The sequence below is a fragment of the Prosopis cineraria genome, unplaced genomic scaffold, assembly GCF_029017545.1.
Source record: "Prosopis cineraria cultivar Desert tree isolate PC_DT_omini unplaced genomic scaffold, ASM2901754v1 PC6, whole genome shotgun sequence".
Lineage (NCBI taxonomy): Eukaryota > Viridiplantae > Streptophyta > Magnoliopsida > Fabales > Fabaceae > Prosopis > Prosopis cineraria.
In genome coordinates this window covers 29272838-29417016 of record NW_026555337.1, presented here as the reverse complement: position 1 = coordinate 29417016, position 144179 = coordinate 29272838, and the positions used below count along the sequence as shown (strand labels likewise).

General features: G+C 32.0%; 4 protein-coding genes and 1 long non-coding RNA gene across 12 annotated transcripts; 3 read left to right on the top strand and 2 right to left on the bottom strand.

The window, feature by feature from the left end:
* Positions 1–20551: 20551 nt before the first annotated feature.
* On the top strand, positions 20552–25364 carry LOC129312845 (uncharacterized). The gene is made up of 2 exons (XR_008593742.1): positions 20552–20988; positions 25016–25364. It is a non-coding gene; the product is annotated as an uncharacterized LOC129312845 (long non-coding RNA).
* An 18534-nt stretch (positions 25365–43898) lies between these two features.
* Positions 43899–67567, bottom strand: LOC129314047 (DNA-directed RNA polymerase III subunit 2). The gene is given in 43 exon segments (XM_054957426.1): positions 43899–44426; positions 45180–45308; positions 45980–46083; positions 46629–46713; positions 46936–47006; positions 47434–47489; positions 47565–47690; positions 49771–49901; positions 49988–50123; positions 50230–50357; positions 52240–52269; positions 52272–52332; positions 52495–52634; positions 52700–52739; positions 52741–52775; positions 54090–54134; positions 54241–54344; positions 54347–54371; positions 54462–54542; positions 54614–54717; positions 55968–56043; positions 56253–56329; positions 56494–56563; positions 57940–58056; positions 58164–58274; positions 58458–58559; positions 59030–59119; positions 59210–59269; positions 60242–60340; positions 60431–60481; positions 61833–61871; positions 63746–63802; positions 64004–64120; positions 64219–64324; positions 65525–65589; positions 65976–66028; positions 66139–66230; positions 66304–66375; positions 66628–66720; positions 66844–66965; positions 67043–67124; positions 67217–67294; positions 67410–67567. Coding segments are annotated over 42 exon segments (3480 nt in total). The 5' UTR covers positions 67264–67294; positions 67410–67567; the 3' UTR covers positions 43899–44375.
* A 14643-nt stretch (positions 67568–82210) lies between these two features.
* LOC129314416 (protein MAINTENANCE OF PSII UNDER HIGH LIGHT 1) lies at positions 82211–86020 on the bottom strand. Its single transcript, XM_054957860.1, has 3 exons — positions 85652–86020; positions 83815–83949; positions 82211–83094 (listed from the first exon to the last, which is right to left on the bottom strand). Exons 1-3 carry the CDS (start codon positions 85820–85822, stop codon positions 82717–82719), a joined length of 684 nt encoding a protein of 227 aa, XP_054813835.1. The 5' UTR covers positions 85823–86020; the 3' UTR covers positions 82211–82716.
* Positions 86021–95781: 9761 nt separating this feature from the next.
* On the top strand, positions 95782–104492 carry LOC129312925 (probable choline kinase 2). Of its 7 annotated transcripts, none has more exons than XM_054955719.1 (9): positions 95782–96144; positions 98414–98844; positions 99136–99257; positions 99374–99569; positions 100448–100565; positions 100645–100695; positions 100868–100968; positions 101033–101088; positions 101530–101661. In XM_054955719.1, exons 2-8 carry the CDS (start codon positions 98491–98493, stop codon positions 101072–101074), a joined length of 984 nt encoding a protein of 327 aa, XP_054811694.1. In that variant the 5' UTR covers positions 95782–96144; positions 98414–98490; the 3' UTR covers positions 101075–101088; positions 101530–101661. The 7 variants fall into 7 exon arrangements, with proteins under 7 accessions (XP_054811694.1, XP_054811688.1, XP_054811693.1 ...); XM_054955713.1 differs by lacking the exon at positions 101033–101088 and adding an exon at positions 104275–104492 and having other exon boundaries at positions 95785–96144; positions 101530–101659; XM_054955717.1 differs by lacking the exon at positions 101033–101088 and adding an exon at positions 104275–104485 and having other exon boundaries at positions 95788–96144; positions 100648–100695; positions 101530–101659.
* Positions 104493–109171: 4679 nt separating this feature from the next.
* LOC129314222 (uncharacterized) lies at positions 109172–111646 on the top strand. 2 transcript variants are annotated; one of them, XM_054957583.1, is made up of 4 exons: positions 109172–109400; positions 109573–109753; positions 110278–110453; positions 110965–111646. In XM_054957583.1, the coding sequence occupies exons 3-4, from the start codon at positions 110343–110345 to the stop codon at positions 111415–111417; spliced, it is 564 nt and encodes a 187-aa protein (XP_054813558.1). In that variant the 5' UTR covers positions 109172–109400; positions 109573–109753; positions 110278–110342; the 3' UTR covers positions 111418–111646. The 2 variants fall into 2 exon arrangements, with proteins under 2 accessions (XP_054813558.1, XP_054813557.1); XM_054957582.1 differs by lacking the exon at positions 109573–109753.
* The last annotated feature ends 32533 nt before the right edge of the window (positions 111647–144179 follow it).

The window sequence follows — 144179 nt, the reverse complement described above, 5'->3', positions numbered from 1 at the left end:
GATCTCACATGCCATGGCCTCACGCCAATGTGCATGGCGGACTGCTTCTGTAAAATGCTTGGGCTCATCTTGCTTATCAATTGCTGCCAAGAATGCTTTGTGCGAGGAAGAGAAACGCACGTTAGAAACAAAATTAGTAAGAGGGTGTGCAGTGGAGTTACCTGATGCAGATATCGAGATCCCTGAAGAGGGTAGAGTAGGATGAGACGGATGGGCTAAAGAAGTTGGAAGGTCGAGATCATAATCTCCTAAATGGCTTGGTGCTCGCCTGGTTCGTTGACTACGACGAACTGCGTCAATCTGTTCAACTTCTACAGTAGGAAGACAGTCAACCGATTGCTCAGTACTTGATGCAGCACCAGTCTCAACAAGAGAAGAATGACTAGTAAGTGGTGCCTCTGATGCATGTGCTACCTCTTCATCATCAATAATGGCACCATGGGTAGGTGGCTTACTAACCGAAGCTGTAGTCTCGGTTTGTAGGTTCTGGAAGGGAAACTGAGTTTCCAAGAAAACCACATGGCGTGATACATAGACTTCTCCACTACGGATATCGTACAAGCGATATCCCTTCTGGCCTGTGGGGTATCCGATGAAGACACACGCTCTCCCACGTTCATCAAACTTATCTACAATTCTTGAGTTGTGTGCATATGCCAAACACCCAAAACTGCGTAAGTGTTCATATGTCGGTGTCTTACCGAGTAGCACCTCATATGGTGTTTTATGACGCAACACCCTCGACGGGAGGCGATTGATAAGGTGCACAGCTGTCAACACACACTCCCCCCAAAACGACGTTGGCAAGCCCGCTTGAAAACGTAATGCTCGAGCCACCTCCAATATATATCGATGTTTGCGCTCCACGACCCCATTTTGCTGTGGGGTATATGGGCACGTGGTTTGTAGTGTAATGCCCTTCTCAACATACAATGCAAGCATGAAGCTGGACTGGAATTCTAAGCCATTATCTGTGCGAATTGTTTTTACTCGTGCCCCATACTGTGTTTCTATCATGGTCAAGAACATTGGTAAATATATTTTCACATCTGACTTATGCTTCATGAGATAGACCCAAACAGTTCGACTAAAGTCATCTACAATGGTGAGGAAGTAATGTGCACCTGACAAAGATGGTACTTTATATCCACCCCATATATCGCAATGGATCATGTCAAAACAAGAAGAGGTTTTTATTGTACTAGAAGGAAATACAAGATGGGTCTGTTTTGCTCTTAAACAAGAATCACAGTGTGCCAAGAGCTCATTATTGAAAGCATTTGAGAGTAGACTCATTTTCTTCACTTTGTCTTCAGGAGGGTGCCCGAGTCGATGATGCCAAACCTGCAGATCCACTGTGTTTCGCACATTCATCACACTTCGCACATGCGTGGCTGCCTTTTGTGACATTTTCGACTCAAACATATATAGCCCATCCCGTTCTCTAGCCACTCCAATCAGGGTCCTCGATCTGTAGTCCTGGATAAGACAAATATTACGCACAAGAATCACCATATAATCATATTGTTTTAGCAGCTTCATTATAGACAACAAATTGCATTTAAAATCTGGGATATATAAAACTTTGTCTAGCTGTAGATGATCATTTATTGTAGCCTGCCCAATGCCTGCCACTTGCACACTATCTCCATTAGGAATTTGCACTGGAGGCTGATTTAAAGCCTTTGAAATGTTATGCAACAACGTTGGGTTGCAAACTATGTGGTCGGTTGCCCCTGTGTCAATCACCCAGCTATTATTAGAATTCACCATACCTGCCATGTTGGCTCGCGGTCCACTTTCAACCTTATTGACATCTATTTCTTGGTTGATGCATTGTAGAAGGCGTTCATATTGATCAGTTGTCAATCCTGGAATAGGACTCTCAGTCATGCTCACCTGTGCAGCACGTGGCATACCCTTTTTCTCACCCCAGTTCGTCCGTCTTTCTCGTTTGTCACGACTCCCTTTCTTCCAATCCTCAGGGAACCCAATCAACTCGTAACATCGATCTTCTGTATGTCCTAACTTTTGGCAATGATTGCATTTAGGCTTTTCCCTTTTTCCATCTCTGGGTACTTTATCAGTACGCACTTGAAACGCCGCACTTTCGATCACAGGCCTCTGCATAGCTGAAACTTGCCTTTGTTGTTCATCCTCTGCAACCAGGTGGTATGCTTGTCCCAGCCTTGGTGTGGGTTTCATACTAAGAATCTGAGTTTTAATGGTGTTGGATGCCTCATCTAGTCCCATGAGAAACTCGTACAAGCGATCTCGTTCCTTCATTTCAACAAGCTGCTTTTCAATATCACACGTGCATTTACCACACTCGCACTTAGGCATCGGCATGATCGTCTCTATTTCATCCCACAAGCTTTTCAGCTTGGTGTAGTAAGTGGGTGCTGAAGATCGATCCTGCCGCATCATTGCTACCTGCCTTCGGAGTTCATATACGCGAGGCGCATTACCTTTTCCGAATCGCTCCTCGAGATCTGTCCATATCTCACGAGCACTCTTAGCGTAACGTACGCTAATGCGAACATCCTTGTCCATCGAACTCTTCAACCATCCCTTCACCATTGCGTTGCAACGCATCCACGCACTGAGTTCCGACGAGTCGACAGACGGCATTGACAGTGTGCCATCAACAAATCCTATTTTGTTCTTAGCGAAGAGAGCGTTCGCCATGTCGTTCACCCACTCCGCATAGTTGCCTTCATTAAGCAGTTCACTGACATAAACTTGCCCTGGGTTATCAGATGGGTGTAAGTAATAAGGAGACGATGTGTCGCTACTGTTCTTCCCATCGGCACCACTCTTGGCTTCATCAGTTTCAATCATGGTTGAACACAAACAAGGTATTCAGGACCTCAGCTCTGATACCATGAAGATTTTGTTAATGGAGGAATGTTTTATTCAAAGCATAAGCTGCACACGGCAAGCATATATACAGTGAGACGCGATCGTAATCCTCGCGTATGTTCTGCCTAAGATATCTCCTGTGATCGCACGATATTTACAATTAAAATAATAATATCTAAATCCCTACAGTCACGTGCTTTAGTTATGCCGCATATCACGCATGAGCCCACGTGAATAGTTATTACGCACGAGAGTACCATGCATGCACGCTTTCAGTTTCTGCTTCTTAAAACCACGAAAGTAAATAAAGAGCATTAATCTTAAATTTTGAAGTTTAATCTTTTGATAACTAGATGTAGTTAGGAAGAAGTTTAGACTAATCATAATTTTAGACTAGTAAATTTTATTGATAGAAGTGATTTATGGTCAAAACATGCAATCAATGATGAAATATTAAATGCCTTCTAAGAATATAGCGTATTTTTATTGACTTTTGGACTTTTCAAGATGGTTCAATTTAGTCCTTAAGTTGTTGCTGCTTGCAAATTTGATGATGATATTCATATTCATTTTTTTGATCTTCTACTTTTCCACCTTCCAATTTGTTTGTCTAAAAAAAACGTAATCGAGATTCCTCATATCAAAGTTATAGACTTGCATTTTGGCGCGTGTTTCTTTGATTGACATCTTTGATCGTTAGGGATGATTTCTCCCCTCCTTTTCCTCGTAATCCCAGACTTTGAATGTAGCATATCGTAGGTATTTGTGCAAATTATTATTATTCTACCGCTCTTTGTTTTTCCTTGTATTAAGCTTTTGATGTTTTAACTTCCTTTGTATTTTAGCAATCTTCATGGTCCAGTTACTTGTAGTGGTGAAGATGATGATGATGTGGAATGTTTTGAGATGCGAGAGGGATCTTCAAACCGAATTGATTCTACTAGGCTATGTAGTTATGTTGCCTAGGTAGCAGATTCTCTTTTTTGTTGTTGCACATACAATTTTTAAGGAAGGATGAGTGTTTCAAGGATATAATAATATTCTTTATTTTATAATTTCAAATGTGCTCTTGAAAAATGTTCTTTTTTGTTCTTGAAAAATGCTTTATTTTATAAGTCAAATATAATGTTTGTGTTGATGATGTTCAAGTATCCTTTTCCACCATAGTTCAATAATTCACAGGCTTCCTCATTTAGGTGGTTGCATTGATCAACATGATTCTAGTAAGTTTTCTATAACTCTCATTTCTTTGTTTACTTTGACATCCCCATATATTTAATTTCAAATTGCTTTTTGCGATCTCATCTTTGAAGATGTTCCTAAAGAAAGTAATCCAAATGGTGGAAACATGATATGTGATGCCAACATAATGTCATCAGATCCACTTGAAAATAGCAATGATCTGATGATGAAAACTTTGGCCTTGAAGTTTTGAATGGAAATATAATATCAGAATCTTTAATAACTTTTCAAGAAGTCACAAGTATTGAGAATTTTAGCATTGTGGTTAATGGCTTGGCACTTGACTTAGAACTACCTGATCACCTCAAGGCCAAGTACTATTAACTTTGTTGCAATCAATGAACGTGTTATTATGAGAATCCTATTGAATGTTAGGACTGTTAACTAGTTGCAGGAATCATTTGGGAGACCAATAATATTGCTAATGCCATTAAAAGCCTACAAGATAACCTCTTGAAAAAAATTTGGCGTTTGGCATAAAAGTTTGAAAGGTCTTGAATGGATTGGCATTAATGTTCATTTATTGTATGATAGCTTTGAATGGCTTATGGATCTTGAACGAGGCTGGGAAAGGCTGGTCTCATTCAATACTTGCCTTTGTAAGCCTCATTAATAAACCAAGGGCTGTTCTAACCTGTTAAGCAAGATACGAACATTCATGCCAAGCCATACAAGGCTTTTCAAATTTTTAATCTAGACACCAAAATTACTAAAGGGGTTGTAATCTTAAAGGATTTAATGGCATCAGCAATATTAAAGGTCTCACAAATGATTCTTACAAACTGTTGATGATTTGATGTTCAATAAGATTCTCATGAGGAAACATTCTCTCACTACAACAAAGTTCATATTACTTGGCCTTGAGGTAATCATGTAGTTCTGAGTCAAGTACTAAGCCATTAACTACAATGCTAAAATTCTCAATAGTTGTGACTTCTTGAAAAGTGATCAAAGATTTTGATGATATATTGTCATTCAAAACTTCAAGGCCAAAGTTTCCATCATCTAGATCATTGTTTTTTTAGGTGGACCTCATAATAGTATGCTAGCATTGCATATCATTTTTCCACCATTTGGATCTCTTGCTTGTGGAACATGTTCTAAGATAAGGATGCAAAAAGCAATTAGAAATTAAATATATGGGAATTTCAAAATAAACAAAGAAATGAGAATCACATGAAACTTACTAGAATTTTTTGATTCATGCAACCATATAAATGTAGAAGTCTGAGAATTGATAAATTTTCATGGGATAGCAAACTCCAACCTCATCAGCACAAACATGATATTTGACTTATTAAGAACACTTTTTCTTTAGCACATTTGACAATATAAAATAAATCATATTATTGTATCCTTGGAACATTCATCTTTTCCTAAACTTGTAAGGGCAACAATAAAAGAGAGAAACTACTTTCTAGTCAACATCACCCGTTGGTCCAGTGGCATCAATTCCACTAGTTGAAGATCTATCTCGCATATCAAAACATTTCGCAAACTAAATCTCGCTTGAACTCAAAGTTGTCATACCAAATCATCTCCCAGCCGTCGTCGTACACATCTGTTCAACTTCTATTTGAGATCAGCATCCTCACACAAAGATGACCTTCTCCTCCTTCAGAATCAATTCTTTATTCATGTATAGGAGTCTCATCAATCATCTGAGTCCTAGCTTTGCCATGGCTTGCAAGTTCTTTTAGGATATCAAAAAAGGTACCCTTTACATATATGAAAGTTCTTTCGCCTTAGAGACTTTGAATTGAATCATTCGCATCATTTTTTCTTTTTGATTATATGAGTATAACTTAGCAGATTTTACACCAAAAAAAAGATTCCTAGCACAAATTTTCAATCATTTTATTCTTGGAATTAGACTCTTTGATTTATTTGTCTTCCCACATAGGATTTCAACTTTTCAATTAAATGAATTCCAAAAAAACATAACTTAAATTAGAACTAGTTTCTTTGCTTAAAAACTCTAGATGAAATCAATTGTATCCTAATACTTTAGTGCTTTTCTAGAAGCGGAAATGGTGTATTAGATGAAATGCACCATTTCATATTATTGTTGTTCTTTTTCTTTATGACTTCAACAGTTTGGTATAAAGGATTTCAACTACAGATGTTAATATCTGAATGAAATACTAAGGAAAGATTATCGGTGCTTCTGGAAACAAGTCCGTTATTGCATTGATAAGAATGGTATGCAAGCTACACTATCTTTGAATTTTTTGATTCTTGATTCAATCAAATCTTTCTCATATCAACTCAATTAAATCTTTTTTTTTAACGTATATGTTCAAATTTTCTTTCCTTTTTTCACCTATGCTCCAGGTTGGTAATTTCTTTTCATTTTTTCCTTCGAAAGTTTGCTTGAAATATTTTATTATTGAAAAACTATAATCATTACCTATATTAATTTCTAATAAAGAAATAATTAAATAAATTAATCAAGCATGGCATGGATGAAATTTTAGTTCATAAGGAAAATTTTAATGTATAGCTCATCACATATCATGCGAATGTTGCTCTTAAATTCAATGTATTGTTATTATAATCCATATTCAGGTTTTTAGATGAGCAAGATCATTTGTAGGCAGTGACGAACCCAGAAAAATTAATTAGTGGGAGAAATTTTTTTACTTAAAGTAAAGTTTAATATTTTTTTAAATATAATTTTTAATATTTTAAAATTATATTAAAAATAAAATTTATTAACATTTCATAAAACTTAAAATTGCAAAAATATAAAAATAATAATTTCTTTATATAATAAATTTTTTAATATATATTAGAAAATAACACTATCTTGATCTTTATTATTTGTTAAATAAAATATACCTACTTTATTTTATAGATGATAGAAATTTTTTTATTTTTACAATTAGAAAAAGTTATTTTTTAAATTATTGTTCCCTCAATACTAAAACTATTTTTATTTAAAGTCATTATATATAGATATGTATCCAAGTAAAATGCATTTTAGGGAATGAAAGTTTTAAGGAGGAAAATGTTTTTTTTTTTGGTAAATTGAAATTAAATTTTTAGAGTGGGCTAATTTAAAATTTTTAGGACGTATACTTTATAATTTTTTCTTATAGTTTATACTTCATGTGAGCAGGTCCGTTCGTCTTTGCAAGTAAATTGAAGTTTCAAAATTTGTGGCACAGTACATGAGTGGAGGAATTTTTGACATATCTATTTGGAGAAGTCACAAGCATAACCCATCCTCTTGGATAAGGCTGACATCCAAAAAGAGGATAAATTGGGTGTTTATGATTTTTTTTTTTTTTGGACTTTTCAGCTCAAGTGATTGCACATATGAAAGTAAGATGAAATCTTGAAATTCTATGAGATTTGAGAAGAAAAACTTTGGCACAATTGATTTATCCTGGTTCAGTCTAGCCATTTGGCCTACATTTTGTCCTCAAAATCATCCTTGAGATTTTTAATTATAATCACAATCACAAATTTAAATGGGTGCATAGCACAATACAATTTTCAAGACTTTACTAGTCCTCATTCAACAACAATACTTGCTACAATAGCAAGATATTATAACTCACTTAGAAAATTTCTTTCTAAAATTTCAATCCAAATATAATGAAAATCTCTCAAAGAAAAAGTCTCTATTAAAAGTAAATTAAATACAATGAAAGCTTATGAATTAATGAGAGTTTTTTCACAAATTTATCAAAGAGTTGATTCAAGAATAAATTGAGACACTGTGATGCACATAAATATGTTTTAATCTCCTCTATCTCCCAAATCTCAACGACGTTGTTGGCTTCTCCAAGGTTCTTTCAGCATTTTCTCCTCCATTCTCATTTTGTGATGAGGGAGGAGGGAGGAGGGGCACTTGCTGCATCTTCAACAAGGAGGAAGAAAGGAGGAGGGAGGCTTGCATCCATGTGTGTCTATGTGTGTCAATCTCTGAGGAAGAAAAGTGATATCTTCTATGCAAAAATGAAAATGTGAGGAGCATTTTTTTTTTTTATATTTCATGCAGTTTTTTCATTGTTGTTGCTAGACTAACTCAACTAACACAGAACTCAATGAAATATGATCTAGTCTTATTCGATCTGAGTTGATTTTGGGTCAGACCATGTCAGAGATTATTTTTTCCTCTAATCTCATTTCAGCATCTCTCCTCTAATCTTCTCTCCTCTCATTTTGGCCATTGATCTCTTCCAAGCTCTCTCTTGCTCTCCCACTCCTCTTTTCTCTTGCTTTGCCATCGAAGACTCATCTCCCACAACTGTTGTCTCTCCCCACGCCCCCCCCCATTCTATAAGTGCTTGTATTTTCTCTTCTCATTTCTTCTAAATCTCTTGCTCTCTGAAGCAATTTAACTTAATTTTTGTATTTAATTGTTATATGGATTACTGATTCTTGATTAGGCTTTTGGTTTGTTAAATTAGATTATATTGATTTTGAATATTATTGGTGTCGCACGCAAGCTATTTGGTGAATGCTTCATAGAAAAAAATAACCTTTGGCAAGAACTCACATAAAGTTTAAGTTATGGATCACTTGAAAATGCATGTTAGACTAATAATACATAATTAGAAGAGAATTATATTTAGTTTTTATTTTTGTCCAAATTTATTGTCTTTTTTATGTATTTTTTGTCTGAACAATATTTAACTAGTTTGAGTGAAAATTGTTTATCGGTTAATTCTTTGATTAATAATTGAGTAGTATATAAAGTTTCATGGTGATTGAAATTGCATGTGAGTATTTTAGCTTATTCGAAATTATTACTTATGTGTAATTTATAGTTTAAAATAACATGTGATATTATTGTTTTTGATGATGATGATAATGTGATTGGAATGGGGGATAAAATACTTAGAAAAATTTTATTTTTATGTCGTTCTGCTATCAAATTTTTGTTTGAAATTAATAGTTTGACATTTTAAGAGCCCTTTTGTTTAATTTTTTTAATTAAAAGGCAATTTTTTTATACAAGAAATTTTTTTTTATTTGTTTTGAATAGGGGTAGAAAATTTTAATGAAATCAATTTTTATAAATTAATGATATATAATTTTTATAATAGTTGAGCCTATTTATTAATGTTAATATTGAAATATATATATATATATATATTACTTATTATTATAAGTAAAAAATGATTTTTTATGATAGTAACCAACATAAAATAATTTCTAACTTTTAAAAAAATTTACAAAATAAATCACTTTTTATAAAATAAATCACTTTTCTAATTTCTAATTTTTTAAATGTTAAACACATGGGTCCTAATGTTGTTCGGATTATATATATAATCAAATATAATGCCTAAAGAAATTATAAAAATTAATGTTATAAATTATTTTTAATTTATAAATAAAAGAATCTACTTGTTGGAAATTTTTCACATAAGGTAAAATACTTACAATTAATTTAATATAATTGTAAGTATTATCTTAAATTTAATTATCTTAGAGAGGGATGATATATATGTGTGTGTGAAAGCATGTGGCTTATGACTGATTGAGTTAGTAATTAATATATTCATTAAACTAACTCTTCCAATATGATTGAGTCACTAATATCATTACTCTCAACAATTCTTGTTAGATTGAGAGAGATTATGAACAAGAAATGGATATCTGCAAATAGAGTCATAAAAGAATATGTCGATGGGGTGAAGGAGTTTATTAGATTCATACTAGAGCATGAGGCAGATCATAATAGCATTATGTGCCCTTATATAAAATGTGGCTTCTTGAAGTAGGTTAGAGCGAGCGAGTTGGAATATTATTTAGTGTGCTTTAAAATTGATCATACTTATACATGTTGGCATAAGCATAGTGAGTCGAGGGATACAACCGATAGAAGCCGTGGGTATAGCAATACGTAAATGTCACATGATTTCAAAACAAATATAGACAAGGATGATCTTGTTGAAGAAAGGACTAATGTTGTTAAAGAGGAACTCCAGGATTGTCCAAAATTACTTGAAAGGTTGAGAAATGATGCAAGGACACCTTTATATACCAATTGCATAGAATTCTTAAAATTGACTGCTATGCTGAGATTGTTCAACTTAAAAGCAAGAGGCGGGTTAACTAATATGATCTTTACAGAATTTCTTTCACTTATTCATGAAATGCTACTGAAGGGTAACAAGCTTCCAACCTGAACATACAATGCAAATAAGTGTTGCAATATGTGGGCATGAGTTATAAGAAGATACATGCTTGCCCTAATGATTGCTCTTTGTTTCAAAATGAATATGCATTATTAACTGAGTGTCCTAAATGTAATGCATCATGCTATAAGAATAATGAAAAGAGTCTAGAGAAGGTGGTATGGTACTTTCCTATTGTGCCTAGGTTTAAATGCTTGCATAACAGTGTAGTAGATTCAAAAAATTTGACATGGCATGTAAATGAGAGAATTAGAGATGGTGTGTTAAGGCATCCTGTTGACTCTGTGCAATAGGAAAAGGTTGATCGAGAGTGCCCAGACTTTGCAAAAGATTCTAGAAACCTATGCCTCACACTAGCTACCGATGGAATGAATCCACATAGCATGCAAAGCAATACCTATAGTACATAGGCAGTGATGTTAATCATTTATAATCTACCTCCGTGGCTATGTATAAAGGGCAAGTATTTGATAATGTCCATTTTAATTTTTGGGTCAAAACAACTAAGAACTGATATAGACATATACTTGGCTCCTTTAATTGAAGATTTGAAGCTATTGTGGGAGACAGGGGTCGAAGTGCATGATGCATACAGGAAGGAAATATTTAATTTGAAAGCTATGTTGTTTGGCAAAATTAATGACTTTTCGGCATACAATAATTTGTTTGGGTATAGTATCAAAGGGAAACTTGGATGTCCTATTTGTGAAGACAACACACAATCGGTGAGATTAGAACATGGTATGAAAAATATCTACGTGGGACTTCATAGATGGTTGCCTCAATAGAATTATTATCAAAGATTAAGAAAATCTTTTGATGGTAATCCAAAAAAAGGTGGGCCACCTCCATTTTTATCTAGTGATCATCTGTTTGAAAAGGTTAAGGATTTGGATATTGAATTTGGAAAACCTTTTGCGAGGCACATTAGTACAAGTAGGTGGAAGAAAATAACTATTTTCTTTGATTTGATGTATTGGATGACTTTGGATATGCGGCATTTTCTTAATATAATGCACATTAAAAAATTGCGTGTGAAAGTATTATTAGTACGTTACTATAAATTCTAGGAAAGAGCAAAGATGGCATAAAAGCAAGGATAGACATGGTTTCTATGGGTGTAAGGGAAGACTTTGGCACTAGAGGAGAATGGAAGTTATATGTTTCTTCATCTAGCAGCTCGCACATTATCCAAAAAGAAAAAATGTCATTATGTGAGTTTCTTGGTGTAATTAAAGTTTTAAAGGGTTACTCTTCTAATGTAAAGAATCTTGTGTCAATAAAAGACTTGAAGTTGAAAAGTTTGAAATCTCATGACTGCCATGTCTTGATGAAAAATTTTCTTCCAGTAGCCATACATTCTATTTTATCCAATAGGATGCGTAATGTGATAATGAAACTGTGTTTCTTTTTCAAGTCTATGTGGGTAAACATGTTCAAGAACTTGTTGAAAAAGTTATTAGTACTTTCATTCTCAACTTTGCATAACATGTTGATATTGCTATTTTAATAACTTATGTTTTTCAAATTATGATGAATAAAGTGTCATCTCAGAAGAAGTTTCTAAAGGCGAGCTTCCTTAGGATGAAGATGTCTTAGAAAAGGTATTGAGAAATCGTGATCACTTAGGTCATGTTAGGGGTGATGGTATGGGGGTCTTATGGAAACAAATGGTGGGAAAAAAAAAGACTCCAAAAGATGTACCTTCTTCAGTTGAGTTTAATGCTCTAAAAAATAAGTAGAAGTGTAATAAAAAATGATTAAGGCACTGCTTAAGGTTAACGATTTTGGGAAGTCATCCTTTGAGCGCATATATCCCAACAAGATAGATAGTTGCACTGTGGCCCAGCCATCTGGTCAAATTTATAAGGTATATATTATTTTTATTCCTTAATTTTGGTTCACTATTATTTTATTAACTTATACTTATTTTATTTAGGGCTAACATGATTGATTTTTTATGGAAAATAGCCCTAGTAGACATGAAGTGGCAAGAGGTTGTGTGTTTAATATCCTTGGGGAAAATACCATAGACAATGTGGTAATGCCTGCAGACTATTTGCAAGGGTTGATTCTTGAACCCATTGATGCCAACTACCTATTGCCTATTCCCACCTTAGATGCATTTATTATTGGAGAAGCAAGTGGCAACTTTATTACATGGCTCAAGGTTTGCTTCTATGTAGAAGATGAAGCACAAAATTAATAGGTATGCTGGTTACCTTTTTATGTATATGTTACATAATTGGTCTCTAACTATATAATTGGAGTGCAGTCTAAGGGGAAGGATATCACTAGACAATTAGGCCAATTATCCAAGATTGAGACAATCGTGCCAAACCAATTGCCAAAGACCTACCAAAGCATACTTCAGGCATATGCAAAGTTGTTTGCTGATTCTATAGTGCTTATCAGCTTTGACTAGAGCATGTACAGCAAAGAACAACACGATGTGATTAGGGTTGAAATGGTCAACGAAGTCCTCAAGTGCATTTTGATCAACCAAAACATGGTTTATTTTTATATGAGGTACATATTGTTTATATGACTTTTTATTATATTTTAAATTTAATATAATATAATAATTTGTTTATTTTTTCATTTAGATACCTATATCAATATTTTATCGTCCCTGGTAATCTTGCATCAAAATTTATCTTTGTTTACCCTCATGATGTCTCTGCTCATCGCAACATCCCTACCGACAAAGCCAAGCTCAAACATTAGCAAAGTACTTCGAGGCAAAAAACCTACTGCAGGAACATTATTTCTAGTACCTTATGTACAAGGGTGAGTTCAATAGTATCCTAATTTATTTAATTTATCTTGCCATTTTTAATTTCATGACGTGTGTTTTCAAATTGTTTTAGGAGCCACGGGATGTTGATCAGCATTATACTTACTGCTATTAAAATTGCAAAATTTTACTATTTGAATTCTGCTAGTGGGCAACCAGATAACAAACTAGAAAATATAGAATTATTTAATTTGTAAGTTTATATTTTGATTAATATTTTTATATTTTTTATTTTAAATTTCTAATTTTAACTTATTTTCTTTCTTATCAGGGTTATGGTGCTTTATTGCACCGAAAAGAACTTGCCTGTACCATTAAGGTACAAATCATATGATCTAGCTTACTCTAATTAGAAGATAATAAAGGTACTTCTCACTACTAATTTTAACAATCAATTTTAGTTTTCTAATTAATTCAATAATATGTTTATTGGTTTTTCTATACAATGCCCACAACAAATAGCATATAAAGAGGATTGTGGATATTGTGTCATAAGATTTCTTAAAGACATCATCACTCATAGGATGACTCTAATCCCGTATGTATGTTATTTACATTAAATTATATGTGATTATTGAATTTTAATTTGTTGAAATAATTAACTTTATTGTCATATTACATTATTACAGTATTATCCCGATCCATATTGTTAAGAATTTAAGGATCGTCACATCAATGAAATTATTGACGAATGGTGTGAATATATTTTCCAGCTATGGGCCAAAAATAAGTAAATTACACTTTTTTATTTTAATTTTTATAATTTAAAATAATTTTGGTTTAATATAGCAAACAACTTTGTTTGACTTATTACTATGTTGAGCAATTGTATAGGTAAGAATTGTTTTATTTTAATAAAATTTTTAGTTTACTATAATTCAATTTAGTGTAATATAATTATAGATTGTATTGGATTGAATTAGATTAGATTGGACTAATTTGTATTTGTATTATATTGTTTCAAGGGCTATAAGAAATGCAACTAGCATATTTTAAAAAAAAAGTTACAATGTATTGGACGATTATATATTATTATATTGGATAGTTATGACCAGAACTATCCAATATGTCCATATATTGGATGATTTTTAAAAATAACCATCCAATATATTCTCTACTTGTACCACCAATTCTAATACTATATTGAATGGGCCTTTGAATCGCTCAATATTATAATATTGATGGTTCTAATAATCATTTAATATTTATTTTATCAATATATGACAATGTCTAACCATCCAATATAGTAAAAAATAACCGTCTAATATTTTGTTTCTTTTTTTTTTGTAGCAGTGTGTGTTTTTGCTTTTAGAGTAATATTAATTAATATTGAAAGAATGTTGTGGGCTTCAAGCCCAATCTTCTTTTTTTTTTTCGTTAAATATATAGTATACTTATATTATAAACACACACAAACACACTATATTTTATATTACAAAATAAATATATTTATACATACCAATTTTCAGTTCATCATCCTCTCTTACATATTAATTTATTTATTATTATCATTATTCTACATTTTAAATTAAATCCTAATTTATCTAATTTTGGGTAAATTTTCATTCTTAAATTATTTTACTTAGTTTCTAAATCAATAAATACTTTAATTTTCTATGCCTCAAGATTCCTTTTGGAAAATTTCTATATTTAATTTATTTCCTAGTGACGGAAACCTAAGACTAGGTTACAAATAACATATTGTTGTTTGCTGTAGAATATGAAGAACCAGTGGTGAAGACATATGATAATGAGGAAAACTTTTCGGTCATAATTAGAGGACTCCTTGAGCCATTGGTTACAATAAATGGTTGGGGATTAAACTTCAGGGCATGCAGAGATATGTTAATTTTCCTTGGTGATTTGCATGGAAGGATGATTGAGTTATATTCTTGCATACCAGCTGCAACATTCCACATTTTATTTAAATGAGTTATGGCTAAAGATTACTATTAGACACCCAATTTATGGAATTTTTGGTTAGTAAGAATATAATTTGAGTTTTTACAAAAATTAATTCGTGGAAGGTGGAGGTCAAAAATTTTTGCCCAAGGGTCCCGCACATTATACTCTTAAAGGCAACCAGTCCCTCTGTGCATTTCTTTAAAAAGAAGACCATAAATCACTTTGTGCACTGTATTTTCTCGAACTTCAGCTGCTCTTCTCGTTGGGTTTGGCTGCAACCTGAAGATAAAGGTGTCCAAGAAGGTCTAAGACTCATTACAAGGGACTTGAGCAAGTTTCATCAACATATATGCCTTTCTCAAGCTTTCTCTACTTTTTTCTTCAAGATCTATGGTGTGTATTGTGATCCACTACTACAAAATAAACTTTTCACGTGGCATTTTAGGTCTTTTCATGTCACAACTGTAAGGGACATCATACTGGGCGACTTAAAATAATGGCTCATCCATGTCACAAATAATGGAGACGTGGAAAAGAATAAACCATGTCCCTTTTAATATTAAAAGAGAGATCGTTTCTACATAATTCACGTCCCCATTTTACTAGAAAGGGACGTGATTTCCATATAAACCACGTCCCTCCAAATAAGAGGGACGTGGCTACTCATGTTGTCAGAGAAACCACATCCCCCCCCCAAGTAAGAGGGACATGGTTTATAGTAGAAACCACGTCCCTCGTTCATGAGGGGGAAGTGGTTTCTTTGAGAAACCATGTCCCCCTCTATAATAGCGGACGTGATTTGTTCTGAGCACACATCTTGCTACGTCCCTCCTTTTAATAATGTGACGTGGTTTTTGTAATTTTTTTTTATATACAATTTGTATTTGCTTGACAACCAAAATAGAATCTGTGAAAGTATGCCACAGAAATAGCCAAATTCATACAACAAAAGTTCAGTAAATAGCAACTCATTTACAACCATTCATAAACTATCACAACAAAATATACCAAGTACATTGGAACGACAAAATTATTGTCACCCATTCAAGTGTCAATATTTACAGCCAAATTCCAACAAACTACTTGAACACATTAAGGTTTATATCCTTCTATCTAACTATATGGATAAACTATAAAATCGCACTATGTAAATAGCTCTTGAAGAAGATAACCTACTAAATTGTTTCAAATGTTAGTTATATCTTCACTGGTATAGGGGTACCCACTGTTAAAAAGCTGTAAATTTTTATCGAATGTTCATTAGATATCTAAATTCTAAAGCCTTGCAAAACTAATATTATTAAAATAAATAATAATGTAACTTACCATGTGTAAATTTTCGTTAGTTTCGGATTTAATAATCTCATACATATAATGAATAATATAATATCCACACTCTGTACTCCCTATCTGGCGATAGCACTGAAAGTTAAGAATCAAATAATAAGTATAAACAAAAATATATAAAAAAAGTTGTGAATAAAAAGTATTGAATTAAAATTACTTACGTTTGGAAAAATACAAGTCAGTGAGGGATTTTTTTGAGATGTATTTTTTGCTGGACGTCGCTTTTCCCCGGTCATATAATATATCTTCAATGCTCTATCATGATATTTAAATAAAGTATAAAGTATTAAAACAAAATAAATATCTAACATTTATAAAAATAATCTTAACTTACGTGTTGAATATATTTTTAGTTTCAGCACTCGGTTGCTTGCCCATGGAACAAAACCAATAGATCTCATGCAAATACAAGCATATAACACAAAGGGACCAATGGTAACTACAAAGATACAAAAGAAATCAATACATGAAAGCATAAAAAAGATTATCAAAATAAATATATATATATATATATATAAATGAATATAGAAGAACTTACCCCTCAAGAATTGGAGCCAGATAACAGGGCAATTTTGTTTCTGAAATAGTATTGCCCACGTATCTCATCCTATCACTGATATCATTATGGGCTGATGTCAAAGAAGCTAGACAAAAAAATCCAAATTGATCTTTCCGTGGTCCAGTACAAAGACTACTAAGAAACTTATTAATAGAATGACACAAAAATTATTGCATATAAATTAAAATAAATATAAATGAGATAGAATAGAGGTAATAAAGTTACAAGATAGATAGCATGGCCCATGAAATATCCAACTCCCTCAGCAACAAGAATTCCAAGATGTCTTTCTTGTCTATTGCAAAAGGATATGACTTGTCTATACCCACAATCCCTTTAGGCATTGTCAAATTGATAGGCTTTGTCATTGCCTTAAAAAATTCATGTAATTGTAATAGAGCAAAACAATCCTCACCCTCATCAAAATCCTAATAAAATATGAAATGAATAAAAGTTATATAAGTAAAATTAAAAGAGAGAATCAAAGAATAATGAAGAGTTTTTCTACCACTGGAATTGTCATCTCTATGTCAACAAGTCTTTTATGCCATAAAATGAATTATCTCAATGCTTCACCTAATTTTTCAACCTCATTAGTAGGGAATGACACATTCACATTTGGCTCAAGAACAACCTCAACCGTCACCTTCACTTGATCATCCAAAATACTCATGTTATGGATTATTTCTTTAAGCATATATAGCCGTGCTGATAAACCCCAACAACGGAGGGAGACCATTTTCTAGCTTATGGTAGAAAATGAAACCAAAATACACACACACACACACATGAATGCAGGCATAAAGATGTCCAAGTTAAGCTTGAATAATAATATCTGTATAGGGATGAAATTCTATTGATACTCACGATTTAAAAGCAAACAAAGGAAATCTGAAAAATCTGATTGTCCTACAAACAACCAAAATTTTGGTGAGAAATGAGAAGCACCGAGAAGCAAAGCAACTATTCCTGCTGGTCGAGAAGCTGAGAAGCACCGAGAGGCAATCAGTAAGATGAGACCGAGAGCAAATGAGAAGCTGAGAGAGACGATCACAGAGCCGGCAGAAAAATGAGACCGAGAAGCTTGGCTGAGCAGTAGAAAGACCAGATGAAGAAGCTTGGTTGAGACTTAGAAGCAGAAAGATGATACTCTGATTGGAGATGAAGGCAAGCACAGCAGACTTTGAGTGTTCTTTTGAAAAAATTGACTAGTGCAAGGCTTAAAAATTGAGTGGGAAGGAGAATACACGTCCCCCAAAGAGGAGAGGGACGTGGATTTGAGAATCTATATCCCTCTCCTCTCTGGGGGATGTGGCTTCTACATAAAGCTACGTCCCCCTTGAAGAGGGGGACATGGCTTCTGTAGAAACCACTTCCCCTGGAGAAGGGGAGGTGGCTTCTGCAGAAGCCAGCTGGCACTGTTAGAATCCACGTCCCCCTCTTCAAGGGGGACATGGCTTCTTCACAAGCCACGTCCCCTTGGAGAAGGGGACATGGCTTCTGCAGTAGCCAGCTGGCTCTGTTAGAAGCCACATCTCCCTCTTTAAGGGGGACATGGCTTCTTCACAAGCCACGTCTCTATCCTAAAGGAGGGACGTGGATTATGAAGTACTCTTATAAAACCACGTCCCCTTAAGAATTAAGGAGACGTGGCTTATTAAAATTGTTTTGTTAAAATAAATTTTTTTTAATCTACGTCCTCTTTTTACTTGGGTGATGTGAATTGTGTTCTTTCTAAGTCTAACTTTTAAAATAGGACGTAAATTAAGGTAGTAGAAATGCTTGTTTGTAGTAGTGTGAGTTAGATGAAGGGCTAGTTTGAATCTGATTTATTTGAATTATACGATGTTTGAATGGTATTTAGGAAGTAGAATAGAGGTTGTTTATGATGTTTAGAAAGATTTAATTATTAGGATTATTGGAAATTCAAAATTTAGCTTTAAACCTAATGAAAATGTTGAAATATGACTTCTAAAGGCTGATTCTACATTGGGAACTTCATGTTATTGCTATAGATAACCCTAAATACCTCTTGGAACAAGAATATGCGATTGGATTGGGAGCTTTGGTTATTTTTGAATTATGGACGAATTTTGAGCAAATTTTATGTGTGTTTTTGGTTTGAGCAACACTGACCTTGTTTGCTTGGATTTTTTTTTATCACTTGCCTCTTTGGTTGATAGTTGAGTAGTGTATGAATTTTCATAACGATTGAAATTGTTTATGAATACTATAAATTTACTCAAAATTATTGCTTTGCTGAGACTTGTCTTGGGTTTTTTAGAGATCTGTGACATATATTAACTGTTCTTGGACACCTTGAATAATAATTGAGCCTCATTACTTTGTTTATTTATTGAATTAGATTGTGGATCCAAACTCATTTATGGTATTGGGCTTGGCTTGTTTGGCTAGAAGTTGAGGTCACTAGGGGGATTTCATTCACATGCATGTTTTGAATTGCTCTAAATTGGAGAAGAAATGGGGTTTTGTTATTTATGCAATGTGATGAGAATGTATATACACAAACAAACAAACAAACACACACACACACACACACACACACACACACACACACACACATTAATCATATAGCGTGGGATGACTGGCAAGAAATGGCACTATCCGTACATTAATGCATGTTAAATGTAATGGGAGAGTAAGCATATCCTTTTATATATCACATGATATGTAATGTACTTCACCCACCTACACTTGGCCAAGTGTAGCGGTATTGCAACATTTGTCCTCTAATCACCAATTAAGGTTGTGACCATGTCTTAATGATTTATTAGCTTGATCATGCATGATGGGTTGTGAACGCACCACTTGAAGATAGTAGCCATGATCGTACTGTGAATGGTGGTTATGGGTTGTGATCATGCTGAGTGTCAATATTACATAAGGGAATCCATAATTGTGTTAACCTAAGGGTGATTCCTTTATGCATGCTTACTTAAATTTGTTCATATTGTGACATAGTATTATTAGAAAGACTAATGATAAAAGGTTGAATATATTATGAAAGCCTTTGTAACTGAGATTATTATTATCTCACCCCCTTATTTTAACAAGTTCAGGTGAAGAAGTGGGTTCAAGTAGGGGAAAGGAGTTGGAGAAGTATATCTCCATTTTCGATATTGTCAATTTAAAACCTAACTCTATTTTAAGCCGTTTGACATTGCTGAATCATGCCAAGTGTATAACTTGATGACTTTGTCGTTTGGTAATGCTTGTTTTATGAATGTTTCTATGGATTGTTGGGCTATAAAACTCGAACTAGTGGTTCTTTGTTTTATGTTTGGATATAAACATTTGCTATTTAATCCAATTTTCCCTTAAGTAGATTGGGACGGCTTTAAAGTTTTTGTGAGATTTGATTTTGATATTTGAATTGATTATGTGGCTGACCTAGTTGTTTGGTAGCTATAATATGATTTTTTACAAGATTAATTATTTAAGCGTATGTCAAGTTTTGGATAAACTCTGCCCTCTTTTTTAAAAAATTAAGGGATATTTTGTCAGAAATTTATTATTATTGTAATGACATAAAATTTTATGTAAAATAATAATAATAATAATAATAATAATAATAATAAATAGCTAAATTAATAAAATTAAATTTAAATTTATATGAGGCATCTACATATATTTTTATTAATTTTGAGAAAGATATGACAAAAAGCATGAAGTGGCTTTGTGGAACTTTGCTTGGGGTTCAACTTTTTGGTTTCGGGAGGTAGAGATATTTGTTCCAGAAGCTTCAATCCCTCTGGCCGGCAATCTCAATCCTCCGCTTCATCTAGTTGCTGCCGTGGGTTCCGCCGTTCAAGCTCCCCCCTTCTCTGATTGTAAGCGCCGGCATCGACTGTGGTCCTTCAGTCCGTGTGCTCTGTGTGTGTTCAGATCTTTTTCTCCATTCATCTGCGTCCTCGTCCGTCGCTGTGGTGTCCGTGTTGCGTGGGTGTATCAGAATTTCCTTCCCCTCTGTTCCAGGTGTGCGTCGCCGATGGGTGTAGGGGGTGGTTCGCTGCTGTTGGTGGTTTGAGTGAAGAGCTTATCCCCTGTTCCGTCTGTTCCGATGGCTCCTTTCTTTTCTCTCTTGTTGCTGAATTAAGGTGAGAAACATTGAACTCTTCTTATAGCTTCTGTACATGTGGGTGTATGATCTAATAACTGAAGATGAAAAATTTTACCCCCGCTGTGCTGCTGTACGTGTTTGATTGGGAAGGGGAAATTGAAATTTAAACAAGCTTAAATTAATATTAACAAGCATGCTTTTGATAAGTATTTTGTGGATTAGTTGCTATTAGAGGAAGTTAATTGTAAGCTCTTCCTCCTCTCCCTTAGCTTTATGCTGTCAAACGTGCATCTTCTTCTCTGTTTTGCGTTGATACTGTTATGAGCGTGGGGTTTAACCATTCTCCTTGGTGATATCTAGGCTCATCCTCTCTCCTTTACGTATGCTGTGTGATTTTTGTTGTTTGAATAACTGCTTGGCTGTATCTGTGATTGTTTGAGTGAGAAGAGAGGGGAGATTTGAGTTAAGTTGAAATTTTAGTCTAAGAGCAAGATGAAGATGATGGATTTTGATCTTAGGATTGATTGTGTTTAGGGCTGTGAAAAAATTTTTCAGTTCTGGTTCAGTCTAACTCGAGATAGTCTCAGTCTTGTTCAATTTATATAGACGCTAGTCCTTCAATTAAAATGATCAGACTATTTCTTTGAATTAGACTGGATAAGAGATTAAACATTCAGACCACTTGGTCCAATCCAGTCCTATTAATTTTTTTATTTATAATTATAATTATAATTAATTTATTTTTGATAAATGTTTGAAGTGTAATTGATGCTAAAGAGATGATTGTATGGAGATTTATTGAGTTTATTTCTAAATTGTTGTTATAAAGTAGTGTTGTTGAATTTTATTATGTGCTGTTTTTATTAAAATTATAAATTTAAATTATTCGAATTGTAACAGAAATATATTTTTTCTTATTTTTGGAAATTATTATGGATTTAGTATTATTATAAGTGTTTTTATTATCTTAGTTGATTTTATTATATTGAAATGGATTATTGCCTCTCATAGAATAAAAAAAAAAAAAAAGCTAAGTGAGTACTGGATTGACAGGACCAGTCTCTTAGTCTTATAGACCAAGTCCGATCTTGTTAATTTTCAGATTATCATTGGACAAGACTAAACTATGAGTTGCCTAACCCAATTCTTTTAATGAAAGAGACCAGACTTTGGGTTAGGATGAAGTCCAGTGCCGTCCTAGCTTTTGTGCAGCCCTAATTGTGTTGGTGTCGAAAATTTATCTTTAGTGCTGTCTTGAATGTAATATATATATATATATATATGTTCCAAGTCTGCTGTTCAGTTGAATTCACCATGTCGTATTGTGATTTTTGTGCAAATTAAAGATGATACTTATTGTCCTCTAGTTCTTCCGACGTAAGCTTGCCTTTTGATTAAGCTTTGAACCAAATGCTGAGCAAATAATTGTTGCCTTACAGTTTTATATATATATATATATATATAATCTAATTTTTCTGGTTCTAGTTGACTTTGTGCTTTGCAACATGAGTGATTGTTGATAACTGTTGATATTGTTTTGAGGATAGAGTCTCTTTTACTTTCTTTTTCTAAAGTCTTTTTTTGGGATCAACATAATGATGCTTACCATACTCTACTTCAATCCGTAACTCCGTAACGGGTCATTGGTGATGAGAGGGAGTATTATGTTAAGATCATTGGCGTACATCAAGCATTGCTAAATAATAAATAATTAAAAAAAAAAAAAGAAGACGACAATGGCTTAATTCACTAGTTGGTATGCATGTATTATATAAACTTCAATCTTGTGTTAAGGTTTATCTTCCAAAATAAAAAAATCCCTCCGAGTTCCAGCAAAAACCTAGTTAGCTTTGGCTAAGATATTATGAAGAAACTTTATGTATGATATAAATGATGATTAAGGGAAACTTTTGAATTATTTAGCTTCATTACGGTTGTGTTAAGATTGAAAGGGGGTTTATTCAACTAGTAGAAAATTTATTAAAAATCCTCCTATATTTTATAGGATGTTTGGGAGAAGAGAGACTAGATATGAGTCCAATGGAATAAATCTTTGAGACTTGGTAACTTGACAGGCAAATGAATAGTGTCTCAATGGTTTATTATCAAACTTATTTTGTTGAAAATATTGCTTGAGCATGTTTATTTGCTACATCCTCTATTTATATAAACCTTTTGATTCCTTAAAAATAAATGATAATTTTTTTCAATTTAATCTTACTTAATTGTTTATGTTTTTATTTTATTATTGAAAAATGAATTTGGAAATGTTTTTTACATAAATGAATTTTATAGTAATATCTAAATTTATTTTCTTCAAATGAATATCTGAAGGCAATTGCTATGTTGATCTATATGTAAGAGAAATCATGTTGATTTTATAAACTTGTACATGTTTTATTTTAATTATGAGATTGAATCAGAACGCTGGTTGCTAACTACAATTCCGTTGAACCTTCGCGCGTTATGATACACCTAGCTAGCAGAGTGCTTAGGAGGTGCTAGCCTCGTGCAATGACCAACACATATGAAATGAAAGGATGATTATTCATGAGTATTGTACTCACGCTTGCTTTTGTGGGCTTTATGGCTGTGCTTGATTTCATGGGCTTTGTGCTCACGCTTGTTTTCATGGTTTCAAGCCGTGCTTATCAGTTACTTATCCTTGTAGATTATGTGTGTATGCTCGTTAATTATTTATTCTCTTAGACTTTGTGTCCATATTTGCTAATCGTTCTAATAAAGTCCTACAAATGAATGAGTTTTGAAATTTATTGTTCTTATAATTTTATTTTTTTTATAAAGTAAACAGTCCTTTCTACTTTATATAGATTTTTATAATTAGCTCCATAATTTTCCAGCATTTAAAGCATATGTTTAATTTTAAAAGTGGAATTTGAATTTCTAATCATTTTTTTAATTTATAAATTCATGATTTATATATTTACATGACCATTGATCTATGAAATATGTATTATATTATTTCAATTGATTATTCTATTTAGTTTATAATTGTGCATTAAAGCTCTTTCCATTAAGTTCTACGTCTATAAATTGGAACGTTATTCACTAAAAAGTTGTTGTTGGTCTTAGATCTATTAATTGACATTGTACCTCCTGTTAACCTCTAAGGGTCCTATGGTTGTGCTGGATGGAGATTCCTTTGGAAACTATTATCTCCTTTGTATGTAATTATAAAGTTTATGTATTTCATTTTAAAAATATAACTAGGTGCTCCGCATAGACTATAGTTAGAATCCTTATTTTGATTAACTATTATTTGTTTGTTGACTGATAATAGTACAGCTCCTTGTGGTTGTTGTGTTGAATTCTATTGAAAAGTTGTAGGAGGTCTTATTTACTAAAGAAATTCTGTCAAAATTTCTATAAAAGTTTTAAAACATTCATTTGATTTTTATATATATATATATATATATATTAGTAAGATCTAATCTTATATCAAATACATTAATGGTTTAAATTTACAAATTTCTTAAATTAAGGGTTAAGGCAAACAAGTTTCTATGAGCATCCCCTATTGACCATATTTAATTTTGGGCCGTGACAATTATCATAACTGATGCATAATTATTGTATTAAAGGTGTGCTTAGTAAAGTAGGGTGTTATGCTAGTTGGGGAAGGTATACTATTGTAGAACCTACTTACCAGCAAACAATCAAGGAAGTTTGTGTATATAATTGCATTGTGATGGGATGTTAAACTTTTTTTTTTTTCTTGGGTCTTGAGTATGTATAGTGATTTTCAATGGTATATTAATTGTCTTTTCATTTCAAGTAGATAAAAATTCATTAATTTGTAATATCTTCCTTTCTTTTGGTTTGATTGAAACAATTTTAGAATTTTGAAATTTGTCGTGTTGATTTTTTTCTAATCTTTTTAGATATTTAACTTTTTAGATGCATTTTTTGTCTGATATTGCCTAGTCTAGTTTCTTTCATAATAAACAAAATGAATCTTAGTGATAGATTTAGTTAAAAATACAAAAAAAAGTTATTGTAATTTTGGATGGTGATTTTGTCTAATATTGTTGAGTCTATTTTAGTGAACACTCAACACTTAAACAAATGCCTTTAAACAAGTCAAAGAAGAAGAGAACTCATGCAAATCTGAGCTTTGGAGGAGCATTACAACAACTCTAACAATGTTTAAGCTCGAAAGGAGTAGATCTAAGCAAGCATAAAGAGACTTTGGAGGAGAATATCAGAACAAGCACAAGGAAGCTTTAGAGAAGCATATTTGAGCAGGGATCACGGAGGAGTAGATTTGAGCAAACAAGAAAAGAGAACTTTAGGGCAAAAAATTCCACCACATTTATTTTTTAAATGTAATATGGAATATGCTTGAGATCCATACTTTATTAAACTTTAAATGAAAAATTCTATTTAAATTCACTTAAATGTGTAACAGTTTTGTGTACACACTGCAACAAAAGTCAAGTATAATTTTTTGAAAGTATATAGACTTTGTTTTCTTTTATGTTAGTTTTTTCTTTCTTTTTTTTTTTTTTTTGCAAAATATGACTAGATAGGGAAAAATCATTTTTAACCATACACTTCAATGACATCGAAGAATAAGTGATATTCATGTCCAAGTACAAGTAAATTCACGTATCAAGACCTTCCAAAAGAAGGAAAAGGTTACAACTAATTGATTTTTATTTACATCAAACGAAAAGATGGTTACTAATCTTATAAATCACTGAAAACTGCATAGTTGTTTTTATCGCAATCATCATATGTAATGCGAAGCATACAAATTATATACAATAGCAACTAAAGAGGTGACTCCGATGTAGGGGAGGTTTATTCCATTTAAAACTACATCAATTTCTCCCTAGGTAAAATATTGGATATTACATTCCATGTTCTAGTAATCAAGTTGAGCTACTCTTCACATATTTGCCTCCTATTGTCTTCATTAAACTCACCAATAATGTAAAACTAGTTCACCATATGTTAGCACATATGTCTGTATAGTGCAAGCATGTGGGAGAGTATTCATTGACATGCCTAAGGATCAAGCGTTTGTTAAAATACTATATCACTATTAGTAGAAAGGTGACCCTATTACATCCCTTCAAAATACAAGAAGCTTTATAGTAAACTGAATACTCAACATTACTTGCCTTCCACTTTAGATGATATAGTTGTCGACACTTAATAAGAGATCGAAAACTTCGATTCAATGAGGCAATTGTTGCATTATCATATCTCATACTTGGAATAAGACAACTAATTGGTAAGTTCATAGCAAGTTGGTGGAAAAGCAAACTTGAATTAGCTGCTTCTTTATGATAAAGAGAATCTAATGATCATACGAATTCACTTCCATGTTCACTTCATTAGAATGTTTGGTTGACTTTTTCAACAAAACTTCTCCTTCTTCCCTTTTGGGCTTGTTTCCCAAGGCCTCCATTAGAGGTTGAATATTATAATCGCACTCTCTCTCTTATTCAAATGAGTTTGATAATTCTTCTAAAACACCATTGGGAAGACCCTCAAACATGTTCCTATTGTTAATGTAGCCTTGAAAAAGAAACCTTAATTATATTAAATATAAATAATCATTAGAATAATAATTTTATAAAACACCTAAGTCACACATACATACACAACATTGTCTTGATTCAAAGATAAATTATGATGTAAATTCATCAATAGCTGATCGTGCAAATTTTATATCATGTAAAATTCTAAACAGTGTATTAATTAAAAATTTTAAATTCAAGGTTGAACAAAAGGTATGCATGAAAAATGCAAAAAAAAAAGATGTTACACACTTGGTTTTTTTTTTCATTTAGCCACAATGTCACGCACTCCATGTGACAACCTTTAAAAAATAAGTGTGTGCATTTAATGACTCAAAGCAGAGTTGAGTTAATTGAAATATGGAGGTCGCATCACAAAAAAAATAGAAGTGAGTGAGTAAAAGAAATGAGAGGAATTAAAACATACAATCCCCAAAATTAGTTTGAAGTTGGTCACAGAAACAAATTGAAAAATAAAAGGAGATTTAAACATTAATTTCATAAAAAATATCAGTCAAGTGATAAAATTAATTTCAAGACTACGGTTGTTCTTACCTATTAATTTATGGTGTACATAGAACCGTTGTAGACCAATGATATATGTTGAACAACAACTACTCAGCAATAGTTGTGGCGAATGATAGGAGTAAACAAAAAAGTTTGGATAAAGCTAGATCTAATTAGGAGGAGTAATAGGTATGAATCCTAGAGACCACTCTCATGGGCTGGTGAAGTCAAGTCCTAATTTGCAGGAGAAAAACTGATTATTTTTAGTGGTACTTTGAGGAGACTCTACACAAACCTCCTATCCATAGATCTCATGAGGGAGGGCTCTTAACAATTAAATTAATTTGGTATTATGATATTTATCAATTTATCAATATTCCAACATAAATGTATGTACATTGTTTTAAATGATTGTACATTGTGAGTCAAACCTCTATGTACACGCCTTCAATCATCAATGACTAAAATAAGGGATACAATGTATCTGTATTAAAGAATGAATATACATTTCAAAAATTCATGTATCTTGGATGAAAGTTATTCTTGACGTAGGACTTCAATTTTTGGATTCATGAATGTAAGGCGAAATTAAAGTCAACGGCCAACTCATTTCAATGTGTAGATTTAGAAAGTCACGATTAGTGTCTTTAATTCAAATAGTTGGGAGGTTATGCATATGCATGAAAACATAGATTTAGATTTAATAAGTGGCATAAATCCTCTCATTCAATGAGTAACAAAATCTCGTACAATCAGAACACTCCTCAAATATATTATCCCTCCAAAAATTTATGATTTAGTGTTTTTTTAATGTCATATAACAAAATCAGTTTCAATCGTTCTATAAAATCAAATAGTTGCTTTCATGCCACATGAGACACTTATTGAGTATGTGAATTTGTACCACTCACTAAATCTAAATTTAAAAATATATAATAATATTTATAATATTTTTTTTGGATGTGTTTGACTGAATAATGTTCATCGTTAAAACTTTACTGAAAAAAGGTATTGAAAGAAAAACCTAGGTGGAAGGAAATAGTATGTACTCGTTATGGTAAAAAAATATATGGCATTTTAAACAAATTACGCTCCAAATAAATTAGTTAATTAGCTTTAAATTAATATTATATTTTCATATCTGCCCTTACTTAATTAGGCATCTTACTTAAAGGTGAAGGTTGAAGGGTTTATTCATTAAAGATATCTTTGAAAGAAAAATTAATTATACATTGAGAAACTAAAAATTAATGCCTTTTATTTTTTTATCATTCAACCTTAGAAAAAATGCTTGAAATTTTTTAATAGAAGAAGTAATATTTTAATATTAGTAACAACTTAATTGTTAAATCTGTATGATTTAAACCGCATTAGAAAAATTCAATGGACAAAATCACAATTAAAGAGGAAAAAAAGTATAGCATGACGTGCACTCCCAACACAATTGAGGAAGTAAACTTGTAAAGTATACTCTTACATCTTACATCCACATAATACTACAAAGAGAAAGTAACATATAATTAATTACACTTTTTATATTGAATGAAAGAATTAATTATAATTCTTAAAACACTTACATTTTAAAGAATAATTAATTCTTGATGCGCGATGACATCTTTCATCAACTTTATTGAAAATCAATGTCCAAATATATTTAATTCAACTAACATATAATATGTAAACCAAAGGCATTGATTATATATTTAATTTTGCAAAAATCAGGTAGAGTCTCTCTGAGAAATTGGACATCTAAGAAATTCTACAATATATCAAAATAACATTTTCATAACAACGAATTTAAAATTGTTAAATTTAAAATTGTTAAATACTTTGTTTTGATGATAACAAAACTAGAGTAAGTTTTTCTTTTTGTGCATATTATAAAATTAACTATGACAAAATCAATCAAAGAAAGCAAAGGGTAAAGATCAAGAGAAGCTTAGTTTATAGGTTTTATTGTTTATGTTTTCTCTGAGATCATTTGTTAAAAACCTTGAGATATGAGAGCTTGCTTTTGCATGTCACGGCAAAAAAAAAAAAAAAATTGGAGACAAGTCTTAGGCCCACATGCACACTCATGGATTTAGAACTTAGACAACATCTTTGCGCATTTAATGATCTTAACCTCTTTCTCTCAAGGGACTCTCTTGCCCACACGAGTTTTAGCTAGATGCCTTAGATAGCTCTTTGAATGTTGCATTTCATACTGTAAATTTCCATGTGTTCCCTCGAGAGTTTAAGAGTTCTAGAAAACCTTTAGTTCTATGATGCTCATCCACTCAAGTTTATGTCTATAACACGTGAGGATTAAAGCTCTAAAGAAGAGCAAACTTGTTCTGAGGTACTCAAACTTGCAAGGTCTTGGTTAGTGCCCACGCAAGTTTTTTTTTCCAAGAGAGAACTTGGTTTTGAGCACTCAGAACACGATAGGTCTAATAATGACCAACATGCATTTTAGTGTATCAGTGTTAACCCAGGTACTAAACTTCTTATGCTCACAAGATTGAAGTAGTTCTTGCCCTCGTGAGTTTTGAGTTCTTATTTGCAGCTTGAGTTCCTGAACCTCCTCATCCTCACGATGGCTAATTTGACCAATGCAAGATCTAGTTTATTATTCAAGATTGCCTAAGTTTAATCCTTGAAAACTAGTGAAGCATTACACACATTGATGATATCATCATTTTGTAACCATTGATACATTTAATGTAACAGCAGTGCATATGCACTCCCAATAAAAACAAACATTTAATAATTATTTTCAACCCTCTCACTTTCGCACTTATCATGATTTAATTAGATAATATGAATCTAAGATCTAAAAGATTGCATCTGGTTCTAAAAGGTACCACTATAATTAAGTCACTACAAATCTTGAAATTAAAATAAATGTAATATAGGTACACACATAAGTAATTTCACTGACTTCAAATTCATATAAAACCATTTTTTAATTATATTACTGTATGAAAAGGAAAATTGTGAAAAAAAAAAGAAAAGAAAGAAGAGGAAGTAATTAATAAAAATCCAAAAAATCATGGGGAAAAAAAAAGCGCTCATCAAGTGTAGGAAACGGAAATCCTTTCACATGTTGAATGTGTGTTCATGGACATCCAATTGAAATAAGCATTTATCCCATGACGGTTTGCGCATTGTACATAAGTTCCACCTAAAATGTGAGTCTTTTAGTAATTATATCACCTACCTTTCTTTCGTTGTTTTCTTTTTCTTGTTGTCTTAATTTCTTTTTCTTTAGTGAGATTCTCATGAGATGATGAGAGGGAAACACAACCAAACTAGGTGGGGGGACAAACAAGAGGAAAAATATAAAATTTGATATGTTAATTTTATTGAAACTACAAAGACAATATACACTTTCTCATTGAAAGATGACGAGCGGTAAATGGAAAGAGAATCACTATTTGCAGAGTGAGCATTCTATCAACCTTCTAGAATTTGTATATTTGGAAAACCACCTAAAATACTGTGTGCAGAGTGAGCATTCGACCAGCCCTTGGAATTTAATACTTTTATTGGGCCTCAAAGAAATAAATACATTTAAACAAAGAATTGCAAGTCCAACTAGTGCATTGTATAGAGCTTGAGCAATGAACCACATATATCACACCCTGAACTTCTAAAATATGACTAGCTGAAATATAAAACAACTCATATTTCATAAATCTAAACCCATATAATATTTAACATATTAATTACCCAATCTCATCATATAATCATCATTTGTATTACACAACTACTAGTATTAATAAAATATTGAAACTTTTTGTAGAAATTTCGACAGAATCTCCCCCGTAAGTTAGACTACTTGAAATCTCTACAACCTACCAAAATAATATCCAGGCAGCATTTGAAATTCTACTCCAATACAGTATATATACAATTCCAAAATAATTTAATTAAGGATCTTGCTTATAAGATTTGTGGTGTGAACCTAAAACAAAACCAAAATACTTAAATATTTACATTAACACAATTTGGACAGAGCAACAAAATTCTTCTTCTTTCAAGGAGTCCCACAAGACCAAATGAAGAGCAAGTCCACTTCTACTATCTGAATACCAAAAATTCTTTCAATGAATAACGTTCCCAAATAATAATAATAATAAAGATGTTAATTATAAACATATAATAGGAAACAAGATACTAATCTAATTATAGAAGGTATAAGAAAATAACAACACAATTTAACCTTGATAATTGAGTAAATAAAATAGAAAAGAGAAAGTAGAGAATCGTGAACAACTATTTAAAGATATAACCTTTATATAAAACAAATCACAAAATACAATTCTTAAGAGAAAGAATATGACTTAGAAAAACATGTTTTCTATTAGGACCTAAACAGAACGAATAACAGGCATGGACACACAGTCCACAAGGATAAGTAACATCCAGTGTGGTTAGAAGTCATGAAAAAAAAAAATAAGCGTAAGCATAAAGCTCACAAATAACAAGCGTGGATTATGTCCACAAAATTACACCCTTCGTTCCATGTGTGTTGGCCAATACATGGGGCTAGCACCTCCAATGTACCCTGCTAGCTAGGTATGCCATGGCATGCCAAGGGCTAACGATACTGTTGTTAGTAAACAGTATTTTGTATTCAATCCTATAAAACATTTCTGGCATGCATGGAATTTATAAATCCTTGTAATTCAAATTGTTCTTTAATTTGTAAAATATAAACGATTTTTTCACCAGTAATTTATCTTATTCATGCATGGATGATATATATATATATATATATATATTTTAAAATAAATGTCATACCCTAAACTTTCAGGCCTACCAACCACTACCTCAAACTAGGGTATCACATGTGGGTAGTGCTCTCCTATGTCCCCACTAACGAATAAAATCAACGTTTAGATTACCAAAACTTTCTAGCCTTACACAAAGTAAGGCCACGACTCCTACCCTAGTTTAGGGTACACTCATGGATACATTCTTAAGTCCTCACTAGCAAATCAACATCAACACTCTATACCTCCAGGACTTTTTAGCCTTATATAGAGTAGAGCTATGACCCCCTATCCTAGTTTAAGGTATACTCATAGATGCAAACACACATGTGCCACCACACACATTTCAAGCATTTCTACTCACACACATGCATTGCTTTTCATAAAAATTCTACTCTATAATTTTGTAAAACATGGCACATATATTTATATAAAAGACTTGTAAATCATTTTATAAGTCTTTTATAAAAAGGGTTACTCCAATTACCTTTTATCCTTATTACTACGTGACAGATCGTATTTGTTGCATACTTTTATTTGTTAATTAAGACTTTTTTATTAATTTTTTATCATCTCAAAGTGCACACATTGTATTAGATTTGAAAAATATCCTAAGTGTCTAGATTTTGTGCACTAGGGGTATTTTGATTCAAAAAATAAACTTTTGAGAAAACGTACAAGAAAAATTAACAAAGTATATTTTATGTCCAGTTGATGAGTGTTCAAATTATATTTTTTAAATTTATTTTAATTGAGGATTAATTAAATAAAAAGTTAATACTTTTTTAAGTGTCTTAGTTTGACCTAGTTTTTAGTTTGTTTTTATGTAAAAACTTTTATATAATTTTGTGTAGCATGAACTTGGTTATTTTAATAAATTCTCCCTTCTAATTATGAGTTTAATTTTGGACATTAATTAAATTTTATTCTGTCCCATGTTATTTAATTGAATTATGTGATTTATGTGACATAGGTGGCATGTGACTTATACATCAATTAGGCAAGTGAAGTCAACACTCTTTGATGTCAAAGCTGGAGCATGGGGCATGATTTATGATTTATCTAGGGGATTAAATCAACTTAATAATGTGGATGACATATGAAAAATTACATACACGTTAGAATCATCTACTTAAGCCAATGGGAAGATGCCACCTTACAAGTGTGACAAGGCTCTTATTCCCATTTTAATTTCTTTTCTTATTTTTTAATTGCAATTACCTGATGGGAAAACATGTTTAGTCACACCACACTGCCCCAATTTCATATCATCCATTCATTTCATTTAATTTATTCACTTTCTCTCTCTTGTTCATAGTGTTCTTTATTTTTTCTCTTTTATTCTTCATTTTCCAATACCATGTATCCTATTTCTAGCCACCAAGCCTCCAAAAACATACACCATTCTTCCCCTCTCTTCATTCTCATCCCATGCCTCCCATTTCCTCAAAGATTGAAGCTCATTTCTATCATTTGAGAGCTATAGAGTTTGGGCTTCCACAAGCAAGTTCTAAGGTTCTTGAAGATGATGAAGATTGGCTAAGTTTCTTGGTGAAATCCTAGAGAGATGAAGATGGAGGATGAGTCTTGAGCTTCAATTTGGCTAAGTTCTTTTGTTTCCTATCCTCTTCTGTTTTTACTAGATGGTTAGATTCCTTAATCTAGGATTTGATCATCTTAGCTTGTAAATTCCAATTTGAATTTGATGTTGATATAAAGAGAGAGAATTTTTTCATTTAATTTCTTCCTTGGACAGCTATGGTGATTTTGGCCACTAAGTTTTTGGTACATGATATTGTATTTTTTAGTTAGTGAATTACTTGTGTTAATATTGTATAATCTTGTGGTGTTAATGCTTGAGTTGTTGAGTAGCTTGACATAATTTTGTGGTTGCTCAATTTTACTATTTGATTGTGGCTGTTGCAAGAGGATTTTGAGTGAATTACTTGGCTAATTTCTTCACCAATTGGGTAATTGAACTAGGGACTTTAATCCAAGACCTAGGAAAGTTAGCTAATTAGGTTAATTAGCTTAAGATAATTTTCTTAAGCCATGACAACTTTAGTCAACAGGAAAGGGACATTAACTTAGCCTAATCATGAAAAGATAATGAGTCCAAAATTAACTAATCTCTTCGGTTCCACTCTTATGAAAAGGGAAGTTCATTTCACTCACTTTAATTACCTTTAATTATTTTTAATTATTTTCACATTAGGAATATTCCAACTCTTAAGGTGACTTATTGCATTAGGTAACCTCTTGTTAGACTTGAAACCATTCCTTAGGAGATGACCTAGGGTTGGCTCTATATTATATTAGGGTTAGCTTTAGTTTAATTTTAAGGGTAAGCAACTAATTTTCCTATCAAAATTTTAGCGTCATTGTCAGGGAATGTGTTTAGGTTTGATTTAGGGTTATTTAGTACTTAATTTGTTTATTTTGTGTTTTTGGAAAATTTGAGAAAAATCATAAAAATTTGTGTTCTTTGTTTTCCTTGGTGTTTTTGTGTGTTTTGAGTATTTTTGTTCTGTTTTAGGAAAAAAGAAAAAAAAATAGTACAATTTTTATTGGTTTAGTGTAAAGCTGAAAATACTCTATTTGTAATGTCTCTGTCTGAAATTCAAAAATCAATTGGGAATGAGTCTAGGGGAATTTTAACTTAAAATTTGATTTTCTGGAAATATATATCTCTTAGCTTCATTTTGAACTTAGCTTGGCCAATTTTGGATGTCGGAAGTGTCTTATGAAATTTTTACGAGCTAATAAGGTAAAAGGAGCCTTTACAGAGGATTTTCAAAACCCTGTTGGAACTTTAAGTTAGCATATCTCTCACTCTGTATATCAAAATTCATTTATTCTAGTCTTATATTTTTCCTTATTGTCTTGCCTTTGTTTCTTGTGTTTATAATTTTATTTGAATTTTTCATATTCCTATTTGAAAGTTTGTTAGAAGCTTTGAAAGTCTTTTGGACAAAATCCTATTTCTCTAGACCTATGGACCAATTTTCGAAATATTTTGGAAACAATTGGGAAGGAAATTTAGTCTGAAATTTTTATATCCTTGCCCTATATATCTCTTGTATCTCTCATATAATTTTTAGGGCAATTTCTCCTATGGATTGCCTGTAAGAAAATCCACAAGTTCACTATCCCCAGAAGCCTACTGTGTGAATTTCAAAACTGTCAAAGCTTCTTGATTGAGCATTTCTAACTTTCTTTCTACTTGTTTGGTGTTGTTTTATTGTGTTTTTTTCATTTCGTTGCTGCTGAGTTTAATAGGAAAAAAATTCCTTTGTTTTTGTTTGTTTGAATTGTTTCTTTGTGATTTGTATTTTAGCATAGCTTGTTCTTTGTTCTTATCTTTTTGGGCTTGACTTATGCATGACCCGTATGAAACATACCTCTTTTGTTGAATTAGATCCAAAAGTTGAAAGGACTATTTTAAGGCTGTGAATATCCCAACCAATTCTTGATTCTCATTTGGTTTGTAATTCAATAATGAAGGTATCCTTAGGACATAAACATGTGCATAATGAGGGCCATGGGAATGGGAATGAGCATTTACATGATGATGGCTATGTTAATAATGAATTATAAGGCTTGCATAATCCTAGAGAGGAGAGGAGCATTAGACAGTTAACTCAACCTAATTGGCATGATAACCCTTATGGCTTGTATGTTCCTCCTACTAACGTTCAATTTGAAATTAAACCCTCTTTGATTAATGCATTGCCTAAATTTTAGGGGTTACCAGGAAAGGATTGAAAAAGGGTTTTTTTTCATACTCTCTACTTGGTTTGTAATACTATGAAGCCTATGCATATAAATGTTGATGATGTTCAAGCTAAGACTTTTGTATTTTCTCTTGCAAGATTAGCAAAGGAGTGGTATTTCAACTATCCCTCCTATGTCAAAGTGAGTCATGGGCTGAGCTAAGAAAGCTCTTCTTGGACAAATTCTTTCCAAATTCTAAAGTCACTAACTTGAGGAAGCAAATCTATGGGGTCCAATAAAGAGAGGATGAGAGTCTTTATGAGTGTTAGACTAGATTTCAAGGACTTTTGCTAAAAGCCCATACCATCAAATGTCTAGTGAGAATTTAGTTCAATATTTCCATGAGGGCTTGATTCTTAAAGATAAAATCAATATTGATGGTGCTAGTAGTGGATGCTTGATTGTCCTCACTTCCTTGAAGGCTTAGGAATTAATTGACAAGATAGCCTCAAGTGGTGTTCAATACTTAACAAGAGAGAAAAAGAGTGTGAACAAGGTTAGTTCCTCTATGCTTAATGATTCACATGTGAACTTGCTTGCCGCCAAGATTGGGAGAATATTGGCTCCATAAATATCTCAAGTGAGCAATGTAAGTACATCTCAAGCACTTATCCTTTATTCTTGTACTTTTTGTGACTAACTAATGCATGTAGAAAGTAATTGTCCTATTAAATTAAGCAAATGAATGCTATTTACAATAGAAAATAACCTTATAGTAGGAGGCAAGGGTAAGGAGATTATTCTAATACTTATTATCCTTCATTGAGAGACCATCCTAATTTTTCCTATTCAAACCCAAATGTGGCTTTGCAAGACAACCAACAAAGAGGAGCATTCTAAAACAACTTTGGCTATGAGTTTCAAGGGAACTCTTCATCCAATTATCATCAAAATGCTTAAGGTCGAGACCCTCCACCTCATTTATCTCAAGGTAGTTCTTCCCACAACAACAATCCGAGTGGCAACTCTCTTATACCTTCTTCTAATTCTTATAATGAAAGAAGGCTTATTCCAATTGAGAGTTCTTCTAACTCTAATTCTTCTAATGATGTGAATGTGTTACGCAAGCAATTAATTGAAATGAATTCCTTGTATAAGAACATGTATAATGGCTTAGAGAATAAGGTAAGAATATGGGTAACAAGTGTGAGAACATAAACTCTAAAATTAATACCCTTACTTCTCAAATGAATATGCTTGCTAACCAATTAAATGTAGCTAATGCTCAAGCCTTTATATTACCATCCAACACCACTGTTAATCCTAAGGCTAATCTTAATGTTATCACATTAAGTAGTGGCAAGGAATTGGAGAGAAAGAGTACAAGAAGCTAAGATAGAAGGAAAGGCTGAGAATCCCTCTTTGAATTCTTCTCTTGATGTTAATGTTTCTAGTTCATTTTTTGCTCCTAATGATGCATTTTTTTGTAGCGATGATGGTAATGAGCACATTGAGGGGATCATATGTCAGCAACCACCATCTAAGTTGGAAAAGATGACTATGGCCGAATTAATAAGAGAAGAAAGAGAAAGAGAGACCAAAAAGAAAGGAGAAGCAAGAGAGGGAAAGTTCAAGGAAGAACGAAGCAAAACAAAGTCAAGAGTTAGTGAAGAAGCTTCCTCTCCCACAAGCACAAGTAGTCCCTAAGCAATTGAAGGGACAATTTGATGAAGAGGTATATAATTTCTTTCATAAGATTCATCTCAATGTACCCTTGATATGCCAAATTTTTAAAAGATTATTGTACAAATAAAAAAAAGTTTAGGCTTAATGCAAGGATTCAATTACCCTCTTCTGTGAGTGCTATAATGAAGCCTTAACTCCCTATAAAGTATATGAACCCCAGTTCTTTCACAATTCCATGCAAGATTGGCAACACACATTTTTCTCATGCATTAATAGACTTAGGTGTAGCCATTAATGTTATGCTTCTTTCAATTGATCATGCCTTGAGTCTTCATTACATGCATAAGACACCTATGATATGTCAATTAGTAGATAGAAGCATTAAGAAACCACATGGAATAATAGAAGACTTATTAGTTTGTGTTAAAGGCCTATTATTTTTTGTGAATTTCTATGATATGCCAAAGAAAGGAGTGGGGATGATATTTTGATTTTAGAAAGGTCATTTATGATGACTTTCCCATACACTCATTGACATGGAAAAGGGTAGTTTAAGCTTGAAATGTGGAAATGATCATTTGTTTTATATATATATATATATATATGAAGTAATGAAACATCCTTTTGAGGATTACTCTTTGTTGGGTATAAGTTCTATTAAGATATTGCTTCATGATGCTTGTAAATCTCACATGATTGATTCTTTCCCACATGTTGATGATTTGTCTCATATTACTATTTCATGCATTAATGCATGTGATTGCTCTATTTGTTTAGAGATTAATCATGTTTGAATGATGCAACTACTTCTCATGATTTGTTTGATAAATTTGAAATTTCTCCTATACTTGATCTTGAAATGCTTGAGAAGGGTATATCTTCTTATCCTGACGGTACTAATGCCATTAAGGCCAAATCTATGAGTTTTTCTCTACTCGAGCTTGATGTTCCTATGATTCCAAGCTATTGAAAGAAAATTTTGCACTTCCACATGTTGAGATCATGGCTAAAGTCCAAACATTTGAGGATGAGTTACAAAAAGGATAAGAGGCCATGGCTCATAGTGATGAAGAGGTAGGAATTCAAGGAATTAATTTTACAAAGCCAAATGATAATGTGAATGTTATTGATTTAATGCTTGATGATGAATTGACTTTATTTATAGTACTTATTTTAATTCTCTATTCATTTGTGATTATTCAAATGACTCTCTATACTATGTTTGTTTAGAAATTGATTCATTTGTATTTAAAAAGACTAACACTCACTTACTTGATGAAATAGTTGATGATGCATGTTTGTGTGAAGTTAATCATGAGTGCACTTCTTTGGAATCCAAAATGCTTAAGGAAGGATTCTTTGTTGATTTTATAGGTCTAAAATGATGATATGGCCAAGAATTCACATGTACTTAAAGGATTTATCATGGCAATGAAAGAGACCTTAGCTAATGATGAAGAAGATCAACAACATGGAGTTATGGAGCCTCTACCTAAGATTCTTGGAAGGAGGATCACAATGAAAAGCTTTATGCTACTCCTCAAAGATGAAAACTTTAACTTTAAAACCTTGTGGAGATTTAAACTAAGGTTGTATCTCTCTAACCTTAATCTTTTACCTTGATTTGGTTGATATATTTGATGATTGGGTATAGTTTAAATGTAGGGGAGATGACCCTAGTATAAAAAAATTAGAGTTTATTTGGTTTCTTTGTTTTTATGTTTTGTTTGTTAGGAAAAAAAATTTGCACACACTTTTGTTTGCATGCATCCATATTGATCTTGCCATGTCATATCAATAATATATACATACATTAAGAACAATGCATGATTTAAGTGTGGAGGAGAGACATAAACATTTTGTTTTTTTTTTGTTGTGTTTTGAAAAAAAATCAAAAAATTATAAAAAATTCTTGCTTTTTTGAGGTTATTTAATGATCTAGCGCTTGAATGAATATTTTGATGCTTGAAATGTGGTAATTTTTAGGATAAAAGGTGTGAAGTGAACATTATTTTACCTTGAATTAATGGATTAGAGTAGTACATTACCCTTTCATAGAAGAGGCCAAACATATGTGATTAGTTCCTTAATGATGTTATCCTTTAGAATTTGTTTCACTTCTTAATTGAGACCACATGTCTTGATGTTTTACCTAAGTTGTTTTTTGAAACTCAAGCATATGTTTTTAAATTGCCTTTTTTATTTGTGGAGCATGATTATGATTTTGAACATGATGACATGCTGGTAGTAAAGGTAGATGAGATGGGAAGTAATATAAATCCACATAGATTTGCCAACACTTAGACAAAATCAATGTTTGGCACATACTGTGAGCACCTTCCCTAATAGGGGAATTGGTATGGAGTCTAATATACATTTAGATAGCCATGCATTATTGCCTCCTACAAGAGTAACAATGTGGAGTGTGGTGAGAGTTGTGCATTACCATACTTGGTGAATGAGAGATGGTATGGAGTCCAACATAAGACACCCTCTTGGTTCAAGGAAAGGGGAGCCATCAACTAAGAATAAATGTGGTGGCTTTTGGTCGAGCTGTCCCTCATGATCAAAGAGCTTAGGATATATAAATCATATGACCTAGCCCTATTTTTATTATAGCCCATAGTCTTGGTCAATATTACAGAATAGAAGATATAAGGCGGTTAGCATTCATGTGCATATTTGTGATGGCATGCTTGAGTGTGTTGAACATGATTATTTCGTATTTGCTCCCTTTGCATGCTCATGAATAATACCCCCTGTATGAGATTGAACTAGTTATATAGTTACTGATATTTTTATCCCACCCCTGTGGATTAACATTTTATAGGAGACCACCCGAATAAGAGCAAAGGAAGACATATGGAGTTAGAGACCATTCATTGTGTAATGTCTCTAGTTGGTTTTGTGTAATTGAATCATAAATGCCAACAAGAATTCATATTTTGGTTATGCTAGCATCTTTTATTGTGGGCTAGTAATTGTGGTATTTTTAGGCCTTGATATTGTTAAGATGACTTTGTTTTATTTGAATTGGGCCAAATATTAATACAAGTATGTTTAATGTTGTATTTAGTGAAATCAAAAATAGATATATAAATTTGAGGTTGAGAAACCTCAACCCCCCTATTTATACTGAAATTTGGGGTTAGAGGGTCAAAATGATATTTAAAGGGATTTTTTTTGTTCGTGGTACATTGCATAGGTTGTCTAGGGTCTATTGAATGTGGTCTAGGTATTATGGTAGGCTTTTGGCATTGGGTTGTAGTTTTGGACACCCTAGAAGAATTTAAGCAAGAAAATAGGTTCTTTCAGTTTTGAGTGTTCAATTTGGTGATTCGTTAATGTTTGAAAATGAAAACAGTGCCATTAGCTAGGTTACTAAATAAGCTTTTCATACACACATAAATTACTTCAATTGGATGAGGGAGCAAAAAGGTATGTGCACCGGAAGTTTGTCAAATGTGTTGTCATGACAACATTATTGTCATGAAACATCCGCAACAATGGATTTGCACATTGGTGACCGCGGATTGTACCAAAATTGGCATTTTGACTCTATTGACTTGTTGTGATTTGTTTTCAACTCTATATGATTCCCATGTTTCCCAAAATCATTTTATTCTAATTTTTAAGTGTTTAAACAATCTATTAACTTGATTTGGATTTATTATAATTTTGAGATTCAATTTTCTCAATGATTTTATATTAATTATACTACCTTGAAACTTTTCAACCATAATAAACCTTTGACCTTAGTTTGATTCTTTTCTTCTATGGTGGGCATATTTTAACTATGGTAAAGACTTTTCTATCATATAAATTAATAAATGATTGGTGTTATTATTTTATACTACAGTAAAGTTTATTATACTTTTTTAAAGCTATTTCATCATGGTAGGGATTTATATAATGATATTTACATTTATATGTTAAATCATATTAACCATATAGTAGACCTTCAAACTAAACCTTTTCATTCTCTACTATAGTTAGATATTTCCAACTATAGTTGATTCTTTTCTATCATGGTCAGTTAACAGAAATTAGTTTGACTCTTTTTTTATAAACCTTTTAATTACAGTGGTAGTGTCAAGTAATGTGGTTAATGGTACAGTGGATTTTGGAGATGTTACAGCCAAAGAATTTATCAACGAAGATCTCGGCAACCATTGCAACTCATTCCTCTTCTAGGACTGAAAATGTGATGAACACAGAAATTAGGATTACTTGCAGGAAGATAGAAGCGGCATGAAAGGGAAATCAATGGAAGAAGGAATTAAGGGTGGGTTTGGGAAAGGGAAATCTTATGTAGCATTTTTAGTCAAAGTTCAATCCACATCAGCATTCTAACGGGCATTTCTTCTTGTTTAACATCAATGTGCAAGACGCCATGTTTTAATTATTTTGGGGCAAAAAAACTTCTACAACAAATAATTTAGGATATTGAATGCTCCTTGAAGAAAACTTCAGGGTCAAAAATATACTTTTATCCAATCTATTAAATATTATAGTGATCTTACTAAAGAAATTTATTTTGGGCACAAATCTTCTAAAAAAATTTTGGATTAATTATTGAATTTCTTGAATGATTTTGGAGTATTTCCCATGGATTCAATTTTTAAGCAAGAAGTCTATGGTTGTTCTTGACCTCTTGAGCTAGTCGTGGATAGTTTTTCGGTGGAAGAGTTTTTTGGTTGAAAGGTATTTAGTATTTTTATATTATAAATACATATTTTAATTAAAAATTATATGCCACTTTATTGTGTATGCCAAACATGTTTTAAAGCCACACTTCCACCTTTCTTCTTCTTCCACTTTCATTAAAATCTCTTCCATGATACTAAGCAAGGTGTGAAGGTAGAGTTCAAAGGCAAAAATAACCATTAATGCTTTTTTTATAAAAAATAATAATAATCATAGAATTTTTTTGTCATTCATAGAATTAAAATAAAGACATAATAGACAATTCAATTATTTTAAACGACAATTCAATTTTTTTATTCATCACACCTTATAATATAAGTCAACATGTTAATATATTCTAGAATATCTATTATTCTTAAAATGTATCTAATCAAGTATCATTGCAAAATGGGAATGTGCACTGAGTTGAAACAAGCATGTTGATTAACAATCATCGATTATAGATATGATAGAGAACAAAGTAATAGATCCACCCGCTATAAGAATGTTAAATGAATTAATGAAAAGTGCCATCAATAATGCTCTCGAAATGACCATATATATATATATATACACACACACATATATATGATGCTTAAGCCTGAAGTTGCCCCAACTTCCTACATGATTTTCATGAAGAGTGCAAAGGAAAGAATTGATGTAGAATACAAATTGAGTGACTCACGTGGACAAAGGCTACAACATACAGGTTTTATTTGTAATCAAAAAGTCCCTGATACACTAGCAGTGCATTTGGGAGTTTAGGATTAAATGGAGTGGATTGAAGCGGAATGGAACAAAATTTTTCATTATTTAAAAATTTTATAATCGGAAGGAATAGTTTTATATAACCATTGTTTGAGAGTTATTATAAAATGGATGAAACGGAATGAATACTTTTGTCTTCCAATATTACTCATATAACTAAATTTAAAAAAAAATAATACCCAAGAATTAAAAATAAAAAGAAAAAGCAAATAACAAAGTTATTTAAGTAAACATACCTCTTGCACAAGAGAAAAACTAGAGCTAGTAATTTAGATCGAGCCCAATGGGCCAACCCAAAAAAAGTTAAAACTGAGCTTAGCGATATGAACTTTTTTAAAAGGGTAGAATACTTTAAACTCAATTTGAATAAGTTCAACCCAAATTGAGTCCAATAGCTAGAATGTTCAACTCTATAGGCACATAGAGTTAATAATTTTGGCCAAACCTAATAGACCAACCCGAACTTGGTCAAAAAAAGTTAGGGCAAGACTTGACTATATAGGCTTTTTCAAAAGTGTAGGATATTTTAAGCCCAATTTAAATAACCTGACTTGAATTGAACTCGATTCGAATAAACCTGACCCACCCAAATTACTGACTCTAAGAAAAACGTAACAAAATCGTAGTGTTTAAGAGGGGGGAGAATGGCAAGATAATGAAAGTAATAAATGATATTATTTTTTTTATTAGGGTAGGAGGTTGGAAGTAATTTTATAAATAAAATAATCATATTATGTTATTTCATCCTTAATCCCCCAATTTAGGAGACAAAAATTTAGTTGTGGATGGCAAAGGAAGGCTTTAGAAGCTCTTTCTAGCCATTCCATCCCTTCTAAAAGGAAAACTCACTAACAATGATCTAAACCTATAGCCATTCCACCCATTTCATCCCTCCCTAAAAAAAATCTATCAAACATAAAGTAAAGTTTTATCACATTATTATGAAACCAACTGTATTGTTTAGTAAATGTTGGACTTTAAAAGGATGGCGAGAACAAAAAATTCAAGTGGCAAAAAAAATGTTAAAATGAATATGTGAACAAACAAGAAAAGATAAAATTCATAATGTGTGAAAAAGACTTAGCGGGGCATTTATTGTAAACAGTTGAAAATCATCTAAAATGATTTGAATATATTCAAAGACGACCAATGAAGGCACAAATGATAAGGGTGGAACAGACAACCTGAATCCCATGAAGAAATAAAGACCAAAGTAAAACTAAAATTTAGGTTGGGTTGTCTGTTATATATCCAAACAAAAGGAAAAAGGTAGACGGTTGAAGACTTCAAATCAAATATATTTAAAACTAAAATTTTATACTGAAAGTACTTGAATTTTGATATATACAATTTGGGACCTCGAGCTGATATTTTTGTCATTACATTCTTCAAGACAATTTCAAAATTCAAAACCCCTAATGTAAAATAACAAGATTATTTGGGATAAAATGAAACTTCCTCTTTCTATTTCTCTCTTCAATTTTGGATGGAACATACTGCCGACAAGTCCCTTCACTTCACTCCAGAATAAACCATCGCTTACATTTGAATTTACATTGCAAGAAGCAGCTCATTATCTTGTGACTCACCAATGCAATATCTCCTGGCTTTTTTTGTCCACAACGCTCAGACAAAAATACGGCAACAGAGTAAATTCTTGACATGAAAAGACCCAAAAATGTGGAGTTGCCAGAGGATTCTTTTTAGTACACCTAAAGAGTCTAGGACAAGACCCAGATGAGAATCTAGACTCCTTATGCCTCTGCCAGTTTCAAGCGGGGAACAATATTCATTGATTGAAGCTCCTGAAAGATTTGAGAAACAGATATGGCAGATTAACAAATGATAAGAGCAGACAAAAGGTTAACAAAATAAAATCCTCATAGCACATGAAGATTGTCCAGAGACACAAGATGATATATTGATATCTACTACCAAATAATGCACTACCTCCTCCGTTTCAAATATAAGGCATTTTTTGAAAACTATTATGTTTAATACTCCCTCCAGTCCCTGCCATAAAACGCCTTCTAAAAAATTATTTGGTCATTAATATAAGATACTTAATGAGGTATTAATTACATTTTTCCAATACTACTTCTGTTTAAAATCAAACATGTGAGAGAATGTAATATAAATTTGAAAAATTTTAATTTCAATGGGAGTAAAACTGGATGTTTATCTATTTTTAGATAAAGTTAATAACTTAATCACCTTTTCTTAATTCCAGCGAGGTAGTTAGAGCAGCTTTACAATAGGGAAAGGAGGGAGAACAAGGCATTTTACAAATTTTGAAGACAATTAATTAATAACTCTTTACCTAAAATACCCCAAATAGTATATTGAAATTACTTTATTATGTTTCATTAGTAGGGCCCCTTCTCCGTTCGTTAAATAAAGGCACAGTTTAAAAAAAGAAAGAAACAACTACGAAACTGTTTTAATTTTCCTCATGGATACGAGTTAGGTAAAAGTGCCCTTATATTGGATAAGGAGGCAATAGCAAGGTTCAGAAGATTCAAAACTTTGGACATGCTTGTGGGAAGCATATAATATACCTGTATCAAGAGCTTGCAAGCATATGGTAGTTTCATAGTAGAAATATTATCTCCATTTTTACAAAATGAACAAATTCCAGTTTTCAGCTTATGGTGGTAATACCCTAACATGCCACACTTTCTACAGACCTGTGTCAAAAGACAGGTATCAATCAGACAAATTGCATATGAACCATAATCCTTTCTATAATAAGTATAACAAGGTCACAATAAGAGATTTGCAATTCAATGAATACCAACGTAAGCACAAAGGGCCTGACACTTCTAGATGGCGAAATGGATAAGAGCAATCTTAGAAACTCACAATCAACCAAAGTTCGTGAAATTAAATTTAAGTCAGGCCAATAGCGAAATTGTACTAAAACAGCGCAAGAAAACATAAGATAGGCTGCATTTAACATTTAGGTGTTACCTTTTTTAATTTGGGTATAATTCAAGCTTGTCTATGGGACATAAATCATACATATTGGCCCTTGTTAGCAGCATAAGCACAAACGTCCAAAGAAAAAATATTTTGTTAAATTTACAAACATATAACAACTATTACAAATAATACACCACTGACTGATTGGCTTGTGAGACAATAGAATATGGGATTTGATGTTTGCTATTTATGAAAGCAAGGCTGTTCATGACACAAAATATGAAATGACAGCATTACTGTAAGCAATTACTATTTTAAAAAAATTACGAAAAAAGTTTAACTTAGAATTGCACCAGTATTAGGATGATCAAAATATAATAAAATATGTCAAAATGTATGCATACAATAACATAAAAATAGCACAGGAGTTGATTACCTGAACTTCAAAAGGATCACTTGATAACATAAGCCTCTCATAAATCAACATACTAGCACCATAAGCAATCAAACAATCACGTTCCATTTCACCAACCCGTAGACCTGAAGATGGATTAATTATAAGTAGAAGCAAGTCAGACTACCATATATTGATGCCTTTATTATTGGTATCTTAATTATTTTTAGTATCTTCACCCTAGCCACTATTTACATGTTATATTCTGGATCAAGTATGATCTTCAGATAGGATGACCTCTCAGAAAGGCGTGAGAATTGGGAAGGCTGGGTTCACATTGTCTGGATCAGGGTTACCCTGAGAAACGAATACGGTTGCCTTTTGCAAGTATTAATTATTGCCAAAGACATAAAGAATAGAATTTTAGTCCATACATAAACAAATAAAGCCTTGAATGGGATTTTGCTAAGGCTAAAGCTTAGGTTGCTGAGGCAGTAAATTTAGATTGCCTCTCCTAGTAAAATTATGGTTATTGAGTCGCCTCTAAAAGCATCATGTCTATTTAAGTATTCCTTCTTTTATCATTGAATTTGAACATTGTCATCAAGTGTTTATCAGGTTATTCTCTTCCGTTATCCTTTCCCTATAAACAATGAATTCAACAATTCTACAAAAAGGACAGAGTCAAAACCTCCATTCCTGGCCCTCCCTTCTGTAGGCTGTCGAGTCAGCATGACACGTGGACCATTTCCTCGAGCATGCATCTTATCGAGCACCTAAACATCACCACAGATCTTGCTTTTAAAATCCCAGCAAATTTTATTCACATGAAATGCAAGGAAATGTGAAGTAATATAGACGAAATATTAATAATTCCAAGATTACAATATTACTTGATCAACAAAAAAATAAAATAATTTCTCAGGTAAAATACATTTTTAATTAGATAATATCCTTTTTCATTAGACAATCTTGTTATTATGGAACTTCACACTCACCATGTGTTTTAATTTCTGGTAGTAAATAGGCCCCATAAAAATATATGCTTGCAATGGGCAACCCGTAATACCTGAAGAGAAAAAAGGTGAATCAGGAACTTCAATTATGGACAACTAGCCAAAGGCAACTAAAATTGCTGGAATAAAGCTTCCAACTTTACGGACTCACGTAAATGATATTTTCATTTTAACACAGTTCACAGAAGCCAAAAAGATTAAAGAAATAATAAAAAGACTTATTTTTTGCAATAAAGCTTTTCAACCTCTACATATTCTACAGGGACATCTCTTTAATAAACCATCTTTTGAAAAAACGCCAACGAGAAGCCACAAAATAACACATGGCAAAAGTGCCAATCAGATACATTAATGAATCTAACCTGATATTGGAGTGTGAATTGTGGTATATCAGCAGTTTTATTAAACAAAAAGCCAAAAATACTGTCATAGATAACTTATTGCATAGATGATAGCTCTGAGAGAAACCAAAAGGAAAACCTGAATAAATGAAGTCTTTCCCGCTGTAGTTAAAGCCATGCTTCACAAGAGTTTCACTGCCACAGATAATGAACTTTGAGAATACAGATGTGTATAAATGATAAAGGCTACACCATAAACAGATAAGATACCTTATAGTTTCAACCTTGTCAGCATGGCCACTTCTTTCTCCAAATGCGCTTCCATAATGGAACCTGCCACATGAAACCCCTGCCTTTCCTCCAAGCAGCTCTATCATCTTTCCAACTGTCATACGACTGATACCATAAAAAAGGTAAGACCAATAATTAGCAATAATATTACAAGGACATTATTCCATTTACTGATAAGATGGTTTTGATGCTAAAAATAAGAGATGTCTCAATGTTAAACATTGCAGCCAGAAAGAGAAATCACATACATTGACAGCAAAATTTTGCCAAACCACAAGCAGCTGGAAACAAAATGACTACTTATAAAAGGAAGCTACAGCATTTGCTTGAATAGTGCCAATCAATTCAGCACACTACTTGTTGAACTTACGCCAAACTAGAAAGCAATTTTATCACGCCCAATTCATAGCTAGTCTCAAGTATCATAGTTTTACAAAGAGTCTGAAACCCCCACAATGCACTATATAAGTCATACACATTTGACCAAACAGTCTCACTGCCTATGGATATATATATTTACATGCATACATCATATTTAGCATTTTGGTAGGATAAATTTTGGCTAAAATGATTAAGAATTCTACGCCTATGAGAATTCATGCAGATATTGCATTTTTGCTTCCATTTACAGCAAAGCAGGAAATTGTGCGTAGCAAAATAAAAGCCTACATAACATAAGTATCCACCCACAGATAGGCAAATAACTTTCCTCAAAACATTTTAGCTGTCATGCTTTACAAATCAATATTTTCAATCATATTCCAAATTTGGGGCTGGACATTGGGTTAGAATCAAAACATAAGTCATGAGCCCTTCAACAGTAATGTGACCTTAGGGTGTAAACAAACCGATCTGTTCATGAACTGTTGACTCAAAAAAAAAAAAAAAAGTTCAGCTCAATTATTAAATAAATAAGCTTTAATCAAAATATTAAGCTTGTTTGGTTAAACGATGCATGCTCAAGAATTGATGTTTGCTTCATCATGCAACTAAGTAGTTTGTTATAAAAGTACTTTTTTCTTTAGATAAAGTAATATAAATATATATGATTTTAAAGATTATATTGCCTCGCAATATATATTTTTATAGAGTTTTCTTAGACTCACACATGCATGATATAAATATTCATAAATTTAACTTTATGAGCATATATTCATCATATTCATACTATGATCAAGAACTTTAAAACAGGTCAATTAATGAACAAGTCTGAAAGAAAAATTCTGGCATTTAATTAAAACCTGTGCTCAAAGTTAGGCTTTCCTTTGTTTCACCAAAATAGTAATAACCAATACCCTGATTACTTTCTAGCTCAGGGGTCAATAACATCCTGATTCTTTCAGACCTATGTTCAAATGAAGGGCATGAGCTAACTATTCCTTTAACTATCAAGTTGTACCAATTTGTACGTTAAGAGCCCATTTCAGTATTAATTTAGGGAATTATAATTTTATAGTTTGTCCAAAGATAAACCTGGGCAACAGAAAATTGCTTCCTGGAGGAAATGTAGAAATGGACTGGCTGGAACAAAATTTGTGGCCATAATAAAGTAGCCTTCCAACTTGGTGGTAGAAAAATAACTTTGCACTTTCTATGATGTCATTGTGATGCTAAACATGGGAAAAGAGAATAAGGAGGGGGGTTAAGAGAGCAAAAACAGAACTTCATTCATGATCCCAATATAATGCCTTATTCTGATATATCCAAATACAAAGGAATGCTAAAATAGGTGAACCCTCTGTTACAGGTTTGTAATTCTGAATGAAAGCGAAAGAGAGGCAAAGAGAGAGAAAGAGAGACAGAAGGAGCTTAGAAGAGAAGTTTCTGAATAGTGCCTGAATAATTCTCATTCCAATGAAATCATATCATATCCGAAATATGATAGGTATCCCTCCTATTTATAGCTTCCCTCTATCGGCTACCCTTAGCTAACTAATTAACTACAATTAGCGTCATTTATTTCCTAATTACAATTTATATCACCCTCATTCTAAATTAATTGTGATACCCAAATAATCCATATTTATTAAAAGCCCTTACATATCCAATTGTTCCTCGGATCAGATCTGCCTCATTTACAGCCATATGGCAAACAGCATGATATGTCAAAAGAATTTGGAGAAGTTTCCACACAGCTTTCGGCCAACCATATTAAAGAATATGACTTGTGGATGAATCATGTTACCTAGGAAATCCATGAGGATTCATAATCAGATCAGGACAAATGCCACGCTCAGAAAACGGAAAGTCTTCCTGCTGGACAATTGTTCCACAAACACCTTTCTGGCCATGTCTGCTGCTAAATTTGTCACCAAGCTAAAGCAACAAAAATAGAGAGAGAATTAAATAAGAAACTTCAAAACAAGTAAAAAATCCCCACAACAAAACCTAGAAGTATTTACCTCTGGCCTACGAGTATGACGGATCAAAAATTTGATACACATGTTGTTATTTTTATCAGAGCACAGAACCACTCTATCCACTACACAAGTTTCTCCTTCTGGACCTTTGAATGTTTGTATACTAGGCCGATATGCACTGGCAGTGAGAAAACAAAAAAATATTGGAGATTACACATCAAGCAGCATGACATTAGAGGGAGCCCCCTTAGATACCAAAATTTGAACTCAGTTCAAAAACTAACCTATCAGGCAAACTTGCAGCAGATCCCATCCTTTGTGTCTTTGTGTTGATAGGGGATTGTTTATTGATATATATGTCATTTGGCCTTATAATTTCCCCAGGTGCAGCTAGCCCATCATCATCAAGTATCTAGAGAGAATAGGAAAATATCCAACAGCATAAGAAAATATCCAAATCAACATAGATTCAATCTGATAATATGCCACAGAAAATAAAGGAATAAAAAGCCTCAGAAACTTGTTTTTGAGCATATGGGCAATAATATTTTGCTAGCAAATTAATTACAGCAAAGTCCATGATAGGAAAAGCCTGATGGTTGGAACCACTTGCTGTATGTGACAGATTTAGGCTGGAAGATAAGTAGCAAGGTGAAATTAGCCTCACAACATTTTATTAAAGTCAGATAGAAGTTTAACTTCAATCACCCATCGAATAATCAAGAGACTGTCAACAGGCAATCTCTGCACGCTTATGGATGGGAAGGCAGGAAAGGAGATGGCTGAGTACAGACCATATTCATTTGGCATTGTTTCATGGTTCGGGAACATTGGAAATGACAAGAGGTCAATTGTATTGGAATGTATAAGAACATGCTACCCAAATACAAATACAACCAACCACAGCAACTGTATGCTTTACGTGAGGATAAGAGATTCAAACATATCCCTTTTTCTTTCCCCTCCAAATCCCCAAGCACATTGAAAATGCTTTGGGGACTAATTTGGCAATACTGGCCAAGTAGCGAAATGTTTTAAGAGAAATTGCCATCTGATTTTCTTTCCAATGAGATAATATGAGTCAAAAGGCACCACTTTTTTCTAGGGCAAGCAAAGATACTCATCCAAGATGGTTCCCAGTGCTAATTTTTGTAGATAGAGAAGTTTCTTCAGAATTATTAAGTTGCCCAATGGGGATCTCAGAGACGAAATTTACAAGGATGTGCCTCTTAGCTTGACAAATTCAATAACAACTTAGTGTACAGATTACAAAAATCTCTACATGGACTCGTGCAATCCATGAGAGCTAGCTTTGGAAGAATTATTAAGGCTATAAAGAAGCTTGGTTTTACACAATGGCAAGCAGATCACATCCCTTTCCTCAAAGTATCAGAAGATAACATCACTATTCTCATTGTTTATATATAGGATATTATTACATCAGGGAGCAATGAAGACACTCACCTCAAGAAAGTACCAGGTAAGGATATTTTTTAATTAAAAACTTGGGAGCTTTAAAGTACTTTACATGCATAGTAGCTCAATACAGCAGAGGGATATATATAATTATAAATATATATATACATATACACCCCAAGTGAACAGGATTTTATCAAGAGAAAAATTAGAAACAGAATCGTTGAGGTACACCTATATAAAAACAAATAGATATTGTCCTAACTAAAGCTATTCCAAGAGCTGAGTTTCATGTTTGCTCATCAAAGTATACTTGACACATAATCCCAAACTTCAGCAGGAGTGCAGAATTATTAAGTTGTATTTTATTTCTTTATTTTTTTTTATTTCGACTTTATTGAAGATAACTTAGCTCCTGGGATACTATTGTATATCTTCTAAGCTTTAGGGATACTATTGTACATTCCTCTTAGCTCTATCCCTAGCCCTTCACCTAGTCAAGCATCAAAGCATTTAGTCACAGAAAGAATACATTTATCTGCCTCTTTTCTATGACCGCTCATTGGTTTCATCAAAGGTTCAGCCTAGAAGCTGATCCTGCTTTGGATTATTGGAACTTCTAAATAAGCATTGACCAACAGCATTACCAAATTTTGAACTATTCTGGACGAATAGAACATATGGAGTGGTGCAAATTGACAGATATCCCTATGAATAAAAAGCTCTGTTTTGTGGATCTCACAACACGTTTTCTCCAAGAAATTTGGTATCCAAAACAATTCTTGGATCACAACATATCACATACAATAAATATAGGCAATATAACCTACATACACAGTATTATCAATAGAAGATAAATTGCCATTAAAGCATGTTACCTGCATACGCCCTGCATTATCTGCAGTTCTATATCGGGCCTAAGTATCCTATCTGATGTGTTATTATCATATTTTTGATTAATAGCAGTGTACCTATACATCAGGAAATACCATGGCATAATCACCTTAGATGAATGATAAAAGAAATACAGCAAAACAGCGCCCAAACCACCACCAACAACAACAAGAAGAAGCATTTTATCCCACTAGCTAGGGTCAACATAAAGTGCAAAATCACCAAACGAAATTATTTACTTTTTCATAACAATACAACGGCCAAAACCACGATCAAGAGATGCCTTGTTCATGACAATTGCATCCTCTATGTCATAACCACTATAGCTCATAACAGCCACGGTGGCATTCTGGCCGGCTCCAAGCTTATCATACCCAACCTGAAAGAATTAGGGATTAATAACAGCCCTTTGTTCGAAGAACTTAGAGGAAACAATATACCAACCAGCTCAATTGTCCTTGTAGTTAGCAGGGTCGTTGAGGATAACAAGTAGGTACAACAAGGTGTCCATCCGGCACAGCTACAAGAGTAACATAAGATGCAAAGAAAATTCAGTTAATAGCATACGTTGAGAATGTCAATTTTTGCAGAGTAACATAACATGCAAATAAAAAGAGGTATGCTCTTGCGTCCTTCATATTTTTATTCTTGTTGGCTTGCTAACACGATTTATTTTTATCCTCCAGTTTTGTCCTCCTTTTGTCCATTTATTTTTCCAACAATAAAAAGCCAAGCCCTCAATATATGCATAAGTAAATGCATGACAAAAAATCAACAACAGATTGGTTACTATTAGCATCCCTTCCCCGTTCTGAAAGTTTGATTACTTTAATCCATTAGAAGTGTGTTTTACTATTTATTTTATTTATTGAGCCAATTGTCAAATAAGTTAAATCTCAGGGACACTGTTGTACATCCTCCTTGGCTCTGGGGGGTACTATTGCAAATTCTCTTATGACTTGAGCATTGAACATGGGTCCTTCTCACTTGTAAAAGCATCAGATTCATATCAAAGAAGAGTATATTTTCCATTTCAGTTTCAGATCAATTCACAAAATCATAAGGAATTCAAATCTTGATTCATGTGACCAGGATCTACGTACTTGCATGAACACACATATTTACTTGCATAAAAAACAAAGCCACAGTACTTGCATGACCACACATATTTACTTGCATAAAAAACAAAGCCACAGAAAACTTGTTAAACTATTAAAAAAAAGTCCTAAATTTATACAGTTGGTGCACAAAAGCATGAAAAAAAATTTCTTGCTAACACGATTTATTTTTATCCTCCAGTTTGTCCTCCTTTTGTCCATTTATTTTCCAACAATAAAAAGCCAAGCCCTCAATATATGCATAAGTAAATGCATGACAAAAATCAACAAACAGATTGGTTACTATTAGCATCCCTTCCCCGTTCTGAAAGTTTGATTACTTTAATCCATTAGAAGTGTGTTTTACTATTTATTTTATTTATTGAGCCAATTGTCAAATAAGTTAAATCTCAGGGACACTGTTGTACATCCTCCTTGGCTCTGGGGGGTACTATTGCAAATTCTCTTATGACTTGAGCATTGAACATGGGTCCTTCTCACTTGTAAAAGCATCAGATTCATATCAAGAAGAGTATATTTTCCATTTCAGTTTCAGATCAATTCACAAAATCATAAGGAATTCAAATCTTGATTCATGTGACCAAGGATCTACGTACTTGTATGAAAACACATATTTACTTGCATAAAAAACAAAGCCACAGAAAACTTGTTAAACTATTTAAAAAAAGTCCTAAATTTATACAGTTGGTGACACAAGCATGAAAAAAAAATTTCACCTGATTGTAAGCAATATTCCCCATAGCTTGTTTTCCCATTGCACACTACAGTCACCAAAAAGAATATATCTCAGGATATAAGAGAACAGGCCTATAATGAGTTTATTTCAAGAGCGAAAGAGAAAAAAGGGACAAGATAAGGTGAGGAAACCTGATAAGTGTTTCGGGGTGACTGATTATGATGAGGATAAGGAATCAGCCCTGCAATAACCCCTAAGATGGTGAAAGGCTCAATTTCAATATGAGTAGTTTTGGTGTAGCATCCCCTTCATATAAAGCAATCTAAGACATTGAAAGAAGGCAGCACGAATCAGTTTCATTAACCAGATTTTATGACTAAAAGAAGCAACAAGTAGTTAGAGAAGAACAAACCAAAGCATTGTTTTCCTCATTAACATCAAGATACTCAATCAAACCATCACGTAAAAAATCATCAAATGTACGCACTCCATCCTGAAAAAGCATGAAATATGAATTCATATGAGCAACTTTCTTCCAACAATAGATGTTTTAAATAAACTTACCATTAACTCCTTCATATGATGCTCTTTGACTCTAGATATGCCCTTATCAGCAATGACAAGTGGACGACAAACTCTACCGCCATCAGAAGCTAAATAAACACACGCTAAAAATAAAAATTACAATCATATCAGTTTTCCTTTTGCATCGACTAGAAAAGTACCTTGTACAAAACCAAGGATCATTCAAGAAAACATGGGAAGTAAAAAAACACCATATAAAGCAAGAGAGATGTTATAGTTTTATAATTATGACATATTACTCATGGTTTTATGAGTCAATTATATGCGTTGATTTAAACATTAGTTAGTTGGGATATAGCCATTGGGGTAGTGGATGACTTGAAGCCTATATATTTGAGACATTTGAGTTGTAATCTTATCCTTGTGATCAGAAAAAGCTATTATCCAGCATTTCCCTATGTTTCTCATTTCTCTCAACCTGTTCTCCTTAACTCTCTCAATTCCTCTCTGCCCCTTGTCTATCTTCCTGTTTCTTCTCTCATATTTCCCTATCTCCCTTTAATTCCTATCAGTCCAGATTATTTCTGCATATCAAGAGATGTGTAGGAATACCTTGTACAAGATATATTAGGAATATCTCTTAGATTTTTCAATTATCCATTTTCCCATTTAATCTTGTTCCTATCCTATCTTGTTTCCCAGTTTATTTGATTTCCTGTTTTGTCTAGTTTCTTTTTTGTTTGATTCTCCCCCATGGTGAGATTGAGCATCTGATATCCTGTGGCTGCGTGCCACATATATATATTTCTGGTATGATGAATGAAATATCAAACAAAATTTCCAGAAATCCACATTATCATTATCTTCAAGGGATTATATTACAAGTAAACATCACTTTAGAATATTATAAATAAAAAAGGTATCAGCAGCTGAAGTGAGCGTTTTTCTTCAGCACCTAGGTTCAACCCAACCATACCTTTGGTTTAACACTAAGACAACAATAACAAATAAGAGACAGCAAGTAAAGCAAAGATGAGATTAGGCCCAAAAAAAAAAAGCAAAGATGAGAAGGGAATTCAAGGAGTTGTTTAAAACTGTTTTTATTTTATTATTCTGAAAACTGATGTTTTATAGAACATGTTCTAGAATAAAAAAATAATAAAAATGGGTGTTTTCTCATTCTCCCTTATTCTTCAAAAACAATAACACAAAACACTTAAAAGTTATTTCATTTTTCTGTTCTCCAGAATAATATTTTATTTTTTTGTTCTTCAAAACACTTTTTAAAAACACATTACCAAATAGATTTTTTTGTTTTCTTGTTCTGGAAAACAAAAAACTGTTCCTAGAACATGTTTCCAAACAAGCCTAAAAGTTCTTAGTTTGATAAAACCAATGGCAATAACCACCTCTCTTTCCAGATAATGGGGATGGCTAGAGGATATCACTACATCATTGATAATAAGATCCTACAAACGAAGTAGTATCAGATACCAAAGTCTCCTATTGAGTAGTAAATGATGCTTTATGGGATGTTTAAACAAAATAAACACTCCCACTTCATGACTCTTTGCCACACTTAGGTGCTCATAAGATACACAGCAATAGGTGCTCATAAGATACACTACAAAATGGCAGAAACAAAGACAAACAGATTAAAAAAAACTGTAGCATTTACCTGCTTTTCATTGACAAAAACACTTACAAACTCGCCAATTTTTCCAGCCCTCCTCAACTTCTCATCGCAGAAAACACCTTGAAAAGAGGAAAAATTATGATGGTTATGCCAGTGATAGCTTTACAGGAATAACAGTGCAAACACATGCATGTTTGCCTACATTTAAAAGAGAAAACTTCTGCAGAAACTGAGATACCTGTGGCCTCCGATGCTTGCCAAGTATCAGCCCATTAAAAATAACAAGAAAAAATTTGGTTGTGGGAGCTTTCCCCAGAGAGCAATTCCAAGTCTTCAACACCCAAAGAATAGCACTGCCACGAAATAATTAAGCCTCAGAATGTATGGCAACCCAACTAAAACAACGTATCATGTGCCTACACTCTTGCCCGCACATATAAGGATACACCGTGACAGAGACAAATTTCAAACAATCAAAACAAAATAGAAGGGCACACACACATCCCACACTCTAGAAGAAACAATTACAAATATAAAAAATTCTTGGATTAAGATGAAATTTTGCCCTTAAACTATTCTCGAATGGGCAATGTTGCCTCTAAAATATTCACCATAGCCATATTGCCCCTACACAAATCAAATCGGAGCAATGTACACCTACCGTTTAAAAGTCCGTTATTGTAGCTAGTGAGACCCACTTTTCATGAGCTATAGTACAATTTTGCCCCTAAACTATTCCCAGAGGAGTAATGTTGCCCCTAAATAAAAAATAGAGTTTCTAATATATAAATGCATCTATAAAAATAAATATAAGAAAAAATATAAATTATAATTTTATAACTTGTCAACTATAAGTGGATCTTGATTAAATTAGATATGAGTATATTCAAAGTACTTGTACTTACACCTATAACTATCAACCAGAACTGTCATTAACTATTCGATTTGGACCAAAAAAACCATTTTCATGATTGAGCTGGATCAGACAAGAGTTAAACCACTATTAAGTCAGAAACTGAAGTTAAATTGGGAACTGGAGTGGTTTTCAAAAAACTGGATGGTTTTAAACATAATATTAACAAAAGCTTTAAAAATTTAAAAAATAAAAAAATTCAAAAATTAGATCCTACTAAAAGCCAACTTTATTTTTAACAATTCACATGTATAAAAATATGATTTGAGACCATTCTTTTTTAAAAAGATTGATAGTTATAACCAAAATTCACTTGTATTTGACGAGTTATAAAATTATAGTTTATATTTTTTTCTTATATTTATTTTATATAATTTTGATATATTTTTATTTAATATTATTATAATTTTATTTTTATATATACATTTAATATTATTTATTTAATATTATTATAATTTATTTTTATTAATTTTATGATTTTTAAAAGGTGAGGGCAATATTGCTCTTCTAGGAATAGTTTAAAGGCAATACTACACCTTAACTCATAAAAAGTGAGCCCCACTAGCCACAGTAACGGACGTTTTAAACGATAAGGCAACATTGTTTGATTTGATAATTTAGGGACAACATTGCTACAATGAATAGTTTAGGGGCAACATTACTCCTCCGATAAATAGTTTAAGAGCAAAATTATACCTTAGCCCAAAATTCTTTGCAAAAAATAAAATAAAATAAAAATTACATATTGCAAATATGAAAAGTTCTTTACAAAAGGAAAAAAAAAAAAAGATAAGGAATTTATTAGAAGAAACATACCAGAGAAATTAAGGGGCCCTCCTCTTCATCAGTAGTAACATGAGTCATCAAAGCCAGGTTTTTCACCAGTCCACAAGCCTCACCTTCTGGAGTATCGCAGGGACAAAGCATTCCCCACTGTAGCGAAAGGAATAGAACAAAAACGGAGGTATGAGTCAAAAAGTAGAGAAGCATTTGTCAGAAGTTTGTCCAATGGATAAATACCCAGAAACAATGTGGCTTACCTGGCTAGGCTGCAAAGCTCTAGGTCCACTTACTTTCCTGGATTTCTCGAACTGTGGAGAGATTCTTGTCACATGCCCCAAGGTCCCTATAAATGATAACCTAGCTAACACCTATAAATAGAGAAAATCACACCAGTCAGAATGTATCATTGCATTGATGGCCTAGAGCCAAGACATGATAAAGCAACCCTATCCCCAGCATTTAAGCTCTGGCCAAAGACAAAAACTCCTTCAGTGATTTTATTGCCAATAAATATGAGAAGATGAAAGAAGAAAATTTGTTAAGAAAGGAACCTGGGTCATCCCTTTTCTGTGCATCTTGAACCTTTTGACGTCAAAATTACCAGTGGAGAGAGTCCTCTCCAGACCATTTGTGATAGTGTCTATAGAAATATACTATAACACACAGATATTAGGTGTGCAAAATGTAAGCAGAAATCCAGGCAACGAGATCAGGGTGAACACAAAGTATAAAACAAGAAGTCCAAAAAAAAATGACGCAATAACACAAGTCTAATTTTGTCATGTAAAAAACATAGTAATTTCTAACTTTGAGCCTTAAAACAATTCCTGAAGAAAGATTTTAAGATCCCAATAGTTGCAAACATATATAAATATATATTCACATGATAAACTTAATAAAAATCACAAATGAACAACAGCTGATGTGACATCTTTATTTCCAATCGTTTGAATCTTTTCTTGAAAATATAATTTTATTTCATCATTATTAGATCTTATATTTACAAGTAAATCAGTTTTGGCAATCCAAAGATGAGCCCCTTGAGGAGTGAATTCGATTAATATTGCATAGGTTACACTTTGCATTTGATAATGCTCAATCATAGATATTAAAGAGAGCTCACTTGACAAAAGTTAAAGCGGCTAGTCTTGTTCTTCTCCAAGGCTTTATCAGCCTTTGTCCTAGCTTCACTCATCATCGTCTTGAAAAGATCCTTAAAAAAATAAGAGCAAAACAGTTAAGTCAGCGAAAGTGCGCAAAGCACCTTCAAACAAAGAAGTACAGAAGCAAAATGAGATGTTACCTCAAAAAGAAGAGATACCAATTGGCCAGATAACTCCAGCCGTTTGTTCCCCACATAATCCTTTAAAATAAATTAAATGAAACATTTAGTAGATATAGCGCATATTGATCACGCCCACACATACAAATGTACACAAACCACACAATAAAAGTGGGCGTCATTTACATTTTTGGGATGCTCATGAAATGACTAATTAATTGGACAATTCATGTGATCATTCAAGCTGAATGCATTAGTTTAGATGAAAAGTGAGGTTGCACTTGTTTCAGTTTAGTGTATGTTTTGAAAAAACTTCATAAATGTGAGGATCCCTTGTGACTAATGAGGATCAACAAGATGTGGAGAATCTTCAAATCTGGCATAATCCAGATAATGATTACAGACCTACCATATCATCTTCCCTATCTCCATCCCTGACGTTTAGCAGTGTCCTCTTGTTTCTTTTTCCTTCTTTTTTTTCCCACTTCAGCCATTGGGCACTTATTGCCCAATAATCTTGTTATTTACTTAATTCATAAGCTCAATGCCCAGATTAATAGAGATATTTCAGAATACTTTCAATACCATTTGTCAATGACACTCAACTGCTTGTTGAATGCCAATAAAAAAAATTATAATAATCCCCGATACAAAATACACCCCTTGACACCAATGTCCTTTAGGCATTGTGCACAAGAACCAACCCCTATTGATCTTGTAATATTTAAAGCCTCCTCTGCAAAATCCATTGACCTTGTGCTAAAATATCAAGCTAATTATGAAGCATGGGAGTAGCAAGCATCAAACTCCTGACCGCTGGCTCATAGAGGCCTATATACCATGTCAATAACCATTTCGACACAATACTATGCAATTATGTAAAGGCACATAAATATTTTTTATTGCAAACCTTAAAACCAATCCTCCTTCACTGAAACACATCTCATTCATGAAGCACACGTAACTAGGCTCTAACTACTCTTATATTATTATGTAAAACAGAACCTTTTCTTTATTGACTTTATATAGTACACATATTAAGAAAGATATTACCTTGTCATCCATCGTATCCTTGTTTAGAATAGCATCCATCATGCGTCTGATCATAACAGCAACATATATACATTTTGGTCTAAAATTATTTTGACGCACCTAATGGGGGGGAACAAAAGCAGAAGCTTAGATCAGTCCCAACAATAAAGACCAACTATAACAACCCTCAATTGAGTGAAATCAACTTACCGGTACATTTGCAAGAAATACATCTCTCAGGACACAGTATGCTCTGCCATCCTATATAAAAGGTTCAGATTGACATCACAAATTAAAAAAGTCAAACCTATCATATGATACTGTCAAGTGCATAAATGCATCATTTAAACAATTCTATCTTCTGTTTGTGTATGTGTCAAGACAGAGATTCTGATGTGAAGAGCTAGATAGAGAAGAGATAGGAGAGAAATAGGATAGAGAAACATAATATTATCTCCAAGTTGCATGGAGTTCCAGTAGAAATCATAAGTGATAGAGATCCTATTTTTATAAGCAATTATTCGAAGGAATTCTTGAAGGTTTTGGGGATTAAACAGAAGCTAACTTCCTCTTATCACCCACAAACAAATGGTCAATCCAAGCTACCTAATAGATGTTTGGAGAATTACTTCAGTTGTATGTGTTGGGAAAAGCCAACAGATTGGGAGTAAGTGGCTATCCTTGGCTGATGAATGGTGGTACAATACTTCTTTCATACTTCAACTAATGTTATTCCTTATGAATTGTTGTACGGACAACAACCACCATGCATGTGCCTTGTCTACCTAGAGATGTGACCATGGAAGCTGTTGGCAGGTTATTTTCAGCAAGAGAGGAAGCTTTGGGAATCGCAAAACATCATCACAATAGGGCTGTGAATACAATGAAGCAGAGGGCAGATTTGCACAGGCCTGATAGGGAATTTGAAGTGGGCCAGTGGGTTTTTCTTAAGCAGGCAACCTTATAGGCGGATTTCTGCAGCTTCTAGGAGCTTTCAAAAAACTAGCTCCAAGGTATTTTGGATCCTATAGAATCACTCGAAGGGTAGGTCAAATTGCTTACAAAGGAGAGTTACCTCCAGAATCAAGGGTTCATCCTACTTTTCATATCTCTTTGCTAAAGTTATGCCCTGATCGTTCAGTAAAATAGAGGCATCTGCCATTAGATTGGCCTGAACCTCCTCCAAATTTGGTGCCAGAGAAGATTTTGAATGAAAGAATGGGCAGAAGAGAAAGGGCAGAATCATCATGAAAAGTCATGGTGCAGCAGAAAGGTCTTCCAGATGAAGAGGCCAGCTGGATTTCACTTTTTCAGCTGCAACAACAGCATCCAGACTTCATTGTAATAGACCCTTGAGGTCAAAGGTTTTTGAACGGGGTGTTGATGTGTAATTCGTAATTAATAAAGATAGTTAGTTAGTTAAGACTGTTAGCAGAAGAAAGGTATCAGGTTAGCATCTATATATATGTGAAGGGTGTGTCATCTGATTTTCTTGCTATGCTTAATGAAATAATCAGAGTACTATTTAGTCATCTCCTTCTCTCTCTGTTTCTCTATCCTATTCTCTCTTCTTCCTCTCCTCTTTCTACTACTACACATCAGATTCACTAACCCTTTCAGATGAATCGCTTGCAAACATGGACTTCTTGACCTGAGCAGCAACATAACAAGCATCAGATTAATAAGAAAAACAAGTTAAGCACATATGTTAAAAAAAAAAAAAAAACACTGAAAGAGTCATACAGATTAAAATCGGCAACTCCTTTTACACCGGAACTTTAAGTAGACTACCTAACAATTGTGCATATGATGTTATCTTGGTAAATTATCAGCAAGTAAAAGAAGATAATATTGTAAGGAGGATTAGAAATTCCTGCATCTTCAATGGCATCTCTTTATCCCTTTGTTTTATTTAAAGTAATATATGGTTGCATTTAATGCTTACGTTGGCCACTTCCTACGCTCATGGTTATTTTGGGTGTATTCAAGAAAAGAAAATGAAAAACAGAACATTGAACTGACAAAATGAGTGACTCACAGTTCTGTGTCAAACTAAAAATTGTGTTACGCTCATGCACATAAGGAGGCATCAATGGACACTTTCCTCAATCAAAACAAAATCCACCCCTCATACTGAAACTTATTATTTTTTGCCAGCATACTGAAACTTCTAATTATAAAAATCATTATAACAAAAATGACATCAATCTAACACTTATTCCATTTAAATATAGAGATTATCAACTACTTGATTACTTTCTCGCTGTTATATAGAGATTAATACCTCTAAAATTCAAAATATAAGACGTACACCATTTTTATCAGTAAGATTTACACTTTTATTGGTCAGTATAATATATATAACAGAATCTAAAAAAATATGCTAAAAAAATTCATCATTATAATGATACAATGATTAAAACATTTGCACTTCAAAAAGCTTCAAGTCATGAGCCAAACTACCAAGATAGGTTTTATTGTTTGCAAAAGGTCTAAGTTCTTCATGTCCAAATAATGGGAAGATAACCTAAATTTAACAAAATAATGGTTTAAAATATATGGCCCACCTAGCCCTAATGAATTCTTGTGACTAAACTCACCTAAAAGTTTTTTAACCAAAATATATATATATATATATATATGGTGTCTCAACATTTTATGATGAAAAACTATTCACAACCATCAGACAGAAACAATAAAAGATCACAAACCTTTGACTCAAGATACTCACATGAAGACAATATATAATAAAGTAAATAACATTTATAAAATGTCATTAATAAAAACTAATCAATTTCTAAAGCAAGCACATCCCAAATTCATTAAAAATCATAGTAACCACTATCGTTTCCAAGGTCCAAACTATAAAATTGTGTTACGCTCATGCACATAAGGAGGCATCAATGGACACTTTCCTCAATCAAAACAAAAATCCACCCTCATACTGAAACTTATTATTTTTTGCCAGCATACTGAAACTTCTAATTATAAAAATCATATAAACAAAAATGACATCAATCTAACACTTATTCACATTTAAATATAGAGATTATCAACTACTTGATTACTTTCTCGCTGTTATATAGAGATTAATACCTCTAAAATTCAAAATATAAGACGTACACCATTTGTTATCAGTAAGATTTACACTTTTATTGGTCAGTATAAATATATATAACAGAATCTAAAAAAATATGCTAAAAAAATTCATCATTATAATGAACAATGATTAAAAACATTTGCACTTCAAAAAGCTTCAAGTCATGAGCCAAACTACCAAGATAGGTTTTATGTTTGCAAAAGGTCTAAGTTCTTCATGTCCAAATAATGGGAAGATAACCTAAATTTAACAAAATAATGGTTTAAAATATATGGCCCACCTAGCCCTAATGAATTCTTTGACTAAACTCACCTAAAAGTTTTTTAACCAAAATATATATATATATATATATATATGGTGTCTCAACATTTTATGATGAAAAACTATTCACAACCATCAGACAGAAACAATAAAAGATCACAAACCTTTGACTCAAGATACTCCAGGCTTGCTCTTTTGTATACGCTATTTTTTGCACATTCCTGATAATGGAAGAGAATATTCCAGAGGTCAAAGATGGAATAAATAACAAAATAACAGAGTAGGTCTAAGCAAATAAAGAATAAGTAAACACTCATTTATAGGTGAGTAAAATAGTATGCAACAATTTTTGAGTTTTTTTTTGCTTTCACTAAGTATAGTATGCCTTTTTTAAAAATGTAACCATAATTTTGTATCATTACCTCAATAGACGGCAAAAGTAGTGAGCTATAACGGGGATCTCTTCCGAGCATTTGTAAACCTCCGATCACTCCTCTACTCTCCATCCCCATAGCTTTCATTACAATCATAATAGGGACCTTCAAGAGAATTACAAGAAAACACATTACCAAAGCCTACTTATAATATGATAAAGAGTAAAATTAACGTAATTCATTGAGTAACAAAAAATGAAAACCTTTTTAGGAAATTGATTCAATTGCAGCCAAATCTTCTCATTTTCCATCACAACAACTGTTTTGGATTTTATTGCTTCTGTACTGCTTGTAACAGATGCAGTAATGCTGATAGCAAAAGGAGTAAAAATACACATGAAGACAATATATAATAAAGTAAATAACATTTATAAAATCATTATATAAAAACTAATCAATTTCTAAAGCAAGCACATCCCAAATTCATTAAAAAATCATAGTAACCCTATCGTTTCCAAGGTCCAAACTATATTTTTCATCTGGTGCAATAGGATTCTGATAGAGCCCATTATTTTCCTAAGATATAAGAGGAAGCCCAAAGGTGGTAAATGACTCAAGTGGAAATACCTTGACTAGTCCAGACATGATCCTTCAGTCCCTGGCCGTAAGGAACAGTGACTTTTGATTTTGTGTTATGATTAGGATCTTTTGGGCAGTATGGGGGAGTGAAGGCCATGCTGTAAGGATTAATAGTCTTTTTTTTTTGGAGGGAGGCTGGTATGAGAAATATAGAACTGTGAGGAGAGGCTGGCTTCTCGAAAATGCCAGAGGGAGTGAAACTCTTATGTAGATGTCTATGATTTGTGTTGCTGGTGTTACTTTGCATAATCAGGGGAGATAGGTTTTGGCTAGAATCAGAGAGTGTCCTTGTAACTCTGATTCAGCTCTTTCTATTTATTAATATCAAAACCCAGCATTTTCCCATTATATTTATTGCTGCTACTGTCATTTTCCTTGTTCTTTCATGGGTTATTGGATTGGGTCACATTAGATTCCATCTGATTAAAAATTTTCTATATAAATAATTTATCACCAAATGGAAAATAAGATGGAAAACAGTGGAATGTCATCTTGCTAAAATAATCAAAACAAAGGTAGTGGATCATCCTTCAATAAGCCTCTAAGAAACATGAATTAGTATCAATAATTTAATCTATGATATGGAATAAGACACGGTACTAATTAAAACTAACCCTTGAAAAAAAGATTTCATCATAAACAGCTGAACATTGACATTGATAATAAAACTTTCAATACAGTCCCCAATTCAAAGAGAATCCAAGGCTTGAAACTCAATATCATTAAGTCAATTACTATAAGTATCCAAAATAAGATACTACAGACATCACACAAGAGTGCTCGAATTATGCAAGACTGAGAGAGAGAAAAAAGAAGAGAGGATCCAATATCAGAGATTTAGGCATGTTCATATGCATTTAATATAGACATATATGATTATATGACAAGGTAAAGCATAAGGTATGACTAGAATCCAAAAGAACTACTTACTTCCCCTTCTTGTCTGTGTCAATAATTATTCTATTCTTTGAAAGTTGCTCTTGTATCAAAATCACCTGAAAAAAGATTTAGAGCATTAAAGGGGGAAGGGGGAAACAATTAAGAAAAAGAAATAAAAGCATCATTGTTCTAAAGAGTTGAGTTCTTGGAAAAGAAGAGAAGTCATCATTGACGAAGTTAATCAAAACAAACTACAAACAAAAAATATGCTGCCTCATTCACAATTTTCAATTTTACATAATGCAAGAACAGGAATGGAACACACCAATTTATATAGTTTGTGGTACATGGGGCATGGAACATAAATTGTGTGTATGGGAAAGGGGCAAAGTTTGTTGCCTTTTTATACAATAGAGTGAGGAGAGGATCTTTTAAACAGATAAAAGGCTTTGCAAATCCTATGACATGAAGAAGCAATTGAGAAAAAATTTAAAATATCCACCTTCTCTGTCCCTTTGATTACGAAATACCCACCAGGATCAAGAGGACACTCACCTATCCAATGGAATATAGGAGGTGGATTATTGTAAGGAATGCATAAGAGGAAAATGTAAAGGCACAAAAAGTCAAAAAATATCCAAATTATATCTTCTACACATACGAACCAAGTTTTGCAAGTTCAGCTTCATCTTTCCCATGGAGGACGCAGCAAGAACTTCGTAACATGATTGGCATTCTCCCAATAATAACATCATCTGCAAGAAAAAAACAAATACATAAGACTGTAGCTAACTAGACTATGCTAAAGTCATTTATATTGTTTATATACCTTCTCCATTTTAGTCATCTGACCAGGGCTTCCTTCAATATACTCAACATTAACCAATATTGGAGCAGCATATCTTGTGTTAGACAGCAGAAAATGAAGCATTATTCAGTTAGCATTTGACGCAAAGCAAGAGTGAAGTTTTGTCTAGTTATGAGATATAAGTTCCAAATTATCATTCAGTAGAAATTAGTTTATTGCTCCTTTCTTTTACTTGCAACATCATGGAACTCAACAGAACACAATCAAGAACAACCTTGCAAGCAATTAAATTCCAGTGATTGAGAACATAGGACAATGAAAAAGTTTTTAACAAGATAAATCTTACGTCTGGTCAGATAAGCGGCATGTTTGAGGTGTAATTTTCTCAGGACTTCCATCTACTATAATTGAAGGCTCACCAATTCTAACATCCTTAAACCTACAAAAAATCTCATTGCCCATCACTCATAACGAGAGCAAACTAAAGAACACGCCTTCTGAAAACTAAAGAACAAACATATATGAATTGATTCACACAAGGTTACTTTTTTTCACAGCATACCTTAAATATATACCAGGATGCTTTGACGCCACGATACGGTCATTAGCTCGAACTATTTTCTTAATTCCAGTTTTTACAAAATAATTAAAGGAATCCAAGTGCTGTTTCACCAATCCTCTCACCTACAAAACCCCGTATAAAAACACATCACAAGTGATAGCAAATAGCAAAAAGAATCATTGTATAATGCAATGTGTACCTTCAGGAACTCAGGAAGAAGCTGAAATTTGTCAACAGCTGATTTTATAGGTGCAGCAAGAAATTGCTTATCAATACCAGCCCTGAACATTGTAGTGAAAACATACCGAAAATAAGAATTAACTGTAAGCCAGAAGAAATCCAGAAAAAGGAAAGATATGAAGTTAGAATGTACGGTTCATTCCGATTCAAAGCTTCTTCTGATGTCGGATTCAGTCCCATAATCAATCAGTCACAAGGTTGTTCTCTTCTCCTGCGGAAAGAAAAAATTTGTAGTAATGAAAAAACTGCTGCTAGAGAATACGAATCCCAAAAAAAAAAAAAAGAAGAAAAGAAAAAAAACATTCAAGACGCTATGATTGGCCTACTAGGAATAAGTAAGGTTGATCAGCGAGTCCTCGCTCACAATCCTCTTCCAAGTTTTCTGAAGACGCCTTCTCTCAAATTCCGTTACACTGTTGAGTAATTGAGCGGCAGAGGTCCATTAAAACCCTTCTTAAACCCTTCTCTATAATTAAATTCTAGAATTATCACTAATTTTGAAATTTGAGATATTCATTTATAATTTATGACTAAACTAAATAATTCTAAAATTTTACAGATTAATTTGGAATTAAATTTTATCAGTTAATAATCAAAATACCATTTACTTATTTTTTAAAAAAGGTTTCATTATATCATTAAAAAAACCACTTTGTGGGCAGATAGGTAGATGTGAACAAGCATATCAATTATTATATAATTGTTGTTGGAAGAACCTCATTCAAAAACTACTCAAAAAACTCATTCACATGCAAGAACTAATAATAAATTCTATTTTTAAAAAACATGTCCATATTTCTATTTTAATAATAATTCATTATATATTAATCTTTGCTTATAAATAAACTTCTTGAGTAATCCTTAGATGTAATTCTCTCTTGTTAATTTGCTAAAATCTATCATTTGTAATAGGGTAAGTGTATATAAGATTTCTTAGTTAATTAAAACAAAAACTTTTTCTTATCATTTGATTAATAAAAACAAAAAATATATACATAGAATTTTCCTGTTTGATTCCGTTTTTATTTTATTATTTGAAGAATTAGTATTTTATAAAAAACATATTTAAAAACTTGTTTAAATAATTACTCCGGAAAATAATATCTAAAGACTATAAAATATAAAAACTTGTTTAAATAAATCATCTCAAAACATGTTTTAAGAACATAAAAACACAAAAAAAAATGTCCATTTAAACTTGTTATAATTGGTATGATATTTTATTTATTTAATATTATATTGTAAACATGAATTAATTTAATAATAAAATTTGAACAAAGTCACCAATAAATAATATTAGTAACATTGATGATTTAGGAAAAAGTCTCAACAATATAATCAACCCTTCATAACATTGTTCTAAGCAAAGTCTTCAAAATATTAATTAAAAAATTATAAGATTGAATTTAATCAGCAATACTCCTAAAATGATTCTACATCAAAGATCACTTTGTGTTATCATCTTTATTGCACTTTCTTAAGATAATCTTGACAAGTTCTTTAGTTAATAGCCTGTACTTGTGTTTCTATTCATACCTTCTATTAGTAAAGGGAGAATTATGTTGATATATAAGAGAACTAATTACTATAAAGTCTATTAATAATTGAACTAAGAAAATAACAATACAATGTGATTATTCTCCAATTGTTAAATCCTCTACTATTTCAGAATTTACATTCTTCTCCCATTGATGGAATAACATTTCACCATTAGTACATTTGTATTCTAGGATTAATATATAATTTAGACCCTACACCATAGGTCAAAAGACAATTTGAACCAAACTTTTATTTAATACATTATAAACTCTAAACAATTAAAATTAAAGTAATTTTATCCCACCATTAAATTTGAACAAATGGCCATTACTTTTTTAAAAAACAAAGCTTAATATGTGATTTTCACTAAATTCCACTCTCACTCTCTCTCCTATCTCTTTTGAGAAAAATCACACATTAAGTCTCATTTTTTAAAAAAAAAAAAGTTGTTTGTTTAAATTTAACAACGAACACAAAATTGATCTAACTTTAATTATTTATAATTTAGAATGTATTAGATAAAAGTTTGGGGTTTAAATCTCCCCAGAATCCATAATTCAATATTAAAATTGCATATTAATCCTATATACTATTTAATTTAACTATAAATTGTATAATATGTTACCATAGTAAGACGTTGTCTTGAAGGCTCTATGTTAGCAGTAATTTAAAAATTGCAAATTGAGTGTTCAAGACAGCAAAAGAACGTTAAATTGTTTAGAAAATTCTCTATGCTTTGCTTGCAACCTTGAACTTTTATTTGATTTGTTTTAAACTATAGGGCCACCCACATTTAACATTCAACTTCTCTAAAATACTTTTCATACTTCTTGCGAAAACATGCCATTGTTCATAATTGACAATAATGTAGCATTTCAAAACATGCTGAGGCCAAATTAAACTTTCAACATTCTCACTGGCTGTCATTTATAATATGTTAGAAGATGATTTGGTTGTTTGATTTATTAGAAAGTATAGTTGTGGGAATTTGATTCTTAATCAAATCAACAAAATATTTGATTCTTTTGACATTCAATTTAAATTTAAATTGCCATTGAGTATGTGTGCGTTTGGATACACCCACTTTTACATACCAAAAGTAGTTTTCAACTTTTTAAATGTAAAATGTTGTTTGGGTTTTTTTTTTTTAAGATAGGATGTACTTTCAAAAAGAGCTTCCAAATGCATCTGAGATTGAAAAAAGCAAAAGCTCCTTTGTGTTGCTTTTGAAATGTGATTTGTGGCATATGGGCATTTGTGGCTGGTACCTAATATTTGTATTGACCATGATATCCTCCTTTTGTTTAATCTCTCATTCGTGCAACCCGAGCTACCTCACTCATCTGTCATTCTTTGCTGCTCCTCTCATCTTGCTCGACCATCACTCTTCCATCGCTTAGTCGTCTCTTCTCCTTCTCTCCTTTACCTCTCCTCTACCATCTAGTCTAGATCCTAAGCTCCTCCTTCCTTCGTCAACGATCGTCGCATTCCACTGTCTAATTTCTCCTCATCTCTTTCACAGATCGAGCTTGTTTTGGGACTTGGACGACATTTCAGAGTTGAGAAAAACTCAAGACACTTGGATTTGCAACCTGTCGATGCAGAGCTGAACATTCGGACTAACTCCTCAAACTCCAACCCCTTTCTCCAATCTGATCTTTGATCTGCAAGGTATGATAGCCTTTGTAACACCCTCAAATTACAAAACCGATTGTTTGCAAATTTATTAATTCAACAAATCTTTTTTTTTCATTGAACCCTTATCATGGTAGAAAAATTTCTACCATAATACATCCAAGACAATATACCACAGGTCTTAAAATATCTCAAAAAAGCAATTAGAATCATGAGGGACAGAAATGATCCTCATAACATGATATTCAAATCAGATCATAAATCAAGAAGGACAGACATAATCCTCTTGGTCATATAAATACTTTTAATAAAAGGATTAGAGTTTACATGCTTCACAAAAAGATATGTTCTAAGTTGGCACAAGATACATTGTATAATCTAAAATAAGAGGCAACGTAAAAGATGGTGTCTCATACACCATAGTTACACCTCTGGTGCTTTCTCGGCCGGACTCACTCCTGTAAAAATATTAACCACGGGGAATGAGACTTAAAAGTCCCAGTAACCAAAAATTAATATGTAATGATGCATGCGGATGTAACTAATTATGCGATTGCTAAGTGGGCACACAAAACATTTAACCGAACAATATTTTCAAACAAACCGAACAAGTATTTAATTGCATGACTGCACCTTATATCCTCCTTTCACCATGCTCGGACGCCAAAATCACCGGCCAAAGGTGAGTTGGACCAAGCGACACTCCACTTATTGGGTCCAATGAGGGCTTACCACGTGGTAATAATAAACAAAAAGAAATTTCCATTAACACCATACATAAAATACCCTGACAAGTCATGCATCATTCAAATATCCAAACAGGAATATATCCGAACAATAATATCTCATCATGATAAACAAAGATAAATTTTAACCCACTTGGCAATAATTTCAAACAAGTATATACAGTATTTATTTTTAATAATTCATAATTTTTCCAAACAACAAAACAACACATAACCATTCACAACACACTTCATCACAACACATTAATAATGGTTACCTTGTGTCTTGAATAACAAGTTCCCCTTCACAACTCCTTTTTCACCACTATCTTTGTCAATATAATCTACATAATTATTTCACAATACTATATATTAATTTTACATTAAAATAAATAACTCTAATTTAAAGAATTAGAAAGTCTTAGATCTATAATCCATATTAATACTAATTTAAGATTTATGCCTCATTTAACTTCTCAAATTCTTTTTCTAAAATTCTCGTACCCTAATAAACTATTTTTTATCCTCAAATCACTTCTAGTATCACAATTTCATCCTTCTAATTCTAAAATTCATCCAAAAAAATTAAAAATTTTAAAATTATCCTGAAGCCTCAAATCACCTTTCTATAACCTCAAAAATACCTATTCATACTTAAATAAATATTTAATAATCATAGGTTTATTCTTACATCTCAGATTCCACATAAATTCAACCATATAGATCTAGATTTTAACTTAAAAATTCTTAAACATGAGTTTCAACCTCAAGAAAATATTCTATAATATTTATTATATCCCTAAGAGTTTTAACCTATATTTTTAATCCATCATATCATCAGATTAACTATCCTATAGAAAAAAAAAATCCTAATCAGAATATTTACTCTATCTTATAAAATAATCATATCACTAGAAAGCTAATGTATTTAAAAAATAACTATAAAATTAATTTTGTAATTAAATAAATTTTAAATGCTAATCTAAACAGGAAAGTTAGAACATACCTGAAGAAAAAGAAAATAATCCCCCTTGCGAGAAAAACGCCGAGCAACGTGAGAGGAAGAGAGAAAAATAATATAAAAATGGGATTGTGGTCCCAAAATTATATTAAAAAAAAACTATAGGTTCGAATTTAATTATTCAAACCTTTGGCCAAAAGTCACAATTTCCTCTAAATTACATCTTAGCCTCTCATGTTTCCTAATGCACACACCCCCTCCTTTTTATACATGAAGGTACCTCTTCTCTTCCCTCATCTAACCAATGTGGGATTTAGAAACAACAACCTTCCACCCCCCCTTTTTTTGTTCCTTCTACCTTCTCTTTTTTTTTAACACACAATAAAAAATTATTTATGTATTATATCTTAACTAAATATTGCTTATGTGATTTTAAATTTAAATTTTTAAATTTATAATTAAATACCTAACCATAATATCATTTCTAAATAACCTCAAATAATATAAATTCCTATTATTATCATTTTTTTTCCTCAAAACCTAAATTCCACAATTTTTTTATTATATAAAAATCAGGAGGTTACAGCCTTCAAGCATTTTTTGTCAAATCTGAAAATGATAGTCCTTTGTTTTGTATTAATAGATGAAATGGTGGTCCTCTGTTCTACTCTTTGCTTTGATCTATTTCTTTTTTTTTAGACCACTATGAAGCCTCAATTCTGGTGACTGGTTTGAGATTTTTTTTATTGACTTTCTTTGATTACCATCTTCTACGTAGAACAAGAACATGTAATGGTATTGATGAGATTGATCATTATTTATAACTGTATTTTGTGATTGTTCTATTGATCTGTTGATGTTCTAGGAATATAACACGGTGTTGAATTGAATTAGATTTCAAGTACTCTGTCATGCTTTGTTTTTTTTTCCTCAGTTTCATTTTGATAGGAATTTGAACTCATTCATTTTTTGAAAATTGATGAAGGGAGGAGAAAGACTACAAATTTTTAGTCAAACTTGCTTATTTTAATACATACTATTGAATTATATGATCTAAATTTTGAGTGAGTCCAAAACTTGCCAAGCCATCTAATTGTGGCTACTTTTGCATAACAACATCTTCAAACAAGTATATGTGGCTAAGATAACAAGTGGCTAATTAACCATGATCGAATAATTTTTTTCTCTTTGTTTTCAAAAAAACAAAAAAAACAATTATTATTGACTTTTCATTGATAAAAAAGGATAGTAAAATTTTTTATATTTTAAGTCTAACTAATTACAGATTTTTACTCCTCAAATTTCATTTATATTGATTTATCCTTATATTTTATAAAAATATCATGTTACTCATTTTGAAAGACATTTTTTGATAGATGTTTTAAAATTTTGATAATTGATTGCTTTGTTTAATGCTAATTGTCCCTTTTTGGCAATATATAAGCAAATATCTTTCATGGGGAAAAAAAGGAACATAGTGTATATTATGTATAAATATTTTAACTCTTTCAATTTAATTATTGAGAATATGATATTTTGATAGTAAAAATGAGTAAAAAGAAGGCAATATAGACTGCCGAAGAGACTAAATTGTTCATTAAATTAGCTCTCCAATAAGTTAGGAAAAATGAGTATAAAGGCTTTATCTTATTAAAGGAAGGTTAGGAGGCACTAATGTAACAGTTCAATGATTTGAGCTCTAAAAGCTATGATAAGAAGCAATTGAAGAATAAATGGGATAATTTGAGGAAAGACTAGAATATTTGGGACAAACTGTTAAACAACCGGTTTGGCATGGGATGAAAAGAATACTATATCAGCACCCGAAGAGTAGTGGAATCAAAAGATTAAGATATACAATTATATATGGTATGCTATACATTTGATGTTTTGTTTTATAAATATACTGGACTCAGTTCTTACAAATGTGTAGGAGAATCCTGAGTATAAGAAATTCAGACATAAACCACTTCCACAAGTACAAGAATTGACACAGTTGTTCCAGCCAATTACAGTATGGGGCACTTACATGTGGACACCTGTAGCTGATGATTTACAAGATGTGTATATGCCTCAATTGGATTTAACTGAAGGATCATGAGACAGTGATGATGTAAGAAACATTAGTGGAGGAGCTCTCCCAAAAATTGGGCAGGTTAACTTGAATAATGCATACAGTGGTTGTACTAATTCAGAGAGCAAGTGAAAGAATGGTGAAAGTAATCAAAATAAGAAGAAAAAATGTCTTGCAACTATAATGGTTGATTCAGTGAGTCATTGGTGTCCACATAAGAGGATAGGGTTTCAACATTGAAGTCAATTCTTAATTCCATAAAGGGTGGAACAAAACCAGTTGATCAAAATATGGTGGATATTGCAAAAGAACTTTATGGAATTGAGAAAATTACTTGTGATAAGGCACTTCTTAAACAGTATGCTGTGGCCTTACTAGATAAGACTGCAAGGGATATGTATATTGGGCTTAGGGACAACAGAAGAGCATTAGTGGCCTGTTTAAAGTGCTTCGGCAAAAAGAAAATTAAATCAATCCTAGCTTGCCTTCTTAATGTTTAAAATCTAGCTAGTGTCGTTCATGTTGTTAATTTTATTTTGAAATTGACTGTGTTATTTGACTCTTGTTTTATGCGTTTTTAATGTTAAGTCATAAACAATGATGTAATAGTTGTTAACTTATGCAATTTTTATGGATGAAAGCACGCGGTCTCGCTTATTACAATTACTTGTACATGTGGAAGACGATGAGGTTGAGGCTATTACTGCAATAATATCTAATTACTCAATAACTTTATTGAAAGAGCCTTGTAGAACTAGTTCGTTATCAGGTCATGTATAGGTGCAAGAAATTTTGTAAGGGCATCCCCAGTGTTGTTATGACATGTTTTGTATGGAAAAAGATGTTTTTCTTCAACTTTATGATAAACTGGTGCAACATGGCCTACGTCTAACTAGAAGAATAAGGATTCATGAAATGGTCGATATGTTCCTAAATATTATTAGACATGGAGTGAGGAATAAGATGGCATAAGAATGATTTCAACATTCAACAAAGACTGCTCACAGACATTTTAAAAATGTATTGCATGCTTGTGAGAAGCTAGTAAAGGAATATATCCAACCAAAAGATCACATTTTTAAGATATTCATTCAAAAATTTTAGATGGTCCGCAATATTGGCCATTCTTTAAAGATGCCATAAGAGAAATTAATGGAACACATATCCCGTGCGTGGTCAGTGTTGAAGAGCAAGGGAAATATATTGGAAGAAAAGATATTCCAACACAAAATATAATGGTCGCATGTAATTGGGATATGTGCTTTACTTATGTCATAGCTGGATAGGAAGGGACTGCTCATGATACTTGTTTATTTGACTATGCACTCACAAGGCCGGACATGAAATTTTCACATCCACCCCAAGGTATATTTATTTATCTAATTTAAAATAATTTTTTAATATTTTTTGGGATCTTAAAATTTCTTTTTTTTATTGGTAGGTAAATATTATTTGTTAGATACTAGCTATCTAACATCATGTGGATATTTAGGTCCTTATAAATCTCATAGATATCATCTCTCAAATTTCAGGCATTCATCCGAATTTGCAAACAATAATGAGGTTTTCAATTATTATCATTCAAGCTTAAAGATTATGATTGAAAGGACTTTCGAGGTTTGGAAAAATAGATTTGCAATCTTATGAAACATGCCTAGCTATCCATTTGTGATGCAAGTTTGTATTATTAGTGCAACAATGGCTATACATAATTTTATTAGAAGAAAATCTATAATTGATTCTTACTTTAGGCATTTTAAGGATGAAAATATAGTTAACACTAATGATGATAATGAAAAGCATGCATTTTCATCAACAATTTCAAGCGTAGCTTCTGATAGAAAGATGAATAGGGTTCGGGATTCTATTAGAGATCAGATTTTATATTACAAATCGAACAGTTAATCATCTAACTATTTAATATTAATGAATGTTTAACTATTTATTACATGTTCTTTTCAAAATTAAATTTCATATTTTTTTGTTCTTATTATTTAACATTTTAAATTTATGTTATTTTAAATTTGTTTCACATTTTTAAAACATTTTTAATATATTATATTTGTATAATAAAAATTATAAATTATCATAAATCAATGTCCTTTTTAGTCATTATATATTAAAAAGTACATTTCAAAAGCACAATTTTTTATTAATCCAAACAACTTTTAGTTTACCAAATTGACTTTTAAAAAAATGTATCTAAAAAAAAATTTCGTTACAACAACCGACCTTTACTAAATTGACTTTTAACAAATGAATTTTCATTAAACTAATTTTTGATAAATTAAAAATCAAACGCACCAACATTGGCTAATGTGAGTTATCTTGCAATTGAAGACTATTATTTTTTAGTAGAAATGATAAAAAATTTATTTAAATTGTGTAAATGATAGATTAATTGCACGAAATAATATAATTTTCCTAGAGACCAATGAAATTTTTTTGTCATCAAGAAATTAAAAGAAATGATCAAATTACCCTTAAATAAAAAAAATTTTAAAATTGCGAATGACTATTGAATTGTTGTGAATTTAGAAACAAAAGTTATTAATATAATAATAAAAGTTATAAATGAAAAGTTATAAATTTTTAACACTTGGTGCATTTCAGGACTTATATATGTGAGGTTGTGAATGATTATTAAATTATTGTGAATTTAGAAACAAAAGTTATTAATATAGGAACAAAAGTTGTAAATAAAAATTTGTAAATTTTCAACACTTAATGTATATCAAGACATTCAAATGTGAAGTTATAAATGATTATTGAATTGTTGCAAATTTAAAAATAAAAGTTGTTAATATAGGAATAAAATTTGTAAATTTTCAACACCTGATGTATATCAAGACCTATAAATTAGGACTTGTAAATAGCTATTAAATTATTGTAAATTTAGAAATAAAAGTTGCTAATATATGAACAAAAATTGTGAATGAAAAGTTGTAAATTTTTTTACTATGACTAAAGGGTAAAAGTGTCATTTTTTATAATTTTTTAATGACAGAAATATCCTTTAGGATTCTAGGAGAATTATGCTATTTTGTAAGATCAATCTGTAATTTATATAATTTAAATAAATTTTTCTATCATTTTTCCCTTTTTTATATATAGGACTGTCTTGATGATTTAAAATTAGTTCTCTTTTTCAATTATGTATAAACAATTTGTGTGTGTGTGTGTGTGTGTGTGTATAGTGATTAGCCTATAAAAAGCTTGACTTGTAATTGTGATATAATTAAGAATTTAGACTTGTTTTATTTATTTTAATTTTTATAAAATTTTAAGTAATTTGTAATATTATAATGTTAAACTTTATTTTCAAAATATTGTTTTTTAAAAAATTGTTCTTACAAGCCAATCCCTAAGTCCTTTATGAAAACTGGGCTTCAAAAAATAGTCAAACATACAAAAATCATTCTCATGGGCCTGAACCCATAAGAGTCAGGTTCATATGAGTCTAGCCCGCCTGTATTTTGTTAGCTCTATGGATGAGCACTAATAAGTCATTGAGATCTAAAGCATATAAGTTTAATCAGATAATTTATATTTAAATCTATTCATTTTCATTTTCAATTTATACTTACTAAAATAGAATTTATAAAAAAATATAAAAAATTTTAAAAAAATATAATTTTTAATAAATCTATTTTCTAGACAGTTTAGACTTAATTTAGATGTTCACGTTTAATATTAATTTTTATAATTTTTACAAATTAACTATCAAGTTTGCTATTAACAATTCAAACCTGGCAAGGAAATAAAAAGATAATATGAATATGTTTTGATTGTCGCAGTTAATTATGCCTATGCCCTGGAATAAAAAACAAAGCTATCTATACTTTCATCGTTATAATTATTTGTTTGTAATTACATATATATAAATTTATTTAAGTATATAACAAATAAGGTGATTTATTGTAAAATTATAGAAAAACACAATTTTCAGTTCTTATAGTTTCATTCAATTTTATTTTTACTCCCTATAATTTTTTTAATGTTTTAGTTCATATAATTTTAGAAAGATTGGATGATTTTTATTTTTTAAGTTCTTATATTTTTAGTATTTTAGTGTTTTTTGTCTTCATAAAAACTGAAAGCACTGGGAATAACACTATAAAGACTGAAAGAAAAATTTAATAAAATTATAAGGAATTATAATTATGTTTTCCCGAAAATTATTAGGTCAATATTTATTTAATATTTTATGCCCAAAATTATGTGCTCCATATTTTCTCTTTCTCTTTCTCCAATGCATCGTAGCATTTATATCCTTAACATCAATTATTTCGTTTCATAGAAGATAAACATAAATTTACTGTCCCTAGTTTTTTCATTTCCTCAGTCATTTATCCTCTTCATTTTACACACACGCACACACCCCTGATATATTATATTATTTATTTAAATATTTTCTACAATATTACACTAATCCTATTTTAGAAATTGAATTTCTTACTAACAAGGATTGTTGGCAATAGCTGATAAAATCACAGTTTGAGTCATGCCCAAGGACACTGTCTTTAAGAGTTATTTCGCCACACCGAGTTAATCGCTCGGCAACTCCCCAAGATTAAATAGACTCTTTCTACTAAAAGTAGGGACGCAGAACTACAGAAATTCACAGAATATATTTAGGTAACTGTATAATAAATTAGAAGAGGAAAGAAAGGCCGAGAGTACTAAGGCCTCGTTTGGTATGATGGAAGAGTTTTTGATGGAATTGAAATCGGAATCAGAATTGGAATTGAAATTAGAATTAGAATAGAATTGGATTACATATGTGTGTTTGGTATGTACATGGAATCCTTATATTATTTAATATTTAATCTGCATATCTACATATTAAAAGACTAAAATATCCCTGAATAAAAAAAAAACTCCCTCTGCATCGCTTTTTTTGCCAGATCAGACCCCACCAACTTTGTCTTCCTTGTCCACCTTATACACTGCCAGATTCACACCTAGACGAAGAAGCGGTGCTCGACGACATAGCTCATACAACATCTATTGCTAGATATTCATGCCCAGACTAAGAACACCTACACACACACGCACAGAGAGAGAGAGAGAGAGAGAGAGAGAGAGGTCGTAGGAGGTGGGTCGTCAACCTGTGATAGTGGTGTGAGTCTCCTTAAGTCGACAAAGATCTAGAACGAGGGTCATCGCCAGTTATGGAGTCATTGACTTGTGTGCAATAGAGAGAGAGAGAGAGAGGTCGTCGGAGGCAGGTCGTCCATGGATGATGGAGTCGTCAACATGTGATGGTGGTGTGAAGCTCCTTGAGTCGATGGAGAGTAAAGGTGGCTCATCGTCGGTGATGGAGCTGTCAACCTGTGTGCAGTAGAGAGAGAAAGAAAAAGAGCATCACAATGAACCTATTGCGGTTTATGCTAAGCCTGTTGTAGAGAAGGACGTTGTCGTCCAATGCCGATGAAAGGTAGTCATCACTGGTGGTCGCCTTGTCGTCGCCATTGCTGGAAGTGTCATCCTTTTCCTACTTATTGATTCCGGCAGCCCATGATAGAAAAAATAGAAGGGGAAGAAGACAGTGGAGAGGGAGTTACAGATCAAGAAAACAAACCTCTTACACTCATAAAATGGCATGTCAACGGCACAAAAAGTTGGAAGTGATGGTGATGGCGAGTGGCAAAGGCGGAGGCGATGGTTGCGAGTCACGATGGTGCTTCCATCATTTACCATTGCCAACAACAAAGAGATGATGTTCAGGCAGATTCGATGGGCTGAGTTGAAAGGTAGAAGAGAGAAAAGATTGAATTCCAGGGAGTTTGCTCAATTCCATAGATAGAATGATGGAATCTGATTCTGCCTTTTTTCATTAAATCAGGATTCCCAAGAATCCTAATTCATGTATATCAAACGCTACTCTGTCCGAATTCTTGCCCAAATTCCATTTTCATGTTAAGGATTCTGTACTACCAAACAGGGCTTAAGGCTCTAACTGAACTTGTGGCAAACATTGCCTTTTATAGGCAGATCTCATAATGCTGGGCAATAAAACTACCTTAATCACAATTAAAAAATTGTTTCAAATAATAGTGTTGTTTAAATTATATGTTATAAAATAATAAATAGACTTAAATAATAATTAATACTATTAATTTATAATAATTTTTTTAAATACTCAAAAATATTTATAATATCCAAAAAAGATAAGGTATAGTGAAACGGGCTAGTTTTTCATAATGGTTATGAAGGAAGATTTGATCTTCCCTTCATTTTCCTTTATACAAATTAAGAGTTAATATCCTTACAAAAGTATAAAATCTAGTTTTATTATATACATTAGTTTGATTTCGCAAACCAAAACAACATAATATTGCATCCGGATGCATAAAAAATTGGATTTGAATTTGAATTTAAACCAAATTTTTTATTTAAATATATAAAATCTATTAATTTGGAATTGATTTAGATCCAAGTTTATGTTCTATTATAATTTTTTTGTAATATTAAATTTCATCTAAATCATTATTATTTTAATTTCAATTATTCTAACCCTTTCATTTTTTTTTTTCACATTTTTACTGTTAATATTACTATTACTCCCACATCTCCTCTTATCTCTCATTTTTGTTTCTCACTTATTGAAGAAAAGAAGTAAATTTCTAACCCTCAATTTTTCATTTTGCTTCAAATCTCAACTTGTCTTTCTTCAACCTTTAAAATTTTTGTACACTATCCAAATAAATGATTTTAAATACATAATTTTTTCTTGTTACTCATATAAATGTGTGATTTTAAAGTGAAAATTTAAAAAAAAATGACAATAAAATCTCCCTAAATTATATAAATGACAATATAATATCTTAAAATGTCATAATTCTATTAAAGTTTTTAAAAACTTTTCTAACATTAATGAATATATATAAATGATCAAATTGCCCTTGTAGCAATATTAGAAATTTGGCATGTGAAATTATGATTTGTTGTTACATTATTGAAAATATAAGAACCAAAGTTATGATTATTTAAACAAAAATTGTAATCATTACTTGTTATTTCCAACACTTGTAATAATTTTAGGAATTTGATATGCGAGCCTGTAATTTGTTGTTGTATTGTTGCAAATATAAGAAGTAAAGTTGTGATTATTTAAATAAAACTTATAATTATTATTTGTTATTTTTAACACTTGACATGCGAAGTTGTGATTTGCTATTGTGTAAATACAAAAAGAAAAGTTCTAATTATTTAAACAAAATATGTGATCATTACTTATTATTTTCAATATTTGTAACAATATTAAAAATTTAACATATGAAATTGTGATTTGCTATTGTATTATTGTGAATATAAAAAAATTATGATTATTTAAACAAAACTTATGATCATTTTATTTTCAACAAGAGCAATTTGATCATTTGTATAAATTCATTAATGACAGAAAAGTCCATAAAAATTTTAGTGAAATTATAGTATTTTAAAGGACTAAATTATTATTTATATAATTTAAATGAATTTTATTATTATTTTTTAATTTAAAATTTAAATTTAAATTCATAAATCCAGACGCTACTCAAGTTATTTGAAAAAATTATTTATTATTTTTAATAAAAAAATTACTATTAACAATTAATTATGATAAGAAAAATACGACTAAAGTATACTTTTAATTTGATAATGTAACTTTATATACAATTTTAATTTAATCTCTTAATTTTATAAATAATTTTTTTAATCATTTAACCTTAACAATATTAATTTCAAATGTTTATTTTTTTATTTCAATCATTATTTTTTAAAAATTAAACTTAATATGTTAAAATTCAAAAATATTTTGTTAATATTTAAAAATTCAATGTAAAATTTTTTTTTGTAAAGAAACTAATGGTATTATAGTTTAAAAGCTAAATCAATATTTTATAAAATTAAGAAACTAAAATAAAACTTTATACAAAGTTAATAGACTAAAAGTATAATTTAACTTAAAAATATAATAAGTATCACAATTTTCTGGAATGCATATTTTATTTTAACCAAACAAGGGTGTAACTTCGTAATTTGCGGTTGTTGAATAGAATCCGAACTCTTGGTTTTCTCAAAAGCCTTTAGATCAAAAAATCATTCTTGAGGCAAAAACTCTGAGCTTGATCATTGGTGTTCAAATAAGGTGTGTGATTAAAACAACTATTTACAGAATTTAAATGAAGAAAACACATACACTTAGCATTTAGCAAGAACTGATTAGTTGTCACATACCAAACAGTCATATAACTCTTCGTAATTTGAATATACATGAATCATGGTATAGAAGAGTATACTATTGATACAGAATAAGTGAATAAACCCTACCACTGTGTTTTGGGGGACTCAAGATCTTCTGAAAACAACTTGAGGGAATGTTAAGAAATAAAAAGTAAATAAGTGACGTTCACTTATTGCTGGACTCAAGAAGCAAACGCGCACACTACATTTTCCTCTCTCTTTCCCTTGCCCCTCGTTTGGATAGAGAGAAAAACAGGGAGGAAAAAATGAGGGAAACTCTTAAAAATAGTAAATTTATAGTAAAAAATTTACTATTTTTGGAAATTTCTCCTCAAAAAGTCTTTTCTCATCCCTATTTTCTTCTCACTTCTCTCTCCATCCAAACCAAAGCTTTGAACTACCTATTGAAGTAACTTCAAAATATCTAAATCCGCATTCTTACAGAAAAGGGGTTGAATAATTTCCATAGCCTATGAGACAACATTCTCACTTGAGGTCTGAGCCTGAACTTGGGGAGCTTCTGAGAGAGATCCTTCAAGCTGGGCAGCTGCTGGCAATTCTTCTGTCTGGCTTGTTGATGGTAATTCTTCTGTTTGGCTTGGTACTGAAGCCTGAACAAGCTCTGGTGGTTTAAACTTGTTGATATAATAACCCAGTGATGGTCCTGAGTATCCAACTGCCTGCACCGGAGCCGGTGTGTTTTTACCCACTTGTAGCAGTATTGATGATGCTGCGGCAACAGAGACCAGGGCGAGGCCAGCAGCGAGTGCTGCTGTGTTCTCAGATCCATCTGAGGAAGAACCAGCACTTCCAGAACTTATAGCACTTTCAGCCACATAAACTGCAGGCTGGAAAGATCAAATAATGTATCAGATTAACATCAGACTCCCACAAAAATTTGATAAATTCTTAGGTATTGGTGGGTGTATCAAAGGTAGATAAGTAGATTACACCAATGAGAAAAAAAAAACATGTAAACAAGTCAAATTAAAGGTGAACCCTGCTGAAGTTACTGATATATTCACACACCTTCCACTTAATCTCGGTGTTAAAGAAAAGAATTTCTTAACATATGCCAGGATCAGGAAGTGCATGTTGAAGGTGACATGACATCAAACGAGTACATTCTTCTCAAATGACATCATCACACAGCCATTTTTGTCCCATGGTAGGAAAGGAAAGAGAGAAGTAATGTTTTTTGTAGTGTCTAATATACTCTTGTTATTATTATTAAACATGTGCCTCTTGTTATTACATTATTTAAATATGAGTACGGAACACATTATTCATCTATTCCACTCACTTCCTCACTCTGTTTCCTTTTATATCACACAATTATGTGTATCAATTGGCTCAGAATATTATTGAAAAAGAACTCATGCATTGTAGTTTATTTCTTGAAATAATTAGTTCATGAAATTACTTGGAATTTAAGAACCCACCGGTAGAGTTCCCCATGCAGTTATCCTATTTTTCCAAACGCTTAATGAAGAAATATATTGACGAACAAAAATAAAACATTGAATATGCAAACCCTTAATGAGTACATAAAACTCAAAATTACTGACCTCAACTGAATATATGTTTGTCTGTCCAGCAGTATCCTTCTCAACATAACCTGTCCAACCGCGCTTCTTAGGTGGAAATGTACCCACCACTTTGGTCCGATCCCCCGCTAACCACTCCACACTGATCTTCCCAACCTGGAATCATCATTGACAGATGTGCTATCATCCTTTTTGACTTCTCATTTTATTTTATTTTATTGATCACAGGTGTCCTCCTATTAGAGGCAATCTTGGCCAAAATAATGATGGGAACTAAATGTGCCTACTTCCCCTAGCAAAATTTGAATTTTGATTCATCATGTTGTGAGGGACTAGTCCCTTCCACTAGACTCAATCCCCATTAGTTTTCGTCTTTTCGACTTCTCATTTTAGGTGTTTAGCTGTATCAATCACATCAAGATTGCTATAAATCATGAACAGAAAATACCATGAGAACATGAAGCTTTTTCTGCTATGTTTAATTATGAATAATATTCATGACAGTGGAAAGACCATCTGGATTAGGAAGCAATTATACACAAGTCAGCGCAGTGATAGGAAGAACATGGTGCAAGCTTATAGGCGTAACTGAAATTGATCAAGCTTTAATAATTTTATGGATGTATCTAAGCCTGTCAACAATTAAAGAATTTTCTGATCAATAAACAAATCTCAGAAACTTCAACAATGTCCCATTAACAATTGGGAAGCTCTCTATCTCCTCCTTGAGATACAATCCTCAACAAAATCCGAATGTTAAAAAATATCACCCGCTATTAAAGTGAGTTTGTGAACAAAAATTCAATTTAATTATACTCTTCATGCTTTGTAGTTTCCACAGAAATGCAGTTTTGAGATACAGCTTCTAGAAAAATTATTATGCTTCCTATTGCTCGTCATTATACTTAAGCTGCTCAGAATACTTCAATTGATCATGTGGGTGCACATCAATTATCAACTGTCGGCTTATGTCTATATTAGCACGTAAAAAGGAACAAACATATTTACATTGTTTCCATAAGGAATGATAATTGAGGTAATTTTTTTTTTTTTAAAAGCCTGTCCGCAATATTCCTAACACTATTAAGAGCAAATGAACCTCACAAGGACAACGTGAAAGAGCATGACCAGCATAAATCAGACACGATTTACATCAAATTAACCTGTCATGCCTGTCTTGACAACAAATAATGATAGCATTCGCCCTCTTAAACTACTACATCAGAGTATGCTACCCAGATAAAGAGTTCCTAAACAAAATCAAAGTCAATTTCAAAGCTTCCTGTCGATTTGAATAACATTTAAACCTTAATGAATTGGATAAACAAAAACAAACATACTTAGCCATGATAATTCATTCCTACAGGCATTATCTGTTGAATATAAAAATACCTAGAAAAGCGGGTCAAAAACAAGATTAAGTAAAATTTCAAAGCTTCATTATAAGTTTATTAGCAAAACCCATAATCAAATCAGCGAATATATCAACCAGAAAATTGTCGAATATGAACATATCTAACTACGGTAATCCCTGCAAGAATTCTCTCTGGTGCTAAAACCCAACAAGTATTTTCTCTGGTAAAAGGTCCCATAAAAAGATTACGTACACTTCAACTTTTCATTACAGGTTCTTCAACTTTTCATTACAGGTTCATTGGCATCTTAGTTTATCTACAATTAAACCATCCCACGTGTGGATGTCTGTATTCTAACAAAATCCCCACACGCATTTTCTCTGGTATGCACCAGTGAAAAACAACCAATAACCAGAGAACCCAAAAAACTAATAAAATGGTGAGATCGTCTCTACATTCATCAGAACAAGCAAAAAACAAAGGAAAAAAAAAATTGAACTCACTTCCTTTTCGGGGGCGCATTCTTCCTCATTGCAGTCATCATCGTCAGAGGAAGCTCTCACTGTGAACAAGCCGATACTTCGCTTACTGGCTCTCTGATGTTTCATGAAGAATCTACGATTAGAAAACGCGCAGCTGTTGGCCGCCAATGTTGCTTGCAATGCACAAGCCATTGTCGACGGAAATGAACGAGACACTCCGATACAATGCTACTTAGGAAACGAAGCTTAAAACGAAATTAATATCACAAAAATGGTGCGAAGGATTGAAGCATTTGAATAGATAATTGTTTGAATGTGGTTTAGCGAGAGTGAAGTGAGGTGGAGGAAGGGAAAGACAGAGGTTTGAGGATGGGTTTCTCGTGGTGGTGGAGCTCGAAAGCATGTTTGAGTGGGCTGTATATGGACACCTGGACAACTTCCTCTAAAATATCTGCGCCCGCCAGGCTTACACACTACACACACACACGAGACACATTTTTACACATGCGGATCTCAATCATTGGAAAACTATTAAACTAGGTCAAGTGAAATCTTTTGTATCTGACCCGTTTGATTATGGTTAAAATATAATTTTAACTATTAATCTTTAAATTAATGCATACATCCATATCTTTTGTATGTAATTAGTTTAATTATGGTTTAAATATAAGTTTGACTATTGATCTTCAAATTAATACTTTAATTGATTTAATGATCCAGTTTTTAATATCTTGCTTTAGGCCTCTTTTTTTTTTTTTTTTAACTATTTTTAATCATTACATTAAAATTTTTACAATTTAAATTTAATTTCTTATAAAATTATTATCAAAATATTAAAGCATAAAAAATATTAAATTATTAAATTGAAATTATTAAAATTTAATTTAAGTCGTTTACAGTTTCAGTGAAAATCAATACTATAAAATATTAAATTGCAAAATGTTAAGAAAAGAGAAGGGGAAGATGATGAAAAGGGTCCCCTGCTACCTTGGGTGATGATCTTTTCCTATGTTTTGTATTTTTTTTATTTAAAAATATAAAATATTTTAAATTAAATTTCATTCCTTAATAAAATAATTATTTATTTTTAAACTAATTTTATTTTTTTTTATTTATTTCTATTAAACACTTTACAATAAATATAAAGTTATTCATTAATAAAAACACTTTTGAAAAAAAGACAATGATTACATTTTAAAAAATTAAAAATATTTTATATTTTTAATATTTAACTCTTTAAAAAATGTCTTATATTTTTAAATAGATGGAGTATATTTTATTATTATGACATAAATACATATTTAATGCTCTAACAATCAAATTTGCCACAGTCAGTAGCAATGCTATGGGATGCTGCCATTTTGGCAAAACTTCTCCGTCGCTTCAAAAACTTGAAGACTGAGAGAAGCACTCAATTTGTTTTTTCCATTTTATTAATATATTTACCTTTTTACCAATATATATATATATATATATAATTTTACTTAATTTTTTAATTTTATAAAGTATAATTTCAATCTTCTTACTCCTGTTAGTTTTCCTCACAAAGATTTTAGATATTGTAAATTTAAATGGTAAAAAAACAATTTCAAGTATTGATTTATTAAATTTAATTTAAATATTTGATTGATAGATCTTAATTTAAGAATTCTTTACAGTAAAAGTATACTTTTTATTTCTAATTTTATATAATATTTTAATTTTATCTTTTAATTTTATAAAGTACCATTTCACTCCTCTAATCCTAATGTTATTAGTCTAAAATAATGATTTTTGTGTTAATAATTGTGATTTAAAAAAATTAAAATTAACATGTTAGTATTTAGAAATATTTTGTCTATATTTAAAAGTAAAATAAAAGTGATCCCCTGAGTTGCACGGTCGAGAAGTTTCTCATCTTATTGATCTCATGAATATTTCATATTTTTTGTCATGGTTATAAAGGAATATGATAAATGAATATTGTAAAGTAACTTTGCAAAACATAAGAAATACAATAATATACTAAGTGTTTGAGCTAAAATATAAAACGTCGCTCAGATAGGTCACAAGGCTAATTGGGCTGAATAACTAAAGAGTCAGGCCTGATATAAACAAAAAAGCCGGCCCCAAAGCCCAATAAAAGCCACGATAAAATAAATATGTCGAAATCCTACCAGTTACAAACATTGAACTGTTGGCACAAGAAGACACAATCTCGAGTAATTTCAAAATCCGTCGATATCGTGCCAAAGTATCTCGGTGAGCGGGCTAATTACCAAAAATGAGAACTCGAAATGAAGATCGTGCCATGAGTTTTGCGAGATCTCTGATTCCTCGACAAAACGTGCTAGGTATTAAGGGGAATGCTACTACTATTTGGACACTAAATAGAAGATAAAAACACAGAAAAAAGATAGTCAACACTCAATCAAAGACTCACATTTTACACTTTTTAGCCTTTAGTTTATCAGTTAATTTTTCAGTTTAAACTTGTAACTTTTCGTATTTTAATAAAATCAAATATTTGTTCTACCAAAATCTTATATCTTTTTACATCTCAATGAAGATAAGAAAGTTCGGGACCATTTTTGTTATCAATCGAGACTCAATATCTTTAGCATGCTTGAAATTTGTTGTTCATCATAAACACTAAGAAATAAGAATAAGGCTTTGATAAGATATACAATATTTACAAACTGTGAAAAAAATTAAAATGACTTATATTCAATCTTATTTCAATTCAGTATTTTCAAATAGAGTTCAACAACATGACACAAGAAGTTACTTCCATTTAATTAGAGAGCAAACTAAAAATATAAATAATAAGATTAATTAGGATTATTAGAATAATGTTAAAAAGTTACGATAAAAAAATTGAGAAAATCACATTTATTGAGAAAATCATATTTAAGTGTCACTAAGCAAGTTTATCTTAAATTAGTCCCCTGAATTTGCTGAATTATAATTAAGAGATCTCAAGGGACTTGAGTGTTATTTCTAACACACATAAAAAAGATAAAATTACCCTTCAAATAATAAAAGAAGATTGGGAAAAAAAAAAAAAAGTCTCCCAGATCCTCTCACGGGCAGCAGTTTCCCATTTCGATTCTCATGATGCAAAAGTAATCTCTTTATTGGCAAACCAAAATATCATCGTGGAATTGCATGTTGAATCTGGTGCTCATCATCTAGGCGCAACGTTTGGATTAATATGGAGAAATGTGTTTTGAAAGAATTTTCAAATTCATTTGAGCTTGAGAACAGGAGCATTAATACTATTATATGTTGGAGATTGTGCCTTAAGCCAATCAATTGAATGGAGACATGATAGTATGATTTGATTTTATAAAGTGAAATTTATTAAATATTTTATTATATTGTTTTGCATGTTTTTATTATAAATAAAAATCCATGAATAATTAAAGAATTATTCTAAATGTCCCCAATCAATTATTATTATGGGAATAATTATTAATTAAAATTAGTATGATTTTAATTAATTATTATGTGATGATCATGTATGTAGATGTACATCAAAACCATAGGCACTTATTATAGACCAAAGTGCTAGACCAACGTATCATGAGAAAGTTACATTAATTGAGTTATAAGTATATCTCATTACAACTGTGTTACTAAGCCCTTAGACTTGATATTATCATAGATTCTTATATGAAAAACACAATGTTTTGACATGATTAAAAGTTACTTTTAACAGAGGGATCATAAATATTGCAATTGAGCATTGTGGAATCTATGTGGAGAAAAATGAATGATCAAGATGGAATTTTTTTTCCTTTCATTACAAGAGAGATATCTCTAAACCTCTTAATGAATAAGACTAAGAAATGCATAGCCGTGCTCAAATGAGATGAGTTTCTTTTGCTTGGTCAATTTATTTGGAGATGATGAAAGTATGGTTAAGCAATATGAGAGTGACATCTTCATATTTCATGTTTGATCTGGATAAAGTATGAAAAAAATGAATTGATAGAGTTGTAAGATAGGTTTTATCGATCACAGATCATCATATAATTTGGGTAATCATAAAGTCTTACTAGTTAGAGACTGCTCATGAATTGTGGGCCAAAAGAGTATTTTAGATTCACTGTTAATATTATATGAGCTTATAGGGGTTGCACACAAGAATGGGCTAATGAATATAACATGTTAATGTCCTCATTTAATTTAAAAAGTTTTCTGTTCTTTTAAATAAAATAAATCTAAAAGATCTTCTAATTTAAATTAGAAGAATATAATATTATTTATAGTGAAATAATATACTTTTATTATTATTGAGAATCATAATATTAAGTTTAATTTAGGAATTAAAATCTTTAAAAGATTTATTTTAAAATATGATATCTTTGAAAGAGTTCACAAATCAAAATGAATATCCTAAATAAAATGATACAATCCTAATAAAGATATTGATGGATGAAAATTAATGTATATATAATATAAATAATTTTTTTAAACAAATACTTATAAGAGTATAATTGTCATATCCCTTGGTGGCGGACAAATTTTATATCTTTAATATATAAAATTCATATAAAAATATTATTTAATTTAAATATGTGATTTAAGCAAAATTAGGGCTTTTTAATGAGATCTAAGAGCCTAACCTTTATATAGATAAGGGGGTTAGGGTTTTTGAGTTCATGAAACCTTGAAAAACCTCCTACAAAGAGAAAAAAAATTGAGAGAAAAGTAGAAGACATTTTTCTTTTAAGTTACAAAATAAAAATAGATGCAGCCATTTGGATAGAAGGACTAGTTGTAGTTCAAGATAAGGTGCTAGTTCAGTTTATGTAGATATCAATAGATGGTGTTCATTCAAGGAGCAACACCTATGATTTGAGTTGGTAAATAGAGATTGGAAGATTGGATCTCTTAATCAAATTAGTACATTCTATCTCTTTAATTCGATTAAGCAAAGCCAATGGATCCCTTTAGGATTTTGGGAAAATTTTTAATTTCATTCCGATGAATCAACATGATTCTAGTAAGTTTCCTAGAATTATCATTTCTTTGTTTATGTTGACATTCCCATGTTTAATTTCTAATTGCTTTTTACAATCTTATCTTTGAAGATGTTCTTCAAGAAAGTGTTCCAAATGGGAGGAAATGATATATGATGCTAGCATATCATTATCAAGTCCACATAAAAATAATAACAAACTAGATGATGAAAATTTTAGCCTTAAAGTTTTGAATGAAAATAGATTATCAGAATCTCATATCACTTTCCAAGAAGTCACATGTATTGAGAATTTCAACATTGTGGTTGATGGCTTGGTACTTGACTCAGCACTACCTAATAACCTCAAGGTCAAGTATTATAACAAATAAAGAATGTTTCTTCATGAGAATCTTATTGAATATTAAAACTATCAAGTGGTGGCTGGAATCATTTGTGAGACTATTAATATTGTTGATGTCATTAAAGCCTGCAACATCACAATCCCCCTAGTAAATTTTTATGTATGGCATAAAAGTTTGAAAGACCCAAAATGGTTCAGCTGCTACCATGAATGTTTGTTTCTTGCTTTATAGATTAGAATGACTAATAGATTTAGCTTCAAAATTCGAGAGGCACGCAAAGGCAAGAATTGATCGAGACTGGGTTGAAGAGGAAAGGAAAGTTCTTGAGCTAAAGCTTATGAAAGTGAAAGAGACAGTTAATAGACTTGATAGTGCTCTTGACTATCAGAATATGAACTTTGAGATATTGGAGGCTATGTTTCAGGATTTGACTAATATTCCCTGGTGATATATAGTACATTGATTCTTTCTCATATGCTTTCTTATAGAATGGGTTCAACCTGAAACATGGCGAGTGATACCCAAACGTTCCTTAGATGAATTAATGATTTTGTGGATGGAACATCCTTGCTACTATAGCACCTCCTTTAGTGGCTTTTGGAAATAACATGATGTATATACGTTGCAGATTACGAAGAACAAGTGGTGAAGAGATATGACAAAGAGCAAAACTCATGAGTCATAATTGGAAGGCTACTTGGGCAAGTGGTTGCAATAAATGGCTAGGGATTACCCTTTAAGGCTTGTAGAGATATTTTAGTTTTCATTGATAGTGTGCATGGAAGGGTGATAGAGGTATATTCTTGCGTCCAACTAAGGAAGGTGCACTACAGTTGAACCCATTGCCAGAAAACAATTAAAGAACTTCGTGTGTAATTGCACATCAGAAAATTTCATTTACTTCAAGCTCATTCAGGTTGCCTGAATAAGCTTAAAGAAATTTGAATCAAATCCAAAACTTGAATGAGTTTAGCTTGAATAAGTTTGGTATATGGCTTCTTTTATAAAATTAATGGATACTTAAACATTATTGTTAACTTAAGGATATCAAAAGCTTTTAAAAAAAATATTTGAGTATTTTTACACATTATATTGGTTTCCTTTTTCAATTGTCAACGTTAATGGATTTTAGTTAAATTTAATGGAATGAAGATTGTTGTAATAAGTTTATGGGTATTTTTGTATCTTTATTTACTTAAAGATATTGAGTGCTGTTAGAAAAAAGTTATTGAATATTTTTACCCTTTAACCCTTCCTTTTTTTTAATGCATTCAGTGTAAGCTTTGAGATGTTCAGAGTCCTACATTTGCTACTATGGTTGGGGAGATTTCAAGCACAGACAAAACACTTGCAACTCAAGCAGCATATTTTGTCTTTCAGCGCTCAAGTTTAAATTCCTTTGCTGGAATTCAATTACCTGCAATAGCTGTATTTCACCAAAGAATTATGGAATGAAAAGGAAATAGCCAATAGAACATTATTAGAATACTAGCAAATTTGATACAATTAATTTCAATCTTATTGGAAATTAAACATCTTGAAAACAAAACTAAACGTATAACTACAGTAACAAGTGCATTAAAAAAGCAATCCAAGAACTCAAGAATTTCGGTTCCACCCATGCAAAGAGACAGATGAGTAACAAACTATAAACTTAATGTGGATATCCAATTAGAATGCTTACGACTACCGCATAACTCTAACTCAAGCTGCATGATGATTGAAAAGTAAGCCACAAACAAACTTGCAACTTGTAAATGATGATAAAGAATAGTATGTCCATACCTGATACTGTTGAACAAATATTGTACCTTAGTTTAATTTTGATAATAACAAATTAGAGAACATTTTATATTGAACATAATTAATTAATCAAAAAATGAAAGGTATAACTGCTATAAGCATATCTCTTAACTATCTTCACATGTTAAAGATTTTTCATTGAGTACCAATATTGGTTTGAACTTCGAGAGAATGACAGAGAGATTTCAAAAGGATAAATTAATTCAACATAGTTTCAAGTGTTAAATTTTAAAAATTTACAAATTCAACTCTCAATTTTGTAACTTTGTTATAATGAATTTGTAAATTGTTTTTAAATTTTAATATAGTTAAAGAATAAATAAATTTATTTTCCCTATTAAAATTTAAAATATAAGTTGCAAATTTATCATAACAAAATTATAAAAGTGATAATTGAATTTGCAAATTCCTAGAATTTAGTGCTTGAAACTTAAATTGAATTGATTGATTATTTTGAGGCATTTCAGCAATTCTCCCTTTGTGTTTTTCATGCTTTCCATTTCAGTACTTAAATTATTTCTTTATTCATACTGAAATTGAGTGCTGCACTTGTTTTTCATTCTTCCCATACTCATTACCGAAATATTATTCATATTATTTTCAGAATTTGGCTCTTGTTCTTCATATCTATCTTCTCTTCAAAGCTAATTCCTGAACTAAAAGTTGTTACTTTTGAAACTATCTCATTTTCTTATACAAGTTTTTATCTGAACTGAATTCCTGAATTAACTGAGCCTTACTTCCAGAATTCCTCTCAATTCCTGAACTAAAATTGTAAATTCTGAAACTAAATTATGTTTTCAATGGTTTAAGGTTTTAAGATATGAATTGTTCCTGTTCCTGAACTAAAACTCCTTTTATTTCGAAACTAAGACCATATCGTCATTTCTCGTGGAAGTGCTGCAAATTCCAAAATTAATTTATCTCTATGCCAAAATTCATATCTTGTTAATCTTAAACCTTCTAAGTTAACATCTAACTTTCGGAATTATCAATGGGAGAATGATAAGTAAGGACTCTCATATAAACATTAATGTCTAATTAAAATTTTTTTTAACACTAAACATTCTCAAATTCAGTACTCATTCTTTTATGTTTTAATACTAAAATTTTTAATTTCATATTAATTTTTTATAAGTTCCTTACTTTCATTATCAATTATAAAGTTCTCATTCTCTCAATTCAGGAGCTATTCTTTGTCACTTCTGGAATTCATAATTTTATTTCATTATAAGTCACAAACTTTCTTTTGTCAAATACCTACATATATTTTACTCTATTTCAAAACTAATACGGGAAATAATGTTTCAAAAGATATTAGGAAGATTAATTGAAGTCTTATATAAAAAATTAATTACTATAAAATCTATTAATAACTGTATTATTATTTTTCTTAAATCGATTGATAATAAATTTTGTAGCGATTAATTCTCTTGTGTAGTGGTTTTATGTAAAGCCGGAAATAAGGGCCGAGCCTGAAAGGTCGGATTTGGAAGTCCTGTTTAAATAAGAGTTCGGACTTTAAAAATAAATTTTTTTAAAGTAATCAGTTTGAGGGCTTAGCCCTGATAAACCTTCTAAAAAAGGGCTCGAGCCCAAGCTACCTTTTAAGCCCTATTATATTATTATTATTATTTTTTTTAGTGAAATATATGTTTGAAACTAATGACCTGCTTACCGATCCTATATGCATTATATTATTATTAATTTTAATTTATTTTAAAATTAATTTAATATAATTTAATAAATATCAGTGTATAGTATAAAATTTATGATATTTTTTATTTTTTTATAATTATTATATTTGTGTATTTATAAAAAATAAATTATTTTTTAACCAAGATTTAAATTTTATTACTAGACTTCTAAATGTGTGTTGTTTAATTTTTAAAAAATTATGAAGATTTTAATTTTTTTAATTTCAAAATATTTTAATGAATTTATAATGTTTAATTTTATTTAAATTTTTTTATTTTTTTAAAAAAGGGCTTGCAGGCCTGACCCTAAGCTCTTCATATAAGGGCCGAACTTAAGAAATGAGATTCAAAATAAAAAATTGAGCTTTAGGGCTCAGGTCCTTAAAGGCCAGGCCTGCCTGTATTCCCAACTTTAGTTTTATGTAATTTTTCAAAGTTGTTCTCTTTTTTATTATTTTTTAATATGGAAAATTTTTCCTTTTTTAATGTTTTTTAAAAAACTAGAAAAAAATTATATTCAGATCTCATAGAAAGAAGTTTATTATCTAGAGGTCCCATAAATTTTATAAAATATTCTCAAATTTTAAATTTGCTTATTGACAACTCGACTAAGATATTAAAAATGAAAAAATGGGTATTTATAACTTGTTATTATAAGTTATTATTATTTTTAGAAGTTATAAATGATCGTTGTATAATTGTCAATATCTTTAATTAAATTGTGAATGATCAAAATTTAAGACTTTTTATAAAATTTATAGCAGTGTTTTTAAAGCCGGACCAACTGGATGGTCGGATCGGTCTGACCATCGACCGATCTAGTTTTCAGTCTGATTCATATGAGAAAAACTATTTTAGGGGTTGAGCCGTTTCGAACCGACGGTCGGACCGGAAATCAAAATCAAGCCGGGAACTGAATTCAATTTTCAAAAATTAGACTATTAAAAAATTTTTTTTATTTTTTATCAAATTTTTAAAAATAACTAATTTTTTTCAATCATTTGATATTATGTTGTATCATGTGGCTTGTTAAGTCATGATAAACTTAAAATATTTAATTTTTTAAATTAAATAGTAATTTATATGTATTTCTTATATTTAAATTATTATATGCATATATAATTTTTTTAATTTAATTATTATATTATCGATTTGACCATTAATTTAATTCATTGAATCATATAAACGGAGAACTGCTAACTTTTTTGATTTGATATTCAATTTAATTTTTAAAAACATTAATTTATAGCACTCTCCAAAATAAACTTCCTTATTTGGGACTGAATGTATTTTGTCCAAAAAAGTAAGCCTCTTGTGGCGCCATACTATTTGACGAACTTCGCGGTGCTCTCCTCCCGAGTTCAAATTCTCATCACGCATGGTGCTTCTCTCTCTCTCATTCATGGTATGATCCGGAGCAATAACAGTCTGACACCAAAATAAAATACGCTCACTGGATTAACAGATTCTTCGCTTTCCCTGATGCGCTCTTTCTCTATCTTCCACATTTGCTTGCAAATCTCACGCTCCGCCCCAGAATTCTTCTCCATCTTTCTTTCTCTCTCTTAAATCCCACCTCCCGCTTTTCCTCCTCCAACAGTAGCAAATTTCACGGCTACTCTCCGGCGGCGAGGTCCCCGTATGTGGCCATCGTAGACCCACGTCGCCGTGATCTGTCTCCGGTTGCCTTGCAGTTCTTTTCAGGTTGGTATTCGTTCATTCTTGTATTGCCAGAATTCTTAATGTTTATGGATTTACGGGCATGCCGCCTGCGAAGGCGGCCCGTTCGGTTCTGAAGTAATGTGTTGAGTTCTGGTTGGAGGATGAGTTGGATGCATTGCGAGATGTCATCGTTGTTAATCGCGTTCTTCTTGTTCTTGTCGTATCTTGATCAAAGCTCATATTTGGACAATTGACATGTTTTGCCAGCTTCCCGTGTAGTGGTTTTCAAGACATTTGTTGTCATCTCATCTCATTTTTAATTTGATTAAGAAGAAATTATATCAAGAAGCAAGTTGCAAATGAAAGGATAAGGAATCCTCCTTCGTAAAAGACCAAAACTGATACAAGAAAACAAAGGGGAATGAAACATGCAGTCTTTCTTCAGAATGCTATCCAGTTTCTGCACTACTCATGCCTGCAGTACAAATATGGATTATATTTAAGTACATGTCTTTAAATCTTTACTATTGAGTTCTCCAATACAAACTATATGAAAAAAGAATTTGGAAATCTAATCATGTGATGCTGGGTTATGAAGAAATCTGCCAGTTATGCTTTTATTGAGGAACTTAATAGTAAAAATGTAAATTATAACCAAGTTTTCTCCAGTGGGAAATATATTTGTGCGTGGTCTATGAATCTTCAACATGTTATTTGGATTAGTTCTATTAAGTATTGCTGTCCAAATTAAAGATTTGATTTCTGAAGTAGTCTTAAAATTCCAAAAAGGTTTTTCAAGAGGGAAAATTTCTTGCGTTGAAGAGAATATGAGAATGAAAATGGGATTATATTTGCAAGCATGTACAACTAAAGCATGTAGATTCCAAACTATCCTATATACTTAGTTGTGTCAAGGAGAGGCCGGAAGAAGAGTTTCTAGTTCATTGACGTCTCTATCAGTTAGATGCTATAAATAAAATGAAAATTGCAAGAATGCATTCCCCCCCCCCCCCCCCCGGGGACACCAGAATTTGATTCCATGCCTGTGCAGTTTACCATCAAGCAATGAACCACCAAGGCTGGAGTCAGCTGGTAAGAATGCACTTTCCCCTGAACTGAACTAAAGTTTTGAACTGGGCTGATCTGCACAGGGTATCCACATATCCTCCTAAAACCTGATATTGCAACCATCACCAATCTTCAGAGAGACAAGAGATAACTGATAGAGCTATATCCCTGAGAAATAAACTTCCAAGGAATAATGAGAGTAGCAGTAATCATTGGGTTGGGATGCCACGAGGATGCCACTAATTTTGATTCAGACCACCGTTGCTTCAAATTACCAGCTGCCATGAGGAAGTTGATTATGGAAAAAAAAAAAAATCATAAACGTATGCTTTTGAAAACAATTCTCTCGGACGCCAAATTACCAAGGCCCAATCCCTCTTTTGATTTTCAATTCACTTGATCTCCTGATTAACAAGATGGTCGCTTCCGATTCTCCCACTTCCAAATTTTCAGAAACTTTTATTATAGGAATATGAATGAGCGTTAGATAGTAAAGTCTTGAATGAGGGTATAAAACCAGACCAGCCAAAAGAGGAAAGGGGCTATTTCCAATTATCAGTGCTTAGGTAACATAAGAATCCGTGCATACCTAAAGGAGGTAACTCATGGATTAACTCGAAGACAAACTCTTTAAGTAAGACAGTACTGATTTCATTTTGATTCAGTTGGAAAGCTGGATGTGCGTCAAGAATCAATTTAATCTTTTCCATATCTTTTGGCTTATACAAACATGTGAAGCTAAAGGGAAATAAAAGATATCAAACTGAGTTTCTTATCATTTTTATTGCTGAACTAATTTCAAGATTTTCTGTTTTACATCTTTGTAGTTGATTTTTAATCTTGCTGCTGCTTTTGAAAGAAACATCAAATACTTACCTAACGTTCTGGTTTCTCCTGCCCCCTCCGGATCCCCTTTCTCACATCCTTCTTTTTCATGCATCACATCCCTCAACTTTATATATGTTTGTATGTTAGCAATTTTAAATTCCGTAAATTCAAGTTAACTGCTTATCTTTTATTATTTCTTTTCCATCTTGTTCTTTTGATTTTTCCTGGGCAGGGAGGTATTTTTAGGGACAATCAATGGGGTAGAAGGGGAGAGAGACTGTTGCCCTGCTCCATAAGTTTGTGATTGTGACCTTGGATGTAATATTGATGGGTTGATGGGTTGTAGTAATATGACTAATATCATTCCTTTTTTTTTTTGGGGGCGGGTGGGGTTATCCCTTCTTTTCCTGGCCAGGCAATCTTATGTAAAGGGATCTCGATAGATTCAGTAAACCCTTGCCTCGCTCTACTTGAAGTTGTGAAGTCTTCGTGATGGGTGCTATAGAAAGTCCTGTACATGACAAAGCAGATTATCTTCCAGGCGAAGCAAAGGATATTTTGAAGTCGTTGGCCAGTGAATGGGATGATGTTCTTGATGTCAATGCGTTGCAGGTGATTCCTCTTAAAGGGGCCTTGACAAATGAGGTATTCCAGATAAAATGGCCAACAAAGACAGAGGAAGCCTCACGAAAAGTCCTAGTAAGAATTTATGGTGAGGGTGTAGACATTTTCTTTGACAGGAACGATGAGATCCGGACATTTGAATGTATGTCTAAGCATGGGCAGGGGCCTTGTCTGCTAGGACGGTTTGCTAATGGTCGTGTTGAAGAATTTATCCATGCACGGGTACTGTAATTTGCTTTCATTATTATCTTCATGCTCATATTGCTTATACATCCTTTGACACTTGAGCAAATTGGTATTTGAGGGTTCGAGAATGACAACGATAGAATGAATGCAGCATAAAATTGACATAATTAGTGAGAGGATCAAAGGCAGGTCTCCTGCATCATGTATCACCAGTAAAATTTAGGCTCTGGCTTTACCTTACTAGCATTACCACAATTCTGAACTTCTTATGCTTTTGATCTTTCTCAAATGAGAATAATCTGTTTTACTCCTATGTGAATTCATCAGACATTATCGGCATCTGATCTGCATGATTCCAATATCTCTTCTCTTATAGCGGCCAAAATGAAGGAGTTCCATGATCTTGACATGCCTGGTCCAAAAAAAGCCCACCTTTGGGACAGATTACGGTATGTGCTTTTGAATAAAATTCATTTTAAGAATTAGTTGCATGTGTATGTCTTTAAATAGGCATGTTCTGCTTCCATTTTTAAATTACAGTTTCTCAAAATCTTAAATGCTTCAGGAACTGGCTTGGTGTAGCCAAGAGTCTGTGTTGCCCTAAAGAGGTTGAAGCCTTTTATTTGGATACAATTGAAAAGGAAATCTCTATGTTGGAAAAGGAGCTTTCAAGTGCTCACCAACGGATAGGGTTTTGCCACAATGATTTACAATATGGTAACATAATGATTGATGAAGAGACCAATTCTTTGACCATAATTGTGAGTTTTTCTTTTTACTAATCAGTGAATTTATGGTTGCTATCGCCAATGGGGAGAAATAAACTACTCTAATTTTTCTTGCTGGACCTGCTGTGAAGAAATAATAATTTTTTTTATATTTAGAAATAATAAGTTCTACTTCTATCATAGGCTTGTCAAGTAATACTTGTAGAAAGAAGTATTGTTTCTTATACATGGATTCTGCCCCTCGTGCCTGGTATTGCACTGATCTGTTTCCAGTTAACTGAACTTTTTCAAAATACATGGAAGATTACCCTCTTGCAAAACCAATTAAAGAAGGATTTGGACAATGTGTAAGAGGCGCTGTTTGAAATCTACTTTGCATATTTTAAAACCCAGAACCCGTCTTCCCTCAACAAAATAGAAAAATTGATAAAAGAAAGATGGAAGAGGTAAGGGAAGAAACCTAATCATCATCCTGGCAAACCAATATATTAGATGTGGGAGTAAGACTATTGAGTTGTCATAATTATAACTTGATAAACTTTGTTGTTTCTTGTTGAGATTTGATCCTACATTTCAGGGTCAAATTAAAATTTTAAAAATAAAGGAAACATGGGACATGAGAAATTTTTTTCTTGGTGACTGACTATTGATATAATTTTGATATGAGCATGCAAATGTCAATTTATACATCGATTTAGGACTTGAAGTAAAATACATTCTGTTTATACATGTATATATACATGTTTTTAATATTGTAGGAGAAAATATGATGTTTTGTCGTGAAGCTTTCATACTCACCTGTGTGGTTCATCAATCTTTACTGATTTTCTCATTTGTAAACATTCTTGTTGTGAGAGATTGATAGGTCATAGAAATCATTTGTAATTTTAATGCCAGTCCTCTTGTAACAGGATTATGAATATGCAAGTTATAATCCTGTTGCGTATGACATAGCAAACCACTTCTGCGAGATGGCTGCCAACTATCATACAGAAACACCTCATATTCTAGACTTTAGTAAATATCCTGGTATGTGTCCTTTATATTTTAATGTCATATTGTACTTATATGTCCTGCGAAAAATGACCTTTATCTGGCTATTTCTCAGCAGATCTGGAAAGGCGGCAATATTTTGTTTATGAATATCTGCGTTCTTCAGGTATTGAATTCTCACATTTCTTTTAATTTTAAGGATTGTATTAAATGTTCATTGAATTTTTGTTTCATTATACAAAATGCTCATTAAGATTTGCTTGTATTTCGTCATCTATATAAACATGTTTCACCTTAATTTCCCACACTCATACTAAAATTATTGGACATTAATATAGGTGAAGAACCTAGTGAAAGTGAAGTGGCGCACCTAGTGCATGAAGTTGAGAAGTATACGCTCCCAAATCATCTCTTTTGGGGCATTTGGGGAATAATTTCGGTATATTCACTCTCTCTCTAGCATGAATTGTTCTGTCTCTAACATAAACTTCTCATTACTTTAGGATGCATGTGGCTTGAGTCCTTGGATGATGGGGAGAAGTTAGTCAGTATATCTGGTGTATGTATTCACACCAACACATGATTTTGGTAGATTTTTTACTAAACTTATAAATCCTATGTTTTTATTCATGAAAATCATGTCTACTTAACGTCAATTATCAAGCTATTATTCATCCATATATTTTTTTTATTTTTCATCTATATAATATATGACACTTTTCAATTTTAAGTACCCCTCATTAAATCTTCTATTTTCATCCTTATTTTGGAATGTTATATGCATTCTACTCTCATTCGACTTCATTGTGCGCCTGTGATTACATTGTTTGTAGAATCAGACAGGAAATTATTCTTTTCATTTGCTTTCAAATTTCAAATCTGCAGCTTTCGAGCCCCCCTTAAAGTCTTACGTTCAATGATACAATACAGGATTTGTTATAGAAATTTGTTATACATTGGAGTCTGGAGTTCAGAAGTGATTTCTCTGTGCTTTCTCCAGGGTCATGTAAATAAAATCGACTTTGACTACAAGGAGTATGCAACGCAGAGGTTTCAGGAATACTGGTCAAGGAAACCTTTTGTTTTGGGCTCTGTTGGTCCTTCTCCTGAAAGCGTTATTGACGATACCAGTATGTAATTAGATTTGAGGTTTTTTTTTTTGGGTATTTCTGCATTGTGAATAGATGGTTACTCATAGAAACAGATAAAATTTTGTGATGTTCATATGTGATCTTTCTAAAAGTAATTTCACATGAACATTTTACTATTTGTATGCCTGTTTATGACAGATTATACTGTTGATGTAAATAGGTGTTTGATTTTAGCATTAAAAGCAATAACAAAATAGGTGGCGACCCATTGTTAAATTGATCCTGTGCCTCTCATCGCTGTGAGATATAGGGAAAGCTTGTCTTCTTGTTTTATTCAAAGAAATGCTGCAATAAAATTGTTGTAGTGAAGACTGAAAAAGTTAACAGTTAAAAACGAGATTAATGATCTGTGGTGAAGGTTTATAATCGGAAATTTTGCTCCCTCTTTTGTTATTAAGGGATAAAGTGGTGTGCGTCTGCCAACAAAGGTCAGTCTAGTTGGTAAAAATTTGTCCTATAACTTATGACATCGTGAGTTCAAATTTTATTGTCAATATGAGGATTTTAGTGATGGGCAATATGTAAGTACTTTTATAAACATTCTTTAAATTTGAAGATATGTTCTAGCCTTCATGAGCTTGGAATTCAAATCACCTAAATTTTTATTTTTGTATTTTTGTTTCTAAAAGAATAGTGTGTTTGTGTGTGTATGTGTCTCTCTCTCTCTCCCACTTGGTGCTTAGCCCTTGTCTTATTTTAGGGGGCCACTTTATCTTATAGGTATATAATCATTTTTTTGATGGGTGCTTTATAGTGTTTATGTATTGTATCATGTTATGTTTTGAGCTTTTCTTGGATGCCCTAGTTTCAGGTTATCTTATCCCACAACCATGTGTAAATTTTTACTCTATTCCACATAAAACGACCCGTTGTTATCTGTTTATTATTACTATTATTTTTTTACATATACTAATCTCTTGCTTGAATTCTTTTTTAATTGCTTGACTACTGTTTTCAAAAATTAATATGGCATGACACCTTCATCTTTTTCTCATTATTTTTTTGCAAAAAATTTAGTACAAATTTATGTGTTCATGCATGTAGTGAAAAATATCATCTCAGCTTTCAAGGAAATATGATTTCGTTTCCAATAGTGTGGGTGTATCTGTGTATTTGAGAGATTTCTTCTATGGCTGTAATAGATAATGTTCTGTAATTTACAAAGAATGTAAAATATCACATTTCTTCATTGCTAACCAATTACATTCTTTTACTCCCTCCCCTGTTACATTAAAAATTAAGTTATAAGTTGTTACATTAAAAGGTTGAGTTAAATTAGTTAATGCTTTTAAAGTAGAATTACTCTTAATGATGCTCATTAAATGGAGGATGATGAAATAGTTAAGAGGTTGTTTAGTGAGTTAAGAAATATTAAAACAAATGGCATTTAGAAAAATCAAAATGAGAAATTTGCATAGGGCATTATAACAAGGACTATGGAAGAGGGGTTTGTTGGTAAGGACAAAACAGTATTCTCTTCCGTTCTAGAATGTTTAGAGTTAGGCAACTAATTTACCAAGATAAAAAAAAAAAGAAGAAGTTAAGTTTGTTATTGGTAATGAATATGTATTGATTTTTCTAAAATATCTCATTTTAATCATCTATATTGGAAGCTACCTCTATTGATTGCATATATTATGTGGGTAATCAATGAGATAGTTTGGGGGAAAAAATAATAATATAGGAGACAAAGGAGATTAGCTCTTACATTTGGAATCGAAACGAACTCATTATATATCTCGGACTAAATGGAATATTTTGGATAATTTCTCTAACCACAAACTTTTCTACTAGAAAAATTATTTCTTTAATACAACTATCTGGCATTTGCTATTATCAAATTAAATTCAAGCATCATCAACCCAATTAAAAGCGCTTCTATGCCTTTGCAAGCGTGATTATTACTCGACCCAATTTTATTCATAATGCACTTGAATAAAAGGTTTTGTGGCCCTTTTTATAAGGTACCACATTGAGTATTTATCAGGAAAAATTACACCTAGGTTTCACAAAAGAAAATTTATTACTAAGAAATTTTATAAAATTTATAAAATATTTTTAAGTCTCAAATTCTGCACACTTAAAACTTAATAAATGGTATTCACAATTAAGCAATATGTATTTACAACTTAAAAAAAATGATAGCATGTAATATAACGATAGCTTGTAATATAGCAAGATGTAATTGTCCGTTGCTCAATTGTTAATATCCTTTGTCAGGTTATAAATGTACAAGATTTAAAATTTAAGAACATTTTGTGAATTTTACAGGATCTCTTGATAATAAATTTTCTTCTATAAGGCCTAGGTGTAATTTTCCCTATTTATTACAATTTTTTATTTCATCCTTATTTGAGGGAAGAAAATAGATTTTTTTTAAATGTGTATTTAACATTGTTAAAATATAAAACTTACCTAACTTTTAGATAAAGTTAATAAATTTTAATATTTTTTTTTGTTTCGTTCAAAAAATGCTGAAAGTGTCTTTATAAATAGGGTTGGAGGAGTTCATGAAAACTTTATACATATACATGTTCTTTGTACGCATGTAGGCGTGTGATGTTCATGTTAGGGTTTGGTTTCCATTGTTGCAGTGGAGAAATTGATGACTAAAGAAAGTACAGCGAAGAGCCACCATCATGGACACAGACATTTACACTCGAGGAGGTTGAGGAAATTTCTGAATCTGGCCATGTTTAGGTCCAAACACAAGCATTAGCACCAAACATAAAGACAGACAGTCTCTTTGCAATTTCTGTGGTAAGATTTGTGCCTCAATCTGAGTGTAACTGAGACTATCCACTAAAAAAAAAAAAAAGAAAAAGGAATACAGTTCAATACTGATTTGTTTGATTGTTTCCATAACCAAGTGTGCATGACTTGAACTGTCTTATTGCTTTATCATGTCATTAATTAAATAATTAATATAGAAGCAGAAAAATGTGTACGAAGATGAAAGATTTTATTGATTATATTGACAAATCATTAATGCAGGATATAAAAATGCAAAAACTTGTTTTAAGTTATAAATTTCATTTACCTATATCTATTGAATAATTATTAATTATTAATTTATTATCTGAAAAAGAGAAATACGCATGCAGCAAGAAAAGGCCCACCATGGATGACACATCAGCTAGATGACTTGGCTTAATATCACAACGACATGTCATCACATAGATAGTTACTTTTATGCTCATTTTGTTAAAAATTGCAAAGCATTTTTCAATTCTTTCCATGTTTAAAATATAAAATCTTTGGATTTTTTAAGAGTAATTACTCCTTTCATTAAAAAATATAAGATATTTTTAATCAAATTATACTCCTAATAAGTTAGTTAATTATCTTTAAACTAATATCATCTTTCTATATTTATTCTTATGAAGATTTGTTTAGTAAGGATGTTTTTGAAAAAAAAAACTCAATAATTGTATATTGAAAAACTAAAAATCTCATATAATTTTGAACATCAAAATCAATTTTTTTAAGGGAGGGAGAATTAAGTAATGATTTTTGTAAAAATTATTTTAAAAAATATTTAATATCATTAATATTTTTATATTTATTTTTGATTAAGTTATCTTATTAAATAAAGATAAATATAAAAAGAATTTCTAATTTTCAATGATATCAACTATCAAGTGAAAATAAGTTAAAAATATTTTATAATTTTAAACATTTTACAAAATTATATTAAAAATTATATGTTATTAGAACAAAAATAATTAATGCATATAAATATTGATAAATATTTTAAAATAGAATGGGTTATAACTTATAAGCATAGAATGCAAAACCGGAGAACTAGCCAGTTGGATCAATAACCTGATGAACCAATTACTTATAGTGTGTTTGGATTAAAAAATTTACAACTAAAGTTAGGATTCAACTGAAGTTAGCAAATTGAGGTTAGAAGAAAAGTCAGTTGATATAACGTGATTTATGTTTGGATATCATTTTTTTTCAAAAATCAGTTAGATAAACTGAAATTTGTTTGAATGATTTGATTCAAAAACTAGTTGAAATGTTTAATGACAAAAATAAGCATGAATTTTTTTATCTTAAATATTAAATCTTAAATATGCATGTTTATATTTTTTTGACTAATTAATAAGTAAAAAATATTAAACTTAAAATCAAAACTTGTTATAAACTTGACTTAATTAATTAACCATGTTTATACTAGGACTCGACGAGATTTGAATTAATTAACCATTTGTTATAAACTTGACTAGTACTCAAACACAATATACTCACGGAATAACAAAACCATGGATGTAATTGAAGAGAAGGAGGAGGAATGAGATCATAACATATATATATATATATATATATATATTTACACGAATGTCCCTGAATCAGAGACATATCTCTCTACTTCAGCAGCAACATACAAATATACAAACAACAGTATTGTATTTTCATCTTTTCATATCATAGGCCATCCAATGGTAATGGATTCGCTGTTCTCTCTGAAACCTTATGGTGTCAATGTCAAGCCACCCTTATCCCTCTTCCTTCCTTTCCCTCCCAAGTTCCAGTCTCATCGTACTCGCTTCATTCCTCAGTCTTCCTCTAAGCAGGTTAAGATTCAGTGCGAGTTTGAAGGGAAAGTGAATGGCGCTCTTTCTGGCGACTTTGACCCCCGTTTCATTGACTGGGTATATGCATATATATACTGCTTAATTAGCTTGCCTTTCTTGGAGACATATCTCTCTATATATAATCTAGAGGAGTCCAAGAAGCAAACTTAGCACAAGTCTTGGAACCCAGCATGCATGTTCTAGTCGTGTTCCAATACCTTGGGTCCTTAATTCTGTTCCTCAGCCACGGCGAGTAACCGTCCAGCCAAAACTCCTTATAGGCCCTGTTGAGAACTTCCACGCCGCCGCCCTAGCTCATCATGATGAACCCTAACAACGTCAAGCCAATCAGCGTCACATGAGAAGCAGCATCACCACCAGGTACAGCCACAGAGTGCATGCACGTGGAAGCATGCTCCAATGAAGCTTGTCAAAGATATCACCAGAACCACAAAACCTATGACTAGAAGTGGTGTCTGTAAGAAGTTTTCGCATGTTTTACTAGTCCTGGCCATCCACAGTCCTGTTTGTAAGAAGTTCAATGTGGAGATCTTGGTGCTTCAATTGAGGTGGAGATCGATCGAGATTAGGTGCTAAATGTAGAGCTTGGAAGGTGAAGTAAAGGAAGGTGGAGCAAATCTGGAGGTGCAGCTCAGTCATGAGAGGAAGAAAATAGCACACACAACAACATAAAAAAGCCAGACAGCTCATGGGTAGATACATAAAGAGAGAGAGAAAGCATAAAAATTCAACATCATTATGCTTGCAACGGCTTTTAACGCTGACGTTGATGCTAAAAGCCAGGTCTTTAGGCTTCCAGAAAAAATGATCGTTTATGGTTAACTGAGGTTGAGATTTTTTCCTAATCCAAACAATACAAAATGAACATTTTATATCCTAACTTCAAATTGGCTAATTCTAATTGAAGTTGAAAGTTAATCCAAACATGCACTTAGCCATTCTGAGGTTGATGAGGGCATTTGGCTTTGGTGCTCATCATTGGACCATTCAAACTAAAAATATGGGTGGTCCAAATTTTAATGCTTTATTTTGATATTTTTATTTTATATTTATTATAAAATCTATGAAATTTTAATAAATTTATTTTATTATTAATTTAAATACGCATAATTAATCTAAATAATCTAATTTAATATTTAATTTTTTGATAATTTTTATAAATTAATTATTCAGATATATTTTGAATAGTTTGGATTTAATACTAAACTTATTTCAATTTTTTTAAATTTTTATTTGAAAAATTAACAATAAAATCCAACCAAAATATATAAATGACAATCAAGTCCCCTCAAATGTCATAATTCATTTAAATTTTTTAGGAACTTTTTTGACATTAATGATTTTAGATTAATGACTAAATTTCTCCTTGTTTAAAATAAAAAAAAAGGTGTTGCTCAATTTTTTTAGAAACAACTTTTGTTTAAATGATTACAACTTTTGTTTTGTGAATCACAAAAATTGAACAAGAAATTATAATTTTTCACATGAAATTTCTTTTATAATTTATAAATAAGTTCTTAAAAATAACTAGTCTAAATCAAAACTTTAATTCTGTGAGTAGCAAAAATTAAACAAGAAATTACAATTGTCCATGTGAAATTTTAGTTCAAATCTTGAAAATAATCAGTTGCAATTTTTATTTAAGTAATTACAATTTTTATTACGTGAGTTGTAAATATTGAACAAGAAATCACAACTTCTCACATAATTTTTTTATTATTAAAATTCAAGTTTTGAAAATAAATCATTTACAACTTTTGTTAAAACAATCACAATCTTTTTCTATAAATTACAAGAATTGAACAAAATATTACAACTTTTTATGTGAACCTTTTTTTTAATTTTAAACAAAGGATATTTTAGTCATTTAACATTAAATTATTAATATAAGAAAGGTACTTAGAGATTTCAAAGAAATTATGACATTTTAAAGTATCTAATTATTATTTATATATTTTGATGGAATTTTATTGTTATTTTTCCTTTTTAATAAAGATAGTTTTTAAACTAACACTTTAAAAAAATTAAGAAAAAATGATAATTTAAAAATTTTAAATTTAAAATTTTCATATTATATCTAGATAATTAATTTATAAAAATTATAAAAATATTTAATAAAGTAGATTTATTAAAGTTTATAATTTTTATTTTAATAAACATAAAATAAAATATAAAAAAATTATAAATATATACCGTTCAAATTATTGACGCAACTGTGAGAGGCTTTGAACCGGTTTCCCTTTTGACTAGAGCCGTCAATTACGGGCCGGGCTTTCATTTTATCTTTAAAAATGTAAATCGGGCCTAAAAGGGCTGGCCCTTTTAGGCCCGAAAATAAAAGGGCCGGCCCTTTAGGGCCAGGGCCGGCCCTTTTAGGCCCGTTTATAATTTTTTTTTAAATTATAATATAAAAAAATAAAAGATTAAATACATAATTCAAAGAAATGAACATATTAAATGTATTCATCCATCCCTTATTTATTTATTATGATAATATTAGTTAAGTTTAATTTTTATTGGTATTTACTTTGATGTTGCTATTTGATATTAGACCTAAATATTTTAGTTTTCTTTATTGTTGTGGTGTAAATTAATTTAAATTTATTTTCTTAAACTTAATTTTATGAATAATAACTTTTTTTATAATTATAAATATATATTTTATAATTTTTAATTGAAAAAATAATTTTAAAAAAATAGGACCAAGGCCCTGAGGGCCGGCCCTTTAGCCCTGAGGGTTAGGGTCGGGCCTTAAAAAATGAAACCCTGACATGTAATAGGGCTTATTAGGGCCAGCCCGTTTAGGCCCTGACCCTTCAAAGGCCGGCCCTAATTGACAGCTCTACTTTTGACCTCCGAGACTTCGAAAAGGTCTCGTTTTGTTTTTTTTGGTTAAAAAAATAGGCGCTCTCTCCCTCTGAAATCGGCGCAGGCTCTGAAATCTTCCTCGCCGTCGTGAACTCGTGGGTGTTTGCTGCCGCCGAGCTGCTTTTGTCTTTGTCCCTCTGAAATCTATCTACCCGCCTCGCCTATCGTCGTGGACTTCCTATCGTCTGTTGCTTGCAGCCCAACTCCATCATCGTGCTCTTCAATTTCCGGAGTTAAACTCCATTTCGGTTTGCTTTCTCCCTCCCACTGACTCTCCTATTCTTCATTCTTCTGGTTATTGTTTGTCTTTGACCTACTTAAGTGATTCACAGTGCATCTGAGAATTGGTAACTGGTACTAATTGTATTGTAAGGAATAGTTGAGATTTTATTTGAGGTAATTTCAGGAGTTTTTCCATAGGTGATCATAAATTGCTAGATGAAATTGGAAGATAATAAATTGCAAGAATGTCATCATTGCCCTTCTTCAATGGCTTGGAGGAGTCGTCTGAATCAATTGGCTTACTAAGACATCTTCGTTAAAGCATCTGGAACAATGCATATTTCAAAGATTTCAGATGCTCTCACTGATTGTAATTTAGGTCCGCCTATGTCTAGATTTATTTTAGATGTTCTCTTTCGTTTTATATCTTCATAACTTTGATCTCAAATTATCATATCAAATAGGAGCCCAAGTGAGTATATGTCAACCTTTAAGGGCCCCCTTCTTTTTACAGCCATTAAAATGAACAAATGTAATCTGCAAACAACTTGAAAATGAAAATGGGTTTATTATTTATTTATTTATTAAGGGAGTTGGATTAAATTTGCAAGTGGCAGACTAGTTAACGTATCAGATTGGGCTTACCAACCATGCTTGTGATTCAATGCCATTGCTGTTTAGCATCTGTGATTTCCATGAAATGGTATCTGTTGACAAATTGCAATGGATTGAGAAACAAAAAGATTTCACCGCCTTGTTAGAGTGAGTTTCATAATTGAAAGGGAAGCTTATCCATGTGTATAATAGATCACAGAACCATTTTGTTTTAGGTTATTCAGAATTTTGTATAGATAATGGAAATATGATTTCTTCTTACTTACAGGGAGCTTTTTATTTCCACAGTTGTAAATGGCACAGGTGAAATAGGTGTTTGCTGATTAGAAGGTTTTATTGAGTGTCTAAGAAACATGTTTAGACAAGCTTTGGGCAACCTTTGCAGCAAAAGTATGTATGCTTATGAAGGGAACCGAGTTAGGCCTTGGATTTATGCGCCCTCAAGTTATTTCCACAATGGGAAGGTAATTTCTCTAGCTCTTGTTAAATTCTTTATTTTTTTTTTGTTTTTATTATTCGCCTACTTCTTAGTTAGATTTAGCGTCAGCCTTCTTTGTGCAGCATTTGGTCATAGTTCATGTGTCAGCATATTTTTGGCAACTGATTTTTTCTTTTGCTTGGTTGTTCTTTATAATATGTGTTTTTTGTTTTGTTTTGTTTTCATTTAGCACATTAGTAGCATCCAACAAGCCACTCATTATTGGGTCCCGATTTTCTCCATTGAAGAGGGGAAAATGATTCATTTGAACAAATTTGTGTCATTTAGTTGAATTTGATGGTTTAGAGCTCTGTTTTCATTAAAGAAATTATGCTTAATAGATATTGATCATCTGGCTAAACTAAACAGTCAAAGTTTATTGAAAATAATTATCATGTAACATTCTTCTTCCAAAAATAAAAGGATCGTTAGATCTCTTTATTTGGAGTGTTCTTGTTGACAGCTGTGCTAACTTCTTTTACGTATATTCCATATAGGTTCACATGTCACCACGGAGCTTTTTTGGCGTAGAGGATTTCCTCGATGATGACAACAGCCGGCCTTACACTTATCAGAAAGAGAAGAAATCAAAGAATCCAACTAAGCATGTCTCATTCAAGCAGAGAACAGTTGCATATATGGAACCTTTCACGCTTGATGTGCTTATCTCAAAACGCTTTGTAACAGCTTCTATCACTCATAGGATGACAAGCAAACAAGTTGCAGTTGCAGGCACCAACTCTAAGGACATAAAAGCCGTCCTTCGGTCTCGTTCCGACATACCGGCATGCTTAGCGATTGGCCAGATTTTAGCTGAAAGGGCAAGAGAAGCTGATGTTTACACTGCTTGTTATACTCCAAGAGAAAGGGACAAGTTTGAAGGGAAAATTAGAGCTGTGGTTCAATCCCTCATTGATAATGGGATTGATGTCAAAGTTTATCTTGACTGAGTTAGCTTATTAAATGTGCAAATATTATTAGTGAAGTTCTCTAAGTAGCAGTTGGCAATGAGCCAAAAGAAGTTCCTGATATATTGGCTAGTAGTGATATAATCCTCTTGTATGTTCGTTCACTCATGTCAATTTAGTCTAAAGGTATGTTTCAACTATGACAATGTTGATTATCTTTTTCCTGGACTGATTTTGTAGTTGATTTTATTTAACAAATTTATTTAATTCATTGCAGTTTATGAAATTAGAAATGGGAAGTAACAAAGGTTTGCTTCTAATGTATAAAAGGTGGGGAAAGTGCCATAGTGTAAAAGTTTATATGTGCATGTGTATTTGTGCTTTGCCGTGTGGGTGTGTATTGTGTGTTGAGTTTACATGTTGATTAACGTCCACTATTGCTCATCCTTTTCAAAGCTGCTCTTTTTCAAAATATTATTTGGTTACTCAACCCAGTAAACGGTACACTCTTTGCCTTGCAAGTGGTTTTGGAAAAATCAATAGACACATACTATTCCATGATTCGTTTACTAGCTTTTCTGGGAAATTTCATGAACACTTGGATCAGACTACTCATTTTGCATTGAAAGTCTAACAATGCTTTTCTGAGTTGAAACTTAGTGATGCTTAGCCTCATCAGTCGTTTACTATCTCTGTACTCGTCTATCGAGTACTTCCACAAACACTTACGTGTTTATTTTAGATATGCGTAGTTGTTTACGCTTTGCTATATTTGTCTGCTGCAAGTTGTTGTTGGGGAAAATGACAATTAGAAACCTAATATGAACATTAATTATAATTAGACTTTGAATTTTTGGAATCCCAAAAACAGAATATGATTTTTACGAGCAATAAAATATTTTTTGTTGATTGGTTTAAGATTTACCATTGATTTTTATAAATTATCAACTAACGTTACAAATAAAGCTAGTAATTCAGGCGGGTTGGGTTTATTTGGATTGAGTTTGAAGTATTCTACTCTTTTAAAAAAGCCCATATAGCCATGCTTGGCTATAACTTTTTTTCGTTAGATTTGGGCTTGGCCAAAATTATTAACTTTATATATATATATATATAGTTGAAAATTTTGGAGGTCGGGTTTATTCGGGTCGAGCTCAATTTGAGCTAGGCTTATTTGGATAAGGCTTAAAGTATCATACTTTTTTAAAAAAGCTCATATAGCCAAGCCTAACCCTAACTTTTTTAGAGTGGGTTCGGGCTGGTTTGTTGGGTTTGACTCGAATTACCGGCTCTAACTGCAAAGATTTCTAAGTATCTTTTGTTAATTTGCCAAGCGATTTATTTATATATTAATAGCAAAAAATCATAAGTGATTGGCTTGATATCCATGACCGACTTATAAGTTCCTAACTAATGTTATTAATAATCTCAAATATATTTTTTAGATTTTCTAAAAGGTTTATCTTTATATTGACAACAAAAAGTCACAAGTGATTGGCTTGTAATTTGCAATTAACTCTTGTAAATTCCTAATTAACTTTAAAAGTAATATCAAGTGTATTTTATTAATTTTTCAAGTAGTTTATCTGTCTGTTGATAGTAAAACATTAAAAATCAAAATTAACTCTTATAAATTTTCAATTGACATTACACATAATCCCAAATGAGTTTTGTTGATTTCCCAATTGATCATTTGTATTTTTTAATTGCAATTAAGGACCATGGTCTATTATTGAAATTTTAATAATTTAGAGTTTGTAATTATAATTATAATTATTATTCTTATGGGTTTCTAATTGTCATTTTTCTAATAAATGTATTTGGCGCACTCACCAACTGCAAATTCACTTGAGTAACAGCTAGCAGCCTAGAACTTGTATCCAATGACTAGTTACTCAAAAAAACTAGGGAAAATTTTACTTAAGATCCTTTGACCAGACTTAATAAAAAAGAAGACCCAATAATATTGATATATCATTGCACGATAGAGGCATTAAACCAAATGATAACATTGCCCTCGTTGAAAGAAAAAAAGATGAACATAGATCAAGAAAACTGATGATGCATTGAAGATGATAGACACCTCTGTCGCCAGAGATGAATCTCTTTATGATATGAACTAAGACGTTTGAAGATGAGCAAGACCTTTGTTGACTTCTAGGACTTAAACTAAAGGATCAACTTTTGTATATGATTAATTACAAGTAAGGATCATTAATCATAATTACAAATCTTATGATGCAAAAAATAGAAATAGAGATCTGAATTTCTCTAAGACCTGAACTAGGGCATCTAAAGATCAACGACACCTTTATCGTTGGAGTTCCTACACAAAAATCATTTGACGAAAGCAGAACTGTGGGTAATGTGCGAAAAAATGGACAGAGAAAATATACATGTCATATTAATAGGTCTTTGATATACTGGTATGATTTCATGTTTATTGCCTCAATGCATGTGGCTAATTACCTTACGATAGCTGTTAATTTCCTTATCTCACTTGTTTGTTACAACATGAAAGAATTCTAAGTACAACATATCGGTAAGTCTATGATATACCTGTATGTCTCTGATATACTCATATGTGTCTGAAAGAATTTCAAGTAAAACATATCAGTAACACATGCTTATACTGGTATGATTTCATGTTTGAATGACTTGTTTTGTTACCTTAGTGTGTGTGGTTAATTACCTTATGACAGTTGTTAATTTTCTTATTGCACTTGTTTGTTATAATGAGAAAGAATTCTAAGTAAAACATGCTCATAGCGGTGTGATTTCATATTTGAATGACTTGTTCGTCACCTTAGTGCGTGGTTAATTACCTTATGATAGTTCTTAATTTCCTTATTACACTTGTTTGTTACAATATTGACTGCTTTCTAAGTGTTGGTTTAATGTTTACTGAGGGAAGAACAATGCCAACCAAAAGAAGCTACAAGGTTAGAGGTAGTACTCGATCAGCTAGTGACTCGAACAAGGGAGATTCTTGGTCGGAATTTCAATAATGGAGGTGTCACTAATCTTTAAATTTGAGAGTTTGAAAAGCTTAAGTGTGTCATCTGTCCTTATCGAAGATGCGTGCAATGATGGGTGAAATAAGAATTTCTCTAAGTGAAAATTTCCCATTTGCTCAAGGGAGATTCTATTGGTTCAGGTTTGAAATAGAGGTATCACTGATTTTCTACACGTTTACAAGACGTGTGTGTCATGGTTGAGCTAACAAAACTTTTTTCTTTGTTCTTACAGTAAGGGGCAATACTATCATTTAGCCGTGAAATTTAATCTCAAATCAGTGGCCCTACCGTGTAGTGATATATTAGTATTCTCAGGGTCTTCTTTTTTGTTAAGTTTGGTCAGAGGATCTTAAGTGAAATTTTCCCAAAAAACTACAAGTAGGAACATCCTTTAAAATCTAGACAAATGAGCTTATAGCTCATAAGATTGTTTTTTTAAACTCATGAGTTGATTTGCTAGAGTTAAATGATTTTTAAGTTTTTATCCAACAATTTTGACTTAATTGACGCAAAACCTCACACAGTGCAAAGTATACCTAGATAGTCAATATACATCGATTATAAAAATTTTAATATTAAATTAGACCCTCCATATTAAATCTAGACCATATTTAAAATAAAAGATTTATTAAAATTATTTTTTAATTTTTATAAATTTTTATTTTAATAAATATAATATGTAATAATACTTTAAATCTAGACCATTCAGATTAAAATCTGGATGGTCCAGGGCATCATTGTGAGAATCACCTAAACTAGTTCCCCACCTTACCCCATCATATCAGCTAATTTGTGACTGCCTTCATATATTTATTAATAGATGCAATACTTTTTCAATTATAAAATATAAGATATTTTTAGTCTTTGCTTAGGACTCATTATGTCATGGCATGAGGAGAGATCATGTGGGGACTGACGAGTATAACCCTTCATGCCACATCTCTCCTAACAAGCATGGCGGTGTAAAGATATATTAAATGGCAAAACAAATAAGTTAAATGATTTGAAGTAAATATATATAACTAAGAATTTAATATAAAGTTTTAGAAATTTATGAAATTTACCTCATATATAATTTACATAAGGTAGTAGCATCATTATGATTGAATAAGTCAACTAACACCTTATGGTTGACTTGGTTGACAAACTCAGGATTTGTGCACATCTCTGTAGGGAAAAGGAGCATTGCTCCTTCTTGTGTTTCTACATAAATCCTAAGCAACTTCTAGTGTTTGTCTAGTGCATTGATAGGATTCTTAGAGGTTGAAAGCTTAGGATCTTGAGATTGACACCTTGGATTTGTCTGAATTCTTAGCATTTCCCTTCTTCTACTAGTCACTGATGCTTTCATAGCCTCTGGTGCTTTTTTTCTCACTGGCTTATGAATAGGCTAGTTTTCCACACATAGGTAGTCAGAGACCAACCAAAATACATGCAAGATGAAATTTAAATTTAAGTTATGAGTTTAATTACTTTTCCTTTGAAGATGGTGCTGAAATACATATGAGATGAACTAGTTATGCTATAAAGCTTCCTAGTACATCTACTACTGTCCTTGCATCTTTAGTAGGGTAAGACAAATTATAATTAAGGTCCTTAGCCATCTTCAAACTAACTTTCACTATCCCTTTAGGGATGTTCTCATTGTGAATTTGGATTTGGCCAGCAATGTTGTACATACATGCTAATGCAATCATATGGCCATCTTCTGCCGAATAATCAATGTTGGTTTCACCCTAAAAAAAAGAGAAAATCATTATATAATATGAATAACATTAAAATGAATAAGGCTAGTAAAATGAATAATATTACCTCAAGTAGTAGCTAAGATGGGACTGTGCAACTGTCATTCCCAATAGGGCTAATGTTGCCTAGCAAAAGCCCTAACCTATGCTGATTCGGCAACAAGTCAATAAATCTAGACTATTCTTTTATTTGTTATGACTATGCTTGGATTTGCCACTTTTGTTCAGCTAGCTTGTGCCTCAATTCTTAAACCTCAGCAGAAGAAGTGGTCTTTTTATTATATGTGACCTAAAGTACTCTTTTCTTGTGATGCCAAAGCCAACACCTTGGAACATGACCAGGATGGTTACTATTCCCTAATGCTTTCTCCAAGATATTCTCATTAGTAGTAAGAGTTCTTGCTGATGCCTCCTTTATTAGAATCTCTTCTAAAGTAGCAAAAGTAAATTGAATAACTTGAAAATAGAAAAATAATAACATTATATCATTAATACTTATTATTATGTCCATGTAACATCCTGAGCTTTTAATCTAGAAACTAATTGCTAATTATAGGATAAAATAGTAAATTAGTGGATTAATTATATGGTGGTAATTTTAGATGGTAGATTGATGTTTTGTTGTGTTGGACTAGTGTGTTAGTAGGATCAAGTGAAGGCACAACGATTCAAAGGGAGTTGCATGAGCAGCTGAGAAATTACCATATGTCGTGGCATAAGCTGCATGTGTAACACTTGCCCCGAGTGTTATCTAAAAATTACACAATTTAAATAAACTAAGTATGGTTAATGAGTTGATCCTAAAACCAACTTAGGAAAGAAATCATTTAAATCACTAAATAAATACACCATTGCAAAATAAACATTTAAAACCTTTATAAAAATTTATAGGTTGTACCTATAGCACATAGAAGCAAGCTAGGCGAAAGCGAGATAAGAAGATGCTATCATGACAGCATTAAATTATTGCTATGACAGCCCTCCGGGCTAAATTTTGAGAGATGCCATTCTGCCATTCAATCTTTGATTGAAATGATTTTAAAACTCATATATCATTTTTAATGATTACTAGTAGTGTACTAAATTTTAAAATGATGGCCGGATTAGAGTTTGGACACTCTACAAGATTGGATAAAGTTGCTATCATGACAGTACTTCTGGATCAACTTTTAGAGTGTACAATTTCATCTTTTGACCCCCAATTAGAGCGATTTTAGAGCCCACATGTCACTTTTAAAGAGTATTATTAGCATACCAAATTTTGAAAAGATCCAATACACGAATTGAAATTTATGCATTTTGCAAATTTAGCAACTTTGCTGTCATGATAGCATTAAATAGCTGTCATGATAGCACCTCTAGATTAACTTTTAGAGTGCACCATTTCTCCGTACGATGTTTGATCGAGGTGATTTCAAAGCTCATATGAAGATTATAAAATTTTTTACTTGTGACCTAAATTTTAGGAAAATATAACAGTTGAATTGAAATTTAGATAGCCGGATGCAAAAGTGTAGCTTTTTGGTAAAAATCATTTTCAAAATTGTCCAAATCTCATCCTAATAGTCACAAACTTATGGGAACACTTTGGACACGTCAAATAGAACTAGGAGTACCTGACAGAATATTTAAATGATAGAAAAACTCCTTATATCAAAATTTAATCACTTGAGTGCCATTTTTCAAAATAGATCCTAAAATCCCAAAATTTTACAAATCACACCAGAGTGGCCAAAAAACAATTCCAAACATTATATACACATGAATACACACGTTAAATATTTTCATTTAGCTCAGAGATCTCCGTGGAGCCCACATACCCACTCTTTCTATCCAAGGTGTATGTTTGTCCATAGCACACCATTTACAATGCAACCACTTTGTATTTGCTTATAAAATCACATATATACTAAAATAAACATTTGCTTGTAGTAGAAATTTGATCTACCAAATAAATCCATTAAAACCACATACCATAACCAAGTTTCCTAGCCATAAGTCTACAAGCAAATAAAAATTCATATACAAGCAATATAATCTACACATATTCACACACACACACACATATATAATCACATCCTATTGATACCCTAATCCTAAATACATTACAATAGATTTGTCAAAAGAAAGAGATTGTAGTTCTTTACAATCCACAAACAACCCCTAGCTCTACTTCTTTCCCCGTCTACCACTAGTTCCTTTGCCTGGACCAGGAAATATTGAAAAGAAAGGGGTGAAATAACCACAGTTTTAGTAACAGAGTATTATTACAAAGTAAGTTATAGTCAAATAAATGAATAGTAGATTAAACATAACATATAATTTAATTATTTAAAATTCATAAATGCATGACATAGGACTATATGACCTTTCCTGACCGACAGAATGCCCCCTGGCACTCTTTAGCTCGCAAGTAAACCTTATACCCACTTGTACCTCCATAGGCACAAAACATAATTCAAGGCATGATTGAATTCACCTAACTGCCTGTGCTCCTTTGATGTGAATTTAGAGCAGTCAAAGCTAACCCCTTCCTATAACTCGCCTAACTTACTTTCCATATGAGGGCTACCTTGGCCTAGGCACTCAACCTCATACTTCATATGTTGAATTCCCTCCTCCACTAAAAGGTGTCGAACACTAAATCCATAAACCACTTTAGTACATTGAGCCTACAATATGAAAGGCAACATTAAGTACTGGTAATGTGCCATAAAATATCACAAGTCTACACCTCCCCATTGGTGAATTCCTACTGAGATCATGACTTTCACTTTTGTCTACCTTTCTCGAGTATTGACCATTTCAACACTCTAAGGTAGCATAACAAATATCACTCCTCCCTTAAGCGGTTCCTTAGCCTATCTAAGGTACTAAACCCAGTTACACTTCCTTAAGCGCAACTTTCATTCTATATAATTACAATACATGCAAATAACCTTGTTTTCATAAAAACATTATTATTAAACAAATAGAAAGCATATATGCACTGTTATTCAAGTAGTACCCCATAAGTCTTTATAAAATACAATTAATTACATTTAATTATTTAAAATATAATGCATGATAGCTAATAATATTTATTCAAAAATAGCTAAACAAAGTAATAAGAAATATAAATTTCTCTGTTACCTTAATCCTTTTATACCAAAAGGATTTCCCCTTGTACAAAAATGAAACTTGGCTTGTTCTTTATCCTCCCATTAAGTTTCACCAATAATTCCTTACAACATATAAGTGATTTATATCACTTTTTATGGCAAATAGCATCAATGAAGACTATAACTCATACCATACAACTCAGGTCAATGAGCCATAATCCATCATAATGGTCTATATATTAAACCAACCATTCACATAGTATTACTTAACCACCAAAACTATTTATTAGCTACCACTAGGCTAATTTCCAATTCATATAATTTTTAATCAATTAAAACCTTCACTTAGTGTTATCAACTTTCATAATTAGCCCTTATAATGGAAATCAAAGCTTAATTTAAATCTTATTAGATTTAAATAGAATAATTATAACTAAATCAAAAGGCTTAAACCATTCAAGAGTGAAATCCAATCTCTTAGGATTTGATTTTTGCCCTAAAACTCCCTTTTTCATCTAATTGCCCACTTAAAATATTATAACACCATATAAAAACTCAAAACAACCTCTATAGGACCTAAGGAAATCAAAGCTTACAAGAACAAAGCTTTTGGGATCAAAACCAAGAATTTCCCTCTTATAAAAACTCAAGAAAACCAAGAGGGAAGTAAGAGAATTGATTTAGGGAGTTTACCTATCGTATAACCGAGCTTGCAACAGCCGCAAAGCCTTCCGAATTTGAACCCTAACTCCCTCTCTTCCTTTTCTCTTCTCCTCTCTCTCTCATGCTCTTTGTTCCATTTCTTGCTCTTTTGTTTTTGCTTTCTACGTGTCTTGCCCTTTAAAAAACTGATCCAAACACTTTGAGAAAAATTACAAGGAAGAGTCCAACATTTCTTTATTATAGCACAAAGTCTAGGTTAACTTTAGTAATTTTTCCCATATTTAAAAATAAAATAAAATAAAACTTTTACTTAGTAAAATTCCAACTTTGAACCTATATCAAATTATTCTTAGTTTTAATTTAATTATAGATATTTTATTTTAAAATAAATTTGAGTCTTAAAATTTCATGATGTTACATTCATCGTGCCATATATAATTTGGATAATTGCGTGGATGAGGTGTGAAAGGGAGAGGAAATAAGGGCAAAATATGATAGATGAGAGGAGGAAGGGGTGTGCTCAGCTAAGGCTTGCAATCTTAGAGTGTTGAGGGATATTTCTGACTTATCGCTTACTGGGTAAGTTCATACTGCCTCATGCTACTATGCTGTCATAATTTTTCTTAATTTGGAATATAGAAAAAGTGAATTAGGGAGCCTTAAGGGGTTATTTTTTGACTAAGTAGCTATAAAAAGACTATTGGGCGTGAAACTAAGGTTTTATGACTGGGTTAGGGATTTGTTGTTGAGTTTTAGAGCTTTATGTTCACTTTAACTTAAGTTGAGAAAATCTTGCAAAGGTAGAAGTACTTATGGGGTGTGTTCAAGGTGTATAATTATGGTGGAAGGGTTAGGGTGAGCTTGAAAGTATAAGTGATAGGGTTATGTGTGCTAAGTAATGTGACTTTATGAAATTTAGTGTTTTGGATTGAGTTTGGGATTTAATCAAGGATACTTACTTGTGTAGATTAAGTATTTACAAGAATGCTCATAGATATCTACAAATCATAAGTGCTCTAGTGCAGACGGTAACTTTTAGTAAAAACGGTGAAAGGTAACTGGACAAACTCTTTTACCTATAATCTTGTAATTTGTGTGTGACAAAAAGGATGCTTGTGATGTATGTGAAAAGTATGTGATGGTGATGCATTAATGCATGTGTGGTATTGCAAATGGGTTTGCATGTGATAATGAAACCCTAGTCTAAGGCATTGGTATTTATAATGTATGCCTTGACATTATCAAAACAACACTTTAATAACATTGTTATATTAAAATTCCTATGTAATCATCATTGTTGGAAATTGTACCTTAAGACCAATCATTATACTATGCACATTGTTATTTAATGAATTTCTCTCTTATTATCATATCAATTGTATGTTCACTATGATAACTATTTCCTTAGACAGATTATAATAATTATCCTAAATGTCCCTCGTCGGTCATCTATGAGGGATCATAGATGAAATAAGACTAGTATGACTTTAATTAATTATAAAGATATAAATCAAGGTGATAGGCACCTGAAAGAGTATAAGGTGCTGGACCGACCCGCTATGAGAAAGTTGCATGGTACAAGTTATAAGCTTATCTCATATGTAACCATATCACTAAGCCCTTTGACCTGAGATCATTATTGATTCCTACATAATGACCATTGAACTTTGTCTTAGTCAAAAGTCACCTTTGACCAGGTGATCATAAAGGCTATGATTGAGTTTAGTGATATTTGTAATGTTCGCGTTGACATTATCAGAATTAAATAAAATTCTAAGTAAAAGTTATTACAACTCAAGGGTTTACAAGATAATTAGCTAAAATAATAGGATCCTAAGAAAATCCTTTTTAAAAATGTTGTTTGAACTCAAACTATAGTTTCAAATTAATTGAATATGACAACAGAAGCATGAAAATCAAACAGCACTTTAAAACAAGTTGAAACAAGCCATTTTTAAAAAATTTAGTTCGTTCGTTGTGGTGCAAGCCATACCCTTTGTAGCAGATGGTATAGAGGGATGAGTCCCTTAGAGGTCATTTGCGTCATGGTGCAACTACTACGTGCTGTGATGCGTGCCTATTGTCATGATATCAGATTGCAGTCATGACAACAATCTAAAGTTTTGAAGCATGTTGTTTCACCATTTGATGTCCAATTTGAGTAGTTCAAGTGTCTACACAAAGCTCTACGAGCCCTCTAGTTAATGGCACCAGTCTCACACTCAAATGGTCATCCATTAAAAAGATGGACACTTGAATCCAAAATAGTTTATTTCACCTTAAAACACTTTCGTAGGTGTCTAACTCACAATACCAAGTGCCATTAGCCTTGGAAACACTTTAATCACCTCAAATAGATGATACACAACATGAAAAATCAATCATATCACATAAATAAGCATTCATATTCAAAATGACCACCAAATCTCTAATTTATAACAATACAAAAGGTGGATAAAACTTAACACACATGTCAATTTGGTCATTTAGATGTATAAATCACTTCAAATATATCATTTATAAATGTATCTTGGCCAAGCACATTCATTTAGTCACAACAACATCAATCTTAGGCCATGATATGCACAATTCACATATTCTTATACAAGTGATAACAAAACAATGTTATGTTCCTAATTTGGCATAATATAATAGCAATATTCATTACAATACCAAAAAGAGGAAAGGAAAGAGCTATACAACTATTGCTCTTCACTCTTCAGTCTCCTTTTCCTTCCCTTTACCCCTACCAGAGCCTTTACTTGTTAAATATAACCATAGGGTGAGGTAAATATTTCAATAATAGAATAATTCACTACTATTAATTAACATGCACAACCATAAGGGAGTAAAGCTCTATAAGGGAGTAAAGCTTTTAAATACCATAATATACTTTTAACATGGTTCAAGATAATCTTTTTCATTTCCATTGTAACATTTTCAACAATTCCTTTTATAAACACAAGTTATGTACTATTAGCATGATCATTCTACCATTCGAGCCTCTATATCACTTCGATTAAAACCATAGGCTCTTGGACTAAGTATACATTCACAATAACTTGAGCTCACCTCTGGTGGTAGGATCACCCTGCTAAAGGTGTTCTATCCTATTTCTGAACTATGGTCTCCCCCTATCACACACGAATCAGGGTGCCATTACTCCAATATCGCATTATTGATGCTAAGGAGTATTGCTCTCCAATGCCGTATCCCACATGGATATTAAGGAAAAAATCTCCAACATCGTGCTTTACTAGACACTAAGGAGATACATGCCATATAGACTTCCACTACTCCTTCCTACGGGTAAACTCTTATCCCTTAACATGATCATGCTCGTTTTTGCCATACCTTTCACACACTTATGAAAAGTCACTATTTTTTTCACATAGGGATTCAAAAACCTTTATCATTTCGAAAATAGTTTCTAATATACAAGAAAAATATTTCGTAACATGCCAATTTTTCAAAAAACATGTAAACAAATATGTTTGTCTACTCACAAACAGTAAGCAATATAATCAGTTAGTCCAAATTATTCTGTTATCTCAACCTTTTGTCACATAAAAGGATTACCATGGTTCAACGTTAGCTCTACATGTTCTATACATACAATGATGCTCGAGCAATACTCAATCTACACAATGAAGTGACAATTGTCAATTATCACATTGAATAAACCCTGAATTTACTAGGTTTTAAGTACCCATAACACTCAATTTCTTATCTAACAATATCAACTATTTTCAAACACTCTAACAATCCAATCCCCTACATTGTCTCAAAATCTTTAAATTATGCCTCGGATTTGTCTAAACCCTCAACAAAAATTTTAAATCATCATAAAACTTATAAACCTAGGGTTAGAGGCTTGATTTAACTCCTTAAAACCTTAAATAAGCCAATGGGTTTAGTCTACACCTAAGGAAACTAAGATTAAAGCTCCCATTGCCCTAAAAGTCAGAATTTTCACATAAAGAGGAAGGAGAGGGAATGTGAAACTTACCCAATAATAATTCAAGCTCCAAATGCGTCCAATATGATCTAAGAATTATGCCTTAACTAACCCTGATCGTTTCCCATTGCCTCTTCATGATTTCTTTATCCCACTTTTGATTCTGGGTCTATTTTTGTGAACTGATAAGTGTAGATTTTGCACGTGTACCGTGGTTTATTGACATGTTTGCCGTATCACATGGCATAGAGAATCCCTTATCAATTTAAACCTTTATCGATGCCATGACCCTCTCAAACTTCAACCTAGCCTTCTTCTAAGATTGTCTAAGGGTCTAAAAACTATATTAGTCTCCTATAAGCATCATTAATCACTAATTTATCTAAATTGACTAAAATGCCCTTGTAAATATTGCTAATTCCCAACTTGAAAACTTAGGATGTTACAATATTCATGCAAATGAATATGAGTGATCAAGATAAAATTTTCCCCACATTTTAAGATATTACTGGGTCCCTCGATGAGTAAGATTGAGAAAATATTTAGCCATACTATATTTGGCCATACTATAATGGAAAGGGTTTTTTCATTGTTATGTCAATCTACTCGAAGATCGAGAAAGTAATGGTTAGGAAAAAGAGAATAATAATTCCATGTCTTACACTTGACCAAAATATCGTGTGACAAAAGGGATGTGATTCGATTATATAAAAAGTTACATCAGATCATCGATTCTCATATGAATTGAGGAGCTGCAATATCTTGTTAGAGGCTACATGTGACTTATGAACTAATAATTTAAGTAGCCTACTGCCAATTTCATATCGGCCTCCAGGGTCGCACATAAAAACAGTCCAACTTAAGTTATAATGTCCAAGTTCATTGAATCTGAAATATGTCTAGATTCAATGAATGTAATATAAAGTGAATGAATATTTTATATATATATATATATATATATAATTATATATATATTTGAATATATATATATATATATTCATGTGTGTTTATATATAATCATATACATATATATGTATATGTATATGATATATGAAATTAAGTATATATAATATAACATATATATATATATATATATATTTTGAAATATATATGTGTATATATATTCGTGTATACGTAAAATAAAATATGTATATGTGATATACTATATTATATTATATTATATTATGTTAGTTTTAAATTTAATTTTATGTGATAGATTAAATTTAATAACTAATATAATATGAGAGAATATCATGTCAGTTTTATAATTTGAATTTATAAGATAAATTTAAATTAGTATGATATTATAGATTTTATTTATGAGATAAATTTAATATAATATTTTTGTTAGGTCATTAAAAAGATGACTATAACTCTAATCTATATATATGGTATATAGGAGGGGGCATGCTCATTAAGGGAGAGTTTGAATCGTTTTGACAGTAAAATACTTTGAGAGCCACAAAAACACCTTTAAAGAAAAGGAAACTGATGTTTAAAGACAAACAGACATTGAGAGCACTATGTCACGGCCTTGGAACTTCCCTTTCCTTAAACCGTGCCTACCTTAGCTTGATCAACCTCTTGATCGTGACTAAGTCAGTCGAACCCACAAAGTAGGCAAAGAGACTTAAGAGGACTAGCACAAGTTGAGTGAATGAACTTGAGAGCTTTATTACTTTGCTTGAGTTGTTACAAATGAGGGGTAAGGGGTTATTTATAGGCCTCCCCCTTTTTCTAGAAAATTCCCACCTCCTTAATGGACGGTTGGGATTAATTCGATCCTACAATGTACATTCCATCTCTAGAAATATCTACAAAAATATCTTGATATTTACAAGGAGAATTCTAGAATGTACAAAACAAGGATATCCCAAGAATAATCTAGATACCTCAAGTGCTCTCTATACTATTCTAGAGATATCTAGGTCTTTTGAGGCCATACCAGTATATTTTAGAAGACTCTGGCGCCTTCTTGATTGTCCTAGATCGTTCCAGAAGCTTCTAGAATATTTTAACCTCGGGAGGATTTTGACTTTGTCACATTCTCTCCCACCTGATCTAGTGACGCCCTCGTCACTGACTTGATTCATATACTTAGGTTCCTCTTATAAGGATCCTTCTTCTTCTTAGTCCTCTTACGATTCATCTCGCCATGAGATGAGATCATCCTTGGCCTTCTTGGCTTGCTATCCTCCTTTAGTACCTATATGGTTAATAATCATGAAAATCCATAGCTTGAAGTGGGTACTGTGTGAGCAACTCCTCCTTCGAGGATGCAGAATACATTATGATATGGCATGATAAAGGCTTTTACTTTTTGCATGAACTCCAAACCAAGCACCACCTTGTTGTCATCTATATGAGCAACTGAGAAATCCACCTTTCTATGCCAATCCCCAAGACATAGCTCGACCCTTCGAGCGATGCCAACTAAGGGTTGAGGAGGAGAATTGGAGACTTTCAATAAACCTCCTCCCTTTTCAACTTTGAGACCTACCCTTTTGGCCTCTTCTGAAGAAATGAAGTTGTGGTTGGCCCTAGTATCCACCATGATGCTAACAGGCTTCCCATTTAGCTTAGCCTTCACATGCATTAACCTACTGCCTTGTGAAGGTTGGGCTTTAGAAGTATTGAGGAGTTGAATTGATCCTATCCTAGGATTTTCCTCTTCCTCTTGTGCCTCCTGCCTTTACACCAAAGCAGATAATGACCCCAACTTTGAGCAATCCTTCATCCTATAGGGGTTTTAACATATAAAGTAGTAAAGTTCCCTCTTCTCCTTCTACTTTGTTTGGGATCCCTTCCTAGTGTCTCCCTTGTTCATCGCCTTTCCTTCAAGGTTTGTCCCTTTACCATTTCCTCCCCCACCATTCTCAAGATTAGGGTTAGGAAATCCATTCTTAGGAGACTCACCTCTTTCCCTCTGAAATTCTGAGAGACTCTCGGCAACCACAATGGCTTTGTCGATGGTCTTGACACACCGCCGCTGCAACTTATGCTTAGCCTAATTTTGAAGACCATCAATGAAGTAGAAGAGACCCTCTTTACTACTCAGATCTGGAATCTGAAGAGTTAAAGAGGTGAATTCCTATATATAGTCTGAGATGGTGGTCTTATGTTTAAGCTTCCTCAACTTCTTACAAGCTACATAGACCATGTTCTCCGTATAGAATTGTTTCTTCAACTCCTTCTTAAAATCTTCCCAAGTGTTGATGGTGCAAAGCCCCTTCTCTATGTCTACATGCTTCCTTCGCCACCATAACATTCCATTATCAGTAAGGAAGTAAGCAGCAGTACATACCTTGATTTGATCATTCGTTATCCCCAAGGTGTCGGCGTAGCGATCCATCTGCCATAAGAAGTTCTTAACTTCTTAGGCATCTCGTACACCTTTAAATTCTTTTGGTTTAGGAAGATCTATCCTCACTTCCCTAATTCTACTATTTCCATCCAATAGTGAATTCCTTTCTTTTGCCTTTAAGGAAGTCTTGAGAGTATTGAATTGTTGTTGCATTGCGGTGATAGCCTCCATCACCTTTACCTTCAAGGATTTAACGGCATCCTCCCATTAATCCTCTGAGTTTTGCAAGGCATCCACACTACTCTTCACCCCTTCAAGTTCTTTGAAAGTGTGGTTCTCCAATGTACCTATGTCACCCTCAACCTTCTCTACTCTAACCTTTATCTCTTCCATAGCTTTTTCTAAAGCATCAATTTTTATGGAGAGTATAGTAAGGTCTTTTGCACGTACCTTACTAGTGCCTCATGCCTTTTTGCCACCTTAGTGTGGAGGTTGGGATTCCCTTCCCCTCTCCTCGCTGTGAGTAAGAGTCTCCTCAGTCACACCCGACATCCTTCCCTATGAGTATCCACCCAAACAACGGCTCCCTCAAACCTTGGCTCTGATACCACTTTATCATGGGGCCATTACTCTCTCCCCAAAAGGCTAACCTTCAGGAGTGCGCAACGAACTTCTCTCCCTTTCCATCTAGGGGGACCACCCCATTCGATCCACGGAGGGTCCAAGCAATATTACCTTCTCTCTCAATAGGTTACCCTATTAGGGTGTGCAGCGTACCCACTTATATAGCCAGGACCCTCCCCAAGTCCCTCTGATGTGGGACCTGATAACTCCCCTAGCCAATCCATGATGCCCCCATCACGGGTGGCCCACCAGAGGGGCCCACTGACTGGGCAAACTCGGGTTTAGCTCTGATATCACATTGTCACGCCCATGGAACTTTCCTTTCCTTAAACCATGCCTGCCTTAGCTTGATCAACCTCTTGATTGTGACTAAGTCAGCTAAACCCACAAAGTAGGCAAAGAGACTTAAGAGGACTAGCACAAGTAGAGAGTAGAGAGCTTGAGTAAATAAACTTGAGAGCTTTATTACTTTGCTTGAGTTGTTACAATTGAGGGGTGAGGGGTTATTTATAGGCCTCCCCCTTTCTCTAGAAAATTCTCACCTCCTCAATAGACGATTGGGATTGGTTTGATCCTATGGTGTATATTCCATCTCTAGAAATATCTACAAGAAATATCTTGATATTTATAAGGAGAATTCTCGAATGTACAAAACAAGGATATCCCAAGAATAATCTAGATACCTTAAGTGCTCTCTATACTATTCTAGAGATATCTAGGTCTTTTGAGGCCATACCAGCATATTCCAGAAGACTCTAGCACCTTCTTGATTGTCCTAGATCTTTCCAAAAGCTTCTGGAATATTTTAACCTCGAGAGGATTTTGACTTCGTCACAGCTAGCACGCTATTCAAGTTTGGAAGCTGTTCGTGTGGATACCAATAGAGGAAGCAGATCTATGTTGTTAGCTCTTGAGATCCAAAATCTTGAAGAGAATGCACGTCAAGAGCTCACAATTAAAAGACAATTCTTCTACCCACCTTGACTTAACTGAGTTTGTTTTGTCCACATGGGGATAGGGATTCAAAAATTTAATCTTCTGCTGCGCCTCCCTATCCAACAATCACAACCTAATGGTTTAGAAATAAATAGTTTAAAAGGTTGGGATCCCAAGAAAAACCCTTTTTGAAATGCCATTTGAGCTCAAACCACGGTTTAAAATAAGTTACAAAATTTAGCAGAAGCAAGAAAGTCAAATAACCACTCAAACAAGCATTAAAATAGACATTATTAATTACCGTAAAAGTACTCCATCCGCCATGATGCATGTGCCATCTGCCATAGCGAGTGGCATAGAGAACCCAAGGTTCTCTTTGTGTAATGTGCAGTGGCGTACTTCCCTTACACCACGATGCATTGTTGTTGTCATGATAGCAAATAGTTATCATGATAGTACTCTAGATCTAACTTTCCAAGCTTGCCATTTCACCATTTGATATCCAATTTGAGTGTCCAAGTATGCACACATAGCTCTTCAAGCTCTCTAACTATTAGCATTAGTTTCACACTCAAATATTCAATCATTTAAAAGTTAGACATTCGAATCCAAAATGGTCTGTTTTCAAACCATAACACACACAAGGGTGTTCAAAACACACAAACTAGTGCCAATAGCTTTGGAACTACTTAGACTAACTCAAATGGACCACACACGACATGATAAACCAATTGTATCATAAAAATACCCGTATGTACATAATTTAACCATCAAAACCTTGATTTTATAACAATATCAAGGGGTAATAATATTATCTCAAATAACATACTTTGGCCAACTAGACATGAAACACATTACAAGATCATCACTTGCACTAATATCTCAACCTCATATGACAATTTCAACACAAAAATATCATTATAGGTCAAGATACACACTCATACATCATAATTCTCATGCAAATGAATACAAAACAATAAGTGATCCTAAGTTGGCATAGAATTCATAAGCTATTCATTACAATATCAAATCATAAAGGGAAGAGCTATATAAATGAAACTCTTCAATCCTCGTTAGTCCCTTCCTTCCCTTTGCCCCTATCAAAGCCCTCACTTGTAAGATAAACATCTCAGTAACAAAATGATTCACAACTATCAATTAACATATGCGACTATAAGCAAGTAAAGCTCATATATGTATAAACACCCATTTAGCATATTCAACATAATCTTTCCTATAATCACAAGTCATTTCTACTTTAGTATAATATTTCTACCATCCGAGCCTTCATATCACCTCGACTAAAACTAAAGGCTCTAATAAACTAAGTGCTCATTTACAATGGCCTGAGCTCACCTTTAGTAGTAGGATCCCTAGCAAAAGGTATCCTATCCCACTTTTAAAATATGGTTTTCCCTTATCACGCACAATTTAGGGTGTCATCACTCTAACATTGCCTCATACTGATGCTAAGGAGTGTAAATCTCCAACACCGTACCCTACATGGGTACTAAAGAGATAATCTCCAACACTATACCTTAAATGTCATATGGACTTCTGCTATTCCTTCCTACGAGTAAACTCTCATCCCCTATTATGATCATGCTCATACTTCTCATGATTATCACATACTTATACCAAAACTATAAATTACACATATAAGAAAGTTTAATAATTCATTGTTTTAAAAATCATTTCAAAAGCACAAAATCCTCCTTTTATAATATACAATGCTTTCAAAATACACGTATGCAAATTATATATTTATTCACAAATAGTTAATTACTTAATCATATAGAGTAAATTATTTCGTTATCTCAACCCTTTTATCATAAAAAGGGTTACCATGGTCTAAATATGTGTTCTACTCATTCCATATGCGTAATAACACTCTAGCAATACTTAATCTACATGATTAAGCGATAATTGTCAATTATCACTTTAATGAAACCCTAAAATCACTAAATTTTGGGTACCCATTATACTTAAAGATCTCATTTTATCAACATTAATTCTCCTAACACATTTTATTAATCCTAGCACCCAAGCATACTAATATCACTAATTATTAACCCACATTATCCTAAAACTCCAAATTTTCACATAGGGTTCGTCTAAACCCTAATCTAAAATTTCAAATCATTATGCAATCCATAAACTTAGGTTTAAAAGCTTGATTTAAGTCCTCTAGACCTTATCTAAGGCAATAGCTTTGGTCTAAACCTAAGAAAACTAAAATCAAATCCCTTATTGCCCTAAAGTCATGGAAATTTACATAATGGGGATCCAATGATGATTCTTACCCAATGATGGTTTAAGTTTGTATTGCCTTCAATGGGCCCCCAAGATCATACCCTAGCAGACCTAAAGCCTTCTCTGTTGCCTTTCTCTTATTTCTTTCTTTTTCCTTCTCTAAAATTAGGCACAGCTCATGTCTGATTTATGCCTGAAATTGGTCGTGTGCTGTGGTGCAATATATATGTGTTGCAGCATATGGCACAGTAAGTGCGACATGCCATTTTGGCCACCCTCTTGAGCCCGATTGACCTATACATCATCTTAACTTATTTCCAAGGTTGTTTAACGGTCAAATAACTTTATTAGTGTCCCAAAAACACCATTAATTTATAAATAACATATTTTGACCAATTTACCCTTCTTTAATAGTCAAAATTCTAAGTTGAAAACTCAAGATGTTATAGTATTGGGCCTTCTTTATGCAAGGCTAAGAAGTCTTTATCCATAGTATTGACTATAATACACTAGTAAGACTTGAGAGTATATGAGCATTCATATAGCTAAAGGTGGGAGTTCACCTTATGAAGATATGTGAACTATAGTTCTTGGGGTGCATAGTACCTGTTCCCTTTGAGTACCATAGCCAACTACGGTTAGGCTACTCCCTGTCACTTTGAGTAGTTAGTAGGGGGAGTATTTGATGCCTCATTGATTAGTTAGGGGGCATCTATAGTCTAGAAGTAGTAAAGAGGTATTAACCTGATCTCTTCCATTGGTGAGCTTGAACCAACCAGAGAGGTCCTGTGTATAGGCTATGGGTTCGGTCAAGAGATTTGGAGGTTGTGGAAAATAAGGATGTCTGATGCTTATGTATTGGTACGTACGCATTGCATCATTAATATAATTATATTTATGATTGGTTGTGAATGTTAGTACATGGTGACATAATTACATAAATTATCATTTCTCTATCTTTGTGGGTAATTTTATCTATTTAAGATGTATTTGAGTTCATTTAGCTATTAGGACTTTCGTCTCATACTGTTACTTCATGTTTACAGGTCCTGAGGATTCTAAAAGGCTAAGGAAAGAAGTGCATGAAGAGTAGCTGTGCCTTTAGTCAATTGTAATGCTACTCTTAAGGTAAATAAATTTATATTTGTAAATAGTGCTTAAAGTTGCCAACTAGGATGTATATAGGGACATACTTATTTTGATAACTTGCTTGTAGTATCTTTTATTACATCTTCACCCTTTTTGTAATGTATTTTCTAAAAATGGGTAGGCTTAGATATTACTACAAGCAAATGTGTAATTATATTCTTTTTATGGAAGTGCTTATTGTTATATGTTGAGTTGGGTTTTCTAGCTTGTGGTGCCTAAGTTGTAAGTACCTATGTAAAGCTGGAGGTAATTGCTAGTAGGCAAGATTGGACCATTGTAAAGATCGTGACTTGCTATATTAGGGAGATGTATGTGCTTATGTGGTTATTTTTGTGATAGCTCATGTAAGACCACCTATATGAAAAGTGGCATTGAGTGAAAAAATAAGCATGTAATGGTATATATATAATATTATGTGTTAATCATGTGTTTCTACTCTTTTTGGATTTAGTTTAAGGCCTAAAGTGGTTTAATGAGGCAAGAGATCAAATTTAAAACTTGGGATGCTAAGTTTTAAAAGAAAAATGTCTTTTTACACCTGAGTGTCTAAATTGAGGTTGGACCATTGGATTATGCCCAAACTTGCTTTATTAGTTAGATTGTTTCTTAATCTTCATGTGGACTTAATTACTGTAATCGGATTCTGTATGTGGAAGTGGCATACGCTGGAAGTTCGTGTCAGATTAGTTGTCGTGAAAGCAAAATCTAGCATTTGCGTAGTGGTGAATAGGGTACATGTCGTGACCCATAGAGTGTATGCTATAGTGTATGTCACAGAGCGTAACTTGATGGCTCTATACCACATGTTATGATGTATCTGGTATAAGTTGCAACACATGTGGTAGAAGCTACGACACATAGCCCTTTTTGAGAAAAATAATTGTTTCAGTCCTTCTTTAAAAGTTGTAAGGTTTATGTATGTGTATTTTCTTTTATTAAACCTTAAACTTATATTTTAAGTTTAAATTTAAAGTTAGGATCCTGTATTTTTCAAAACTGCTTTTAAAAGTATTATGATTGTTTATTCTAATATGGTGGTATGTTCAAGTAAAGTTTGTGGTTAATACATAGGACTTTATAGTCCATAACTTCTTTTGTTTTTAGATTATCAATATTTCCTTCTTCATTTTTTTGAGCCTCGGCCTAAATCCTACCACAGGATGTAGAGCCCTTTGATACTTGTTCTTTTTCAATCAAGCCTTTTTCAATGCCTATATACTCCTTGCACCCAGCCTTATAAGTAAGTATACTAATTTTTCTTTTCCAGCTATTTATTTTTTCTGCTTAATAATTTTGAAAACAAAAAACATGACAAATCAGTTGATACAATTAAGAAGTTATAGCTAACAAAAGCGATAAAATATAAATAGAAAGTAATACTTGAAGCTTCAGACTATGGTGTGAGTCAACAAAAGCTTTCCATTCATTTATACTTACAATCAGCTTAATAAGTGGAGGAACTATATCCTCAATACCCTTTACATCAAGGTTTCTTGAGAATCTACGGGTGACAAAAATTTCAAAAGCTCTAGGGGCTACCCTAACCTTTTGTATGACAAGCTTCTTGTGCCTCTTCTTGATTTCAAATCCCAACTATAAAACAAATGAGTCAACTTGTGAAAAAGACATATGTAATGAAATTTTTTTAGTAAATAGTATCTTACTGTTATAGATAGTATTCTACACTGCATCCTTCATTGTAAGACTTGCATTCTTCATGATTTCAAAGTGATAAGCATAGTGGACCTTGTTGCCACCCTGATATAACTAATGAAGTTATGACTGTCTATTACTTGATTCTTATTGTTCCACTTAACAATAAACTTTTCCCTTCATTTCCTATCTTAGTAACTTGCTCCATTACAAGTAATCCCTTCTTAAGTTTCTCTTCCTCCCTATCAAGGTCAACATTCTTTTGAGTGTCATCATCATTTTGCCTGGCATTAAGACTATTGGATTTAGAGCCAGTGTCTTGGTGATCACCTTTATTAGCTATTTACCTGGGAAGACAATAATAATCAAGATTAAATTAAAGAATAATAATTCAAATAAGAGAAACATCATAACTAACTTGAATTATTAAATAATTCAAATAAGAGAAACATCATAACTAACTTGAATTATTAAATCAAACAATAATCAGTCAAAAAATAGTCATTTACCTATTATGTCCTTTTCTTTTTCTTGTTGTAACTACTTTATCAACAAATTCCTTTTTAATTTTAATAGTTTTCTTCTTCAATTGAATTGATTTCCCTATCTTAGAAATCTAAATATCCTTGTTGTAATCATGCCTTGCATAGGAAGCATCATCTTTAATATTGTCTAAACCATCATCATTTTTAAATGATATCCCTCGGAATGGATCATCCTTAATTTCATCATTTCTTCTATTTTGCTTATTTTCATCACTTTTTGCATTTTCCATTTCTTAAACTTCCTTGTCACTCTACAAAATAATTGGCCATTCCTTATTAGTTAGATCATGGATATAAAAAACTTGTTTAGCTTAGGATGGATAAATGAAAGGATCATTTTTGTACCATTCCTTATTCAGAGTCACCCTATTTAACCTAAATGGATTATCAAGGTCTAGCCTATTCTTATTTTCAACTTACTAGCAACAAAGACTAAGACTCAAAAGGAGATGTAATCTAACTCCTAGATATGCTCAATTACCCTGAAGTAGCACATTTTCACATAGATGGGTTTTTTATTTTTGAATTGGAAATGTGCATGCTATCAGCTATGGTAGATAAACCACTATTTTGCATTATGTTCCGATCATCATGCTCCTTCAAATAGAACTTGCATTTATTGATGATATAGCTTATGTAATAGAGGACATGTTTGCTCGAACCTTATGCAAGCCATCTCAATCTATCAAGAACTAAATCAAGATTGATATTGTACTTCCCTTCGATATGCCCTTTCAACTAATGTATGAATTGTTTATTGTGCAATTTGATAATCCAACTCTCTAACTGAAAAAGGTACTGCCTCTTAAGCTCTTTCTTATGAATCTTTGCATACTCATCAAACTTTAGAGAGTTGTATAGCACAAAAATGTATACCTTTTCCCTACTGATTGCTTGAGATAGTGACAACTTTTCTTCCCGTTATCCTTTCTGTAGCTTCTTCAACAATATCCCTTGAATTTTTTAATTATTTACTGTAGGAGTGAATAGCCTCTTCATTAATATACCATTTGATAATGCAACCTTTTAGCCAACTTTGACTTTTCACATACCCTTTCAATATTTTCATGTCATGCTTAAATGGGTACATCCACCTCAAATAAGTAGGGCCACATTATTGCACCTCTCAAATCAAACGAACAATTAGGTAGACCATAATATTAAGGAATACAAGGAGGAAAAATTATCTAGCTCGCATAATGTTTGCACAATTTAATTTTGTAGCCTCAGCAACTTGTCAGGGTTTATCACTTTACTACAGAGATACCTAAAGAAGTAGCATAGCTTTGGGATTGTAGCTTGTACATTATCGAGTAACATACCATGTATAGCCACTTAAATAAAATTCTCCATCAAAACACACCAATCATGAGTCTTTAAGCCCTTTAGTTTTAGGCTCTTCATAGAGACAAGGTTCTTAACATTTGAAGAATACCCTTATGGAACTTTAACTACAACAAGAAACTCATATAACCTTTTCTTTTTTAGATAGAGTATGAGCTATAGCATTAAGAAATGTATGAGTTCCCTTCTCCTGTAATGCTAGTTCTTCTCCAATCCCTATCTTAATGATGTATTATCTACCTTGATATTACCAGAATACAACACATACCACTGTTATGATAACCAAGATTAACTAGTTGCTTATAATAGGTTATTGTTGGACATAATAACTTATGACATTATGTTTAGTTTAAATTTTGATGATGACAAATATGCATAAGTTAATTATACTTATATCTAATTGTTTTCATATATATATAATAGTTAACTATGACTATGGAACAAGTGCTTAAATTTTTTTTATTTATGTTGTTCCATGTTACATTAGATTTGAAAAAATGAGTTGTATGTATCAAAGCTATTTTATACTATCATATTTTTTCTTATCTTAAATTGATTCTATATCCAAGAATATTCATAGTATTATCCTTCATAACTTGAATATATGTATATTGACACTTGAACTAACTATTTTATTCATGATATATCATTTAAGGTTGTCCAAAGTGGAGAAAAGAGTAAGCATAAAGAGGAACAAATTTGAAGTCATCATTTGCATGCTACACTCATAATTGAAGAACATAAAGCTAAAGAGAAGGATGATCTAAGAAGAGCTTAAGAAAAATGAAGATATTCATACAAGCTTGGATGCACCTTAGAAGCCTTAGACTTGGTAGGTATAAGATCATTGGGATACAAGTTTTTATATTAAACTCATTGATTTAGATATGAAGAATAGTGTCACGAGGCTAGTCTTTCGACCTATGTGGCACTTAGACAATCTTTACTAGAAGTTGCTAAGCAAGGTTAACTCGTAGAAAAGGAGGATGCTTGGCTAAGTTGAGGAAAGTAAAAGCTTGAGGCAAAGGATAGTAGAGAGAGCTTGGGGAATGTGAGAGTAGTATTTCTTTGAGAACTCTAGATGGTTACAAATGAGGAGGGGTAAGGTATTTATAGACCTCCCCTTAGATCTAGAAAATTCTCACTTCGTTAATGGATAGTAGAGATTAAATTGATCCTACAATTACAATCAATTCTCTAGAATTCTCTCCATAAATATCTATATCTAGATATTTATCATAAATATCCATAAATATCTCTAGATATAAATATCTCATAAATATCTAGATATTTATAAAATATTGAGGTTAGAGTTGTATAGATTTTTCTAGAATGTTCTTGCACTCTCTAGTACTACAAAGGTTATTTGGGAGCCTTTTAGAGGGTTTTAGAGTATTTTGAACGTCCTTAACCTCATGAAAAGTCATGAATTATGACAATAGGCTTAATATATCTTAAATCAAAACATGTATTTTAGCTATTAAGAGAAAGAGTAAGATATATTTTTCTATAATTGTGGTTTTTATCTTTAGTCATATATATCTCACGAGCTTTTAAATTTTTTGATTACTAACTCCATAAAGTTTTTAAAATTGTTTTATTTTGAAAAAGTCATAAACGCTTAAAGTCTGTGCTTTGATGTAAATTGTGCAGAAAAATAGTTTTGACCTTTGGTCATGTTTCGTGTTATATATCTCACTACACAAATCATTTTAATGTAAAATATCTCATTTGAAAATATACTCCAATAGCTTTTCAATGATAGTTTATTTATTTAAAATAGAGTTCTATTGAGAAAGATATAAACTTTAGAAGTTGAGTGTTGAGATATTGATCCTGCATAGATTTTAGAGTTGACCTTCATCCACTCTTTTGATCACATCTCAAAATATATGACGAATTTGAGTGTGAAACTTATTTCATTGAAAGATAGACTTCAAGAGCTTTTTAAATATATATAATTTGATATATTTGGAGTTGTGTTGAGTGAGTTAGGACGTTATAAAGTTATGTAAAGTGAAGCTACAAAATCACGTGTGAGAATAGCAGTCATGCACTTGTGATTTAGCACCAGTGCTCAATCTCACATGAGAGCACCTTGTGTTCACACGTGAAAATGCACCCAGAAGCATATTTTCACACTGAATAGCCTTTGAATTCTAAATCACGTGTGAAACAACTTGTACCTATGTGCGAAATGACCTTTAAAGCCTTATTTCTCATTCTATAACTTCCATGATCTAAATCACGTGTGAAGACATCTTGCTCCCTTGTGTGATTTTCTTCTGGGCTCTAACAACATACATTTTCTTGTGTGATTTAGTAGGTCACCTGTAAGATATTGCACCTATACATATGAAACCTCTAAAACATGCGTGAATTAGCACTGGTTGCTCACAAGATTTTACACCAACGCTATAATGACTATGTAACAACTATAAATGATCATTTGATGTCTCTAATATTTAATTCACTCCATGAGCAATAAATTTAACACTCAAAACTGATAACAAGGAGATTAACCTCAAAAATTATAATGACCTAAAATTTTAAATTAGTTTTATACTAAGTGAAGAGTAGTAAATTATTAGAAGTTATGCTAGTAATTTTCTAGAAGGTCCAAAGTTTGAATTTTACTAAGAAAAAGTTCAATTTTATTTATTTTAAAATTATTAAAAAAATTGTTCCCTTTATTATAAGTTTTCCTTGTGCTCTTTCTTGTAATTTTACCAATTTCTATTTGATCAAATTTTTATCTTCCTCTTCCCATCATATCTCATGTTTTCAGTCATTAGTTGATACAGCTCTAGAACCTTCACCACCATCCACAATCTTGATCTCTCCTCCATTCATACTAGTTGCCATTGTCGGAATTAGAGGTAGGCCACTGCTATTCCATCAAATTTGTATCTTCTTCTTCCTTCCTTGCCTAAAATCATCAAGATCTTCTCCCTCCTCTATCCATATACTCATCCAAACATTCAGGATTTCTTCTCCCTTCACCTTCATCCTTGGTTGTTGACCATGGGTGACTGTGGAAGTGTCAAAATCTTCCTCCTTTGACAGTATGGCAGTGTGTATGTAATCAATTTCCTCTCCCCTCTTCAGCTGTAGCTATGTCTTCTTCTCCCTATTTCTACATTGTTAGCCTATCTAAGGTGATAAATCTTGATCTCTTATCCTTTTACTTGATATATTGATGTGTGTGAGGGTGTGGTGTGATATTGATTGAAGTTAAAAGTCTTTCTTAAAGTTTCTGTTGTGTTGTGGCTGTGCAAAAAAGAAAAAAGAAGAAATTTAATTAAGCTAAAAATCTTGCATTGAAAGTATGATGGGGATATGCATGGGTTTGAACTTCTTAGTTAAACTAATTTTCATGGATTGGTTAACATTAAAGATTTGGTGAGAATGAGGTTGGAAGAGAAGAGACTAGATATGAGACTTAGGGAAAGATGCTCGATAAAATGGTTAAAAGGAAATGTTTTGTCGAGTGATGAAAGTTAAGGGTGATGATTGTGTTATTGGAAAATAAATTATTATGAAAGCTGATTACCATCTACAAAGGAAGCTAAATTTAAAGTAAAGAGGTTTGGGAAGAGTATATTGATGATAATTTTGGAGCCATTTTGTTTGTTTATATATACATATATATTCATATCTTTGAAATAATTATAAAATGGTGATGCAATGTTTGAGAAAAGTAGAAACTGAGGTTTATTTGTGATGAGGATGATGTGGGTTCATGTTCTAATTGATCTTGATTTACCACATTAATGATATTATGAAATTTTTGGAAGGGAAATTAAAGAGGAAGAGGTTGGTATGTGTTTAAAGATTAATACCCATAAAGTATTTGATAAAATGTCTGTTAAGAGAGTTTGGCTTGAATTTAAACTTACTAAAATTTCATTAAATCCTTGGAACGCATAGCAGGTTTTAGCATTATCTTGTCAACTGAGCTCGGGGTTGGCCATATAAATTTGATTATGAAGATATTAGGTAGTTAGTTGAGTTCTTTGGAAATAATGTACTTTTAGTAGTTTGAAATAAAAAAAATTTAATATGAGATTGTATTTTAACCAAGTATTGAGCTATGACTTTGATGGATTTTATGTGTAGAGTCCTGATTTTAAAATTTCAAATAATTATAGCAAAATTTTGATATTGATAATGTTGGAAAGAAATTATTGAACTTATTGAAAGTTTATTTAAAATCTTAACATGATTTTTAGGGTATTTGGAAAAGAAAAAATGTGATCAAAGTTTAGAGGGGAATTTGCATTTTGGAAATTTCAAATAAGTGAATAGCATCCCACCTAATTTTTTTAAAATTTTCTTTACTAAAATATTAAATTTTTATGCAAATCATGTTAATTAAATTACTTTATTAGATATGATTATTAGATATTTTGTTGATTAAATTACTTTATTTTGTGAAATTATTTTACCAAATTTAACAATTTTAGTTAAGCTGTGTAAATACAAGTTTAGATTCTAATTATGGGATTTTATTTTATAAATTATTGAATTGCTACAAAAAAATGGTTCATGCGAGATTGACATTAAAAATGAAAATTTTATTCTAATGGTGAATATTTTCTCGCATGTTTGAAATTGGGTTTTAAAAAGGGACTTTATATAGAACACTAGTTGCTAAGGGCAGTTCCGTTATCCTTTGGTGTACCATGGTCAATTACTAGCTAGTTTGATTTTTGTGAGCTCTGTTTTCACGTCTATTATTTGTGGGTCTTATACCTACATTTGTTTCGTGGCTTCGACCACGTCTAGTTAGTTACCCTTGTAGATTGTGTGTTTAAGTCTATTTTGTGGCTTCGGCTGCGTCTGGTTACTTACTCTCATGGATTGTATGTCCATGTTTGTTTTTATGGCATAAGTTACATTTGGTTTTTTTTTCCTCGTGGATTGTGTATCCATGTTTACCAATTATTTTAATAAGTCCCTATAAATATGAATTTGATTATCTAATGATTTTATGTCCCATTTGTTTTTAATTAGTAATCTATTTATAATTACTTATTTCATTTATTTGCTTCCTTGAAATCAAGTAATAACATTTAATATGATAATTTAATGGTTCGAAATCTCATTTAAAATTATGCAGAATCCTTTTATTCTAAATTTATTTGAATTTTTTATGGAAATCATTGTCTCTTTAATTATATATAACTGTTTTTAACTATTCTTTTATTCGTGTTTAATTATTTATTATTGAGACATTATTCACTAAAAATAATTTTGGTCTCACATAATATAGCTGACGCTAAACTACCTATTGAACATTGAGGAGTTTATGATTGACTATCAGACTATCAGTGGAGGAGCTAACGATTAAGCTTTCTCTTAATGTAAAGTTTTGATTATGAAAATTTATTTTGTAAACTTACTGTTAGGTGCTCCACATAGTTTGTGACTAGGTTGCTTATATTGTTATATATTTTGTTTGCTGGTTGGGAGGGGCTCTATTCTTGATTAACTTGATATTTTTGATTGAAACATTGTATTGTAGAATTTTTAGGAAATCCTATTTATAGAGGAGGTTTTGCCAAAATTTTTACAAAAATATTGAAGAATTTTATTAATACCAAAAATGTTTATGCATGTTCTAATTCAAACTAAAACATAATTATGTTGTAGTCATAAAAAGATTAACTAATTCAAGGCTTAAGGGATGTGCGGTGGTTCACATCATGTGTTGGTCACCCTTTTTTTTTGGGGCATGACATAAATCATTAAGCTATGAAATTTATGATCATATTACTCTTATTGTACGAAAATAATTGTTTTTAAGTGAATATAATCTATATCTTCATTATTTGAATATTAGAGCTTCATTGTACTCATCATTTCTCTTAGAAAGAGTTTTAATTGAGTGATTCACATACTTAAAACCATTGTAAAGATGAGGGAGAGATTTTTTTTGGAATCAAGAGAAGTTGTTCTCTTAGGAAAAGAAGCTCACTTGTAAAGTGAGTTATTGTAGAGGCTCACAAGTACCTAAACTAGACTTGTAGATGTACTGAGGTGACAAGCACCTATTCAAGCTTGTGTTAAGTGCAGAAATCTCAAGTAGTTGCTTGGGAACTGGATGTAGGCTTAAGAGGAGGGGCTGAACTAGGATAAATCATTATTTGCAATCTCTCTTCCCTTATCACTTTATATTTCCAACAACCTTAGTTAATGTTATATTTTAGCATATGAAATTGAATTTGATATTTCTACATGCACTTACTCGAACTTGCATTTACAAATTTTTTCTAGACTCTTTTACACATATTGAGCTTGTAAAAATATTTTCTTTGTGTGACCATCTCTTACCTATCTCATCTAATTCTATCTTTTGGTTTTCCTCTTCTTCACCTTTGTGACTTTTTCCATCTTATGTGATGTTTTTATTTTGTTAGCCTAGTAAAAAAAACCTAAAAATTTGGGCAAAAATGGGCTAAAAGAAGTGTTAGTGTGTTTAAAAAAAAAATAAAAAAAATCCAGAAATTCAAAGAAAATTAATTAAAAATTGTTGTGAGTTGTGATTGTAAAAAAAAGGCTATTCTTGAATTTCAAGTCACTAAGAGGTTTCCTAAAGAGAAAAGTTAACTTAGGTGGTAAGAAAGTCTTTTACTTTGGTCATTTTCCTATTTTCATTTTTAGCAGCTCTTTCCAATTCTTTACTTTCTTATTTTGCTATTTGTGTTACTTTTCTATTCTTCTTTCCTTTCCTATCTTTTGTTTTGTCTTCCCATCTTGTTGATTTTGTTCCCTTCCCCCCTTGTTGTTTCCTATTGTGTTTGTTTCCTATTTTTGTGAGAGTATCCTAATTTGGTCTTTCACTTTCTTGTAAGGTACTCTATCTTTTAATTTTAGTAAGTTTTCTACTTTTCTATTCTATTTGGTTTCCTATTTTTGTCTGAGTATTTGATTCTTTAACTTTCCTTTCTTTTTTTCCTATTTTTTGTTTGTCAAGTGTGGGTTTTCCTTTTGCAAGCTTGATTTTATTTGAAGATTCTGCTTTCCTATTTGTTTCAAAATTTCAAAAAAATTGCAACATATATACATATATATCCTCTTTTCATCTTGTGCTTGTTTTTCTAGTTTTCTTAATTTAGAAGATATTCACTTAGTTATTTCTTAGTTTCTTGATTTGTGTTTAGTTTCACCATTGGATTTTATCCACAAGCTTAGTTAGTGGTAAAAGATAAGTATGTTTTACGTTATTGAAAAATCCATTATTTTTGAATGAAACGCGAGTCACGTTATCTCTCTTAAGTGTAAACATGTGAGGTTGTGTGTGTGAGGATCCACTTTTATCTTATGTGGTTTCTAGTGCTTTCGTGAACATAAGTAACAAGGATGAATCCTTTAGTGTTGATATGAACTCTATTTTAGAACTTATTAAAACATAGTTGCAGTAGTTTCATTTAGAGCTTGATCATAAGTTTCATAAAGAGGATAAGGATGAGCTAGGGACTTCCTCTTCTAAAGGGAAAAGGTGTGAGACCCTCGATGATGATGAGGAGTATGATAAGCCCCCTTCTCCTAAGGGAAAGAAATCATCAAAGCATGATGTTGACCTACTAGACTAGAAAGTGAAGTATTCTTTATTCAAGGGTAGCAATAATTTGAAAAAAATACCTTGATTGGGAAATAAAGATGAATCAAATCTTCATGACTCTTGACTTATTTGAGTCAAGGAAGGTAAAAACTACTTCTTTTAATTTCATTGACTATACTATTTATTGGTGGCAAAATTTATAGTCTAAAAGAAGCCAACATAGGAAAAAGCCCATTAAAACATGAGAGAAGCTTAAAAGATACATGAGAAAGGCTTATGTCCCTAACTATTACTACACAAAGCTGAATAGAAAATTGAGAATGTTTTCTTAAGGATCTATGACTGTGGATGAGTATGCGCATAAGTTAAATATCTTGAAGTATTGTGCAATCATTTAAGAGAATAGTGTGAATCAATGTCAAGAATTATGAATGGCTTGAGGTTGAAGCTAAGAGATAAGCTTGGCTTGTACACTTTTATGGATAAAGAAGAGCTCATACTTAAAGCTATTAAATTGAAGCAAAGGTACAAAGCCAAACATACCAAGTCTTCACCTTGGAAGGATTCCAAAGCAACCTCTAAGTGGAAGGATTCCAATACTAATGATGACAAAATGGCATCCAAGGCTAAGAAAGAATATAAGCAAAAGAAAGAGGGTGAAATTTCTAGTTTGAAACCTTCTTCATTTTCTTCTAACACTGCCTCTATGAAGTGTTTTAAGTGCAAATGTGTAGGACATATAGAGAAGGATTATAGCAATAAAAGAGCTATGATATTAAGAGATGATGGTGGATATGAGAGCGTGCATGAAAGTGATAAGGAAGTTGATGATGATTATGCTAATATGCCTCCTCTTAAATGATGAGATTGAAAATAATAGAGTTTTTTGAACTCACTTGGTAGCTAGAAGAACCCTCAATATCCAACCTAAAGAGGATGATGAAT

Excerpts from the sequence above, each read along its gene's own strand:
- LOC129314416 (XM_054957860.1), bottom strand. The coding sequence starts at position 85,822 with ATGGCTTGTGCATTGCAAGCAACATTGGCGGCCAACAGCTGCGCGTTT. Across the intron at positions 83,950-85,651 it reads AATGCGCCCCCGAAAAGGAA|GTTGGGAAGATCAGTGTGGA; the intron begins GTGAGTTCAATT and ends TGATGATTCCAG. Across the intron at positions 83,095-83,814 it reads CAAACATATATTCAGTTGAG|CCTGCAGTTTATGTGGCTGA; the intron begins GTCAGTAATTTT and ends TGATCTTTCCAG.
- LOC129312925 (XM_054955713.1), top strand. The coding sequence starts at position 98,491 with ATGGGTGCTATAGAAAGTCCTGTACATGACAAAGCAGATTATCTTCCA. Across the intron at positions 100,696-100,867 it reads TGAATATCTGCGTTCTTCAG|GTGAAGAACCTAGTGAAAGT; the intron begins GTATTGAATTCT and ends ACATTAATATAG. Across the intron at positions 101,660-104,274 it reads AAGCGTTATTGACGATACCA|TGGAGAAATTGATGACTAAA; the intron begins GTATGTAATTAG and ends CCATTGTTGCAG.
- LOC129314222 (XM_054957582.1), top strand. The coding sequence starts at position 110,343 with ATGTTTAGACAAGCTTTGGGCAACCTTTGCAGCAAAAGTATGTATGCT. Across the intron at positions 110,454-110,964 it reads GTTATTTCCACAATGGGAAG|GTTCACATGTCACCACGGAG; the intron begins GTAATTTCTCTA and ends TATTCCATATAG.